General features: G+C 40.7%; 3 protein-coding genes across 8 annotated transcripts; all 3 read left to right on the top strand.

Moving 5' to 3' along the window:
* The first annotated feature begins 28,156 nt into the window (after positions 1-28,156).
* tncb (tenascin Cb) lies at positions 28,157-98,377 on the top strand. Of its 3 annotated transcripts, XM_032578195.1 has the most exons (23): positions 28,157-28,467; positions 50,795-51,345; positions 53,846-55,438; positions 58,610-58,873; positions 58,957-59,072; positions 59,552-59,705; positions 63,098-63,367; positions 64,578-64,763; positions 66,632-66,721; positions 68,075-68,338; positions 76,774-77,049; positions 82,133-82,405; positions 84,567-84,689; positions 85,800-85,943; positions 86,192-86,311; positions 86,954-87,097; positions 88,171-88,301; positions 88,402-88,534; positions 88,881-89,032; positions 90,037-90,133; positions 92,204-92,365; positions 95,777-95,940; positions 96,985-98,377. In XM_032578195.1, exons 2-23 carry the CDS (start codon positions 50,868-50,870, stop codon positions 97,093-97,095), a joined length of 5,445 nt encoding a protein of 1,814 aa, XP_032434086.1. In that variant the 5' UTR covers positions 28,157-28,467; positions 50,795-50,867; the 3' UTR covers positions 97,096-98,377. The 3 variants fall into 3 exon arrangements, with proteins under 3 accessions (XP_032434086.1, XP_032434087.1, XP_032434088.1); XM_032578196.1 differs by lacking the exon at positions 82,133-82,405 and having other exon boundaries at positions 28,158-28,467; XM_032578197.1 differs by lacking the exons at positions 76,774-77,049; positions 82,133-82,405 and having other exon boundaries at positions 28,159-28,467.
* Positions 98,378-104,091: 5,714 nt separating this feature from the next.
* Positions 104,092-107,681, top strand: LOC116730182 (beta-1,3-galactosyltransferase 2-like). Its single transcript, XM_032579202.1, has one exon. It carries the CDS (start codon positions 104,416-104,418, stop codon positions 105,355-105,357), a length of 942 nt encoding a protein of 313 aa, XP_032435093.1. The 5' UTR covers positions 104,092-104,415; the 3' UTR covers positions 105,358-107,681.
* Positions 107,682-111,519: 3,838 nt separating this feature from the next.
* On the top strand, positions 111,520-132,695 carry LOC116730065 (dual specificity testis-specific protein kinase 1). 4 transcript variants are annotated; one of them, XM_032579039.1, is made up of 10 exons: positions 111,520-111,746; positions 113,165-113,234; positions 122,633-122,826; positions 123,458-123,579; positions 124,044-124,092; positions 124,763-124,912; positions 127,540-127,713; positions 129,386-129,469; positions 129,593-129,679; positions 130,832-132,695. In XM_032579039.1, exons 2-10 carry the CDS (start codon positions 113,204-113,206, stop codon positions 130,934-130,936), a joined length of 996 nt encoding a protein of 331 aa, XP_032434930.1. In that variant the 5' UTR covers positions 111,520-111,746; positions 113,165-113,203; the 3' UTR covers positions 130,937-132,695. The 4 variants fall into 4 exon arrangements, with proteins under 4 accessions (XP_032434930.1, XP_032434931.1, XP_032434933.1 ...); XM_032579040.1 differs by having other exon boundaries at positions 111,521-111,746; positions 122,636-122,826; XM_032579042.1 differs by lacking the exon at positions 113,165-113,234 and having other exon boundaries at positions 111,522-111,746.
* Positions 132,696-144,179: the final 11,484 nt, after the last annotated feature.

The raw sequence follows: 144,179 nt of genomic DNA, 5'->3' as shown, positions 1-144,179 counted from the left end.
GTGGTTCTCATTTTGTCCTTCCTTGTAAGACACATGGATTAAGATGTCAACTAATGTCCCTATGAACCCCTTCAGGACTTACAACGGCTCGGCTGCAGTCCACATTCATTACTAAAATGTTCTTTTTCTGTTTGATTTGTTTTTTTTTTCTGCCTTGATCAATTCTTAGAATGGCTCCAGTTGATCCATGTGAGCACGAGCTGTATGCTGAAGAGCCATGCTTCCTCTGGTGCTCTTTGTGGCAATTACCCAGCAGGCACCAGCTCTCACACTGAAGCTGTCTGTGTAATTACTGCCTGCTGGCACTGAAGGTCTCAGCAGACCTGCCTAGTGTAAGTAACGTATGGATGTCATAAGTGTGAACACACGCACACACAACTTCATATTTTTTATCCATATTAGGACTTTTTATTGATTTTGATTCATTTTAGGAACTGCATGTATGCCTAACCCAGACATTTTCCATTATCCTAACTGCTAGAATAATTAGTGTTAAAGAAGCATTCGAGGCAGAATCAAGCCAGAAATGTTTGATAGTTAGGTGTCTGATGACTTACACTTTAACTCATAGTACTTCTCCTTGATCAGGTAAAGTTCTTGAAACAATAGAAATGATCTTGCTTCTATATAACTGTCTATGCCCTTTGCACAGATATAAAGTGGATGTTCTGCAGCATATAGAAACATATAGAAACACTGGCTCCAGACCTCAACTCATAAACAGGAAATCAACTTATGAACTCAGTTTTCCTAAATACTATAGATGCTGCAATGTGTAAGTTTCACTTCAATCATCAATGTATCATGTTGTTCTGAAACCGGACTATGTCTGCAAGTATAAGGTCAAAGAAGCATAATGCAATGAACACCATGAATATAATGATAAACCAAAAAGAATGTAAAGTGATTCTTAATATAATGAATAAAATGAGTAAATGAATGTATGAGTAGATATGTATAAAAGTTGAATATAAGAAAAGGTAATAATCCAATGAGTTAATATGTGATACAATGACGATAACTAACATTTCTCCAACACTAACCATTACTAGTCCTAGCCCTAACTGTTAAACACAACCTAATTCATACCTTACCTCTAAAACTAACCCAAACCTAAATAATGGGGTCCTCTGTATTCTGACTGGTCTAAGGTCCACTGGTCTTAAGAAGGTCAGTAAATATGCCAGAAATGGTTCTTGGAAGAATAGTTAAACAAGTACACCCCCCACCCCCCCCCACACACACAACCCCCCACACACACACCCACACACCCTCACACGGCTGAGGTATCTGTAGAACCACAGACAAACATGCACAAAACCCATAAAGCTGCAAAATTCTAAATATAAAAAGTCAAACAAAGCGAAAGCTGATAGTGTTCAGACAGCAGCTGGAGAACAGCTATTACACATGTTAAACATGCACATGGAAACCATTATGTTTCCCTTCTCATGTTCTAAAGAGAACAGCTCAGCAGCGTGTACACAACGGGTAGCAGTGAAACCTTGGGCTTACTCCGTGTTCCTGGCAGACTGCGTCCATGTTGCTTCAGGCTGATGTGCTGCTGGCATACAGATGTGCAGTAAACGATGCAGGTCAGGGAAGGGTGAGCAGTAAGAGGAAGACGACGACTTTACACAGAATGGATTCAAGAGAGCAAACAAAAGAGCCAGACAGTACCAGGTACAATAAATTTCGAAATGAAGGGAAACTAAAATGTATTTGGATTATTTTTTCTGTCCTACGCACTAATAAAGTATGAGACTGATACAGCGTGGATAAAACTGTACTCTCTAACTGCTTCTATTTGGATTCTTCAGCTGAAAGTATATTGACTACAACAGCTGATGTATCGGTATTGCTCAATTGCTTGTTAATACAAACTGTGAATCAATTTCAATCGGCAAATCAGCGCAAATGGGAATATAGATGCACTAACTGAAATGACATCTGAGGATCAGAATAGCCTTAAGTGATTTGAACGCTGAATGGTTGCCGGAGCAGATGGGTTTGTCTGAGTATGTCAGAAACTGCTGATATGGTTGGATCTTCACACACAGACAATGATTCAAAAGAGAAACAAGTATCCAGAGAGAGGCGGCTCTGCTGATGAAAATGCCTTGTTCATGTTGGAGGTTAGAGAAAGAGCAGACTGGTTTAGGCAACAGCAGCTTGAACCAAGGTTTGCAGAATGCCATCAATGAACACACATATCAAAACTCGGAGCAGATGGGCTGCAGCAGCATGGAATCACACCAGTGGTCACTAATGTCAGCTGACAACAGGAAACCCAAGCTGCAATGCACAAAGGCTCAACAATACTGGACAATGAGATTGGAAAAACACTGCCTGGTATGACGAGTCTCGATTCCAGCTGCAAAATTCAGATGGTAGTCAGAATAAAAACGAGCATGTCTCCACGCCGTCTCGCATCAGTCAATGGTTCAGGCTGTTGCTGCTGGTATGAAGGAGACAATAGCTGCGCTTCCACTGACCGTAAAATGAAAATAAATTTGCTTAATGGAAACATGGCGATTTCGAAACAACTGAGTGTATTTCATAAAACTGCAATGGAAACAATTTTTTTGCATCACACGAGTCATGACTGGCAGAAAAAACGAAGGCGGCAACAGGAAGTGAGGATGAAGGAGCAGCATGATTTTTAATGACTTACTGCATGAACAAACTTATCTGTGTGTGATTTTAATTGTGTTTCATATTTAATGGCAACACTGCAATTGTAAAATTAGATTTCTTCAGCATTAGGAAACACAACTAGGTTCTTGGCGAACTTTGGGCCCTCAGCATTGTTTAAACACCTCAGCTTCCTGTGCAGTCGCTCACCATGTCTTCCCCTGATTAACACTCTCTCTCCTGGTTCTGATGGCTGCTTCCAGCAGTGTAGTGCACAATGTTGCCATGTCCAATTTAGTTCGTGCTTCTTGGACATGAGGAGGACTCTATAGTACCCTTCCATAGTCACCATACCAAAAAGAATGTGCAACTGAGTAGATTCTCTTAAAAATGTACAAAAAGTGCACATGTCATCGTGAGCTCATAGGTTTTTGCTTTCTGCAGAGATAAAAACACTCTTTCCTCTGGAACCAGTGTGTTCTTGCTCTTTCTTCCATCTCTTCTTTTTGCCCATGTGGACTATTGAGGTTAACTTTGACTTTGGCCTCACTTGGATTGCTTTTGAAAAAAAATGTGTTTCCCAAAAATAAATTAAACGGCAGCACTGCGACATTTTCCCTTTATCTCCCTAACATTTTCAGCTTGACCTTTCGGAGTATTTTTGTCCACATATACGCTATTATCCCATTTCTGCTTTGTTTTAAATACACGAGACCTGACTTTGACATTATCGTGGATAAATCCATTAATAGTCAGGTGGCTCCTACACATGCCTATAGAGGTACCCTATATGAAGCAATGAAACTATGACTTGGTGGACTGCACTGACATAAAGTTCATGTTTTTTGTAGCTGTTTTTTCATACCCTGTGTGGATTATTAAGGTGCTTCAAGTCGATGGCTCTACACATTTTATTCAATGTGTAGAATAAATGTTGTTGAATTTTATTCAACTTGACGAGCTGAGTTACTCTAGCTGTAACTGGTACTGCTTTCATGACAAGATGTGTAATAGTCTTAAAGCTCAAGGCAGAACTCCAAACTTTACATGTGAAGATATGCATGAATATTATGTATTTCTGCACTTTCTCAAAGTGGTGCACTTCAGTAGAACATCTTCCTCATCCCATCTTGCTCGCTTGGCTCGTAGTTTCACCCAGAGGACAAGACTCATCACTCTGCATTGCAGGGAAATCGTGTTTTGATGCATTATCTAATTGCATATTCTGTTTTTAGCGAGGGAAGATGTTTTGCTACTGTTAACCACTCGGTTTTCTGTGTGTAAACCTTATCAAGAGGCACTGAGAGTTCAAGGAAGCAACTACAGAATCTAAAGTTACTTTAAAAACTCAATGGTTGGGATCGGAAGAGTGTTGAAAGGATATCAGGATCATGAGTCAAACAGCTGCCTTAGGAAACAAACAGCCTGAATCGCGTCATGTCTCTAAAGGAATCTCTCTTCTTGAGAACGCATGAACATGTTGACAAGACCAAATCCTCAGCTGAACGTGTCTAATAAGATATGAAGAGCCAGAAGTGCAAATCATTTGTTTCTAGCTTTTAGACATCCAGAAGGTTTCTGTGTCTACTTGAATGTGTATGACTGTCATAAGTTCCACAGTTGTGAGCTGTTTGTTTGTTTTGTGTTTGTCTGAATGAAGAACAGCTATTTATAACACAATGTAGAACAAACAGGAAACACACAAATATTTTGTAGAAAAATGTCTTAGAACTTTTCTTTTTCTGTCAGCTCTCACTGGAAATATTTTACAAAAACTCCTCAGATCCAGGACTCAAGGGCCAGGATGACATCTAACGTCCTGCAACGTTTAGATGTCGAACACGTTGAACCAAATAACTGAATCATCTTCCCAGTGCAATTATGTTCTCTAGAGTTCTGCTAATGGTCTCATTATGTGACTCGGGGGTTTTGAAGCAGAAATGCATCTCAAAAAACCCCTGAAGCCTAGATTTGAAGACCCCTGGTCTAAATGTCTTAAACAGAGTCAGGACTTCAACATTTCCATTAATTAGTTAAAGAAAAATTAACACAATTTGTTTTCTTTTCTTTTTTTAAAATACAAAACCTCAAAACTGGAACCATTGTATTTGCTTGTTTCTGGTACACCCATAAATCTGATGCAAAAAAGACATAATAATGATGTGCAAAAAAAGATGCTTATCTTTGTCCCCTGGCAGTTCATTTCTGCTTCTAAACTGATCTAACTGGTAAAGACTGTTATTGTATTCGTGTTGTGCTAAAGAAAGTTAAGCTATCAGCTAAGATATTCAAGCCTGAAGTAGAATCTCAATGCTAAACGTGTTCCGGAGCTGAGCGTCCAACTCTAATGTCAGTGTTTACAGTCCACATTTCTAAAGGATTTCCATGGCTAGAATAAAACTTTGCACCAATTTGATGGTTGAGTAGATTAAAAACAACAAATATCTTAAATTGTAATAACTCATATGTCTATTTATTCAATAATTTAGCAGCAAAAGGTTTTTTTATATCAATATATAGATTTCAAATCAAATGAGATTAATTGTGATTAATTAAATTGTCAATTAAGTTGACAATGGTCTTTTTTTTTTTTTTTTCAAATCAAATCCCACCTCCAGTTTTAAATCCTAAAAACCTGAAATTTTAGTTGGAGGTTTCACTTTTGAGATATCAAGCTGGGTCTACAAGCTTGATCTCTCTGTTGGCGCTGTCTATATGTTCAAACATAAAATGAATAAACAGATTAATCATAGTGGAACAACATATAGCTTGGTACTTAAGACAAAGAATCTGAGCTGAACACTCCAGCTTCTCTATTAAAAATATTATATATCTACATATTTTCTTTTGGTAGACCAAATTACAGATGCATATGATTTTGAACCATATCCATCTGTCTTGTTCCATCAATATTTCACATTCACTTAAAGTCACATAAACATATAATCTTTAATACACATTTGCAACGCTCCTTGAGTGAGCACAGCAAGGCTCCAGATAGATTCTCTCTGTGTTTGAAACGGCTGGCAGGTTGTGAGAATAAATAGAGCAGGCTCTACATCTCATGAGATGCCGTGAGCCCCGCCGAGTCTCTGAAGCTAGTTTATCATTAATAAACACTTAGCACTTCCCCATTTCCCCTCCATACCTAAAGCTCTGCTTCTGTTCATCATCGATGAATCATTAACTGCAATTCCTTTCTTGGCAAGCATGAAGAAGAAAAGACAATACGTGGTTACAGGGTCTTGCAGTTTTAAATGCACTGCAGTCAGTGAAGGGTTCATTTGTTATCTTTAAATGGAACTCAGAAATTATTTACATTCTGCGTTAGAAACCAAACTAACAGGGAACTGTGCATGAGCCTGCATCCACGCCGACACAACCTGGAACAAAGATCAGGTTTTTGTAAGACAATGTGGGGAAACGTCAACGTGTACGCTGCTGAAACGCAAAACAGCAGGAGCTTTAGACTGAACTTGTTGATGTCAGCAGGAAGCATTTTCAGCTGAACTATAAATCAGATTTGATCTTTGTGCGATCTCATCTGATTGGCTGAGTGCCTGCTTTGCTGCACTCAGACTGGTTGTGAAGACATCATCCTGTCTACAGTCTCACGTAGTAAATTGATTAAATCAACAACCACATGTCATTCTGAAATGTCCTCACAACACGTGGCACAGTTGTGGCTGTAGTGTAGAGATGTGAAGTTGTCTTAACTGGGTTTCTTGTTTTAATAAAAGTAGCATTCACTGTCAACTCACTAAATGGCCCTCGTAAGTAATTGTTATTAGGCTACCTGATGAAGGAACAACATTTTATAAATAAGGCAGCACCCTCACCTCCCTCCCTCTCTATGCATGCCTCATGAACATTGTGCTGTGGTGGCACAGGGGTTAAGGCATCGAGGACGTGGCCGTTGCAGGTTCGAATCCCGGCCTGGTGACCTTTGCCATGTCTTCCCTCTCATTACCTACTTTCCTGTCTAAGCTCTTTCAAATAAAGGCCCCTAGTGCCAAACAAACATCCATAAGAAACTCTGGGTCCATGTGTCCATTCAGGACCGATTTAAAGACCAGATTTGATGCATTCAGAGCAGGACACTTGAAATCTGATCACTCAATGCGGATGTTAATCTGAACAGGACCTGAGTAACAGGTGTTTTATAACACAACAGCTTTACAACTGGTTATGAAGCTGACGCTGAAGCTTTAGTAAAAATATCTGCTGAAATAGAATTTTGATGAATGACTCAAGATTATTAAAAGTATTATATAAAACTGACTTTCTTGAGCTTTAAATCATGTTGTTATTTTCTGATCAAAAACATACATGGAGTGTTGCTTTGATTTGATTCTTTCACAAAAAATGAGAAATCATCTACTGAGTTTATCATATGAGAAACTTCTCAGTACAATGCTGGTAAAAATATACATTTTTTAAATTGCTTAACATTTTCCTTAAGTCATATATATATATATATATATATACATATATATATATATATATATATATATAAACAACTGAAGGGAACAGTTACTTGGTTTTGCAATAAAATGATTCTATGTGGCTAGAAAACACATAATACTTCCCCTTTAAAATTACACTTCAGATTGCTGCACAGCTGCAGAAACATTTTCAAAACAGAAAAAAAACCAAATGAGCCCATGAGTAAGACGTAACGTTTTGCCTCTGGGGTGACTGTGGCTCAGTGGGCAGAGTGGACCCTCCCTGCCTCACGCCCATGTCTCTGTAGTCAAAGCCAGCATAAAGACAGTTGTTCATTTCTGTTTCAGGAATAAATAAAAAAAAACCATGCAGGATACAGAAAAAGACCTGTCACAGTTGTCCTCTGTCATTTGCTTAAAGTTGCCACTTCATGCAGTTCATTGTCCAGCTGACCTCCTGCTCAGTGTTGACCTGCAGGCCTTCACCTCCCACCTCTCCCCGTCACAGCTGCTGTGCTGCTGCACAGCCGTGATGGACGGCTGCGTCCTCCTTAGATACAGGCCTGCTTCTTGCTCTGCAGGTTTTCCTCTAGGCAGTGCTGCCTGATGGCTTTCACACAAGTTCTATAAATGCTGGAGCAGATTAACTTTCTTCTCACTAGCCGTGTTTCATTACAAATGTGTTCAAAACTTTGTAAATAAGGTTAGAAAAGAACACAATTTCCAAAATCCAGTGTTTTCATTCAATAAAAAAAAACCAAACAATTAAAATTGCATGTGAGCAAGTTTGTTCATGAGACAAGGCATTAAAAAAAATTCTGCGCCATCATTCTCCACCTGCTTCCTGTCATCTTCTTCTTTTTTTCCGCCAGTGGTAACATCCAGTTGGCGATCATGTGACTTCTAGCGCCAAAGCTTTTTGTCAAAAAACAAGAGTTTTTTTTGAAAACTGGTATGTTTCCATTGTGGAATGTTGTGTAATTAGAGAATGGAAACAGAGCTACTATTTGACAAAAACCTTGAGTGGAACTGTATTGTTGTGAAATGGAGGCACCAGGAACAAAAGCAAAGTAAAAGATGGAGGTTGAGTATTAAAGTAGAAGCCTTCCTCCAGCTCTGCTGGTGTGTAACAGCAGTGCATGTATGCTGTATACTTAACATTCCAGCTCCTCAGTTCCCATTAGGAAAGCACTTTAACATGTTTCTAGGAGCACAGGCCACATTAAAATGCATTGCCTGCTGTTTCTGTCAAAGATATCCTTGTGGAGCTTAAATGCATTTGCAAAACCCAACATTTTAATACCTTCACTGCCACAGCAGATGAAGATTTCGTTGATGGCAGTGAAATTGTGACATGACTGAAACAAGAGCCACGTTTCATTCTTATTCAGGGACCACCAGCAGCCTATCAGAGATCACACCCGAGGCGGGCATCAATCATGGGGAGCCCGGGCTGCTTTTTCTTCTGTTCAAGCACTGCTACAGCAAAGAAGAAAAGCTTTGACAAGGATCCATTATTCAGCAGCTCATCTCCTGTCAATTCGCACGTCACCTGTCAGCTCTTCAGGAGGCTATCTACCCAAAGGTCACAGTTGGTCATCAGTCACATCGCTGACATTAGAAATCAATTGGCTCTGGGCTCTGTCTTCATGTTTTACACCGTGCTATTAGATGGTGATTATGTGATAATGAGAATTGGTGCATTCATGTTATCTTAGAATATTTCAGCATTTATGTCAAATGTCTTTATAATGAAAAAAAAACAGGAGACAGAGGTATGCAGCTGATTGCAACTTCACTTCTTTCACATTGTTTTACTAGATGACTGAAAGTCGTGTTATGGTAAATGAAGCTAATCATTTAGAGCAGTGTTACTCAGACCGTGGTCCCCAGACTGTTGGTTGTCTGCAGGCGCCAATATAAACAACAAATAAATGGCTATTTGCTGTGATGTGAGCTCAACGTGTGACACATACAAGTAGCTTAACAAAAGGATTGTTTTTGATAATAATAATTGATAAGTAGGTTAAGAAAAGCTGAAGATGAAAACAATGACAGGATTACTTCAATGATTAAAGCAGTCCATGTCTGCAGGAATATTTTCCACTTTCTCAGGGTGAGTTGCAGAACTTTTGTTTTTACTTTACATGGCATGACACCGGCACATAGATGGAGGTCTGCCCGGCGTTTCGCTGAACTGCTGCAGCTGTGCTGAATTCTATAAGACACTGACGGGGAGGTGACCACTGCTGCGCCCCATGCTGACTAACTGCATATGTACAGCCCATAATAAAATAATTACTTACATCAGGCTAAAAGAAAACAAAGATTAGAATCCACATTTTTAGAATATCTAAACAACTCAAATAGCCCCCAAAAACATTTGTTCATGGGATTGTCTGGGTCAGTCATACACAAACATCAGAAGACGACAATAAGTGTGCTAAGAGACTAATATTTTCATTTCATATTGCATATTAAGTATATTAAGGTAGTTTCGTTGCAGAAGAATTTCAAGTAAAAAAAAAAAAACAGCAATAAGTGCGCAACGAAACTAATATTTTCATTTCAGGTTATATATTACGATGTGGTTATATTGCAGAAGCAATTTCAAGTTAGGTGTTCATGAGTGTTAAATGGCTTAAGTGGTTCTCCACCTGAAAAACTTAGAGAACCACTGATTCAGAGCAGCCTGAACATATGAAAACTTTACACCTCTCGGTAGAAATGGAAAGTTTTTGTGCGTATGATGAATTATATGAACTTTTTCTTTATGCTGCTCTTACGCTTCACCTGTTAATCATGTCTCATTCAACCCACCTGTGTCCTGCCTACTTAACTCCCTGCCTTCAGCTGCTCTCTCTATCACTGAAGGACCCCTAGGTCTCTTCTCCCCAGTCATTAGAAGTCTTTGTGTGAGCAGCATTCCAGCATTCCTTCTATGCCCTCCTTGCCTGCCAGTGCCTGATCTTGTTTCTGGACTACTCAGTACACCTGAGTATAAGCTGCGCCCACTAACTTTCAAAAAGAAAAAAAAAAAAATTACATTTAGACCACACTTATCTGTAAGCCGCAGGTGTCCATGTTTTGTGGTACCTTGAGGGTTTTCTTTGAGTGTTTTAAAAACAATGTTTTATAAATATTGGACTCATTCCTTCCTTTATTGCTCAAAATTATAGATTTTTTTTCTCTCCATAAATGATATGTGACACTGCGGTGAAGCTGTCTCACAAACACGCTGTTAAACAGTCGAATCTCATTGAAACATTTGTCAACAAGAGCAGAATGGAAGCAAATGTCACTTCACCTTCTCCTCCTCTGGAAGTCACGAGCTGCGTTTCCTTTTATTTGAAAATAAATTTGCTCAATGAAAATGGCAATTTTAAAAAAACAAACTAACTCATATTTTTGATTAAAAAATGTTGTGCTAGGATCAGGTGGGGTTTTTTGGCCATATTGAAATTGGTGCATTTCACAAAACTGCAATGGAAACACCTTTGTTTTGTATCACGAGTCACATAATCAACAACTGGACTTTACTACTGGTGGAAAAGACAAAGAAGAAGACTGGAAGTGGTTGGAGGATGATGGCGACTCATGAAAAAACATATTCACGTGTGATTTTTAATTTTGTTTCTTCACTAACAGGAACACGCAAAAATGTGTTTGTTTTTTTTTTCATCATTAGTGATATATCGACAGAATTTTGCACACACTTGTAATGGAAACAGAGCTACAGACACAGGACCTGAGCCTGGTCTCCAGCAGGAGGAGAGTTCACTTCGGTGTAATTTGCCACCAACAGGATATGCAGGCGTGTCTGTATGTGTGTGACTGTGTCTTATTGTGAGCATTGGGCCATGTGTGGGTCAGATGCGCTGTTTTTCTTCGCCATCACTTTCAGCCTATTTGTGTGGTCATTGACTGACCGTCAGATGTGTTGTCTGATGTTGCTGTTTGCCACATGCATCGCACACATGTGGCCCATATTTGTGTGGATCAGGTGCATAGTGCTTATCAATTAAACATCCAGACCCGAGGGGGAAAGAAGTCAATTTAGAAGACTGGCTGATGTCTTGAGATGATGTATTAATATTTGTAGATCATTTCTAGATATGAACTATGCGATGCTGTGAGAGTTTTGGTGCAGCCAGCTGCACATTGTCCAAAATGAAACCAAACTGCAAACCAGAAAGAAGATAACTTCCTGTCACCCGTCTGTTGATCATGTGACTCGTGTGATGCGCAAACGTGTTTCCACTGCAGTTTTGAAAAAATACATTCATTCTGATGTATCAACCTAGTTCAAAATCTTTTTATTGAAAAAGAGAGTTTTATTCAAAATTGGAGTTTCCATTTACCTTTTCTTTTTTCTTTTCACAATTCCAATTTGTTTTATGGCTAACTGAAATGCAGCTGCTGATGGCAGGATGTTCTCAGGCTTGCACCTCCTCCCTTTTTCCTCCGAATGTAATGATGGTCATAATGACTCTGCACGTCACATTTAGTTCCATCAGACCTCAGAATGTGTCTCTAAAAATCAAAGCTTGTGTCTTTTTATTACATTTGCAAAATAAAGTCTGGCTTTTTATGTACCTCTTCCTCTCTGAGTGACCTTTCAGCCCAGTTTGATACAAAACGTGTTCCATTATTGACTGTGACACTCTTATCAGCTATAGCTAGTATCTTCACAGTATTTTTATTATAAAATCTTTACTGGAAATTACACTACAAACATTGAAATCTGTCTTAGCAGACAGATTTATGCACCTTTACTCGTGTTGGCTGTGTCTGCAGACAGACTGCGTTTAAAGGCATTGGTCTCAGCAAAGCGAGCTGTTTGTGTCTGCAGGATTGAGAACGCTCAGAAAGGCCATAGAGACACGGAGCAGCAGACAAGGAAAATCACAAGGGAGTTAAAGGAAATGACATGGGGAGGGTTCTGAGTGTGCCTGCACAGGGGAAGCAAGGTGCAGACAAAGAAATATACTTTTACCAAAAAAAAAAAAGAAAAGTGCAGCAGCACAAAAGGTGAGCAGAAGGTTGGTATTCGAATGGCTTTTGTGATAAGTTGACATTTAGAAAAATCTCTACTCCATCATTTTTTTTAAAGGAAAAGGTCTTATCTGGATCCTGAGGAGGCAAAGAGGTATTGTTGCAGCTTAAGATTTGAAATTGTGAGATAAAATGGAGTGATATGTAAATTTGATCATTTCTAATGTCTAAAAAGAAAATGCAGCCTCTCAGAGAACAAGCTTATTGATTGAATGAACTATGGAATGTTATTTCTTTGAATAGGTCATAAATGTACGTAGATTATCATGATGATCAGTTGCAAGAGAACGTTGTGAGGCCAACTTTAACGAGACACTTCTCTGATCTGGGCTAAACGTTGATGCGGAGAAACACAAAATAGATTGTTACTTTTTTTTCTACAACCACCCCCGCCCCCCCAAACTCCCCTCAGCTTGTGGACAGTATGAGTCCTCTTGTAGTCATGTAGTGACGAAGCATGTGCAGTGTGAGAAGTAGGCTCTCAGCTGTTCATCCTGTGGTAGGCATCTCTCCTCCCATTCCGGTCTTAGGTGAACCTCAATACTTCCCCAGACCTCCCTTCCCTTTTGGCTGCCATTACCCAAACTAAGCTCATTTGTCCCCCCCAATAGACCCATGATCTGCCCTTTGTTCAGGGCCCAACCTCCCATTCACTTCCCCCCAGGAGAGCAGACAAAGGCAGAAAAGACACAGGCCTGAACCCTTTTGCCCAGACAGTCTTTGGTAAAGCGACCATAAAGAGATGCGGGACCTGAATGGATGGATAGGGAGCTTTCTTGCTTTGACTACAGCCTCTGTCTGTGAAGATGTCCGTCCCCGTCTACACCAGCACTGGAGGAAGCGGAGTACATGTGGAAGCACTTAAATAAAGACAACACGGTGAAAACAACATCATGTAAAATGGACAGTCCATGGTGAAAACAATCCCCTGGCCCTTTGTCAGTTCTATGCTTTAGAAACTGTGACGCAACTTGTTAATTAGGGTTTTTGTAATAAGTTAAAGGGGCAGTATTGTGTAAAATTGACATTGCTGAACTTTACATCTTAAAACTTTATCAAAACTGTACCTGGTGTGTTGCCCTGATTCTTTCATGCAAGGTCGAGGTATTCAGACGTTAGAGAGATCGGGAGGTTCTAGGTCTTCTGGAATGGTCTAGGAGGAATGGCAGACTGCAAACATACAGAGACAGTGAGTGGACCAGGATCCAACATGAGAATTGGACCAATCAGGTGGAAGCTAAAAAGAATACCACTAAAGGACACAACAAACCACCCTCCTAATATTAATAAATTAATAGAAAAAGGTGCTTATTAGGAGATTTTTTTATTACTATTTTTACAGAATTTGATGAAATTCTGTAAATTCAGATGAAGCTAAAACTATGGGACCTCAGGAGTTCTGGAAAGAACATATTTACAGACAAAGGTGTTTGTATCTTACATGCGAAAGGTATAGTTAACTTGTACAATTTGAATTACTGCTCTGTAAATGTGTTGTTCTTGCAATAAACTGCATTTTGTGAGTTTGTATATCCCAGTTAACGATTAATTGATTACAAACACGTTTGTGACAACTATTTCAATAATTGATTCATCGTGATTAATCCAATTAATCGTTTCAGTCATACACTGAAATTTGCACATCCCTAATTGATCTGCCATCCTTTCTTACTTCAAAATTTTGCGCTGTGAAATAATAAATGGTGCTATGAATGTGCAGATATGTTTATATTGCAAGATTGATTTTTAGTAATAACATTAATAATAATAACATGGCAGGCCAAATGTCAACTTTAAGCAGTCTCTTTTTTTCATTGCAAGATTTGCCAAAAAGAATTATAGCATCCATGAGTGATTTTTGGTAGAATGCTGCAGCTTCAACACTCTGTAATGTTTTGGAATCTGAATCCAATCATGTTTCAACCATAATCCATATTACCACAGCTCAGACTTTAAAGGCTTGCAGAAAACTAGTCTGAACTCCTCAACATGTTAATCTACAAAGCAACACAGTCTGACATATACAGTAGCTGTGTATCTGACTCCACCTGTGTGATGTCGAATATGAAATGGGGGGGTTCAGCTAAAAGGCAACGGGTGGGAGCTGCCATACTGTGCTATAGGGACTCTGCTGCAGGGCTTAAATTAGACGAGATTTGAAGCAAGTCTTCAGAGATGCGAGCTTTGAGAAGTATAAAAATATCATTGGGATAGGCAGATGCTGTCCCTGAGTAGAACGTGAAGTGTGAAAGATTATGAAAGGTTTCAAATCAGTGAAATCCACTGCATTAAGCAGAACCAGAACCTTTCATAACAGTGGGGAGCTGATACCATCCTGCTCACTGTGGGAGACCTGAAAACGGGCTTTTTTCATTTTGACTGCAATTTTCTTTTCATACCCAGGCAGAAATTTACATAATAATGACTTAATCAAACAAGACAAGGAGGAGTGAATGTTGCAAATCAATGACTTGATGCAATCTGCTGGGTTTTCTTAGATAAAAACTTTTAAAACTACTTTGAATAACTGAGATTACTGTAATGTTTGATAACTCTGGTCATTCAGAATGTACGTATGATTGGACTGTAGGAATTCTTTGTAAAGAGCCTTGAGACCACACTTGTTGTGAATTGATGCTATAGAAATAAACTGAATTGAAATAGATAATCTGGGAAAAGAGCGAATTCCTCCCAGTGCTCCCATTACCATCTACAGAAATGCACCACAATCAGTCTGAAACAACAAACCAGAGCCAGGAGGCGAGGCTTCGTGCTGTCAATCAAGCTCTAGTACGCATTGCTTAATGTGCTAATGGTGCTAATGCGGAGAAACAACTTACTGTTTATCCACCATCATCAGTGGTCATGCTGACCAGCTTTAGGATTCATGGCAAAATCCGCTGGGATGAACCAGCTGTAGTGTAGCAAAGAGAAAAGGGGAGGGAGGGAGCAGGGTGTACACAAGGATGATTGACAGTGCTAAGACTTGCCCTGCTGGCTCTGATTGGTTGTTTCTGACCGAGCTGTGTATTTCTGCAGTTCGATATTTTTTCACAAATTTTTTCACAAATTGTCTGTCTCATGTCACGACTTAGTGACAGATTCAACAAACATGTAATAAACCTATTTTTCTGATAAGTTACATACTGCAGCCTTCACAATACTGATAAAATATTATCCTAAGGACACGTAAAAGTCTTTCCTACTCTTAGTCTGCTCAGGAATTAGGAGAAACTACACAGAAGGGGATCATTCTAAGACAGTAGGCTTTTTAATCCATAAATGTCTGCAAACATTTTGTCGTAACCAAGACATCAGCAGTGTAACAAGAACTGTTTTCTCCCAGAAGCTTTATGCTTAAAACCAAAACATGCTGTCCTTCGAAGCCAAGGTTCTGATCGTTTTACAGACCTGCTTCTGGAGGGTGAAGAGCAATTTAACAGAGGAGCCATGTTGTGATGACTTCCTGAAGGCAGAGTGTCAGCAAGAGCAGGAGCTTTAAAAGAGACAGACGCCCCATTTCTAGACTTTAATCAGGAAGTAAAAGATTTTTTAGGTCATATTTGATCTATGCAGCAGTTTTATAACAACTGAAGGTAACAGCTGTTAGAGGTTGACAGTGCTGAAAAATGGCACAATGTGCTTAGAAAACACATAATACTACAGTTTAAGAGAAATAGTCTTTCCATATGACTTGTCTAAATGACATGCTATGATGTTTATTTAGGTGATATATCTCTCCTTTAAAATCCTAATGCTGACAGAGAAGTAGCTGCAGTAGACCACACACAGGCACAGCCACTCAGCCTAACTGAACAAATGGGTAGTAAATGTTGCAAACATTGTGTCAGGGGTCTGTATCTGTGCTGTGGTCCATGACCTCTGACCCGATACCTACTCTTCACCTTCCATTGTACAGCTACAGTTGGCGTTGTGTTTCCTCTGCACATGACAGCTGCTTCACTTCAAGCTAGCGCTGCACATTCAGCACATTTACAAGAATGTGTCTGCTCCAAGATGACAGAGTGTAACAGACCTTTATCAAATGCAGACTGTCTTATGGCCCACATGTTACGTGACACGCGCTCCTCGATTATTTATTTTTTATGCAATTATTTATATTTTGCCTGTTCTTGTACTAAATGATCCATTTCAACCCGCTGAGCTGACATCCTTCTATAAGCAAACGGAGGTCTCACAGAACACTGAGCCATTTCCTCCTGACTTCCTGAGAATTTAATAAAGAGGGATCAAATGGAAGAAAGCGATGTTAAACAGTGTATCAGCTCCAAGCGACTTCTGGTCACCACGAGAGACGATTTGAGCTAGCAGCAGCAGAGTTTGGAAAGTGGAACTGGCAGCTTGGCTGTTCCTGTCCAGTTTCACACAGTGTGGAGGTGAAAGACCCTCCACTGTGAAGTGACCCCTGACCTTACCTACGGCTGACATGAGGAGATATTAACGACACATAAACCTGCCGGGACACCCAACTGAGCCCGGGTTGCTGGACTCGTCTTTCATTTCCTCTGCCCCCTAATCCCACTGCATCCCACTAACCAAATGTTCTGATCCAAATCCTGCAGTTTTCAGAGTAAACCAATACTTTTTTGTTCTTTCAAGGTGATCAAAAAAAGATAATGACTATTTCATATTTGAAGGCAATTGAAAAAAAAATATCTCCATTTTGCTCCACTTTGATTCTTCTTCGGTAAAACAAAACCCAATCCATTCTCATCATCATGTTGTCAACACAGCAGCTCTGCAGACGCTCTGCTTCTCTCACAGCAGCTCATCTGAAAAATGATGGCTGACAGTCAGAACAGTGAGCTGCTACACAAAGCTAAAACAGCCACAGCATAACTAGTACATGGAGAAGAGCAATTAGTGTCCCTCTTTATTTATTTAAAAGAAACTGTGTTATTTGGAGCAATTTATCCTATGAGGCAGACACAGGAAAACACTAAGGTTGATGATAAACTGATGGAAGTCAAACCAGAGTGGTGCCTGCAGAGCTGCTGAGCTCTATAACAGCACCTGCGTAATGCAGGCCAACTCTCTGATGCTTGAGATGGATTTTAGGTAACACTTTATTTGACAGGGTGACAAATAAAGTGACTGATACTTTATTTGTCATGTCAAGACTGACATGACACTGTCATTAACATCAACATAACACCTGTCATGAACATGAAGGAGTCTTTATGAATGTCTATGACTGTTGTCATGAAGTGTCATTCTGTAAATAATGACTCTTTAAACGTTGCATTAACATTCCATTAAAATTCCATTGAAAGTGCCAACTTTGTGTTATTTTGTAAATAATGACAATTTAATGCAAAGTTCACACTTTTAATGGACTTTCAATGCAACTCTTGGAGAAACTTTGCATTAAAAGTGTCATTATTTACCGAATGACACTTCATGACAACAGTCATACCCATTCATAAAGGCTCCATGTTCATAACAGGAGTCATGTTGTGTTTATGACAGTATCATGTCAGTCTTATGCACACCCTGTCAAATAAAGTTACCGGATTTTAAAAGTCAGTAGAGTTCCCATGTCGGTGCAGCAAAGTATTGAACATACTGTTTAAGCTCTTGTTACGTGATTAGCTATTAGCATCTTACCAACAGAATAAACAATATAAATGAACTAGATAACTTCAAAAAATATAAGAATGGTATTAAATATTAATTGTCTTTTAGTATTGATTTTGAATTAGAAATGTTGGCATTGTGATGACACAATTTTAAAAAAAATTATTTTACACATATACGTACATATGCAATGTCTCAGCAATCCATTAATTCATTGAGTGTTGTTCTGCTTATGCACAGATTATTACATATAAATACTCTAAATGGATGAATAATTTCATCCATATATATTATCCAGATATTGGCATTAACAACATATTTTGACTTGTTGGTTTCGGTTGGATTAACTGGGAAAGTGGAAACAGTGACAGGACAGTTTCATCCGGGAACAAACTCCTGCTCCCATCGGTAATAATTATGGTAGGAAGGAATCCTGAAGGGATTCTGCATGTCTGCTGGCCTGCTGTAGACACATGGAGTGAAAGAAAAGTGAATTAAAATGAGGCAGTTTTGGTGCAGAATAATCATTTTCTTTACCTTCTAATTAGAGAGCTTATTAATTCAGTCAAGAGTTTGTTATTTCCTCTGTGCCGGTTTTCAGCCACTCATCAAGCCAGATTACACCCGGGACTTCACTCCAAACACTGCTAATTGCTGAATTTCCCTCTGAATTAATGTAACATAAATTATAGACATACACATTAAAATGGCCACACTGGGTTCAATATATATATATATATATATATATATATATATATATATATATATATATATATATATATTTATTTATTTATTTATTTTTTTTTTATATAAAAAAATTTTTTTTAATATTTTTTTTATATATAAAATATATACATATATATACATTTTTAAAAAAATAAAATATGGTATTTTATCCAGACTGCTGCAGGAGAGAGCAGTTTTAATCTGGTCTAGGGTCAATTTATGAAGGTAAAGGCTTTTATACCCATTTAATATTTTCACATTTTGTCTCATTACTGCATTGGGATTGTATGTGATATACTAACAGAGTACCGCATACCTGCAATCTGGAATAAAATAGGACCCATGGTTCTTTTTTTTTTTTTTTTTTACAAATAAAAATCTTAAAAGTTCAACATGTAGTTTTACTCAGTTTCCTATGCTCTGACACCCCCAACCAAATTCCAGTTCAGCCTTCAGACATGACCGAATGAGCATTATTCTGAGAATCAGATAAGAGGTTCATGGTCACTCAGGAGAAGCTGCAGAGATCTACAGCTCAGGTGGAACAATCTGTTGAGAGGACAGCTGGAGGTTTGCTCTGAGTTGATGGGAAGATGAATGGATCTAAATAAATGACTGAGGTAAACAGGTATGCGACTCTTATGTGAATGGATCAGAAGGATAGCACATAAACAAATCAGTTTCTAAATAAGGTCATTTAATAACACGCTTTTCTGTCACATCTCTGTAAAATAGAAACTCACTTCCACTTATAGAGGATGTACTGTAGGTCTGCTGTCTGAAAGCTCTGTGCATGACTGCCAACTGGACACAGAAATTAGTCATTTTCCTAGTTTTTCTTTCCTCTTTTTTTTGTTTTACATTAAAAGACCTTGTTAATGAATGAGTAATTTTTCTTTCTAAAAATAAAGAAGAAGAGGATGAAAGGGTTTACCCTTTCACACCAGCGTTGCTCTGAGAAGTACCTCCTACAACGAGCTGAGCAGATGTGTGGTTCCACCAAGTGTCTTGATGGTTCTAGGTGAAGCCCCAAAAAACCTACTTTCACATTCTGTCGTATGTTAGTGCAAAATTATTAGTTATAGTGGAATATTAAAGTCACGTTGCTCAAAAAAACTTCCGCAACCGTAAAGCCGGACACCTGAGGTGTGCAGGAATCGAAGGAGTGGAACAGACTTAACAAAATGTTGCAGTATTCCATTAGTTTCTGCTGGAGATGTTTGTCCTGCTGGGTTTTTAGATTTGACGGATCTCTGGCTTGTTTTTTTTTCCATGAACCTTTTTGATATGATGCCTCGCAGTGAAGGCAATTTATTTCACAAACATAAGGCAGATAGCGCTACAAACAGCTAGAGAAAAGCAATACTCAAACACTCTGTTTCATGACAGCTATAGTAGGCCCGTCTATTCTCTGGGTTATGAATTATGGATCACTGTTAATAGCCTTTTTCTCCCTTGTTTAACCTTTTGTGGCTGCTGCTTCTTGGGCTCCCTTACTCTCTTCCTATCACCAACATCACACTCCTGATCACATTTTTACTGTCTCGTTATTAAATTACATGATGCAGAGGCTTCGGTGGCTCAGGGAGAAGAAGGCAGGTTAAGTCTCTGGCCGAGTGACCCTCTCTGAGGACTAAACCCACCGTCCCACCTCGCTGCTGCATAATGGATGAAGGACAGGCATTGGTAGGGAGGAGTGGAAGCAGGCCCTTATTACCTTGTGATTCATTTTTAATGAGGTAAACAGGTCTTTCCAGGTCACCTGAACACTCAGAAACACACACCCATGGCGGATGGTGTGTCTTCCCCGTCGCCTACCTCAGTGCTGCCCATTTTGACATCCACCATGGCTGCAGGGCCTGCATAGCATAATTAGGCCTCACTGTCATTGACAGAACTTGTCTCACTTCCCACTGAGTCCTCTTCTGTTCTTCAAGTCAGATGGCACCAATTATACAGTGGAAAGAAGACCTTATTAGAAGTGCTCCAGGCAGCCTTTGCCTTACTTTTCCTTTTAGGTTGAACTTCCCAGAGGTGAGGTGCACACCACAACTACCAGAGCTACAAATACATCACTAGATATTTTCATATAGTTGATCTTATTGCACTTTGCAGCTCACATATTGAATTGTAAATGTTTTATAGAGCTACTATTTAAAGGGGCAGTATTATGTGGTTCCCAGGTACATAGTGCTATTTTATAGCACAATTAAGTAACAATGTTACCTTCAGTTGTTATAAAAATGCTGCATGTATCAAATATGATTTAAAGGAAACTTCACTTTGAAATTGCGTCTCTGTCTCTTTAAGAAACTCCTGCTCTTTCTGAAACTCAACCTTCAGAAAGTCATCACAACATGGCTCCTCTTTTTTTTTTTACCCTTTAGCAATGTTTGTAGTATCTCCTACAATGAGTTTAGCAGATGTGCAGTTCAACAAGATGTTTGCTAATTGCAGCTGTCTAGTCTGAAGGAGCTGAGTGAGCATAAAACATCATTTAGCAAACAGAAATGAGCGAAGTTTTTATCCTGCTGAGCCTTTGACCTGCCTGCTGTGGAACATGTTGGATCTAGAAATGTTTGTAACCTTTTGGAAATCTCAGGATTAATATCAGCATCTACAACATCTTCTGCAGGGAATACATGCAGAAACTGCTGCCCACAGATTGTAAAGCTAACCATGCTAGTTGTTGATAGGCAGTTTGAAACATTAACTTCAGATGACTTTGTTATAAAATAGTAAAACCATGTTTATTAGAGTTTGATCACACATGACGTGCTGTTCATTCTATGCTTGAAAGGAATAGTTTTGAATATTTGAAGTTATTCTATATTTTGCTATTATCATTAACGGTTCCTGTAATAGAGAGATCTCACAGCTCATCCCTGGTCCCTGGTGCAATCCTAACCATTTCAGATAAATCATTTTAGCTGATTTTTGCTAATTAAAACAACTCAAACAGAAATCTCTAGACTTGTGGTGTAAAATGCAATATTAGCAGGTTTTAAACATCTACAGTTTCACAACAGATTGCTGTACCCTCAGAATAAATTCTGTTACAAATTCTGCTGAAATGATAGTGGTAGAGAGTAAAAGAATCAGTCCCCCTGATAATATTGAAATCGTGAAAAAGCTCAGTAATATGATGCTGGTGCAGAACCGAAACCCTGTCGTAAAATCCCAGTTTAGTTAACTTGGCAGACGTGGAGAGAGAGACTGTCAGTCAGTCAAGTTTATTTGCACATTTCAGTACAAACATTTCATTTTGTATAGTGGGAGTGGTTTCAGCTGAGAGGGCGTAATCAGGAATGACTGCATTAAAGAAGGAGGAAGACTCATGAGTCATGTTGCCTTCAGGAACTAAGGGACTGCGAGAAGTGTGGCTAGAAAACTGAAAAACAGATGGTTGTGCTTTTTAAGTTTTAGACAGTTTTCAATTTCAAGTTTTAGTTTTTTGAGTACAATGTATTGTTATTGTAATTTAGTTCCTTATGAAACTAGCTAACCAGCTAGCTGCGTGACTAACTGTTCTCAGGATTTATTTCCTTTTCCACAAACTTACTGTGACTTTAGATAAATGAACTATTACTGACAATACCTTCACCTAAACTTATTTTTAAAAATTCAAACCGTTCCTTTGAAGAGAAATTTGACTCAGCTAAAACTGACATTATTGGGTCAAAACTGTACAGAAGCCAGAGATCAGAATTCGGCGGGAAATCTCAGATGGGTGAATCTCAGGTATTCAGTTATGCTTCACCTAGTTTGTAACACACACACGCACATATATGGAGTTGCTATCTTTTTTAGTTTTGCTTTTTGTTCTGTTTGCCATGTTATTGCAGCATTCGTTTTTTCCCCCCCATATGCCAAATGACAGCTGATAAAACTGAACATTGTTGTGCTCTAATGGAAAGAAAATGGGCTCCCTCAAGCAGGCGCCTCGTACCGGAGTGGCAGAAATTGGATGACAGGCGAGAATGCATGTATGAGGTGTCATCTGGGAAATCAAACCTGCTCAGCTCACTTGCTCTGAAAGTCGGCGTACAGGTACACCTTCGCAAACAGGGAGGTGGAGAACTCCCACAGCAATTCTCCGTGAAGCCTGCCGGGGCTGTGAAGAAGAGGAGAGAAGAAAAAAAGAGAGAGAGAGAGTGAGAGAGCGACAGGAAGGTGAGAACAGGAACAGATGGAGAGACGTGGAGATTCTACATTTCCAGTCATTTAAAACAGGTGCTATACATAGCCAAGCTTCCAGCCCATCATTTCATCTAAATGATATCATTACAGCTGAGAGTCATTAAAAAAAGATCCTTTTTCTCCAGACTATATAGATTTCCACAATCTCCCCAGGGAGCGAGGATAAAAATGAATTTAAGGCCCCCAAAGACACAGAATTTGCTTTTTTATCACCACATATCCTGGATGCACATGTGCCGCTGGGCTGCATACAGGATTAGTTTGGATCTTTTATTTTTCTGCCTGACTGGCTACCGGCTCTCTCACTGCGCCGCCGACGACCGTTTCCCCCGCTGAGAAAAGCTCTGCGTTCAGCCGGGGAAAAAAACAAACTCTTGAGCACACGCTCCCCCTGCTGATGTTCAGTATGGATCTTCAGTCATATCCCTCCACTCTTCATCAACATGTGGAGCATTTGATATTGGAACAGCAGATTTCCCTAAAGGCTGCCTTACATCAGTTAGAAAGAGATATATTTATTAGCTTCAAAAGAACGTCTTCCTCTGAATCTACATGAAGAATTTTACTGAGCAGATGCTGAATGATACATCAAGCAGAAAAGAAAAAAAACAAAAAACCCTTACCTTCAACTTATCGCCACCAGCGAGAGCTTGCACGGCGAGGTTGGGGTCAAACTCAGACTTAATGAGAGCCACCCTACGCACTGGAAGGAGCTTTGAAGTGGCAGCTTCTACCCATCTCACAGAACAGAGGAGTGACGGATCAGATCCGCCTGACACCGACTCCTCCTGAGTTCTTTGTTCCTGTGTTTATTTCTGGTGGTTCTGCCCGGTTACACCGGATTCCGCCGCGCAGAATGCCCGGTAATTGCAGCCAGCACATGTTTGGTACCCCAAGCAAGGTCTAATCAAGAGGGGGTGGCGGACAGGACTGTTTGATCCAGGCTGTCGGCTTTCCACGGTGGTCGGTGCCTGAGCAGTGAAACAGATGAGTCACTTAAATCAAACTTTGCTTTTTTGTCTAAATAACCATTACAGTCATCTATAAGTTTTGATGGACTCTTAACAGATGGCTCAGGGCAATAAATGCTGGTGAATGGAATGGAAGGAGGCAGTAGCTGTGTTTCCACTAAAAATGTGGGCAAATCTTGGTCTGTGGTCTGCTCATGTCCAAAAACACACAATTACGCAATTGCGGCGTTTCCATGAAATAATTAAATAACATTAAAATCACATGTGAATAAGCTTGTTGATGTGATTAGTCATTAAAAATATTTCAGTCATGGCGCTAGCGCTCATCATCTGTCATTCATCAGAGGAGACGTCGGCGTTGGAGCAACAAGCACCGCCTACTTGTCTACTTATGCGCCGTTTTTTTTGGAAATTGAAGTGTGTGATTTTACAGTAGAGTTATGGATTCAACATGTTGGAATAACACACAAGTTTTTATAAACTGTGTGGTTCTGTGAGAGCTCTGGTGGAGCCAGCTGCTGAAAAACAAACAAAAATAAACCATCATCCTCCTGCTACTTCCTGTCGTGTTCTTTGTCGTTTCCGCCAGTAGTAATATCCGGCTGTTGATCACCTGACTCGTGATGGAAAAAAATGTTGCCATTAGAGTTTTGAGAAATATATCTATTTCAAAATGGCTGAAAACCACCTCATAAGTTCTTTTCAAAATAATGTGAGTTTTTTTTCTAAATTGACATGTTTCCTTTAAGCAAATGTATTATCATAATTTCAATTTCATGCTTAGTGTAAACGAATGAATTAGCATCAGGGTTTCTGCTTTCTGCTACACTAAAGCTCCTCCCCCACAGTGAAACCTGCTGTGAATGTTAATGCTAGTTAGTACAGCCACTGATTATGGTGGATAAACAGTTTTCCTGTAACATCAGGTAACATCTCTGTCATTACCACAGCTGCAACAAACTGTCAGTTTTGAGCTTGAACACGCTGAAGAGGGGAGCATGTGAGCAGCGTGTACGCAAGCATGTTTGACAGCAGCAACACCTTACTCTTGGCTCTTATTTGTTGTTTCCAAAACAGTGGTGTATTTCTGCAGATGTCAGTAGGACCACCGGAAGAGAAGAGCTTGATTTTTTGCACAGAAAATCTGACTCATGTTGTCGGGACATAGAATTAGTTTAACAAATAAGTAAAAAATGTTGCTAAAGTTATGTACTGCAGCTCTTAACACCCTCTGGTGCGTGATCCTGGACAGACTCATAACCGTTGCTGACTATTTAACCTGAAAGGGTTATGCATACAGTGTTTGTGTCAGGGTTTGTTTTCCATATTGTCTTTTGTTTTGAAAAAATATTTTAAGTTGTTTTGCATCTTAGTTAGTGTCAACTCCTGGCTTTACCTTCCAGTCACGTTCACTTTAAGTTTTACAGGTGTTGCTCTGACTACCAAACACTTTTCACCCACCAAGTTCATCTCAAACATTCAGGCTCATGGGTTCTTATTTTAAGAGTTTATTTTAAGGGTTTTTGTTTTAATCTACTTTTACAAATGTCCCTTTAACTATACATTTATGTGTCTCTTATATCTATGGTAGCTATGGATGTCAGATTTTTTTTCACTTTTGTCCTTTTCAAGTACCTTCCAGAACTATTCATACCGGTCAGTTCATCTCTGTGTGATTTCCAGCTGTTCTGGTTCTGCTCTCAGTTGTTTGTCAGAGAACATGCAGCACCATAAACACCCAGAAACACACTACTGTAGAAAGCTCAGGGAGGATGCTTAGGTTGTAAAATGATGGCTTTGAACATTTCACTGAGAAACTGTCTGCTTTCAACGCAGTGTTATACTGACAAGCTCTGCAAAGAAAGCATCATTCAAGGAAGCAGCCCAGAGTCCAATGTTAGCTCTAGGATGAACCCTTAGCTAAGGTGAGATATTCTGTAGACTGTAGAACAGCTGGTGGCCTTTAGTATTCCTCACTTTGTGCCATTACCCCTGATTCATAGCGGAAGCCAGTTTTTTTTTTTTTACTTCCACTAGTGCTTTTTTTTACTTCCACTAGTGCTGTTGTTTACGGTTGCTAGGTTACACATTTGCTGTTGATTAAAGCTTTTCCCACTGCAGTTTCTTTTACCTGTAATAAACGACAACACACCAGAGGTGACACTGTAAGGGTGTTTTAAAAAGTGATGAGGACAACTCACGGGCAGTGTGTCACCCGTCACTTCTGATGGACGCCCAGTCCATGAGATGACATGAAACTGTGGCCGGACGTTAGCCACAACAGCATTATTAATGACCTCATGTTTTCCAAAGTCGTTCGTGGCGAGGACCTGCGTGATTACAAGAGCACCGAGGCGTAAAATGAACTGAACAGCAACAAAATTGATGAAGTAATGCTCAACAAACAAGGCAACTTTATTTTTCTTAAAGCAGCCACAGACCAAGCCAAAGCATATCACCCAAGCTAAACAGTTAGCATGGCTCATGCTAAGGGAGAAAGGGGTGAAGGAGATAATCAGTGTTCTATCTTTTTAAGGTGTCTACTTGAATTTAGGATATTTGGAGATATGCAATTTATAGAATTATTTTTCAAATGCCTAACATGCATAACAAATCACATTGTCTAGTGGTTGAAGTTTTTAAACTAGAGCAGCTTAAAAAAGCTCAAAGCAGTAAAACGTTAGACAGACTCGCCAACTTCAGCTTCGTCACTTCAGTGAAACGCTCTTAAAGAACGTTTTCCGCTGATTATGGTTAACAATAACACTAACTGCCATGGTTTTTGGCATGTAAATATAACAGTAGCAGCTTTCTAAAGGTTGTATGGACAAATGGACATTTGACGCTTTTTAGATGTTTTACTGTACAAAAATCAAACTAGTCAGAGCACATTGTCAGAACACTGGTCATAGTCCAGATAGAGCTCTGGGTCAGGGTGTGGCTATGTGGGCTTTCATCAGTAAATGAAAGGAGCAAACCTAAACTCTCTTCGTCGAGTATTTTGAGTTAAAGCTGCCAGCAATGTACGTTTTTGAAAAATCTTCCAGCTCAGTCTGGGTTTTCTCCCCTTCACTTGGATTCCACTGATAAGATTTTCTACGGGGCCAACAGCAAACAGAAGAAGTTGCGAACAATGACGTCGATTTTCTGCGATGTTTTAGATTTGTAGTCTGCTTGTAGTTTTAGCAACAGCAGCAGAGGAAGTGAATGAGGTTGTTCAGTCGGCTGGCCACGCTTCCAAATATGCAATTAATATCAACATTTGCCTCGTTCGGATTGCCTCTTCACTCTTCACAGTGGAGAATGGTTACTTACAGTGCAGTGCGTTGCTTCTTAGCACCAAACTGGTCACGTTAGCAAACAGGTAAAATTTTTAACTTTAACAGGATTCACGAATCAAGGAAGCAATCGTTTGTCAACAGCTGAGACCCTCTGGATGAAGCAAAGCATAGAATAAGGCGGGTTTTTATGTTTCTCTGCTGAGCACATTGTCAATGGAAATAATTTACCTTGTTCTAACATACATGAACGTGACCTACAGTAAGTATTAGTCTTATAAGTTTTATGTTGAAAATTGAATTAGAAAAGTATTTATCCTGCCTAATATCTGTTATTTTGTCATTATGTTGTGTTTTCTCATTTTAATCTTCATATTACTAGGATTTGCACAAACGGTTATATTTTCGTTTGATAACATAAATGTAAAGTATTAAATGCGATGGTATGATCAATTGCTCAGTACTTGAATAATCCTTTTTCAGAAATACTTTCACGGTCACTTGCATTATTTCATGGATGGATACTTTTTTACTTTTATCTGAGGAAAAATACATCAAAGTGACGCTACGCTCACTAGGATTAATCCAGAGGCCAACCCTGAGAGAAAACCTGCAGTTCCCTCTTCCATCAGGGCCGCAACATTATTTTCTCCAACTTTGTTGTGAATGCAACAGCAAACATTGCCCGACATTCGCTCACTGCCTCAGTGGAAAGTTTTTGCTCTGTCTGTTTTGTGAAGATGCTTGACTCTAGCGCCGTGCTCTGGTGCAGACAAGGTTTCTAAAACAAAACAAAACAAAAAAAAACTGTAGCACCATTCCTTCCAGGTTGTTATGTTTAAATCTTGTACATCTTTTCAGTGTTTGGGGGAATTGTTTGCTGGTGATCTGCCTCCTCATCAGTCTAACAAATGGAGGCCTTGTTCACTCCCTGCTTTCAAGTTCTTAAATGCTATGTTAATGTGGAGCCTGCATTCACTTATATCTTGCTTTCCATTGGCTTGCTCTCCGCAATTTGCTGCTAATGGTCCAACCACCACTGCACCCCCACCCACCCTCCACCCCACTCCCTCTGTCATCCACTTCCCCATCCCCTTCCCCCCATTTTCCTCTCCTACTTTCTCTCTCTCTCTCTTTGCTTCTCTCTTTCCAGCCTTGAGGCGTCCCGTTTCAACTCCTTCGCTTTCAGTCACAATGCTGTGGAGAGGTCTGAATGGGTGGGGTGGGGGTGGCAGAGGGGGTATTTAAGAGAGCAGTAGGTGGGAGTGGAGTCTGACTGCAGAGGGTCTTCTGTTTCAGAGAAAAGGGAGTTCTCTCATTCACTCTCTCTCTCTCTCCCTCTCTGTCTGTCTGTCTCTCTCTCCTCACTGGCTGCAGCACATCAGCCGGCTCTCTAGGTAGACGAGAGTAAACACTCATAGAGAACAGAGAAAAGATGACAGAGCTGTCAGCGCTCTGAGAGCCACGGAGCGGTGGGAACATTTTCTCTTGACTGGCTGAGGAGGCTTTCTGCTTCCATTTTCCCCCGTCAGCTGAGAGGCTGTGAGCGTTTTCTGCGAGGTAAGTCACCTTCTCTACCTGCATGGAGCTGCTGGGAGCGAACGGGCTGATGGGCTCACCTCACTGACACAGACCGCTCACACTTTTTAAAAGCTCACAACTTTCACCACTTTTGTTTTTCTTGATTGTTTTAATCAGTCAATATGAATGCCTTCCATTGGAGAGATGCGACTATGTTAAAACATGTGACAGGTGTTATAAGGAATGACTTATTTTAACAGTTTTACCGCTGAGGTATTCAAATATGTCAAACAGGAAAGTTGTAATATCTGAGTATTAAAAATAGGCCATAAGTTTAGATGTTTGCTTGACTAAGCTCTCTGATTTCTGTTTTTTCCCCCATAACATTTCTATCGTTTAAACATTTCTGAACACATTTCTCACACATCCAGATAACGATGTATGTGATGTTGGCTGTAGGGAAATAGTTTGGTCCTTGTATTAATGAGCCAGGACTTCAGACTCCCTTAATTACACTCTTTACTGCACTCACCTGGGAGTCATTTATTCCCTGTAGGAGAAAGTGTTTGCTCCTTTTTGCTTTAGAAAACAAGTTGAGGAGAAGTTTATTTTTCTTCTTATTATTATTATTATTTTATTTGTTTCACCAGGTAAAACCTCATCGAGATCCAAATCTCATTTGCAACACAGGGCAGAAAATCCGCAACACAAAGCAACCTGGTTACACAAAAGTAAAACAAATTAAACCAAAGTGCTCAAAATAATTTCAATGAAATAAGATCTGACATCTTGAGTTCAGACTGGAGCTGATTCTATGCAGCAGAAGCTGTAACACAAACTTGAACGCTTGCCACTGTTTTCCTGCTTGAACACGTGAAAGCAGCAAAAGAAAAATGTTGCCCGAGTGTCTTGGGACCCGGCGGGCAGACCGTGACGTTCTGCTGGTTTACTCTGCCTGCGTTAAGGCTGATGCTGGGTCGAGGTTCTGCCGGTGCTGCAGAGCAGAGACGGGCTACAGTCTGAACATGTGCACTTAGCAGCTCAAACATGAGTGCAGCTCGCCGCTGACTACAGGTCCAGCTGTAGAATTTACGGTAGCCGGCAGATGCCTGGGCTGGTGTAACCCGGGAGACAGAGACAGACAGCTGATCCGCATTAGGAGCTGCCGGTTTGGGTCCTCTCCCAGATCTCCATGCCTCGCACGCTGCCGGCTGCAAAGTTGCAGCCTCTCTAACACACACACAGTCGGCGGCTCTCCCTGATCCCCAGGTTGGTGTCATGGTGGTCCCAGGAGGAAAGAGGAGCCGAGGCTGTGTGACAGATTAGGAAATAAAACTGGCATTCACTGATGGGGGTGTTGGTGGCAGATATGCCGTTTCTGGAGTCCTGCCAGTCGGGGTGTTTCTTCTCAGAACAAAAAGACGGTGGTCTGTGGACACAACTGTCACTGACATGAGAACAGCATGAGAATGGTAAGCAACAAAACAAAGAAAGACCTGACAAGTCTGCCACCAGACACCGCAGTCCAACTGAGGATGTATATTTTTTTGATAGTGTGACATCTTCAGCTGATCCATTTCTGTTTCTACAGCCCACTTGTCCAAAACACACCAACAAAATAGTGCCTTGTATTTCCCTCAGATCTCATAATGACTTCCTTCAAAACTTAACCATGCAAGTCAGAAAACCAGAAAAAATTCACCAGTTGGGAGCCCAGACAGCAGAGTACAGCCAGGACATTGACAATGACTTTCTTCTGCAGTTTTGTTCATGTGAGACAGTTCCCGACTGCAGCCGTAACGGTGTTTCAAACACACCCCAGCCACGCTGCATTCAGAAATCAGGTCATTAGAGCAAACTCCACATTTCCATCTCAGGATACCCAGCAGACACATTGCTGTTGAACAGATGGAGAAAAGATGAGGTGGGCTGAAAAATGGGAGATCTTTGATGGGCTTATATCAACTTATTTGAAGTTTACGCCATGTTATGACGTTACTCCCTCATCAGAAACATACCTGTAGTGTTGCCTTGATTCTTTCATAAATTTCTGATCAATCCTTTAATCTCCATGGCAACAATTCAGCTGTGCAAAATGCCTGGGTGGATGTAGCTCCGCCTTTGAGACGCAGCTCGTCGTCAGAGCTGCAGTTCCAACACGTAACACAGCCGCTTCAAAAGCCCTTCAGGAAAGATGTCTAAATGTGGTTTTAAGGTGACTGGCAGTGGTTAAATTGACCAGCACTTTCAACATCTTTGTTGAGATAAACTTTGTGCACCAACTATTAAAAAAAGCAAAATGAAATGACCCTATCTTGTTCCTTCACATATTTGTGCTGTCAATGTTCATCTAAAATGATTGTGCTTTGGATTTATTTCACATGAAACTATAAAGATTTTTTGCATAGATACTTTATTCAGATCAGCTCACATGCATGGCTGTTGTGTTGGTGCTGAACATTGGTGTAGTCTGTGGCTGAAGGAGAGAGAGGAAGACCATCAGGATCCCAGGGCAGCTCTTGTTAGACGGTGCCTGAAAGTGACTTGCAGATGAACCAACCTTTGTGTGGTTTAATTGTCTTTCTTGATTCCTTAATCAAGAAAGACATCCAAAATGTCTCCAAGAAGACTTTGATGTTGGAAAACCAATTTTGATTGTCACAAACATTTCAAACATGGTCTGAGGACCTCCATCTGAGAGGATTGCACATAGTCCCATGGTACATCAGCTCATGCATCACACATTAATGTTTCATGTTGGGTCGACTATGCATATAAGCAGCCTCTGACAGTCACACTTGGTATAGCGATGAGTGGGAAAAGCAGCCTTTGTTTGGACAGCTGTCAGCTCCCAGAGCTTGATGCCCTACAAAGCTCTCAGAGAGGGCGACTATCTCTGACCCCACTTAGCTCCTTCACTGGTGATCCAGAGCGTACTATAATCATGGGTATTCATGATGACCCATGTCGGCCAGGACTCGGAAGAAGGTTTTGTCTGGACTAAGTCAACGTCATCTTTAATTCAACCTTTGTTTGCTGCCTCGTCTCCTGCTTTCTCATGTCATCTTGTTTTTCTCCTTTGATTTGTTCGATTAATGTCATTACTGGCTTTTCTGTGTAAAAACTTAAGTCATCGTAAATGTAAGATAAGGGTAGTTCTTGAACTATTTTAACATGCATTGTTTTTGACCATCTGTGGTCCAAAAGCTTTTTCAGAGGAGGGGATTGATTGTGACTTACGACCAGCACCGAGGTTGAAGATGTGCTCTAAAAGCTTTTGTTTCAAAAATGCCCTGAACAGGGCTGGGTTATGGATTTGACCCAGAATCCACAGATGTAGGTTTTCAACCCAAAAATCAAGACGGCCAAATAATCTGACATTAATGTTTTTGGAAAGCTGGGTCACCAAGACTGAGCCATTCTTAAAGCATGAATGTTAAAAACTGTGCCACCATGCATCCTGGAATTCTTCAGCTATGAAAGTAAAAACAACAACCTCATAATATCTACCAGCAGTTTCCTAAAAACTGAATTTAAAAATAAAAAGGATTGACATAAACATTCCCTGTCTAACTGATAGGATACTGTCAGGACTGCTGGATAAAAAAAAACATTCAACATAATTGTATGACGTATTCTCAAAAGGGAAATTGATTATTTGTTTCTTTAAGATGATATTCACCATAATTTCAGTTTAATTTCACTAAAACATCAGTCAGATTTGGAGTTCCAACAAATATTTCTCATGTTTGGAAATTAAACAGTCGTGTGGGACATTTTTCTGTGTCCCATTGAGGACCAATTAAGTTTGTCATCAGTCCATCTCAAAGGAATCCAAAGTTCTTGCCCTTCCAGATGGTTTCCTGATGCTCCTCCAATTGTAATGTGCAACGCCAAAGCCGGGGGTTCCGGGACGCCTTTGTTTTGCCTTGGTCACCATAGGAGCGAGCCAACTGATGAGCACGTGGTAGATTCTTTACTCGTCTACTCTACACCTCCAGCAATGACTTCCCACATAGGAAAGTGTGAGCCATAATCTTCTTGGACAAGATCGGAACCCTTTGAGAGGGGTAGACTATTTAAATAGAGTAAAATGATAGAGAAATAAAAGGAAAAACCCGGGGAAGCCGGTGGAGAGTCGACCTCAGAGACCGGGGTCATTAGGCTCATACAAGTGTATGAATGGAAGGCACTCGCAATTTGGACACGCAACACGCTTCAGGCTTTCAGACATACAAGGACAAACAGATGTCCGGGTATCACAGCCAACATGCTTCTATTTGTAGCACAGAGAAGAAGGGAGAAAAACTCATTTCCATCCTGTTTAAAAGGAAGTAACCAATAAACATCCAGCATTGGGCTAAAGGAGGCAGACAGTGAAAGCTCTCCTTCATTTTTACTGAACGTCTACACTTACCCTTCCAGATCCTTCCCCTGCCCTTCTCCAATGTTTGAGCTGCAGCTCAAGCAAATGAAATATGTCACAGTTTCTCTAATTTATTTTATGATGCCTTGGGCCCTCCAGAAAGTTTCACATGAAGCAGTTTTCCCTTATGAATCAGTGGAGTATGTTCTACTCTTTCTTTTGTCCTGCCAGATAAGGGGCCAGTTATCACCAACCAAAAACATTGGCAGCCTTTTAAGTGTTTCATTAGGTATGTTGCTATGGCGAGACTTTAGAGTTCAAAATAAAACATTGTTTGCTCTTATTTAACTTGTTAAGCTACTTAAACATGTTTTTCCCCCCTGCTAACTTGTTTTGTAGCATAAATGGGCTGACCTGATATGTTGGCATTTTCTATTTTCACTTTCATTAAACGTAATATCTATGACTTTGAAACACCGTCTCTCTCTGAATTTGACGTGGATATGTAATCCTTGCCACATATGAAAGTTTAACTAAAACTGAACTGAATGTTAAACAGTGTGTTTCAGAAAGTATGAGCTATCTTTACGTTTGCAGAAGTACATCTTTGAGGTCAGACTCTGATGTTGGGCAAAAAGGCCTCTTTTGCAGTCTTTTCTCTACTTCCTCTCGAATGTGTTCTACCAGGTTGAGGTCAGTTCTCTGCATGTTTCTTCACACCAATCTTTGTGTGCTGGTGCTCAATCGTGAACAGGAAGTGGCCGTCGCTAAACTTTTCCCACAAAGTTCTCCACTATTTATTTTAACTTCCAGATTACCAAGGACATCTATCTGTTGTGTCTTGCAATGAAGTCACATAATTTATCTATAGCAATTTTTTTAACTTCCTGTTGGAAATTGTAGTGTTGCAGTATTTGCTCCACTATGCTACATTTGTAGTGGGGGACTTTTTTGTTGATGGAAGGTGGGATTGGAGCTCTTTGGAGGGTTGGGACATTTTGTAGACATGGTTCCTGGTTCTGGCTGTGCCTGGCCTGGACTGATGTGCTGCTCCGTCATGCTGGAGGTTTGACCCATCTAGAGACAATGGAATGGATGGGAACATCTCCTGATGTGAACCCGAGGTTCACATTGATCATGGTAGAACTCCCTCCAGTCTGCTGCTCCCTCAGAGTGGAATCAGCATCAAGTTGAATAAGTTGGTCTCTTTTAATGAATTTACAGACATTCTTGGGGGGTAAAAATGTGTTAGTAAATGTTTGGTGAACATCAAATTGTACCTTTATGGGTTTGTTTGTTCATTGCTATTTTACCTGCTTTATTTACCATACTGCATTTCCGATTGATTTTGGCGTCTGTGGTTTTATGAATGATGGGTGATTGTCTGTGTTGCTGCTGCCATTCTTGGCCAGATTCTTCTTAAAAAAGACATTTTTCATCTCAGTGACAGCTGTTTGTTATTGTAATGTGGACATTACAATTCGTAAGGTCCACAAATTGACCCTGAAAGCTCAAAGAAAGTAATCGCCGTGGAAACAAAGGCACACCAGTGCTGCAAGGTGAGAGCATTGGTGAGCATGCTCTCACCTTGCAGCGGATTACCTGAGACACAAGGTGTTAGTTTCATGGTGGGTTTAGATTAGCTGCTTAAAGTTACATGAATCCCACTGTGTAGCGTTACAAAGCAGCTGCCAGGCAAGCACCATTTTTACAGTAATTGCAGTGCAGCGTGAAAACCGAGGAGGACGACAGTTGAACTTCCAACTATTACATGTCTGGAGAAAGCAGTTGGTGTGCAGGTGGGTCATCGGCGCACAACATGCTGAACAGACAGCGAGCATCCAGCATCTCCACCTGGAGCCGGTGAAAACGGCAGAGGGAGCCGTAAAACACACTGATAGGTCTCACTGCCAGCCAGCCGTCTTGTAACAACTGGACTAAGATTTGATTTCCAGCTCTCCAGTCGGGCCCAATGAACATCAACATTTATTTTCTTCATATCTTTGTGTCAAAATTGGAAATTGTTTCTGGTTGAAGAAATTGTTTCTTCTTTTTTATTTTTGGACTGCTATCAATCGTACGTGTCCGCTCTGGCTCCATATCAACACAGGGTTATTATTATGATTTTTTTATTTCTATTAACAGCATCAGCCTCTGAGTGTTGGCAGGAAGCTCTCTCCATGCTTCCAGATAATGTGAGATGTGAGATGCTGGCATCTCACATCCAGCCTCCCTATCCACCTTATCAGCCAGGAACACACAGCCCCCCTCCCCCCCTCCCCACGTCTGTCTGTGTCATCACAGCCAACGGGGTCACAGTTAAGAGCCGATGAGCACAGCCTCACTTTGATGATACCAGCCTGTTTTTTTTCCCATCCATCATAGCAACGTATTCCTGATTTCACTCCATATGAGAAAGATAAATCCTGATTTATTCGTGTCACACCAGAGCCAGCAGCATTCCAGTGCTCCTTCTCGACCCCCTCTAGTGGCTCAAGGAGGGTACTGGAGGCATCACAGCAGCCTCATCAACGTCAAACATGGCATTTAAATACCTGCATGTAGTGTCTCTGGAATACTTTAATTCACCACATGTATGAGTAGACTGGACATGTGGGAACAGTTTATTTTACAAAAACACATTCCATGCTCAGGCTTAAGTTGCATGTGTTCACACTGCCAACACTTGGCACTCTGAGCCCAGGGATTTCATCTTGAATCCCTGGGTTTCGAAACTTTTGAATTTATGTATTTTTTCCATATTTTTCATGTTACAGCATCTGAAAAATTCAATCTAAGCGATTGAATCAAGCCAGAAATATGTTATTCTGTTCCAACCATTTATCACTTAGTAAAGAAGTCTGCAAAGATTTCTTACGTCCACTTTCTGAAGTTTTTTAACCTGGTTGCCATAGCAATGAAGACAGTATAACGCAACAGTTGATTGTTTTACACTGATTCATAGAATGAAAATCATGTCTTTGTCACATGATTTGAGGTTCAAATATCTCCTGTGTTTCAGTTTCACAATTTCAAGGTGGTAAATATTGAAATCACATTTCTTGTAAGTCATATTTTTATAACAACCAAACAAAGTTGTTCTATAAGATGACACTGTGTGCTTGGATCGTTCTGTTCATGAGACTGTCATGGGAAAACAACGCGTCTTAAGTCAGAGGCTTCTTCAAATTTGCTGTAATACAGACTGCTATAGGGGGTCTTCCCTACCAACAGCCATTACTATCCACAATAACTCTTTGAAGAAATTGAATTAATATGAGTTATAACAAAATTTAATTTTCCTTTGGAATCAATAAAATAGTTTTAAATTTGAATTTGAGTTGAAAACACATAATGCTGCCCATTAAAGAGAAAACACTTCCCCATCTAGTGCCATCAAAGTGGCAGTAAAAACTTATTTACAAAAGTTCTGTTAAAGAATCGCTAAAACAGAGGAACATCTATGAGGATGAGTTAGCATTTCTCATCCTAGCTGTGGGTCTGTGAAGCATGGTGTGACCTGCTGAGGAAAAAACTAAGACCCTGACAAGACAGATCGAGGAAAAGCTCCAACAGGAGCGCACAGCGAGGATGCCTGTCTGTAGCCAGTTAGCTGCGTCCTGAGGTCATGACCACATCAGTGTCACATTAAAACCCAACCCTGCTCTACCCCTGCACGACTGAAACTGTCTGCTCGTTGGGTTAGCTCTTTGATTCACGATTGTTCTGTCACGATGATTCTAGAGCTCAGCACGACGGAGAATTACTCACAGCAGAAACAAACAAAAAACCCAGCACCGGTCTGCCAGAGTGTGAGGTGATAAAAAAATTGAGCTTTTCTCAGATGCAGTAACAACAGTCTCATCGATCTTAAACCGGACCACCGACTCAGGCTGAGCGCCTTCCTGTTCTTCGTGATTGTAACTCGGAGCTGCAGTGCTGTCCTCAGCAACTTTTTCTCTCCTCAGACAGTGGAGATACAGATCAATATTCGCCTGCAATGCTCCAGGACGCCTGTGTGTGCGTAGACTGTGAGTTTATCAGCACATTCTACTGCATTCGCTTGAGATATGAAAGAAGTTGTTATTAAAGAAGCAAGTATTTTCTGATTCTGCACCGAGCTTTGGGTGCTTCTGATTTGTAATGCTGTGGAAGACAATTGGTCTCCTTAGAGATCTCTGCTGGGTTGGTATGTTTTATCACATTTAAATGTTTCATATCAAATATGTTTTGTAATTAGACATAGATAAATAGAGAATGTCGTTTCTTATGGTGATAGCCTTTATTATGGGAAAAAACGGTGAATAAGCTGAGTAATTAAGCTGCTTTTGGCGGAAACATCAGCCACCAAGGTAGGATGGAGTCCAGACTTTGATGAGGTCACTCCAAAACCTTTCCTTCTTCTTTTTTGTAGCTTTTTTAGAGCTTTGGACCATTGTCCTGCTGCAAAATTTAAGTTTGAGTGCTAGATTTCTTCTTCAGAATTTTCTTTACATAATTGGACCATTTTGTCCAGATCTTAAAGCAGCAGGAAGGAGCCCCAGACTATCACAGTGCCACCACCACGTTTGTCTGTGGGTAAAATGATATTTTTCTGAAATGTCATGTTATTTGTTTTGCCAGATGTAGCAGGCGCACACCTTCCAAAGCGCAGCATTTTTTGTCTCATGGAATATTTTCCCAGAACATCCACATGTTTTTTAGGGGAAAGTGTGAAATGTTGGGTTTTTTTTGGCTTTGAACGACCAGTACTGGTTCATTAGTAAATGGTAAATGGTTCTAACTCTGGTTTCCTGGAGACCCAAAGCCTCAGATATGGCTTTAAAACATTTTCCAGACTCATAGATGTCAACGACTTTGGTTCTCATCAGTTCTTGAATTTCGTTAGAATTTCTTTTGGATTATAAAAAAAAAATTATAAAGTTTTGCCTTTACTGATCATTTGGTTTCTGTCAGACCCGTTTTTAAATGATTTCCTAATTCCAGAGTTCTGGTGGGAAGGAGGCCTGGTGGTCTAAATGGTTTTTAGTGAACCATACAGATAAATTTTTTCCTCAGTAAAAACTACGTAGAAATAGAATAGAAATATAAGGTATTGTTCCACAGTGGAGAAGTTCAGGTGTCAGACTAGCACATTAAGGTAAGTGGTATTAAAAAATGAGGATCATTAAATGCTAGCTTTGGACAAAACCTTTGGATCCTTCCTCTTTTCCTTTTGCCCGGGATCGAGCGGCGTTCTCCATGAGCGACCCGCAACCGCGTGCTGTTAAAACGAAACAACAACAAAACGTGTTGACGTCACAGATCACGGAGTTTAATCTCATACAAAGCAATCGACAACAAAGCTGCAGAGGTACAGAGATATACATTTTATACAGACAAGAGACAGACAACACGAAACACAAAAGACAGACAAAGGCGCCCAAAATGTGGAGGAAAAGATGGAAAAAACCTCTCTCTTTTTCTTAACACGGAATCTTAAAGTAAAAAGGTGTTTCCCTATTTAATATATGCAGGCAAGGCGTTCCGTTCTTTGACCAATCAGAAACTCCCTCAACACCCAGAGATCCTGGGACTCCCCCTATCTCAGCTCCGATGTCTGGCTTTTATCTAAGTCAAAGGGCGGACGACTTCGTCCTGGGCCGCGCCAGGTACGGGGAGAGGCGCCAAAGAGTCTGTAACTCCTATCAGAGTGTAAATTTTATAGCTTTGTGTCTGTCAGCGGGGGAGGAAAAAAGGCCCTGCTTTGGCCTGCTTCTTCAGCTGAATTCCCAAATGTTCAACAGAAAACTATTCCAAATTAAAGTGTTGGCTATACCTTTACACATGTCGTGGATTAGCTATATTAAGCACCAAACAATAATTATTTTCTTTACAGTGGAAACATGGATCTTAACACAAAGGTAAAAAAAAAAATCACCAGACAGTTTCTGAAGATGAGAGCATGGAAATCATGATTGGTTTCTCGTAAGGCCTACTTGGTTTGGATAGTTATTTTATCACTCAAATATGAAATCAAAACATTTGTTTAGGTTCTCTCTGTCTGATCTGAAACTAGTAAATGTAACAAAAAGCAAAAACAGGTGAAATCTGTTAGGAAGCGAAGGCTTCACTTTAGATCCGGTTCTTGTTCATTTCTCGTTGCGCCATCACCCCATCTCAAGGTAACAGTGGAGTCAGCCACTCACCCCCTCCTTCAGTCCCTGTACTGGCGACCCAGATTTGGATTCTGTACCAAGAAGACAAGCTGAGTTTTTGTCATGGCTGACCTATAAAACTAGGGAAGCCTGATAAATTCTTCACAAATAGGAAGAAAGCAGGAGCCTCCTATCAGTCCCGTTTAACATGCAGTCCTGGGACTTGAATTGTGCTTGTAGTCATTGAATATTTAGAGCTTTAACACACCAAGTGGGGCATGTTGCCTTATTATTCAGTTTACTTGTTGTCGAGTTAAAATGTGGATTTGTTTACACTGCTGCTAATATACTCTGACAGCTGCTGAGCTGTTTTTTATTTTTATTTTTTTACCCCTACAATAGAAACAACTACAGTGGCGGTTCAGCTCCACTGCAGAAGACCTGCCTACACAACGCAGAATGATAATATTATCCTTCTCAGAATTTTCTCCACAAATTATTAGCATTTTCTCCTCTAAAGGACAGCTGAGATCGCTTCTGCTGAATGCTTGCCGAGGGATATTTTTTGTTCTGATTTATCTTAGAGCCGCCATATGGTGGAGGTCTCAGCAAAGGTGCACTATGGTGATGATTAAGTTAGTCAGCAGGGGGTCCTGGCTGAGACAGAAAGTTCGAACTGCTGCGTAGCTCTTCGGGAGGAACACGGAACGTCTGCTCATCAGACCAACCGAAAGCAAACTGATATTTTTTCTTCCCAAAAAGATGAGTAGGAGGGAAGGATACCGCTGCTAATGTCATCATCATTCCAGACGTCATTTTCCGTTGCAGAAAACTCGTCCAAATGGAAACCAGATCAACCTCTACTTTCCTGCCTGAAGTGGGAGATTTGCATTCACTACACTTTGTAGTAGATCATATTTGTTGGGTCTGACTCTTGTGTAAATACATATTTGTATGTGACCTGTGGATCACATATGATAGCCAACATCGAAATGAACTGGAAAATACATTGTTTGTCACATTAACAAAATGACAAAATCCCAATCTGATAACTGAGTAAATCATGGTCTGCATACTCTGTACAAGAATATCACACATCATGGCTTGCATTAATTTTCTGATTGCATAAAATCTAACATTTTGAAAAGTGATATTCCTAACACTACAGTCCCTCCTTTGCTGTTTTTCCTCTAAGCAACAGATATTTTTCCCTGAGGGATTTTTACAGGTCAGTCACAATCTGCTGCTCCAACTCAGAGTTAAGATGCAGAGATTAATCATTTATTTCTACAGACATAGCTGAACTGAAGTATCCAAAGACCATCTTCAATCTTTTATCTGAAGCAGTTTTGCTGCTCGGCTCGGCTAGGCTACGTTTGTCTCTGTTTTGATATGACTTGTTGCTAATTCATCCCACACATTAATTTACTTTTAATTAATGATGTGCAAAATTTTTTTACAGAAACATATTTCCTCCTGCTTCATAAGCTTGGCATTTTGTTTGGAATGAAAAGAAAGTATTTCCAGTGCAATTTTGTGAAATACATATACTGAGATATGGCTGAAAAACCTCCACGTCCACTTTTTTTAATCAAAATTATTATTATTTTGTTTGTTTTTCAAAATTGGCTTGTTTCTCACGTTCTCACTAAAACCAGGAAGATAGAGCACATAACACCAGTTTTAAAGTCCCTCCACTGGCTCCCTGTAGCTCAAAGAATAGACTTTAAAATACTGTTGTTAGTTTATAAATCACTGAACGGCTTAGCACCACAATACATTAAAGATCTGCTGCTGTTATATCCTGAGACCCCTCAGGTTCTGATTCTCGGATGCAGAGCAGAACCAAACGAGGAGAAGCAGCATTCAGCTTCTATGCACCACAAATCTGGAACAAACTTCCAGAAAACTGTAAAACAACTGAAACACTGACTTCCTTTAAATCTCAACTGAAAACCAATCTGTTTAGAGTTTTATTTGAAACGTAATCAATTACAAATTTAATGACGGCACTTGACTTAATGTAACGTTTTGATTGTTGATTCTATGTTGCATGACTTTGTGTTTGTTATGATGTAAAGCACTTTGAAATGCCTTGCTGCTGAAATGTGTTTTACAAATAAAATTTGATTGATTGATTGATTCCATTAAGCAAATTTACTTTTGTAATTTCATTTTGTTCTATTTCATGGTGAATGGAAACAACAAGCGGGTCAGGGGTGTTTTTTTTTTCACTCTGACACTAATCACTTAAAAATCGGACTTGAACCTTGACCTGATACCTGGGACTGAATCAGAACCTCTTTACTTTACAGACATAGATTTCCACAAATACAAAGACAGGCTCTTTTGAGTTATGAGAAGACAGTAAATGTTGCATTACTGTTTAAAATATTTGCTTTCTAAAAATGGAGGTCTAATATTTACATTTAAAAATGTAAATATTTACATAACTAGATGGACAGCTGTCAGCTCTCCATAAACAAACTGTCTCAAAAATATATTTCCTGTATCTCCTGCTAGAATTCCCCTCGCTGCAGCTCATTGTTCTAAGTGTGTAACATTAGCTCCTCAAATTTCTCCTTAGTGAAGAAGCTGTGGGTGCTTATTTATTTTATTCAACTTTTTAACCAGTAGATAGGACTCTTGAGTCCTAAAATCTCTTTTATATGAGCGTTCCCAGGCCAAAACAGCAGGCAGTCTAAACAGCAAGAGCTGCAACATGCATATAAACAAGTCAATATTTTTATACATCGCAGGAGACCAACAATAAAAGCTTTAAAACTATAACCAATGCAATGCTATTATAAAGTCATAGCAACAGGCATCAGCAGCAGAAATACAGCAGATTTTTTATTGCGATATGTTTGTGATGTGTTTATTTGAGATTTAAATTCCTGAAGTTTACAGGAAAAAAAACCAGACTAGATGCAAAGGTCTTGTAAAGCTTTGGAATGCCGATGGTGATTTCAGATGATTATTTTTCCAAGATGGTAGAAGAATAGTCAAAGAATTTTCTGCCATGACTGCTACTATTTTAAAGTAGAAAGTGTTTATAGAGCTGCCAATTTAATATACGTTTGTTCTCCAGATTAGAAAAACTTCCTTTCCATTAAATGGTCAGTATTATGTAAAATCAACTTTTTCGAGCTATGCATTGTGTTATAATGTTAGACCCTCATTAAAAACATACCTGGACTGTTGCTTTGGTTCTTCCTTGCATGTTTGAGAAATCCTTAAATCGCTATGGCAACCATTCAGCTGTGTAAAACCCCTGGTTGGCTCTAACTCCGCCTTCCAAACGTAGCTGCTCCTCTGAGCTGCAGTTCCCAAGCTTCCACCTCACAGAGCAACAACCCATACCGCAACTCCTTCACTCAGCTCCTTCAGACTAGCTAGCAGCATTTAGCAAACACCTGGTGGAACTGTGCATCAGCTGAGCTCATTATAAGAGCTACTTCTCAGTGGAGTACTAATAAGAAAACATTGCTAAATGGTTCAAAGAGGAGCCAATGTTAACATTGTTAACATTGTTAACAATGTTAACCATCCAGAATCTCAGGAGGGGGAAGCAGTACAGCACCAACACTGTTTATAGTGGGGATGGTGTGCTGCTGACCTCTACTCAGGACGCTGTGGGCCGGTGGGCAGAATACTTGGAAGACCTCCTCAATCTCACCAACATGCCTTCCATTGAGGAAGCTTAGCCTGGGGACTCTGGGTTGGGCTCTCCAATCTCTGGGGACGAGGTTGCTGAGGTGGTTAAAAAGCTCCTCAGTGGCAGGGCCCCAGGGGTGGATGAGATTCGGCCGGAGTTCCTTAAAACTCTCGATGTTGTAGGGTTGTGTTGGCTGAAGCGACTCTGCAATATCGCATGGACATCGGGGGCAGTTCCCCTGGATTGGCAGACTGGGGTGGTGTAATACTGACCCCTGTTCAAAAAGGGGGACCGGAGGGTGTGCTCCAGTTATAGAGGGGTCACACTCTTAAGCCTCCCTGGCAAGGTCTATTCAGGGGTCCTGGAGAGGAGGGTCCATCGGATAGTCGAACCTCGGCTTCAGGAAGAGCAGTGTGGTTTTCGTCCTGGTCGTGGAACACTGGACCAGCTCTACACCCTCAGCAGGGTCCGGGAGGGTGCATGGGAGTTCGCCCAACCAGTCTACATGTGTTTTGTGGACTTGGAGAAGGCGTTCGACCGTGTCCCTTGGGGAGCCCTGTGGGGGGTTCTCTGGGAGTATGGGGTACCAGGCCCTTTGATAAGGGCTGCCAGGTCCCTGTATGACTGGTGTCAGAGTCTGGTCCACATTGCCGGCAGTAAGTCGGGCTCGTTTCCGGTTTAGAGTTGGACTCCACCAGGGCTGCCCTTTGTCACCGATTCTATTCATCACTTTCATGGACAGAATTTCTAGGTGCAGCCAAGGCGTTGAGGGAATTCGTTTTGGTGGCCTTAGGATCGAATCTCTGCTTTTTGCGGATGATGTGGTCCTATTGGCTTCAACAGGTTGTGATCTGCAGCTCTCGCTGGAGCGGTTCGCAGCCGAGTGTGAAGCGGCCGGGATGGGGATCAGTGCCTCCAAATCCGAGGCCATGGTCTTGAGCCGGAAAAGGGTAGAGTGCCTTCTCCGGGTCAGGGGGGCTGTCCTGCCCCAAGTGGAGGAGTTCAAGTATCTCAGGATCTTGTTCATGAATGAGGCAAGAAGGGAGCGGGAGATCGACAGGCGGATTGGCGCAGCGTCTGCCGTCAAGCGGACGCTGTACCGGTCTGTCGGGGTGAAGAGAGAGCTGAGCCAAAAAGCGAAGCTCTCGATTTACCGGTCGATCTACGTTCCCACCCTCATCTATGGTCATGAGCTTTGGGTCATGACCGAAAGAACGAGATCGCAGATACAAGCGGCCGAAATGGGTTTTCTCCATAGGGTGTCTGGGCTCTCCCTTAGAGATAGGGTGAGAAGCTCAGTCATCCGGGAGGGACTCAGAGTAGAGCCGCTGCTCCTTCACATCGAGAGGAGTCAGTTGAGGTGGCTCGGGCATCTGGTCAGGATGCCTCCTGGACGCCTCCCTGGTGAGGTGTTCCGGGCACGTCCCACCGGGAGGAGGCCCCGGGGAAGACCCAGGACACGCTAGAGGGACTATGTTTCTCAGCTGGCCTGGGAATGCCTTGGGATTCTCTCGGAAGAGCTGGAAGAAGTGGCCGGGGAGAGGGAAGTCTGGGCCTCCCTTCTGATGTTGCTACCCCCGTGACCCAACCCCGGATAAAGCCGAAGAAAATGGATGGATGGATGGATAGATGGATATTTCTTTTTAATCATATTTGATCTGTAGCTCTTTCTTTAAATTTAAGTTAACATAGTTACTTTACTGTGCTATAAGATGGCACTATATGCCTGGAAAACACTTAATACTTCCCCTTTAATTATACCATCTACTATAATTCATTTCTGATTGTTTTATACCCTAGATGCATTGTGTGTTAGGAAAGTTGTTAAGGTTTGGATGGAAAACACAGACGTGTCTGATCGCTGCACCTATTTGCTTTAATCCACTTTAAAACCATAAAATCCATTTACTTTCCTGACAGACCCAATTCCTTTGGAAACGGAGCCTAGCTGAAGCCTTCCCAGCCCTCCTCTGTGTGGGGTATGAAACTGTAAGTGTTTGCCCAGAATTCAATCACAACAGGGTTGTTTAGATCAGTGGCAGCAGCTTCATGCGTGCCAGCAGGTTTTCCCCCCGCTAAAATTCTCTTCAAATCCAACTGTGAGGTGCACTACAGGCGCTGCGGCTGTTTACTAAGCTAACTATGAAACACAACCAAGTGAGGGAGCAACAAAGCAGTAGTCAGACTGCATCAAGTCCGTGTCTCCGGTGCCAGCAACCAGCTGCATTAGCATACTGCCAGGGCCACGGGGCGCCTATGAAGGAAGTCCAAGCAGAGGGATCAGCTCAGTGTTTCTCAGGGTCACACTCACATTCTCACAATCATATTGTTCTTCCTCACATTATGGAGCTGCTGATGGCAGACAGGAGAGAGAGAAAAAAAGATCTAATCAAAATATCCTCTTGGATTGGACGTTTCTTCTCTTTATTTATTTCTGGGCGATGCAGAGTTTTACCGGAGACAGAGACTCTTAGTGCATATAGCATGCCTCGTTCTCCCTGGGCTGGTTTAGCACTGCAGTCCATGTGGAGAGCAGCCAGCCTTGAAGAAGTGGAGAAGCCAACTGTCCTCCCAGAGCTAAAACCTGAGCAGCCACTCAAAGCAATTTTCTGGTTGTTTAATCCTTCGTTTGTGTCGCCTGGGCTCTGACTGCTTTTGTTCTTGTGTGTGTAGCTCAGTCTAGGATAGAAAAGGTGCTGATGGACCCCAAAGGTCCATATTGTAAGGACTTGCTGCATCAGTTTACGTTGCCTAAGTATTTCTACCTTATACGTCTTTGGATATTCTGACATTACGACAACAAACGTTATATATTTAATTGAGATTTTTATACAACAGACCAGCAAGAAACAATTCATGACTATGACTTACAGAATGATGTTTTGTCTTCTAAAATACGTGGTTTATATGTGCATTCAAGCCCTTTACTAGGTTACCTCCAATTAAAGGATCATTTTGAAGCCACCTAACTTGTAAATAGAGTTAATTTGTGTGTAGTTTGGTTTCTGTTTTACCATGGTCATTTCACTCCTGGCCTATTGCGCTTGATTCAAATTTGACTTTACAGACAGTCTGGGTTTTCTCCCATTGACTTGGATTTTCTCTGGTAGAATTTCTACTGGGCCAATCAGCAAACAGAAAGAGAAGTCATAAATGATTACGTTGATTTTCTGAGCTGTTTTCCATTGTAGCCTCTCTGTAGCTTAAGCATTGTCAGCGTGTTCACCACGTTTTGAAACATTGAATTAGCATTAATAGCTGCTTCGTTCAGATCAGCACTTCTTGTTTCCCAGTGGAGGATGGTTGTTTACAGGGCAGGCAATTTCCATTAAGCATCAAAGTATCAAAATGGCACATTACATACAGCACAGCCAAACGTTAGTGATAGAGTAAAATTTAAAACCTCACCAGACTCCATGACTCCAGGAAGCAATCGTTTCTCAATAACAGAGAGCCCAGACCGTCTGGATGAAGCAAATGTAGAACAGGGCTACTATATTCAACCTCTGTATTAATCCATCTGTTCTCTTTGGAGAACATTAGAGAACAAGCAGCATCATGACGCAGCAGTTAGAAAGTTTAGAGTTGGGTAAGTTTGTTTATTTTTAACCCTATTTGCCATTCCCGTAGCAATGGCTACACTTCCTGGAGTCCACAATATTGCTAAATTTGGACAACCCTGGAAGAGGCTCACCTTTACACCATAAAGGTGATTCGCTAAGATCACTTTTTATGTGAGCCTTTTGCAGTATTAAAATTACAGGGCTGGTCTGGGTCTTTTCAGTGACTAACCCAAAACTAGATAGTCTGATCTAAATAGTCTAGGTTAGCTAGTCCAGTCTATCTTCCTATGATATACTGGACTGTCTATGACTGAAATGTGGTGTGAAAACAGGAAAATCTGTGTGAAGAAAACAAAGCAACATTCTGTAGTGCTCCACCTTTAACTGATGGAATTGAGATTGCAGAATCAAAGGAAAGTGTCCCTGCAGAGGATTTCCATTAGGACACGTGTGTCAAATTCCAGTCCTCAAGGTTCAGTGCAACTTCTAGATGTCTCTTTTACAACACATCTGAGTCATATCTGGACTTTGTAGAATTCCAGCTATGAGGAGGTTAATTCAATCTTTTGATTCAGGTGTGGGGACGTTGAAAGGTCGCAGGACACCGGTCCTCAAGGACTGGAGATTGACACCCTGCCCGGGGTTTTCTTAGGGCTGAGCTCGAGTTCCTAATTTAAGCTTTTGAAACACATTCAGTGCTTCAAACACAAACATAGTTGTTGTGTGCTGTCCTCTGTGTGGTATTTTGTTCATCAAACTCATCTGATCAACGTATTTCTCAGACTAGATGAACTCAGGAGGACTAAAAACAAAGGCCTGAGACACTTTTCAGATTTTTCTTTTTTTTTTTTAAAGTTTTGAAACCATGTTTACCATGACAATTATTCACTATCATGTGTTTTTCTGTCACATTAATTACCCGGTATAACATATTGCAGTTTGTGAATCTAACGTGTCAAAATGTGAAGACACTGCCCACTTCTTCTTGCCTGCATATTCATGGAGCGGGGGAAGATGGAGGGACAAGGGGGTTGGGTAGAGAGGAGGCTGAAGCTGTGAGGTCCTTCAAGCTGCATTAATCACATGTGAGACCAGGATGAAGTGGTGGTGGTATATATATATATATATATATATATATATATATATATATATATATATATATATATATATATATATATATATATATATATATATTAAGCAAATCTGACAGCATGGTGTCATGAGATGCTGAGTAGAAAATCAAATCCGATCTCCCATTCTCCACCTCAGGCTTAGAATGAACAATGCCCAGTATACACAGCCCACCTCCTGTCTGCTTAGGAGGACATTTTTAAGCTGACTGCTGGCAGCAGCTGTTAACCTTTAGAGCTGCCAAGGCACACAGCAGTTTTATTGGAGGAAGAAAACGATCAGAGTCAGCGTCTCTGCAAGGTGGCTAAAGAGCGCAATTATGGAAACCAGGCTTTCTCCAGAAAAAAATGAGGAGGAAACGGGTCTGCATGCTCAGTTCCTCTCCACGCTTTGGTCGCACTTCTGACAAACCATTGGTTACGTCGATGTCCAACTTTTCAATTATGAATCACACTATAGAGACAAGCATCCCCCTAGCTGCTTTAGGTGGTAAGCTCTTTGCAAAGCTGAATTTGACATTTCTGAAAAAGAACAAGCAGATTGAAAAAACACAATATAGCATATCACCTGCTTAAACGGGCAGTATTATGTAAATGTTTTTTAAATGTACATTATGTTATAATGTTATTCTCTCACCTGGAGTGTTGCTTTTATTCTTTCACGCATGTTTGAGAAATCTTTTAGTCTCCCATGGCAACCATTCAGCTGTGTAAAGCACCCGGGTGGACTTACAGCTCTCCCTTCAAGGACACAGCTCCTCCTCAGAGCTGCAGGTTCCAAGCTTCAGAGCTGCGGCTCCCCCAATCAGCTCCTTCAGACTAGCCAGCAGCAATTAGCAAACACCTGGTGGAACTGTTTGTCTTCTGAGCTCATTATATGAGCTACTTCTCAGTGCAATGCTGGTACAAATGTTGTCAAAGGGTTGAAAGAGTAGCCATGTTGTGACGACTTCCTGAAGGCGGAGTTTCAGAAAGAGCAGGAGTTTTTAAAGAGACAAAGACCCAATTTCAAAGCTTTAAATTGCAAGGTCAAATTTCTTTTGTCATATTCGGTCTATAGAGCATTTTTATAACAACAGAAGTTAACATAGTTACTTCATTGTGCTAAACAAAATGGCACTATGTGGCTGGAAAACACATAATACTGCCCCTTTAAGCCTCATCCCATCCATGCATGAAATACAGTAAAGATGTCGATGTCTCCTATAAAGCTATAATGACCATCATATTTGGCTCACAGGCTAATAGAGGAACCCAGAAGCCTTGTGAAACGGTCCAGGAATGCTCAGCAGCCGGTATGTGGCATTAACAAGCGCTTGTTGCCTTTACAGGAAGCCCACAGATGGTTTAACCACACACCGACATTAATCTGCCAGTTTGGGCTGTGGTTTGGACCTGGGAGAGCAGAAGAGGCTTGTTGCCTTGCAGGTGTTGCCGCAGCTATTTCTGTCACAGCAACCATTCTGGACCTAGTCAGAAAAAAAAGCTTTGCATAGAGCCTCCAGGTAACATGCCACAACTGAAGTAATTGCTGCTCTCGGTCCTTGAAGGAATTGATAAGAGAAAATCAGACTTTATCCACTAAATGTGTGTCTTCTGCACTGGGAGCAGGGAGGTCTCATGGGTCGGAGGCAGGAATGGGATCAGAGGTGTCCCTTTGTCAGGGGGGACAGGTGGAGGTTAATTGTTTTTAGTGGAATATGCCTCACTCCAGCTGTTCTCCCTGCTGAGGAATGTACATTTGTGATTGAGGTCAGTGTTGCAAAAATGAATGATAAAAACAAGCTAGAAAAGAAAACATGTAACATAGTTTGTGTAAAATGTGTTTCACCATGCAGGGTGTCTACTTAAAGAACAAGTTTAAGTTACTTATCAGACACAAAGGTTCAGAGTGTTACATACATAACTATATGAATCCATAATGATATTTGGGATTAACGTCCCTAGGTAATTTGGACAAATTGATTTACTAAATATATAAAAATAAGAAAATAAATCTTACATGTTTTCTTTACTTGTGGGAAGCAGTAGATTTAATGAAATTACTTGATTTTCTTCTATGGACCTTGGCTCCAAGCATAATTCAAAAAGTTTCAATATGATTAAGTTTGGGAAACTCCAGAGGCTTCAAACTATTCTGATTTATCTCCTCCTAAAGGAGTTTTTTTATTCTAATTTCTTGTTATGTAAAAACAACAAGAATAAAATGTTTAATCTCTTCACAAAGAGCGATATAATCTTTACAGTCCTCTTTTCAGTTTGTTATACTAATTCTGACAACATACCCCTTCATGTGATTATCCAATATCCAGTTTCTTGTACTTTTCTTTTTTAGAAAAAACAACTAAAAACATATTCTCTTAAAGCAGTTTTGACGTGTTGGGGTCATTGTCCCGTTGGATGATGCTTGACAGTCGTTTCATCTTTATTTCCTCTCGCAGTCGACACCTTCTCAGTTCATGTTGATGCCAAACTGCAGTGTGGATAGGACCACTGGAGTTACAACATCATCCTGTTAATGACAGGCTGGAGTTTTTATGGTTCCATCTAGCCCCTGGTCCACCATGTGGTCCATCGTGTTTAATGACAATAACGTTTTGGGTAGAACTTTGACACAGTTTGGACTACCAGCCAGATGATGTTCCCGAACACTTCAGAAGTGGTTTGGGGATATGAGAAGAGGCTAAAAGTCTACCTGAGGAATGTTTTAAATTTGGGGGTCAAGAAAATCACCAACCAATTAAACATGTGCTGGTGAGTTAGTCTTAAAACTCATTGAAGTTGTATGTGTAAAGGGACATTTTTGAGCTTTGCATTATAATGTTATTCCCTCATATATAAAAAAAACATACCTGGAGTGATGTTTTGATTCTTTGAGATTTTTTTAAATCTCCATGGCAACCATTCAGCTGTGCAAAACACCTAGGTGGACCTAGCTCTGCCTTCAAAGCACAGCTCCTCCTTTGAACTGCAGCTTTCCAGCTTCCACCTCACAGACCAGCTCCCCCATTCAGCTCCATCAGACTAGCCAGCAACAATTAGCAAACACCTGGTGGAACTGCTACTATCAGTAGCACATTGGTAAAAATATTGTTAAAGGGTTAATAGAGGAGCCATGTTGTGATGATGTCCTGCTACAAGTTTCAGAAAGAGAAGGAGCTTTTTACAGAGACAGGGGCCCAATTTTAAGGCATTAAATTACAAATTCAAATTTCTTTTAAGATATACAGTATTTGATATGTACTGTATATAGTATTTTTTATAACAACTGAAGGTAAAATATTTACTTCGTTGTGCTATATAATGGTGTTATATGCCAGGAAAAAACATAATGCTGCCCCTTGAATGGTCATTCTACCATAAAATTGAATGGTTCAAATACATCGTTAAAACCAAAAATTAAAGGTAATCATTGCCATGAGTGCAAAGAAAAGTTTGACAAGTGTTGCTGCTGCAATGTTATCTGCTTGATAAAAGTAACGTCTCCATGTGTTTGTACTGTTTTTCTACAGATCTAAAAGCAGAGCACAACCCTTTTACACTCAGTTGCTACCTTCTCTGAGGCTGCAGTCTACAGGTGTCACCATGGGAACGAATGGTTTCCTCTTGAGCTGGCTCACCACAGCCGTACTAATCCAACTCTCCACCGCCGGCCTGGTCATCCGCCACCGGAGGGAGACCCTGATGCCCAAGAAAACCCAAGAGAACCTGACTCTCCCCCATCCCGACCAGCCTGTGGTGTTCAACCACGTCTACAACATCAACGTCCCCTCCACCTCCCTCTGCACGGTGGACCTCGACTCGTCTGGAGGGGGCGGTGTCAAGCACAAGAGCGCCTCGATGGACATGCAGAGCACCGAACACATGGAGCACACGGTCGATGGCGACAACCAGATTGTTTTCACTCACCGTATCAACATCCCCAAACAAGCCTGTGGCTGTGACAACCAGCTGCCGGACATCAAAGACATCCTGAACAGACTGGAGATGTTGGAGTCTGAGCTGTCTAGTCTGAGGGAGCAGTGCACCAGTGGAGCCGGCTGTTGTGGAGCTCAGGCTACAGGTACGTCTGCAGCTTTCTACAATAATACACAAACCAAGATCAAAGATTGCCATTAAGATTTTAAGTGATAGAGCAACAACGCCACCCACTCCACCCGACTGCCCGCGAACATGATCCCTGCCTATCCATCGCCACTGTCCATTACTTATGATGAAACCCCTATAACTGAAGAAATAACAGGACAATAAAGCATCAACAATCAGAATAATCTAAAGAAAAGAATCTGCCAAATATTTCTGCGCCGCTGGCTCTGAATGAAATACTTGTGAGCTTCAGTTCAGTCTGGACCAACAAATGGTTGAGCTTATTAGATAATCTGTGAATAAGGGAACATTCCGCTGATACTTTCTGACAGCTCAGGTACGTTTGTGTCTCAGTCTTTGCTTTGTGTTGACAAGGCAAGTTTCTCTCTGTAGCGCATGTCAGCGACAAAACAATTCAAGGTTCTTCACAAGATGAAAACATAAAACAACAAACAAGCAAGAAACATTACATCATCCAACAATGTTCCACTTTTCCATAACAGTATACAACACAACTCAGTAGCTTCACTAGTGGGTTGTGCAGGTGACACGTGATTTATTGTATTTATTGTAGGTGGGCTGTGTATACTGTATTTTGTACATTGCAAAAAATGCTTTGCATGCTGGAGCTGTCTGATCAGCTTTTATGGATCCCACCACTTTGTGTTGGTATCATTGCAGAGTATGGAGATTGCTTCAAACATGTTGCCTTACAGTCATATCACAGAGTTCAATCTCTGTCTAATCAGACCAGAGAATGTTCCTGTTGGTCTGAGATCGTTCTGGTGCCGTTGGTAAACTCCAGACTCACTGCCATGAGCCTTTTAGTAAGGAGTGGCCTTCATCTGGTCGCCCTACAATCCAGGCTGATTGGTGGATTGCTGCAGAGATGGTTTTCCTTCTGGAAGGTTCTCCTCTCTCCACAGTCAGAGAGAGGAATCCTGTTAGAGCTGCAGAGGAACCCTGCAGCTCTAACAGAGTGACCATCAGGTTCTTAGTCTCTTCTCCCCCGATTGCTCAGTTCTGACGGCCGGTCAGCTCCAGAAAGAGTCCTGCTGGTTCCAAAATTTTTTCCATTGACCAATGATGGAGGCCGTAGTGTTTGCATTGTAATGTTTCTGGATCCTTCATTAGATTTATGCCTCAAGACTGTCCTGTCTCTGAGGTCTAGAGACAGTTTCTCTGATTTAGTGCTTGGTGTTTGACCTCTGACTTTACATGGACAGGTGTATGCCATTCCAAATCAAGTTCAATCAACTGAATTTACCACAGACGGACTCCAGTTGAGCTGTCGAAACATCTGAAGGTTGATTAGTGATGACACCTCAATGTTGAGTTTTGTCATCAAACACTGTGAATACTAATGAAAATGTAATTGTTTTTATTTTTAATAAATTTTCTAAGCAATTTCATATTTTCATGAAGCGGTATTTGTGTGTAGATTTTTGAGGAAAGTGATTAATTTAATAAAATTTTGTATAAGACTGCTACATAACATGTGGAAAATGTGAAGTGTTGTGATACTTTGATAGTACTGGTGCACTGTAGTATGCACTACTTTTTGTTGGTCACATAATAAAAATGTATGCATGTCTTTGTGAGGCACTGTAGGTGGACAGCAATAAAATGTATTTTATGCCCTAAAATGCTTCCCTAACCTAACCAATGAGGGTCCAGTAGGAAAGAAAATGACGTAAAAGGAAGGGATACAAAAACAGCAGCTGTAAGTCCAAACTAGAGTCCAATTTTTACAGGTGATGTATCTTCTCCTAAGGGAGTCATCTGAATTTGTATCCTGACGTTAATGTGGATATCTGTAGAATTTGCTGTTGGCTTTATATAGGTGCAGCCAACAGTTAGCAGAGAAGGGCAGCTGGCAGGAAGCATCTGTAGAGGACAGATTGCATTAAAATTGATGGGAAATGTCAGCATGAGACAAAATGGAAATTACAATGTTTTCTAAGTTTGTAGTTTGTATTCTTTGTTTGTGCATAATCAAATATTGATTTTTAGTAAGTATGCAAAAAGCAATTTAAAAAAACTAGGAAACGTAAATTAATTTGTGTTTGTGATTATGCATTTCTAGTTGCTAAGCTATGCACCACTGGTTAATGTTTTTTGGAAAATTACCTACTGCCAACAAATCAACCAGCAATATTGCAAATATTATATTGATCATCGATGTAAAGTATTTGGTCCGTTCCTGTCAGTAAAAAAGAACAAATCATCCATGATATTTACAGCCAGTGTGTGTAACTTGGGAAAACAGAAGGTTTTTCATTTAAGCAAGAATTCAGCAGATTTGAATCGGGCCTTTGTTTCAAGACTCTTGTTCCTTGGCCGGTTCTTTGATTATAGTCTTCCCAGGGCAGGTTTCAGCAAAGGCTACTGGCAAACTCACCACAGCAGGCTGTCATGTTTGGGCAACTGACGTACTTGAAATAAACTTCCTTTTTACTCGTCTTGTTTTCCATTAGGAGAGGTGTCCACAAAGCCATTCTGTAACGGACGTGGAAACTGGAGCACGGAGACCTGCAGCTGCTCCTGCGAACCAGGATGGAAGGGCCCCAACTGCACGGAGCCAGAGTGCCCCAATGACTGCCAGGACCAGGGTCGCTGTGTGGATGGGAGATGTGAATGCTTTGAGGGTTTCGGCGGGGATGACTGTGGTGTTGAGCTCTGCCTGCTGGACTGTGGCGACTACGGCCACTGTGTTGAAGGGTCCTGTCTTTGTGAAGAAGGCTTCATTGGCGAAGACTGTTCTCAGACGAACTGCCTTAACAACTGCCTGGGTCGTGGTCGCTGTGTCGACGACGAATGCGTTTGTGATGAGCCATGGACGGGCTTTGACTGCTCTGAGCTCATCTGTCCTAACGACTGCTTCGACCGAGGACGCTGCATCAACGGAACCTGCGAATGTGAAGAGGGGTTCACTGGAGATGACTGTGGAGAGCTCAGCTGTCGTGAAAACTGCAGCAAACATGGCGTGTGTGTGAACGGCCAATGTAAGTGTCAGATAAACTACGGTGGAGAGGACTGCTCAAAGCTTCTCTGTCCCCAAAACTGCAATGAGAGAGGCCATTGCTTTAAGGGGAAGTGCATATGTGATCCTGGCTTTGAAGGTGACGATTGCTCAGTTCTCTCATGCCTTGACAACTGTAGCAACAGGGGTCAGTGCATTAACGGAGAATGCGTTTGCGACATAGGATACGAAGGGGAAGACTGCAGTGAGCTCTCCTGCCCCAACAACTGCCAAGAACAGGGCCGCTGTGTCGATGGGCAGTGCATATGTAAGAAAGGCTTTGCAGGTGAAGACTGCAGTATCAAGACATGTCCCAAAGAATGCCATGGAAGAGGGGATTGCGTAGACGGAAAGTGTGTGTGTTTTGTGGGTTTTACGGGAAAAGACTGCAGCGAACTGACCTGCCCGAATGACTGCTTGGACCGCGGTCATTGTGTGGACGGCCAGTGTGTTTGCCACCAGGGTTTCACTGGTGAGGACTGCAGTGAGAAGACATGCCCCAAGAACTGCCACAACAGAGGCCGCTGTGTAGACGGTCAGTGTGTTTGCCACCAGGGTTTCACAGGCGAAGACTGCCATGAAAAGACATGCCCTGAGAACTGCCACGACAGGGGGCGCTGTGTGGACGGCCAGTGCGTTTGTCAGGAAGGGTTCACAGGCGAAGACTGCAGTGAGAAGACGTGCCCGAAGAACTGTCATGACAGAGGCCGCTGTGTAGATGGCCAGTGTGTTTGTCAGGAAGGTTTCACAGGCGAAGACTGCAGTGAGAAGACGTGCCCGAAGAACTGTCATGACAGAGGCCGCTGTGTAGACGGCCAGTGTGTTTGTCACCAGGGTTTTGTTGGCGAAGACTGCAGTGAGAAGACGTGCCCTAAGAACTGCCTAGAGAGAGGTCACTGCAGAGACGGTGTCTGTGTATGTTATGAAGGTTTCACAGGGCTGGACTGCTCTGCGCTGAGCTGTCCAGAAGACTGCCACCACCAGGGGCGCTGTGAAAATGGAGTATGCATCTGTGACGAAGGCTTCATGGGAGAGGACTGCTCTGAAGGTAAGCTAGACCATGGATGTGTAGCTTTCCAAAATATTTGCATTTTTGTAACTCTTACAATCAGTTCTCAAACATGGAGTTCTTAAAAGCTCTTAAAGTAACAGTATCATTATTTTTTCAGTAACAGGAAAAGACTATGGCAGAAGGATAGAAAAGAGTTTTTTGCACTTTACATATACGTAGCTAACACATATAAAAATGTGAAATTTTTACTTGTATTTTGTTGTAGGTTAGTAATCCTCATCCTTAAAATCAGATCACTAGAGTAGAAATTTAGCATTGAAAATTTTCCTGGGAGAAAACTAGAACTAATTTTGTGAAACAAGAGTAGCAAAAATGTTGACATTGTTTTGTGGGTAGAACATGAGAACCATGTGCAGTGGCTAGTCCTCGACACAGGACCATGTCCTCCACACAGGACCATGTCCTCCACACAGGACCATGTCCTCGACACAGGTATCTTGGGTTTGATTCCTGGTCTATGGTCTTCCCCCCACTCTCTGCATCCTGTTTCCTGTCAGTTTGCCACTCATACCAAAAAACCTTTCATAAAATGTAACAGTGGAGTCATATGAATTTAAAATAGTCTACAGTTTGTATTTTCTACCTTTAACTGAAATAGATTTTAACAATGACATCTGTTTATAACCATTTGTGGCAAAAAAGGGAAAAATTATTTGAGTCAAAATAATATATTATGGAATTTTGTTGTTTTGTTGTAAGTTTTTGTATCTCTAGTGGCCTTTATTTATTCATAGCTAGACCCAAAGAAGAAGACAGAGAGCAGGGGAAGAACTGCACTAAATATTGAATTGAACCCTGTTTAACAACTAACCCCGAATAAAAGCTAAAGCCCACTGGAAAATTTTGAAAAATGACAGCAAATGTGACATTTTAGTAATGTGACAAAATATAGCTGTGATTCACAAAGAACTGTGTTTGTAGAAAAAAACAAGTTCTAGAAGGAAAAACGTTACTTTGTTTATAGAAACATACCAAACTGCAAATCAACTGGATATTTTTTGTGCATTTGCTGTTTGATCTGTCTGTCAAATGAAACCACTAACTGGTCTATGTGGTTTCTAGCAGAGTGCACACAGTTTTCTTTTGTTTTGTGCAGTGCCATTTTACAACCACTGTCATCTCAGTCCACTCCACACTGTTTGGATTAAATCCAATTTAATATAGTCGCTTGACTTACATTGACAAATCAGAGCAGAAACGTTTTCATTCGACTGCACAAGTTAATCTGTCCAGGATCCAACATAAAGCATTCAGGTAAAATCTTTCTCAGTAATGAAGCTGTCAGTTCAGGACTTCGGAGTTGATTTCCTCATATGACCAGCTATGCAGTAAATGTATGATTTGGTTTACATTGGCTTTGATTGACCAGTAATGACTTTGCAGGATCATGTGGTGGAATGATAAAATGTGGTTCTGGAAAACAGCTTGGGATGAGGGATCCGGAATGAGGGCGGAGGGAACAGTCTGCAGGTTTTTACCAGTCAACAGAGTGTCCACAATTCAGATACAGTTATAAAAGCTTGAAATGTTCAGAATCCTCCACAATTATTGGCACCCCTGGTAAAGACATGTAAAAAGCCTTAAAATAGAACAAGATCATGAACTGACATTGAGAATGAAATGAATAAACCATTTATTTCTAGTCTTTCTGCTTTCCTGGGTTAAAAATGTGACCCAGATATTCATTTCTCTCGTTACTCTTCAAAATAGGAAGGACAGCAGAGGTCATTCAGAAAAGAGGGATGTGTTTTCTGAATAACCCCCCCCCCCCCCCCCCCCCCCCCACACACACACACACACACTCTTCATCACTGATCTTCTCAGGAAGATCAGTGATGAAGAGAAAGTACCCTGCTTAAATTCTAGAGACTTACACGTTTTGGGTAGATCACTGTTTAGTGTTGAAGCACATGATGGAATGTGTTTGTTTGCCTACATGATTTATTCATGAGCAGCTGAGTACTGAAAGAGGATGTTCTGTCTTTTTACCATAACTGTAGCACAAATGTGAGCTGGGTTGTTGGCTGTTGTGGTTCTGAGTTCATTTCATTTCATTATTTCTGTTTGCTCTCCAGATTTGCTTTGACTTCCTCTAACATCTTTCACAAAAATCTGCCTTGCTTTAGGTTGGTGTTTGTGGTAGACTTATGTAGATTGACTGCGTCTCCTTCAGGCTAGATCCAGGATTTTGAACAATTCTGTGAACACTAATAGTCACTAAACGGTTTTATGTTCCTCTCTGACCTTTCACCTCTGAGGCCTTTGCAGAGCTGAGAGAAGCTGCTGATCACTGTTGGACAAAGTACTCAACTCATACCAGTAAAAGTGTTACTACTCATAGTTCAATGTTACTCAACTACTAGTAAAAGTTGCTTGGTCAAAACTTTACTCAAATTAAAGTACTGAAGTACTTGCTTTGAAAATACTTAGATATTCAGGAGTACAAGCATTTAAAATTACTCAAGTAGCCAAAAGGACAAATCAAACTTTTGAATATCAGCATGTTGCTGTGTGTCTGAGTGTTTTCACAGAACCATGTAACTTGCTGAAACCACCTGATGATGTATTGGCATGTAGAACCACTCTGCTTCACAACGTCTACTCCGCCTGTAAAAACTTCACCATGAAAATGCAATAAAAAAAATTATAGCTATTGTCATAATTTTTTTTCTTAATTTAAAATGTTCTCTTCCCCCCAAAAAGGAAAAGAAAACAGACCATTTTTTCCCCCCACAAACAGCAGCAATGTTAACTATAAGTAATGATGTTCTAAAAATAGAAGTTGACAAACATCAAACATAAAGCTCTAACCGTCTCCGTTACTGACTTCTGTTTGAATGATAGCGGGAGGATGATGTAATTCAAACAGACCTGTGACTGTGATTGGTTCCCCTTCTTGCGAGGAGCATAGTGTGTGGCCAATTGCATTTCAGTAAATAAAAACAGCAACAGCAAACTGCAAAACTATGCAAAAGGAAGGAGTAAGAGCAAGCTTTCTTCAAACATAGTGACAACGAAAGTCATAAGTTCCGCTCAAAAAAATAAATACGCAAGTAAAGATACTCAAAAAATGTACTTTAGTACAGAGCTTCCGTAAGTCTACTCCCTTACTGTCCGCCAATGCTGATTCTCCATGTTTCTCCACAGTCTCGCCACCCAAGGACCTCACTGTTGTGGAGGTGACTCCTGAGACAGTGGATCTATCCTGGGAGAATGAGATGCGAGTGACAGAGTACCTGATCACCTACGTGCCCACGGCCCCTGGCGGTCTGGAGCTCGACATGCGGGTGCCTGGGGACCAGAAGGAGGCCACCATTCAGGAGCTTGAGCCTGGTGTGGAGTACCTGATCAGCGTCTTTGCTGTACTCAGCAACAAGAAGAGCGTTCCTGTCAGCGCTCGCGTGGCAACACGTAAGTGAAAGCTCTACCTGGCGGCTCCCAAAATGCACCTCAGAAGATATTATAGATGCGTTAAGAGTTTTTGTCATGTTCAGATCTCCCTGAGCCCGAGGGTCTTAAGTTTAAGTCAGTTCGAGAGACGTCAGTGGAAGTGCAGTGGGACCCCCTGGATATCCCATTTGATGGATGGAACCTCATCTTCAGAAACACAGTGAGTTTTCTAAGTTCCCAATGAAAGGAACCTGCTGCGGTTTTGGTAATTACACACATTCTCTTCCAGCTGAAACCCGATATGGCCTTACCTGCTGTAAAGCCCCGACTTTAACCCACACCTCCCATTAGAGCATGCTGCATACATTATGTTGAGAACCCGGTGGAAAATGACCTGGTGAAACCAGAGGGTGAAACACAGCAGTTAAAGTTATTAGCAAGGCCTGACAGATCCAATCATTGTACAAGCGTTGGAGGCTGAGGACTTTCTGAGTGAAACTGTTCCAAAGGGAGCTACTGGGATCTGCACAAAGCCACATTCAATTAGAGAAACTCCCTGCCTCCTTTCCAGTCCAAACACCACTAAGAACGTCTTTATGTCTGCTTTTATACCCGACTCTGCACACTTTATGCCAGAACTACTCTTTGAGGACTAATTTTTTTTTTCTTTTTTTTTTTCCCCTTTTTTGCTGTTGGCAGAAAGAGGAGGATGGTGAGATTCTCAACTCCCTCGGCCGGCCGGAGACCACCTTCGAGCAGTCGGGTCTGGGTCCAGGCCAGGAGTACGAGGTCAAACTGGAGGTGGTGAAGAACAAAAAGCGTGGGCCGCCTGCTTCGAAGAGCATCGTCACAAGTGAGTTCACGCAGCCTTGCTGCACACCGATGCTGACTGGACATGATGCAGTGGTCAACACGTACTACGGTCTTCAAAAGCCTTCCACTTGAATGTATATTTTTTATTGATTTGTTCTGCATAAGAACCAGTGTTAAGGAATGAAATATCTTTATTAAACAGAAAATCTCCACCAAGATGTTCAGTGGTCATTCTGTACACTGCAAAACCACAAAATCTTGCCAAATATTTTTGGTTTAGTTTCTTCTGCAAATATCTTAGTAGAGTAGAAGAAATTAAATTAATAATTACTTAATATTGGTGAAAAAGTACTAGTTCTGTTGGCTGAATATTTCACTTATAACAAGACATTTTTCCCTAGTTAAATGTTAATTTATCTGCCAATGGAACTAGTACTTTTCCATCAATATTAAGAAATTATGTACTTAAAACAAACCCCTATATCTTGCTAAAAGGTTGTTTTTACGTTATTTTGTCTTATTTCAAGTGCGCTAAGATATTTGCACTAGAGGCTAGGGCAAAATAACTTGGTAAGATTTTCTGTTTTTGCAGTGGAATGGTCCAGTCTAAGCTGGACCATTACCGATTTCCATCTATAAAAGTGTTAAAAAATAGTTTTTATCCTATCATAAGTTCAAGGAATTTGAACTCTCTTGCAAGGCACAGTATCTCTTATCGAATCATATCCCGAACTATTCATTGCAACAATGAACCTACTTCTGTTGCTTAGCGATCACGACTTTTTCGTCAGTCGTCTCGATAGAAAATGTGCGTTCTGGTTACCACTTCTCTCCTTGGTGTTTTGTTTTTCCATCAGAGCTGTGCTGAGGCAGCTCCTTGTTGTTTCCCTCTGAGAGCGGGTCTGATAAAATATAAAACAGGAATCAGATATCCTCCCTGTTGTTTGTGAGTAATGTGTTTACCTTCAGGTAAGCCGGAACACAAAGAAAATATGAGATGAGATAAAGGTGACCGACCTGAGAAATTGTGTGTTTCTGACCACCCTTCTGTTGAGCCTAATCACTTTTGATTCATGTCCACAATCAAGTGTGTTTTTGCTCCCATCACCCATATAGATGCAGGTCATAAAAACAAACTGATGGATTCTGGGTGACAAAACTATTTCTCTGCAGAAATTGAAAGATTGATATCAAATAATTGTAAATTCAAGCCCTCACCGTGTATTCTACCAACCTGATATGAGGTCTAGAATTATTCTTTGCTTCACTTTCAACATTTGAACCCAGTGCTGCAAACACAAGGAGAAGGGCTTTTTTGTTTTTTTTCTTCACACAGAGAGGTTTTATAAAATAGAACATTTATTTAAGTTCAAACGTAATGGTCAAACCAAGCTTTCACCTTTAGATATAGGCTCATTAGTTTCTTTACCTGGCTCATCCATCTTGCAGTCAGTGAAAGCAGAGAAGTGGCATGTCAGGCCTGACTGATTGGCTCATTAGAGATTTCTGCAAAGCTATGATTTATCAGAGGCGAAAAGGCTGATATGGATTTCCAGTCCTTGTTGACAAGTAATGACATACTCTCTCCACTTGTTTACTTTATAAATCTTTAAACTTTAGGAAACTCAGAGCTAGAGATCAATACCATGACCTCTCTGTAAGAGAGCAAGAAAAAGACCTCAACCTGAATATATTTATTTTTACTGATGAATAACGGTCAGCTTGCAACACGTTTATTATTCCTTCCCTTGTTCTTGTCGTACACAAGCGTACCCACAGAAAAATCTATGCAGATGCGGCATATTCCACAACATGGGATTAAATGAAAGCAGACTGGACTCTTTGAGGAAGCGAAAGTCCCTCCAGTTTTTGCAGCATCAGAACCGGGGACCTAAAAAGGCTCAACCACCTGAAAATGAAGTTGTGGTTCTGGTGAGGGGACGACGTTGGAACCTCTGGAGTTGATGGTGCAAAGAAGGATTCTTTAGAACATCAGGAAAATGATCAATCGATCAAGTCAATCAAGTTCATTTGTAAAACACATTTCAGCAATGAGGCAGTTCAAAGTGCTTTACGTCACAAAAACAAACAATAAAAAGCACAATAAACAATTGAGAAAACTAATAAACATTAAATTACGTACAAAAGATCATGATCATGGAGAGAAGGGTGGAGTTTAGGATGTTTGCTTTGTTGGCCTCATGGTCTCACATATGCTTTGCTTATACGTGATGTAGTCATGTCAGTGTGTCAGGCCAGAATATCCATTGGCAGCAAAAACTGTTCCAGCTGTTTCAGTGTCAGCTCTGTCTCATTAAGGTGGGTAGAGAGGAATCTAAGATCTTTTATCATTCGAAGGCATTGGTGGCATGTTCAAGATTTCATCAACAGTGGTGAAGGTGCTGCTAAAACCAGTAATGGTCCAATAAGAACTGAGCTAAAAAGCAAATCTCTGAATTTCCTGACCTTCATTCCAACAGTCATCTGGTCAAATGAGCAAGAGTTCAGAAACAAGCTGCTGAACTGAGCTGTTTCCATAGAGTGAGTTTAGGACAGTCATCAACATTAGGTATCTCTTAGGAGGAACACAACTTTTCTCCTTCTAGAGGAGGTAGACCAGCTGATTTGCACATCTGATTTTGGACCTGTTGAACTCCTTCCTTTTTTATGTGAATCCCCCTGGAAAAAGGGCAAACCCAGAACTCAGTTTAGGGATTTTATATTTCCTAGAATGTTGTCACGGTGCCCTGCATTTACTTCCACATATTTGTCATCTATACCTGGCTGATGATGCTCCGAGTCACTCTGGGACACTCAGGGTCTATTAAAGGCTCCTGTTTCTCTAGCTTGGGGGGCGGGGAGGGGTTCATGGTTTAAACAATGTCAATTCTCTGCTCTCCCCTCACCATGTGTGGGAGGCACCATTCATTCATGCAGCCACACTCAGAGGGACACCACCATTCCAGGACAACACAACCCTGACACCCCAATGACATCCTGCAGCCATGTTTTTAGCCAACTCTGTGCTAAGCTCACATGAAGACCACATTTTATCAACCTTTTACAGAGAGTTTACATGTTTGTGTGTGACAAATCAATTCAAGCAGCAGTGAAAAGTCAACCTTCATGGAGCTGGGACTTGATATGTAAATTATATTCGTACTCTCAGAAAATTCAAGCAGTCTGCCTCATTGAGAGCATCTATGTTGCTGCACTGACTCTACTTCAAGGCGTTAATTTACAAAGCAAAATGTTCTTTATGTTATGGTTGATATACACAACTTTTTTTTTTTTACCAAGTAAAGCTAACATACTTACTTGACTGTGCTGTACAATCTCACTATGTGCCTGGAAAACACATAATTCTGCCCCTTCTTTTTTTTTTTTGCCTGATTGGTTTAACAATGACTCCTCCTCCACCTGTCCTTCCAGTGATCGACGCCCCCGGCCAGGTGGATGTGCGAGACGTGACGGACACCACGGCACTGGTCACCTGGTTCCATCCTGTGGCCCACGTGGACGGGGTCAGCGTCTCATTCGGGCCCAGCCTGAACCCAGCGGATCGCAACATGGTGGAGCTGTCATCTGCTGACACCCAGTACCACCTGGCTGGCCTCAGCCCTGATACGCAGTACGAGGTGTCTCTGACGGCAAAGAGAGGGGAGCAGAGCAGCATACCTGTGTATGACTCCTTCCTCACAGGTAAGACTCCTGGAACCTTCTTCCTGCGCAGCTTTCACAGCTTTCATTAGACGCCCAGGGACTTGGGGACCACACAAGATGTTGCTGTTGCTGTATTTATGAGAATGGAGGCATGTAATCTTTAAACTTTGACACAGTTTCCCCTGCTGGTTCAGGATAAAATCCCCCACTGAACCTGTCTCCCGTTGACTTCCTGGTGGCTGCAGCAGAATAGGATTAGATGAACTAGTTCTATAGATTTTATAAAGGCATTGTTAGGTAGTTATGATTTTTTTATTATGTTTCCTTCAGTGGTTGATTCCAACCGTGGGAATCAACCAACGTCTTCTTACCCAGTTTAAGAATCAGTTTGTCCATATTAAGCTCAGAGCTTCACTCTAGTACTAGATCTTGTTTATCTACAGTTACTTCCAAACTCAGACCTCAGGCCTCATCTCGTCTCTCATAGAGACTCATAGAGACGAGATGAGGCACGTCCGCAAAGGTATGTTTCCGTCCAGGCAGTGTGTTCACACGGATCTGGTGTTTTGGGAGGCCAGAACTGATCGTCTTTGATCAGTTCTGGCCTCCCAAATTCAGGCCGACAAATGACCAAAATGCAGATTTAATGTTTCAGTGAGCACATGCTCCATCAGTGGAACTGACATTCCCCTCTCTCTCACAAATCAACATCGTGCTATTAGTGTTGCGTTTATGCTAAGAGCAATAATTCTGTTGCTTTGCTTCACACGACTTCTTCATGTATGAACAGTGTTTTTGTGTCAGTCTGTGGCAGTGCTGCAGCGCCACCAATTGGCCCAGCATTCATCCTGTCAAATGGAGGCACGTTTCTGTCTTAATTGTTTATCATAATGTGTTGTGTTCATATCAAGGTGCACAACAATTTATTAGACGTTTTAATTTTGTCTTTGTCACAGCAAGACTAAGTCAACGTTGCTGCCACATTTACATTTTTTACATTGAAGGCAAAGTGATGTTTTCTGAAACAAAATTGTTTACAGTGCGATATAAGAGACTAAATTCTTTGTGCAGAGGTCAGGCATTTGTCATGTATGGCGGTTTTTCACCTATGTATCCAACTCCTACATTTGGGAAGTTGTCTAGATTTTTCTTCCTGATTCTTTGATCATCTGGAGCAGAAGGTTAAATCTCATTCAAACAAACAGTTTAAATAACATTTATTTGCCTTTCGTCTGTTTCTGTGCCGTAGACCTGGATGCTCCCAGAGACCTTCAGACGGTGGAAATAACAGATGAGAGCATCACTCTGGAGTGGAGGAACAGTAAGGCTCAGGTGGACCAGTACCGCATCAAGTACGGCCCGCTGTCTGGAGGCGACCATGGAGAACTGCTCTTCCCGCCCGGAGCCAGGGACTCCACCCAGGCCAAAATCGCCGGTACGACAGACTACACACACCAACACACATGTCCAAGCTACCGTCAGCAGGCAGATGTGGAATGTAAAAAGCATGGTGGTGAATTAATGCAGCGTCTGGTTTGACAGAGTAGAATTGGAGCAGTTCTGATCCTTACCTTCTGCCATGCAAAATATGAGAACCAGCATTTAACAGAATTATTTCTGTTAAATAAATAATAGAGATTATTTATTTAACAAATAATTTACCTTTTACACACCTTTCACTGGCACGGGAAAGGTAAAGTATGAGTAAAAAATTTCAACCTTTCAGCAACTGGTATGATCCCTTTTTTGTAAAAACTTTTGAATATTTGATCCTAATTTGTGGAAAATTATGGAGCTGATACATGTCATTACTAAATGTGTGAATGTAATGTGTGCATTAAATTCACACATTTCATTGTGTTGCATTACAACCACCAAGCTCAATACCATCAGGTCTGGTTTAATGGAACCAGATCTGATGGGCCAACACAAAGTACAGCATAACTGTAACAACAGAGATCAATGATCCAAAATATTTCAACTGTTTCATGAATAGAAATCATTTTGTCTTCTTTACTCTGATACTCTGAGTCCTTCCTTCCTTCCTTCCTTCCTTCCTTCCTTCCTTCCTTCCTTCCTTCCTTCCTTCCTTCCTTCCTTCCTTCCTTCCTTCCTTCCTTCCTTCCTTCCTTCCTTCCTTCCTTCCTTCCTTCCATCCATCCATCCATCCATCCATCCATCCATCCATCCATCCATCCATCCATCCATCCATAGAATAAATTCATTTTAGTATTTTCTCTTGTAAATGACGGAGAATTGAACAACATGTAGTTTGCCGTTATGGCAGAAACTAAAGGGCTTAATTTGAAAATGAAGGAGTTTTGGGGGCTTTTTTTTCCAAATGGTCAGCTGGATTTTCACCCAGGTCATTTCCCAAAACTCCATTTCCTTTATTTTGTCTTGTTAAATGTTTGTTTGGACACAGTAACACTTTGTTTTGTGTAAAAAACAAATAAACAAAAAAAAACATTGGCGGTGGGAGTCTTGCTTTCTTTCAGTCCTGAATGAGGAAGCGGGCTGTGAGAGAGCTCTTGTTGAAGGGAGGGATTGGTTTTCCTCCTGCTGCAGCGGTGACCACGTCCAGCCATGCATTGATGCTTTTCTGTGGCTGGTTGTTTTCTTCTGCAGTTCTCCAGTACAGCACGGCTACATAACACTAGAAGACATTTTTTTTAAAAAAAGCTTCTAAAATAAACCAGTTGAGTCTTTGTTTGAACCACTTCTTTGTCCTTGGACGGTCCGTCCAATGAAAATACAGCACTGTGTCCATTCAGCTGACACCCACCCCCAACCCCCTTGCGTCCACACACACCTCAGCACTCCTTTCACACACTTATTATCTGTAATTGCCTTCACGCTCGTGATTTTATTGATAATGAGCTTCCTGGGCTTTAGGTGTAATTTCATGCAGGAAAGCCCTGAGCGCCGTGACCTCTGTGGGAGTTAATAAAGGAATTAGAAGCGATCAGTGTGAGAGAGGAGCTGATTGTAAAGACCAAACAGCCCCCAGAGCCCGCTGCATCACTGCAGCAAGTGTTCCTGCTCTGCAACAAGGGCTCTATAGATCCATCAATGCAAATACAACACCGATGTTCCACAGTGAACACAAGCATACCATGAAATGCAATTAGGCGCCAATCTATTGTGCAATCAAGCCACAAGAGAGCGTTTTTGTGGCCCCACAGCCATTAGCTGCAACAGCTGGCCACTTGACTATAGACACTCCCTCAGTTCATTTGTTGACACCTCAACAAAACAGGAGAGGGGCTTTTTCACAGTTTGCATGTTCCTGGTGTTCTGCAGGCCTGAGACCGGGGACAGAGTACGGGATGGGAGTAACCGCGGTGACAGATGAGCGGGAAAGTCTGCCCACCACCACCAACGCAGTCACAGGTCAGATGTTTCCACCGACACCTTCAATAATCACCTCTCACTCCCATGTTTCAGCTGCAGCCAACATTGTCTGCCTGCTTTTTATGAGGAAATATGAACTTTCTCCCATTAGTACGTCTATAAAAGCATATTTAACAGCCCTACCCCGACCCAACGTCTGCTTAATAAAATGAAGCAACAGAAAGGTTCATGTTACAAATAGTAAATGAAAAACAGAATCATAGTGAAAGTCAACTAAACTGATGAACACAACAGATCTACAATGTTCAATTTAATGTTAGTGAGGAACTTTAAAACTGACTGAACTTGTTCCGAGCTACACATGTGCATGACCTTTAAAAGAAAAATATATTATTTAAATATATTATTTAAAAGAAAATTATATATTATATTTTTTTACAAATATCAAAATCGTCATTGTTAAAGGACCACATTTTATATCTCTTTTTAGGTTCTAAAATAAAGTGAAACATTTTGCTTTTTCAGAAACGAGGATGGAAAAGTTTCTTTATGTGGTATGTTGAAATTTATGGAAAATGAAAAGGAAAAAAACAACATGGTTTTCAGCTAAATGACAAAAAAACTGATCTAAAGCATTATTACTAGTATTTTAGTGTAATTCATAATCAGTTTATCCCATGAAAACTACTAAAACTACCATTGTATAAATGCATAAACAGTTGATTCTTTATGATTTGAAGCCAGAATTATTAAGAGACATTGTGGAAGGTCTGAAGAGCTGCAGGCTGCAGACCTCTGGTCTCTCATGTAGCCAGTTTTAGTCTAAAGATGTCATTTAGTAGCAGAGCCACAGTCGCCTCTGATCACTGAGTTCTGTTTGGAGAACATCTAAAACATCCTGGTGGTGATAGAACTCCAGGTGATGAATTTTGCTCCATTTACAAAGACAAAAACTTCACAACTTTAATTGGATAATGGAAGGATTTACATGTTAATCCAAAACAGTTCATATTAACATGTGTAATCTTGGAATCCGCCGGATGGCTTTGCATCTGGATTTATCACCATAGGTTGATAAAATCACAGACCCAAGACAACAGATCGGCACAGACTTTGTAACTAGATTTCAAACTGGTGCAACATCTGGATAAATCCATTGCAACTGTGAGCAGTTCTGGAAACCAGATGAAGTCCTTACGGTCAGAATATCTTTGAAGTTCTGGGTTTTTTATGTCTGTATGCCTGAAATGCTGGAAGGACTTTCCTGTAGGTTCATCTGAAGAGTTTAGGGAGTTAGCAAAAAATATTTCTGATAGATTTATGTGTCAGAGAACAAATCTGTTAGCTTTATTTGTATTAGTTTTCCAAGCTGATCTTCTTTTCTTCATTCAGCCCTGGACGCCCCCAGAGACCTGACTGTAGCAGAGGTGACAGAGACCACCATGATGCTGGAGTGGAAGCGGCCACTGGCCAAGCTAGACTCCTACCGGCTGGTCTACGTGTCGGCTGACGGTCAGAGGGCTGAAGACTCGGTCCCCGGCGGCTCAGAGTCTCACACCCTGCGGGGCCTGAACCCCGGCATGATGTACACCGTCAGCGTCACCGCCGAGAGGGGCCGCAGGAGCAGCGCGCCCGCCTCTGTCTCAGCTGCCACAGGTCAGCATGTCCGACAACTTTCTCCCAAATAAGTTGCTGCACCTGGTTGGAAAACAACAGAGCACAGTTGTTAGACTGTTGGCGTTTATTACTGAATTACTTGATGTTTGAGACGTAGAGCCTTCCTTAAGACTCCGGATGTTGTGGTGTTGTGTTGGCAGTATTGCTGTGACATGAGGGGAAGTTCCCCTGGACTGGCAGACTGGGATGGTGGTCCCCAGATTCCCCTGTAGCTGGAACACATCTACAGGGAAATCACACTCCTATGGCTCCCTGGTAAGGTCTGTTCAGGGGTTCTAGAGAGGAGGGTCAGTAGGAAAGTCGAACCTCAGATTCAGGGAGAGCAGTGTGGTTCTGGTTCTGATCCTGGAGTACAGTCTGGACCAGCTGTACACACTCAGTAGAGTGCTGGAAGGTGTGTGGGAGTCCTCCCAACCGGTCTACATGCTTTGTGGATTTGGAGAAGGTGTTGGACCAAGTCCCTCAGGGAACCCTGTGGGGGTATTCTGTGAGTATGGCGTACCAGGCCCTTTAGTACGAGCTATTGGGTCCCCGTATGAGAGTCTGCTCTGCAATGCCAGCAGTAAGCCTGGCTTGTTTCCAAGTTGGACTTTGCCAATGTTGCCCTTTGTCATCGATTCTGTTCATAATATTCATTCTAGGTGCTGAGTTGATCTGTATTGGTGGCCTTGGGATCTCGCCTCTGCTTTTTGCAGATGATGTGGTCCTACTGGTTTCATCAGGTCATGATCTGCAGCTTTGAACCAGCTTTGAAAAAGCACCAGGCTGATTTTTTTCCTTCTTAAATGGTTCAGAAAGACCAAGGACGCATTCCGTTTTTCCCCTTCAGCCTCCATGTGATGACAGACAGACAGACAAACAGTTTGTTAGCTTGTAGTTAGCAGATATCTGCACTGTTTCAGTTTTTTTTTTTGCTTAAAGGTCCAGAATTAAAAAGCAGATTGTGCAACTCTGTAGTTTAAGAAGTCTGATTTGTAGCTGATGTTTCTGAATCCATGATGTGCCAAATCCAGCTGGATGTCGGAATCTCCCATCTAAATCCCAGAGAGCCGGTGCCGGGGGATCAAGAGGAGACAAAACACAAAACAGACTAATCTTTCTTCAACATTTCAGGGAACATCAGAAAGAATGGAGAGGTTTGTTTTGCTAAAACATGCAACAGTGTAATTGTAGCTCACTGTTTCCAGGAGGGTTTTAGCTGATGGTGCAGAGTTGAAGGGGGTCTTCTCATAATCCCCCGCACCCCATGCTCCAACCCCCCTTTTTCATAGCTGTGGCCAAACCAAGGCAATGAATTGCATTCATTGTTATTTCTCAATGTAACTGTGTCTCCTTCTCCTACGGCTCATTTATAGCATATGGAAATATTTCTTTCTTTTTTCCCCATTTTTGTTTCTACTTAAAACAAGAAAAACTAAATGAAGTGATTGTATATTTTGTGCTGCAGTAAGGGTGCCGCCAAGACAAACATCCCACAGGTAGATCCTGGTGCTCGGTTAAGCTGGTGGCTGTAGGCAGAAATCGTTGAATGGAACCGGCTCTGTTTGTTTCCTTCTTCGGGATCAGAAGCTGCATGCCTGCTGCAGTTGGTAAAAGCGAGCCAATGGATTTATGTGAGCATTTCAGTAATGCACTATAATCACAAGCCTTGCATCTGCCTTTAAGCTGCAGATATTTCCCCCATGCTTCAAAGATGGAGTCTCAGAGGAACCTTAGAGCGGACTGGTAATGTGTGTGCTGGTGGGAAACGGCCCGGCCATGTGTGCAGCCCTGCGCGTTTCTCATTCATGTGTTAATTGGCGACCTGAGCCCCACTCCCCTCTGGGTTTTGTGCGATTTGACCACGATGAACCGTGGGTCCGTCTGATAAAGGGACACATGCTGGGAGTCCTGCTAAATCGCTGTTTTCACAATCAGCAGCCACCTAATCCACAGCCGGGAGGTTTATATCATCTCCACCAACACGGATCATGCTGGTTCTGCAGGAGGGGACGGGCGGACAGAAGACGGGTGGGGGGTGGGGTTTATAGTAGTACCTGAACAATCACAGACAAGAATTAAGACTGGAAATTTGATAGACTCGATAACGACTGTCTCTGAGGTGACCTGCCTATGGAATGCGCTTCATGACTGAAAGATGCTATTCAGAGAGTCCCCCCTCTCTCCACTCCCGCCCCCCCAAAAACAAACAAATTCCAATTATATGGTTGGGTATGTTAAAAATCAGAAGTTTACTTACAGAATGATTACTGTCTCTTTAACCCTCCCGCGGTCTTAACGCAACACTCAGGAGGAGCGTGGAAAAGTCAGGGTCAGACAGCAGGGAGGAGTAGGGGGCGCTGTCCTGTCAGATCGTTCATTTCCAAAACCAGACACAAAAAAGAACGTAAAAGCGCACATGGGGTCAGAGCAACACCGCCAGACCGCGCACAGTGTCCAACTGTTTATTATTGTTACGGCTGCACAGCATGTTGTGTTATCATCAATACCGGTCACTTAAGTAAATCTGAGTCAATATTAACAAGCATTGTTTATTTCCATCCTGTTGGCGTTTGTGTTTCAGGATGGGAGGGGCTTGGCCATGAGGTATTGGTTTGGTCATGTGACTGCAGGTCTGTGAGCTGTTTAATCGAAGCAAAGAAGCAATGACAGGATTATTTTCCCATAGTGATGAAAGTGTAGAGAAGTAATATCAATAAATATAACTTACCTGCCATTACAGCATAATATCTCATATTGTGTATTCAAGAATCTACAAGAACACAAAGCTAAAAAATAGGAAAGAATTGGTTTAATAACCCCTAATATAACTGCAATGGTAAGATCATACAGTAAGTTTATATAAATGTGCCATTGTATTGTATTTTTACCAAATTTAACGAAAAAAGCCTCATCATAATGTGCCAACTTTTTAAAACGCAGTTTTTTTTCTGTATATTACATAAGGGATGGACTCAAGCTAATATGATATTTGTTTCGATTTATGAAACTGTTAAAGGACACGTTGAAGCATTTTGAAAATTATCTTTCAATGATGCTCAAGTGTGCAGCTCATGGTATTTATATTCATTGTCATTTTCAAAATCAATAAACATGTAACATCAAAACAAAAAAAGCATTAAATAGAGAAAGTGGGCACAAATGAGCTGGATGTGACAGAATCAGTCATAGGTTGAAGAAGAGTGATACATATGGAAGATATGAATTAATAAACACACACACATATGCCCGCACACCCCCACACACACAATGGTCACTCAAAAGCAAAAATACTACAAAAAAATGTGAATTGAAAAGCTAAAAGTTAATTTGATGAGTTATCCAGATGAGGAAGTGAGAAGAAATATCCAGAAGGTCTAAAGGGCCGGCAGCCAGCCCAGAGTTCTTTGTTGCGAGTCCATAATTTATCACAGTCATGAAACACCACTTACAAGCTACTACAAATTATAATTTTAAAATAATTCCAAAACTACAACTTAGATGCTGTAAGGTCTGCTTCATTTCAGGCCAGCATTACCACTGATAAGAACAACCTATATTGTGCAGTTAGCCTCATTAAATGAAAGCATCTGAAGAGGTCGGCTTTCCACAGAGTTCAGGTTTTACACATGAGGTTTTAACTTCACTTAGCTGTAAAAACATTATTTCTGTGCAAAACCATCCGTCACGGCCCTTACACCACACAGATCTGCCCGCAGGTAGATTTCACAACAAGATGATGTATGGCAATAAAAAAGCTAATGCTGCACATCTGACGGCTGAAAAGGAAGTCAAAATAATAATAAAAAAATCTGTAGTTCATTAAAAATGAGTCGCAGCTGCAGCTACTTACTGTGGGAAACATGGAGGGAGAACATATGGAGAGAATAGTTCATCTAACCGGGTAATGGCTGTGGACAGATGAAAAGTAAAATCCACAGATCAACAATGCATTTCATCTCCTGAGAAATTTATGCTTACAAACAACACGTGGTTGCTTTGATGGTCTGGCTGCTGACTCCAACAGAATTGTCCTGGTCCCTCAGCTTTGACTTGCTCCTTCATGTGAACACGAGTCTCTAACGGTTTCATAATCCTGGGCCCAAAAGTGTTTCCACTGAGTTGGCAGGGAAGAAATCTGCCAAGGACTTTTAAGGAGGTCAGACATTTTTCCTGTGATGTTGATGATCCTAAGGAAAAGTAGGAGTGTTCACTCAGTGATTTCTAGTGAAGCAAAAATTTACTCAAGGTATCTGTTCATATATAATCCTGGATTTGTGAACTTTGTAAGAGAGCTTATGTGCAGCTTTGGGTATTTCTAAGTGTATTTGTATTATTTGTAAACCACAAAAAACTTTTTGAGCGTTACTTTGGTAACTTTCAAATGTGTTTTAAAATTCAAACACCAATTTCACTTCCTTTTGCGACTGAAGGAGGGTTTTTGGGACTCATGTCAAATGCCCCATAGGTTAAGTGAGTAAATGGTACGTTTCATTGCTGGGTGATGTGATCAAAATGATCGTTTTGTCTCTGAGTATTGTATGACTTGCGCACGAGTTTAACTTTTTGTATGCGTAGAAACGTTTTAGAATTTATGTATAATTAGCAAATTGTTGATTTCGTCTTTGTGATTTGTAATTGTGGTATATTGACAATTTCTCAATATTGGGTGCGTGCATTTGAAAAACACATTTGAAAGTCACCGAGGTCACGCACAAAAGGTTTTTTTCTGCTATTTACAAATCATACTTTACACACACCAATTCTCACCCATACATACAAACAGGCATACAGACTTTACAAATCTATACGCACAGATATTATGAGTCTATTTTCTCTCCAAATATTTTTTTGGTTCAGCAACAGGCATTTATGATCTGCGGTTTGAGACATCAGTTCAATTGTACCTGCTTTGAAAAAGCAGCGAAAGGCAGATTGAGGTTAAGTTGTGTTTTTCGTAAATGCTGCTGATGTTTGTCCGCCCAACATTCACAAGCCGTTTTGTCAGACGGAACAGCAAACCCTGCAGCATTTCAGTTTATTTTGTGGGATTCTTCCTGTAAATCTGTCTTCAGTTAGTCAGCAGCATGGGGCCCGTTTTTGGATTCTTCACACAATCTCTACTGAGCGCCGCATCTGAAACCATGGCACTGTCCTTACATGAACCCTCTTCTTCCTCAGTCATGGCTTCATTATGAGTACACAGGGCGGCTTTCCATTGTCTTGTTGAAGCAGCACACAGCTTTGTTCATTCTATGTATGACAATATTCATATTTGTCTTTTTGTGAATTATTATTGTGGTCATGTTGAAAAGGACCAACAGCAGTCAGCAAAGACTTCCTCTACGTCTCTCTGGAGCCATTTTGTTTCTCCTACCAGCGGTTTCAATCTCCACAAATCAACACGAGGTTTGATCATATCCTGGTCAGCCATTTGGCTGCAAATCAAAGTCAACAAGTTTGTGTGAGCTTGAAGAAGTATTACAGCAGTGATCTAAACATCCCCTGAAGCAAAAAAAGTATATAGAGAGAAACCGGGTAACTGAGCAGATTTTACATCAGTTTACATCAGCCTCAGAGATAAGTCATTTTCATGATTTGCTTCATTCCAATACAGCCTTTTCTTTTTGTAATATACATCTGAAACTAACAGGAATAATATATTTTTTTCTGTTTTGAAATGTCAGTTTACACTTAATCTGTAGCCTCAATGTATGTCATAACACTCCGCATGCCTTCAAATCAGAACCAAAACTCAGTACAGAAAGAAATTACTGTTGATAGCTCATCCTGAATATCCAGAGCAATCTTTCATTGGGTTTTTCTTACTTTTGGTTTTCATTTTAAATAATACCAATACAAAAACAAATGACAGATGACATGACAGATTGAAGACATGCATGTATGACCCTAGATTGTACATGCAAAACCTTCAAAGTGCACCGCCTTGACAAAGGCTAAACCCACTGAGTTTTTTTTCCCTCTATCTCTGAAGTTTTGACCACAAACTTCAACGGATTTTATTAGGATTTTGTATGATGTCAGTTTAGTCTGTCCACCCAAACTGACAGAATGAATCAGAGGAGCAGTCGAGGTAGCCATGGTAACTGTGGAAGAGCTGCAGGAAGGAGGTCAGAGTTGATGAGAGGATGGATACTGTTAACGTGTAATGAACCCCTCTGTGGAAGAATAACCACTAACAAATGTAGAAACATTTCCTGATGTGGGCGGAGCCAGAAGTCACAGAGGGGCGGGGCCAAGTGTAGAGATTAGCGGAGTGAGAAGGTAGGGCTGTGGTCAGAACAAAGCACTGTTCTCAACTTATCCACTTCTACTTTTGCCATATTTAGCAACTTCAGACCATTCTATTGATGTTTTATCTAAAACAAAAAAACAACTAGAGACTTTCCTGTATCTGCATCTGTAGATTTTCATGGTGACGTCACATGAGATGGTTTTATAACCAAACCAGTACTGACGTAAAGAAATGTATTTAATTTTATACAATTAATCAAATCAAGTTTATCATTGAGTTATGATGTTAAACGTGCATACATAAGCTAAGTTTGACAAATGTAACAAACAAAACTACGTTTTTTTTAAGTTGGAGCTCCATTCTCTTTTTTTTAGTGTCGGAAAATTCTGCTGCTTAGGCAACATTTGACTTAAAGAAATGGTTTTAGGAAAAATATTGCACAACTAAGCAAATTTACACAAGGATGTCAAAATTTGCACACAAACATACAGTAGATAGAAACCCAAATAACCTATTGAGATAGTGTATCATCAAAAAGAAAAAGAAAAAAAGAGAGTTGATTAGAGTGGACAGAGAAATGAATGTTCACAGATACACTGTCCAAACTGAGTTTGAGCAAAGAATGTCAAAAGAAAGCTGTCAGAGATGAACCCCCAAAACACCTGGAGCGCTGACTGAGAAAAGGCTTCCAGAAGGTGTTGGAACAGGGAGTGAAAACAGAAGCACGCCATTTTAGATTTTTGTAATCAATATGTTATTTTCCCTCAACTTGACAATGTTTTACATTGTGTTGTTTTCTCACCTAAAATGCCAAAAAACATATGTTGAAGTTTGTAGCTGTGAGGTGATAAGATATAGAAAAGCTATATAAATCCTTAAAGCAGGCGGTGTGTGAGTGGTGGAAGGGTCAGGGTGTGTGTCTCTCTGTGCGCCGCAGCCTGCAGCAGACAAGCCTGTGTGTGAAATGGAAGATATCAGCTATAGAGGAGATATCTGAGGGGACCGTTTCATACGTCAGGACAAATTGTTAACCGCATGAGCTTGTTGAGACAACCCTAACCTATTGTGTGCAATATTCTAACATGAATATTACACACTTACTGAAAGGGCAGTTTTATGTGTTTTCCAGCCACAGTGCCATTTTAGAGCACAATAAAATAATGTTGACTTCAGTTGCTAAATGAAGGACTGAAGGATTTCTCAAACATGCATGAAAGTGTCAAAGCAACATTTTAGGTATGTTTTTGATGAGAGAATAAAAATCTAACATTATGAAGCTGAAAAAAGTAGATTTTACATGATACTGCCCCTTTAGGAAGATGGAGGAAAGGTTTAATTGGGCTTTATTTAGAGAAATTTTCACCAAAACGTCTCCATCATCACTGTCTCTCATAACATCCAATCACATACCCTTTGTCCTCCACTCCATCTCCTCTCCAGCATGCTGCGGCGATCAGCCCGTAATGGCTGCCGTAATGTTTACCTGTGCCGTCGATTTAGTTCTCTTTCTGGACCGCTCTCTGAACGCTCACCTTGCACATAGAACAGGCTTCAATCGCAGGCTGCATGGCTCTGTGTTTGGCTCTGTGCTTGGCTCTATGCTTGGCCTCCCCACAGGTTTGAAGTGGACAGCGTACTTCAGCCTCACCAGGCGGGCTACGCTGCACCTTCAGATGTTAATGGCTCATTCACAGCCATTAATGGGCACAAGCTGCATCAGCATGTCTGCACGCTGCCTTTTATCATTATGTCTTCCCACTTATATGATAATATAGAGGAGACGGCTAAAGGCAGCTGCTGAAAATGAGGCTGTTTGGTCCCTTTGGCCTTTGTAGTGGAAATCCAGGAATACTTTGACTGCAGACAAAGTAAAGGCTTTCCTTTATTATCCTGAGAGCAAAATAAAATGATAGAAATCCAAATGAGATGCCATCGTTGTTGACCTCTCTGTAACGTTTGGCAAAGGTTCTGCTTTGTTTGTTTCGTGTATTTCACATGTGCGCCGATGTGTATGATTTCCCTGTTTTAGTCACATTTTGTAAACAATTTATTTTCAGTTGAATGTTTTTTATCTGTAGTCCAGTTCTGTCGCGACGCAATCTCATCACCTCAGCATTGAAACTCCAGCTAACATTTTGTGTTTGTGTCGTATGATGTTGATGTGTTTGTCGTCGGCCAGCGGAGGAGAAGCCGGCGGTGACCAACGTCACCGTCAGCGACGTGTCGTGGGAGAGCTTCCTCCTGTCCTGGTCTGCTGACGACGGGGCGCACGACGCCTTTCTGATCGAGGTTACCGACGCGGAGACGGGAGCCGAGTGGCAGAACCACACGGCGCCCGCAGACGCTCGCAGCCTCGTCGTCTCGGGCCTCTCCCCCGGCACCTGGTACAAGGCCGCCCTGTACGGGGTTCACACCGGGGTGCGCTTAGAGCCTGTGTTTGCAGACACCATCACAGGTACAGATGCAGTCAGCTCTGGGGCCTCACTCTGTCCTCTGCTTCATTCACTTCCTGCTGCACTCAGAAAACGTACTGCCACTTTTCCCTGCTGTCTTTCAAAATGACACTGCAAAAACACAAAGTCTTACTATGTGTTTTCTTTTTGTTTTGTGTCAAGTGTGCTAAGATATTTGCAATTTGAACTACAATTTGTGCAAAAAAAGGAAAAGAATAGCTTCTTGAGCTATTTATATAGCTAAAAATTTATATAGCTATACAAATAAAACTTCTTTGTCACTATAAAACTACAGCAAAAATATTTGGTCAGATTTTGTGTTTTTGGAGTGTAGAAGTTCTCTTATACAGTGGGACATAATACAAGAAATCAAATAGAATGCTTTGGGGAAATTGTAGTTGGTGAATTTTACAGAAGAGCTGTGGATTCAACATGGAAGCACAATTTCAGCATAAACATTTTTCAGCTGGAGTATTGAGTGTTCTTTTCACTAGTGTTATGAAATTATGTTGACATTCTTTTTCTGCTAATATCTAATTGTAGAATTAAGGGATTATTTAGATTTTTTTTAATGAGTCACAGTATACAGTATTTTCATTAAGAAATACCCCCAAAAATTATATTAATTTTCAAGTCTGTGTGAGTTTTAAAACATTTTTTTTTTTCATAAAATATGGTATAATCTCATCTTAACAAAATTTTCAGTTTCTTTACATTTTATATATTTTTTGATGATGCATCATCTTCCAGTGTGTATTACACGTTGGGTAATACATGCAGATTACTTGAAAGAAAGATGCAGGTTCTTTCAAGACTCCAAAATATTTTCCATTAACAAACATGTAAAAAAAAAAGTTCTATAGAATGATGTAAAACTACCCAACAGTTTCAGTGATTCTTTCTCCAGGCTTTCAGAGAGCATGAAGGGTCCAAATCCCTCCACAGACATCGATCACACACATTCCCCTTCCTTTCATGCAGGGGGGATCGTGAAACGGGCTAATGTTCTGCAGCAGCTCCCTCACAAAACCCCTTTCAGTCTACATGAGACCAGCCTTGGATCCATGTTTTCTCCACCTTTAAGCCGCCTGTCTGCCTGCTGGTACGAGTCCAGCCTGAAACAGCATATAGTCTGTTGTGTGAATGGCCCAGAAACACATCAGATCAGTGTTCCTGTTTGCCCAGCACAACAGGTGCTCCGGCCTCCCCTCCTACAACACTAATCATAGTCATTTTTAGCTTTGAACATGCTGTTGTTCACAAGACGTGCTTAATGAAAGGACTGTGAGCTGCAACATCAACTTCTGCCAGTCATGCCGGGCAGCCCAGTTTTCTGCTCTGTATATTGTTTCCATGAAGCCATTTGAACCCTAAAAGGTCCAAAAAAACCTGATCTGAAGCCTTTGACACCTTTTTTTTTATGTCAACATTAATTGCAGCATTATCAGTGAGCATGTTACAGATGAAGAGCAGTCAACAGGAAGAAAGATGGGGGTACTGACGGAGGAAAGAAAACCCAGTGGCTCTTTTGTCACTTTGTGTGAGGCCTCTCTTCTGTATGCATCCCCACTTCCCTCCAGCCTGGACCGCTCCTCATTCTCATGCTGCTATTGCCCCTGGGCTCTTGTGCTGCGGTGCCAGGGGCTTCTGGGGCAATGCGGAATATGGCATGTGCTCAACATGGCCCATTGTCTGCATGCTAATGGCAATGGGGTGAAGCCATCGTACCATTTTTCATTAGCATCACTTAATCCATAAAACATTCCAAGTTGTGAATGCGACCTCGGACTAATTTGATCACATTATGCGCGGCGATTTGTCGTCAGTCTGCAGGAGGAAGACACCAAAGGCAAACGAACCTAATCGGCCCTGGAGGGACTGTGGGGGGAAACTTTGAGTAAAATAGAGGGAGTTATGTGTAATTGACTGACTGGTTGAACTACAAAGAACTGCGGTTTGTTCAGAGCTCCACTCACTTGTGATTCATACCACCACTAGCTGCTGTTCTGAAGTTATCAGGCGAGACTGGGACAGAGGTGAGGTTCTGCTCGCAGACCCCCTTTTCAGAAGGTTAGCCGGCTTTGGCGCATACCTCCTCCATTAACAGGCTTCTTTTTGTGAGCAGGGATTGTGTTCCCTCAGGTCCTGAGAGGCGGGTTGGGGGTGTGGGGGGTGTTGTAGAGGAGGGTGAAACCAGCAGCAAGCTAGCACATGTTAGCTGATGGATTCCCTCCCTCTCTTCCACTGACCAGTTAAAGCCGCTCGGCGGCTAATGAAGAGTGACAGCTCCCTGGGATTTGTCGGCTATGCTTCTCATTTCCACCACTTCTTCTCACAAGCAGTGCCTCACGCATTTCCCCCCTCACAATGAAAAAAGGGGGTTTCAGGCTAGTTCAAGGACCCCTGAGACCCTCGCATTTGGAGCAGTGTTTTAATGAGCGGTGGCGCTGGGCTTTATTGAGCCTTTCCTGAGCTCACCGATATCTGCTTTTACCCAGACTGCTTTTAGAGCTCTGTCCAGTCTGTGTATGCATCTTGCTGCTGTCGGAAGTTTCTTTGGCTAATTAAGGTGAGGCAGACTCATCCTCTGAAAAAGTAACTTTCTCTTCCGACAGATACAGACTTCTGCTGTCCTGTTGTTACTGCCATGGTTGTTTTCAAAACTAATGGCTCATCCACCAGTCTGTAGAGAGGCAGTGTTATGGAAAATCTGCTTTTTTGAGCTTTACGTAATGTTGTGATGTTATTCGCCTATTAAAAGCATACCTAAAGTGTTGCTTTGATACTTTTGTACATGTTTGAGAAATCCTTTAATCTCCCATGGCAACCACTCAGCTGTGCAAAACGAATGGGTGGACCTAGATCTGCCTTCAAAGACGCCGCTCCTCGTCAGAGCTGCAGTATCCACAGTTCTGAACTTCCGCCTCACAGAGCAGCCCACCCTCTGACTTCCCCAACTTAGTTCCTTAAGACTAGCCAACAGCAGTTAGCAAACACCTGGTGGAATTGCATACCTGCTGAGCTCATTATATGAGCTGATTCTCAGTGACAGAAGCCCAATTTCAAGGCGTGAAAGGCATGCGTGACTAGTTGAACATATTAACCTAAATATGTTGTAATTTTTCTATTAACTTAAAAGTTGCTGTTTGTTGTATGTAAAAATTCTAATACTTAAAACATATAATATCTGTCATTATATCTTTCACCCATAGTCGTCGTCGTTTTTTGTTTTTTTGATGACATGGTTAGATCGGTTCTGTACTGGAATCTACAAAGTAAACACAGGAGGACTAACATTACCTGAGTTGTTTTTTGTCATATTGCATTTGACTGGTATAAATTTAGACAATGCCACAATGCGCCGCTGTTGGCTGTAATTTCAAAAAAGAAAATAAATAATGAAGTGAGTCTTCATCGCTTCCCACATGAAAAAAAAGAAGAGCGCAACTTCTGAAGAAATTATGTTTGTGCTCTCAACATTTCTCTCCAGAAGTCATTTGGACAAGCAAGATTGATGAAGGAGCAAATAGATTACCTTCGCAAGCTAAAACCAAATACAGTGCCAACAATTTTTATCCACAAGCGATTATAACCCAGGCGCTGCCTAGTGAGTGAACGATGCTGGAAGAAACATCAGACAGGCGACGCTGGAAGCTCTTTTAAATTATAACAAAGCTATTGCCCAACCCAACACCCAACTGAAGACTGGACCCTAAACAGCTGTTACCACAGATGGGATGGGGCACAGAACACGACAACTACTTACCGGATCACCCAGTCCGACCAGAGCTACGTGTCATTCATGGTTTCATTTATGAAGTCGAAGGCAGCAGCAGCACAAACACCAGCTTCTGGTGAGCAGAAGAATAATCTGTTTGCCCTCCAGCTCTGGAGACATGAGTGAAATTTAAGCATATACTAATGTAAATCCTCCAGTTAAGTAATATCTTTAGATTTTAAAATGTTTAATTAGAATGTGTAATAGTATTTATGTCCATTATGATTCATAAAAAGTCCTACAGTCCCCAGCAGTGGGGGTCCTTAGCAGATTTGAAGTGTTAAAGAAACAAGGCAGCTGTAGCATTAATGCTGTTAAGAGTCTCCACAGCAAAACCCTGGCAGCATGACAACAAACCACCAAAACGTCTAGAAATGTTTGATCTTATATATACATATAAAAAACCATCTCTGACTTGTCATACATTCTATTGTAATGGATGGTCCACAGCTTTTTGAAGACTTCCAATGTTTTTGGCTGTTTGTCCAGGCTGAAGGGGTTGTAGACTTGAACACTCATCTCATTCAGACTGTTCTTTTTCCCCAGCTATGCTTCTAGATGAACTACGTCCTTGTTAGGTGTTTTAAGTAGATACCTGACATGTTGTTGCTCCACAAACAACATCATGTGCTCTAAACTTCCTTCTTCCATTTACATCTAAAACTTTTCTCCTTTCCCTGCGAGCACCCAGGCTAATGCACTTTCTTTCTTCAAAGCTGCAATATGTAACTTTTATAAAAAATATGTTTACATACTTGTTAAAACTATCACCATCTCATGACAGTATATGACAGAAAATCCATGAAAAGGTCAATCTCCTCCACCTCCTCTGTAAGCCACTATTGACGTCTGAAGAAATGCTCAACTCCCAACCAAAAACATCCAATCAGAGCCAGGAGGAGGGGCTTATCGCTGTCAATCATCCACATGTACTTGCTGCTAAATGTGCTAATGGAGGAGAAACAACTTGCCGTTACAGGGAAGTGTTATTGGTGGCCGTGCTAACTATCTTTAGCATTCACGACAGGCTCATATCAAGAAAAAGCTTTATCATAGCAGAGAGGACAAAAAGAAAAAGGGGTTAAATGGGCATGATTGACATCACTAAGACTCCTAACTCTGATTGGTTGTTTCTAGTTAGCACTAGGAGAAGGCATCTGTCACAACGGTGACAGTTTCAACAAATATGTAAAAAAAAAAAGCTTGTATAAAAGTCACATACTGCAGTTTTAAAGGGTACTTATGTGTCCAACTACACTTTTTAGTAAACACAACTGGAAAACTGACTCTTTCTAAATGTCACATAGAGACTGAACCGGAGGTGCAGGCTCTACAAGTCTCCAGCATCACTCCAGAGAGTTTTGTGCTGGCCTGGACGGCCGAGGAGGATGCCTTTGACACGTTTGTCCTGATGCTCAGCGAGGCAGAAGACCCAGGCCAACCAAGAGAGGTGGTGCTGGGCGGCGAGGAGAGAAATGTCACTATGAGCGATCTCACAGAGGACACAGAGTACACCGTTGAGATCTTTGGGCTCATTTTGGGAAGACGCTCCAAGTCTGTAAGAGAGGGGGTGAGAACAGGTACATGGTAACCGGGTGGAAGCAAGAAGCTCTGCTGACATACTGGAGCTCTGGAAGTCTCTCGTCAACATGTTTTTGATATGGAATGGTGTCTTGTCCTCCTTGCTTTGTCTATGATAGCATGAAATGTGTACTAATAACTGAGCGTAATACCAAGTGTTGTCTGTTTGTATACTAACCTAGTACTGAGATGTTAAAGTTTCCGACTGGGGTTCTTTAGTTTGATTCAGACATTTCGCCTGGCAGTCTTAAGATAATTTGCTGGAGCACAATAGTCCTGGCCAGTTGGATAAATCAGCACTGACAATGTCATTATGGTCAGAAAGCTGTTTTGGTCTTTACTTATATTTCTGAACAGAAGCTTACACTTAGAACATTAAATTAGTTTAAGGATTTTAAAGAAGCATTTAAACAAGTTTTTACTTTTCAACATTACTGACACAAACAGCTACTTCAGTTTTTACCTTTTATGGACAGTCAGTAACGTTCTGGCATAATTCAAACTGAACACTTGAGCAGTCTTATTATCAGAAATAGTGGCGCTCAATTACACTTGTTGGTTGCTAAGTACTAGCTTACCTTTTAAGCATGGCTCATAAGTTTGAGGGTTTTGATTGAAGGCAACTGGACACCTTGTGTTCAAGATAGCCAGAGATGTTGCCAGTTCTCTTCAATTAAATCTTTCAGGACTATCATGTCCTGGATGACTAAGAATCTACAACAGTACATACTCCATATATTATAAGGTGTCTTTGTATAAAATTCAAAACAAGTTTCGAACAGTTTTTGATACCATTGCCATGTTGGAACCCCTAAAGGTGTCAAACATCAGTATCGCTGCCCATAGTGTTTAGCTCAACGACTGGTGACTAAGAAATAAGTCCTGACTCTAAGTGGAGGATCAAGGAGGACAAAAAAGTTCATCTTCCTGAATATATTCACTAGGAAAACTTTATTTCCAGAAAAGATAAGGATTAACCCATGTTTGAAGGAGTCAATGTGAAGTTTTTATACTTGAGAGGTTTGAAATAACTATAATTCATGGTGTTGGTGTTACTGAAGAACTACCTTAAAATTCCTCAACTTCACCTTGTATCAGCAGCTAGGTGCTGATACCTGAACTCTGATATTCCGACAGAATAATGATCCTTAGCACACGGGTCTGTACCAGGAAACCAACGACTAACATTTCTCTCTAACATTTCTCAGAAGAGCCTTGGTCAGATATCCAAACAGAATCACGCAGGACTTTGTTGATCATTATAAAACTGCTTCTCTGCAACTTAAAGAAAATTCATGCAAATATTAGTGGAAACCTATGAATTTTGACCTCTGTGTATTGTGGAAAAATCCATATTAATTTCAAACTTATGCACCCAATTGTTTGAAAAGTTCACTTGTGTTTTGCTGTGTAACAAACATTCTGAGAAAGATTAAATCCTTAAAGAGCCCAAAACGAAAGGGACGTTCATGCTGATTTGGAAAGTTCTGACCAAGTCTGTATACTTAAGACCTGTTGTCAATCTGGATTATTACTACACCAGCTCTAACTAGTTGTGTAAAGGAACACTTAGTTGCTCCTCCCATTGTGTGTTCTGTGTCCTCATCTTCCCAAATGTCATCTTTATCTACCTGGCCCCTGTGTTGTTGCCTGCTTTTCTAAAGGAGCCAATGGTGGTGACGGTTGTTGGGGGGTGATTGGTTGTCCGTGTCACATAAAAGGCTCTTGTGTCCCCTGTCCTCCCTGAGGGCAAGGCTTTACTCTTGGGTTTGCGTGGTGCATGTTTCACTTTTTGTGTGTTCCATGAAATGAGGCCAAGTTAATCTCTTCAGGTCTGTCACGCGAGATGCTGCGGCTCGCCGCTAACTGCGAGGGTCTCTCTCTGTGAGTCGAGACATCCTCAGGTCCCCTTTGTCTGTCTGTTCTACTCTCTCTTGCTCCATTTGTGTAAAATGACTTGCCTTCCTTTGGAGGATCTGCACAGGCTACAATCACTGAATTTGTGTGTTGTCTCCTTTCCGTTGCTTCAGTTTGTTGCAAATGTGTCGATATTAACACCTCAAACATTACATTCCTCAGTCTTCAGAGTACATGTTGACTAAATCTTCTGTTTTTCTTGTCATTGCTCCCATTTGTGCGTTTCTGTCCCGTCTTTGCCAGACCTGGGCTCACCAAAGGGCATCCGCTTCTCCGGAGTGACCGACACGTCGGCCACCGTTCACTGGCTGACTCCAAGAGCTCGGGTGGACAACTACCAGGTCACCTACATGCCTGCCCATGGAGGTTAGTACCGCTGCTACATTACCCATAGCTTCACACTTAATTGTTATTGACAAATAGCAGGTATTTAAAGAGGTATTGAGGTCTTAAAAATAAATTTTAAAAAGAACATTGTTACAGTTTGTTAACAGCTTAGTTGGTTTTCTAAATCATCAATGACATTTTTGCCAGAGTTGAACCCACACATACACTAACATCATTGCCTCAGAAAGTGGCTTGATGCTGCCCCCTGCTGACCACTTGATATAAAAAGTCGACATTAAATAAATTATATATATATGTACTGTATATATATATATATATATATATATATATATATATATACAGTATATATATATATATAGTATGGGAAGCCTTTTGTAGTTGGAGTCATAAAGGAAAAATGTGTCTGTTCATTTTTTCAAAGTCATAATTTCAGCATGTTATTCATACATTTATAAATGTCAGAGTTCCAAACTAATTATTTAATTCACCAACTTTGATTTGCAAACTAAATATTTAACTTTCAAATTAAGTATTAAGTTTTCAAACTAAATATTAAGTTCACAAATAAATATTTAATTTGTAGCTGAATATTGAGTTTGTAACTTAAAACATTTACTGGGAACTAAATTCCTAAGTAAATATTAATGAAATATTTAGTTTGGAACTCATTTAGAAATGTAGGAATAACAAGGCAAAAATATGCCTTCGAAAAATGAACACCCACATTTTTTTCTTTGAATGTCTAAATAAACCAAACCATTGCTGTTAATTTTATACTGTGGAACTTTACAAATGGCAACCCATAATATTCATCATAAAAAACAATGTAGACACAACATCTGCTTCAGTTTAGTAGGGCAGGAAATAATAATTCAGATATTACAATTTCAAATGTGGGACTCAGATGATGGACTTGATATTCTGCATGAAGTGGAAGTGAAATATAAACATGTAAAAATAAAACACAAATTTAAACAAGATTTTCTTTTAAAAACAACAAACCATAAATCTACATCCATGTTAGTTTGTTGATCACTTTAAGAGAGAAATCCATCTTTTTCTGCATGACTTTAATATATAAAATGCATTAGTAAGTAAAGACTTCTTTTAAATGACTTGAACTCCCAGGTGTTGCGAAGACGCTGACGGTGGACGGCTCGCAGTCGCTCACCCTGCTGCCCAACCTGACGCCTGGGGTCACCTATGAGGTCACCATCGTTGCCGTGAAGGAACAGAGGGAGAGTGAGCCTGGCTCTGACAGCGTCACCACAGGTTAGCGACATGGAGCTTCACATCAGATTCAGTGATAACACAGAACTTCACTGTGTTTCATTAGACTGTAATGAAACAAAGTAATTGCTCAAGTTCTTGCCAGTCTAAAGGGTCAGAATGAAACACTTTACAGCTCGTATTTGTGACAGTGTGGATAAAAACCTCCTGGGTTTTAGTTGGATCAGCCTCAGTGTTATTTTATGCTTACAGAGTGCGTGTGTGTGCGCGCGGGGGTGTGTGTGTTACAGCTCTGGATAAGCCCCGTGGACTGACTGCAGTCAACATCACAGACACTGAGGCCCTGCTGCTGTGGCAACCCGCCATCGCAACTGTAGACGGTTATGTCATCACATACAGCGCAGATTCTGGTACGTACACATTCAAAACCTAACCTCTAATCCTGACTGATGGTGATCCATTCTGTCGTATTAGTGTGCCTCACTAATGATTTAGTGAGGGTGATTTATCCACCCACGTTTTGAGAAATGACACAGTTTTGTCAGTGGGGTTCAGATCCAGGCCTGCATCCTAATCTCTGATCAGTTTCGCCTGTGAAACAGTTCTCCACCATGGTGGAAAATCCAAGTTTGTTAAAGTTATCATGTCGTGAAAGTTTACTATAAGACTGATAATCTGTGAAAAGACCGATCGCCTCTACTTCTTCTCCGAGTTACTAATGCCATGCTTACCAAAAACAACCAATCAGAGATAGGAGGGGCTTAGTGCTGTCAATCATCCTCAAGAACCCACTGCTAAAAATGCAAATGGTAGAGAAACAGTTTACCGTTAAAAGGAAAACTGATTGTCCACCATCATGTGATATGCTGCTACCTGTAGCCCTACCCTTCCTGCAGCATATCACATGATGCTTGACGTATTTTCACTGATTGTCTGTGTCATAGCGCACTATCACAATGTAGTGACAGATTCAACACATATGTAGAAAAAATTCACCTACATCCGTGTCCTTGTGCTTGGTGAAAGCCTGTATCTCTCTGTGTGTCTCTCAGTGACTCCAGTGATGGAGCGTGTGTCTGGAAACGTGGTGGAGTTTGAGATGAGCTCGCTGAAGCCAGCTACGTTCTACACTGTGAAGGTCTACGCCGTGAGGGACTTGGCCAAGAGTGCAGCCACCACAACAGAGTTCACCACAGGTCAGTGAGACGTTCAGCCTCATATGAAGAGAAAGACAGTCTGCTTCCTGTTGACCTCGGTTCATTCATAAAATTCATTTTCTAGTGTCTTGCCAAAGTATTCACACCCCTTGAACTTGTCTGATATCCTCATGTTCCTAAAATAGTGGTCTAAGTCATTTAAGCCACTATTTTAGGAAGGTGACAATATATTTTGTGATTTCATAACCATAAACTTTAAAATGTTTGGTTAGTATTTGATATGATTTACCAACACAAAGTGAAACTGATGCATGACTTTCAAATCCAGTCCAGCCAGTTACTTTTAGAAGTCTTCTGACTAGTAAGACATTTCCATGTGCTGGATTTAATCAGAAAATAAGTCTTTAATTTTTTTTTATTTATTTATTTCTCTATATATACATCTACAGACCAAAAGTTTGGACACACTTTCTCATTGAATTCAATGAGAAAGTGTGTCCAAACTTTTGGTCTGTACTGTATATATATAAGCTACTGTTGCTGTCTGAAGAAATGTAATGCTCCTGACCAAAAACTACCAATCAGAGCTAGGAGGAGGGGCTTAGTGCTGTCAATCAAACTCATGTACTCGCTTCGCTGTTCAATGTCAAAATGGTAGGGAAACAAGTTAGAGTTACTGTTTATCCACTGTCATCGGTGGCCATGCTAACTAGCCTTAGCATTCACAACAGTCTCTGATAGCGGCAGCTTTTCAGCTAGCTACTTGGTATGGAGGGAAGGGATAGCAACGCCACACAGAGGGTGATTGACAGCACTAATTTCCACCTCCTGGCTCTGATTGGTTGGTCTATTTCTGCAGAAGGTTGTAGGTCCACTGAGAGGAGGCAGATAAACTTGATTTTTCCCAGATTATCTCATCATATTCTGTTAAAAAATAGTGACAGTTTGAACAAATATGTAAAAACATTTTTTGCATAGGAGTCACACACTGAAACTCCATTTGTAACATCTATAAATAACATGTAGCTGTAACATAATGACACTGATCTGACGGTAGAGTCTGCAGCATTCTATCACCAACAGGCCGGTCTCGCTTCCTGCTTTGTCTCCAGATGTAGACGCTCCTCAGGACCTGGCAGCCACCAACATCCAGACGGAGAGCGCCATGCTCTCCTGGAAGCCTCCCCGGGCCGACATCAGCGGCTACCTCCTCCACTTCGAGTCTGCTGTCGGGACCATCCACGTGAGTTCACAGCAGAACCCCACACAAGTTGGCATGTTCAGGTGATGTACGGGGATCTGTGAGGGGAGTCGAGTGTAAGAGCGTGTCTCTCTTCCCTCAGGAGGTGGTCCTGAGCCCCACTGCTGTGTCGTACAACATGGCCGACCTCAGCGCATCGACAGAATATTCAGTGAAACTGGAAGCTCTCGCTGGTCCCAAGAGGAGCCAAGTCATCTCTACCGTCTTCACCACTAGTGAGTACCTCCCTCTGTGTGTTGAAGCAACTACACACATATGTACGTATAAAACTGAGAAACAAAATTTAAAAAGTAAGAAACAGTATAGTGTGCTAACACAACATCAATTATAAGTCTGTACATGCCTCTTTAGCTTGTTAAGTAATGCAAATTATTGCTGTTAATTATTCACTGTGTAACTTTATAAGTGACTCTCCACATATAAGGAATGAATTTGTCGTGTGTTGTCGTGAAGCCGTCTTTCTGTGAACGGAGGTTTTTGTTACTAGACGACCTGCCTGATGTAGACTGAAACACAAAGACCTTAATGGCCACAGCATTAATGTGATGTGTGTGTATGTAGCCGGCGTGCTGTACAGACACCCCAGAGACTGCTCACAGGCCCTGCTGAACGGCGACGCCTCATCAGGCATGCACACTATCTACCTGGGTGGAGACGAGAACCAACCGCTGCAGGTCTACTGCGACATGAGCACCGACGGCGGCGGATGGATCGTAAGTTTATCATTATTCTGGACGTATAATGTTCTCCAATAAAATAGTAATGTTTAAAAGTCTTGAGTCATCTATATCACAACAAGTTTCTCTAATAACATAAAGTAGTCTCGGGATATTTTTCTCCTGGGTTCTGAAACACCTTTCAATGTTTTTAGTTGCATCTTTGTTCAGGTTTTGTGCTTGAACAGTTGCTGAGAATATTTAGGAATATTTACATCTCTTATATGAAATTAAAATTGGCGTATCTAAAAATGCGAGAGAAAAAAATGGAAGAACTAAAACATGAACAAATTGAGTCCTGTCTTATCTATGGAGTTCAGACACTGCTTAGAGTACCTCCATATGAAATCAAATATTCACTGAATGAATCAAAAGAAGTTCATTTGAGTGTTCATATGTGCAGACGGAGCATCTGCATAATGTAGCATAGGATTAAATGACCTAATTATTGGGTCACTTCTGTTTTATTTGAGTAGCACTTGTGTAGATTGTGCAGCAGTGGCATAAACATGTACAAAATATGGAATCTCTATGTTCCAATGCTCATACCAGGATTTTCTTTGACATGCAGCCCAACACCCCAAATTAATTTTAAGAAGTGGATTCTGCAGTCAAAGGAGACGTTTTTTTTATAACTTTATTTTTGTTGATATTTGTCAGACATTATGTCGCTGTGATGCATGGTGGTGGCAGGGTCATGTTGTGTGGGTGTTTTCTAGTAGAATAGACAGAATGAAAGCTGCAATTACAAAACAGAGAGCATCATTAGCAAAGAACATTATGAGGAAATATTGAAGGGCCAAAATAGTCACATAGTGAAAGAAAACAAGGAAATACGAATCTGTTGGATCGATTGTCACACATCCCTGATCGCGCAGAAAAAATGATCAAAATACCAACATCTTAGAGAGTTATGCTTGTCTCTGCTGTTGCTTAGAAACCACAGATATTAGAACAAGTATGTCTGAAAGGTTGCTCAACCTTTATGGTTTGTTCTGCAGGTTTTCCTGCGACGTCAGAGTGGCAGACTGGAGTTCTTCCGCAACTGGAAGAATTACACGGCTGGTTTTGGTGACATGAGCGATGAGTTCTGGCTTGGTAAGTTCTTGCAAATCAATAGTAAATTAATCACATTTCCTAGAGATGTGGGCTGAATCATGTAATTATCTCTGTTCAAGAAGACTGATGTCAATTAAAATAGAGTTCTTTACTGCTGATGTGTTGTCATGGCATAATAATAAAGTGTGTGTTTTACAGTCATATAATTACAATAATTTTTAGCTGTAGTGTAAAACAATGTATTTTACTAGTGACTGTGGACTTTCATTGTTAAGACGAAAGGTGATGATAAATAAGCAGAATTATGGTTTTATGTCCCATAAACAGGCGTCACAGATCCCAAAGATACATCTGAGGTTTTTTAGAATGTTGATGGAGAAGCAACATTCTAAAGTTGCACTGTGTCTTCATGGATCTAGAAAAAAGCAGACGACTGGATATCAAGAAAGGGATAATGTTTCTGAATGTTGATGTCAGGAGTGACAGAGTGGTAAGACTGGTGGAGGACAAAAGAACAGTGAGGCTGAGGAGAGGTGTGTGCTAGGAAACACATGGGTTGATTCTAAGAGGCAGGTTTACCTCAGGGCTCAGCTCAGACCCTACTCTACCTGTTGGCTGTGGTGATAGCCACGTTCGCTGATGATGCTGTGATGTGTGATGAGAGGCGATACATTGCTGAAGAGAGCCTCTGGAGAGGAGATAAAATGAAAATCCATCCATCGATCCATTTTCTAACACCCTTGTCCCTGGTGGGGTCAGGAGGTGTTGGTGTCTATCTCCAGCTAACGTTCCGGGCGAGAGGCGGGTTCACCCTGGACAGGTCGGCAGTCTGTTGCAGGGCAACACAGAGACAGACAGGACAAACAACCATGCACACACACACTCACACCTAGAGAGAATTTAGAGAGACCAATTTACCTAACAGTCATGTTTTTGGAAGCCGGAGTACCTGGAGAGAACCCACCATGCACAGGCAGAACATGCAAACTCCATGCAGAAAGACCCCGGGCTGGTAATTGAACCCAGGACCTTCTTGCTGCAAGGCACAAAATGAAAATAAAAAGTAAAATCAAGAAACTGTTCATAGGTTAGAGTAAGAGAGAGCGGTGGAACAGTAGCAGCATTTCTATTATAGATGTGTGCAAGTCTTTGTCGATATTCTACTGATGTTGAAAAACACAATTTTGCAGTTTTCATTTAATGTTTTCATTAAATAAGAAATGAAATTAAGATCATATCATGTCATATAATCATAAATCAGTCATGCTCTATCAGCCAATCAGGCCAGACGTTGGAGCAAACCCCTTACACTTGGGAGCGGCTACATATGCTGCATTTTGGGGAAATCGTAGTCAGGGATTCGACATGTTGGAATGGCGCACAACTTTTTATGAACTGTGTGATGCTGTTAGAGCTCTGGTGGAGCCAGCTGCACATTGTCTGAAAAGACAACAAAAACAAACCATCATCGTCCAACTACTTCCTGTTCCTTCCTTCGTCTTTTCCACCAGCAGTAACATCCGTCTTTTCATAATGTGACTCATGTGAACCGCAATTATATGGTTAATGGAAACGCAGCTGGTGAGGCCATAAGAAGCTGAGGTACTACAGGTGGATGAGTTTAAGTACCTGGGTCACCCAATTAAAGCGACATGCCGATTATAAGATGGCAGGATGGAGGCAGGACAAGTAATCAGTGGCGAAGGGTAAGATGTGAGGGAGAATGATGTCAGTAGAAGCTGTTCTGATGTAAGGTTTGGAGAAGAACACATTAACACCAAGACTGGAGGTGATGCTCAAGATGAGAGTCACTGAAATGAGGACATGAGAAATGACAGCTGAGCAATTTGGAGACAGAGTTAGTGATTTTCAGACCGAGTCCGTTTGGGGAGACGGGATGTTGGTTGTGGTAAACATCTTGGACAAAGATGCTGAATGTGGTGCAGCAGCAGACCAGGAAGATGACAGAGGAGGATTGTGGTTGCAGGAACAGATGATGCTGAAGGTAGAGTGAGCTTAAAGGGAGGAGCTTAAAGAAAAAGGGACCCAGCATCATCAGTCTGGTTCCCATGGTGACTGACTCTGGTAAGATGCTCTTCCCTCCCTCAGGTCTGTCCAACCTGCATAAGATCACATCTGGAGGCCAGTACGAGCTGCGGGTCGACCTGAGAGACAAGGGAGAGATGGCCTTCGCTCAGTACGACAAGTTCTCCGTCTCAGAACCTCGGACCCGCTACAAAGTCCATGTGGGAGGATACAGTGGCAATGCAGGTACGGCTCCTGGCTTTCAACTGCACTTTCCATTTATTCTGATGCCTCTACATCACTTATGAAGTCCAGGTAGTCTCCTTGAAAACAGACATGATTTTTTGGGCCAACCACCATCTAGTCCCATTTATGAGTAATTTTTTGACAACTGTACACTGAAGCATTTTTAATAGCAAGTTAATCCACATTTGATGCTCCAGTTAACAGACTTATTTATGGCAGCAGGATTTAGCACTGTTATTATGACATGGCAGGTACACAGCTCCACCCCGCCACTTATCAGCAGGTCCTGCTGCAGATCCTTTTCAGTTCATATTCTGCCACCAGGTGGCGCAGTCGCTGTTCCGTTTATCTACAGACTGTGCTTCCTGCTGTATTCATAGGAACACTGGGCTTTTTGAACAAGTCTTTCAGCTTAGCCAAATTGTCAGTCTGCATTTAAGCGTTACTGTGAACAGCTGAGGTCATTCTGGTGTATCTGGTTGTAGTTGATTAAAAATTGGGTTTTTGCCAGTCAGTCTAGTTTGTAGTGAGGGATCAATAACAATGCTCTGGGCTACTCGTTAGAGAGGGCTTATAGGGCCCAGGCTCTAGCCACGGGGCCCACTCCTGTTTTATTGGGGCCTGCCATGCAAAGCAATGGCAGGAACCTATTACTATTCTCCCAATTCTTTATTTTTCTTCCGTAACCGTTAATGCGGCTCATACTGCTGCGTGCACACCTACAAATGAGGTATCAAAACGTGCAGAAAATTCACGCCATTGGAGCTATTACTTTTGGTGGGATTCGAGGTTAACATGGCGACATAATTCGCAAAAAACTACGAAAAAAACCCCATTATAAGTCAATGGGAAAAATCCTACAAATACCCTATTTTTGAGGATTTTCTGTGTCGTCACGAATTCACGTAGAAATGCCATTCAAATTTCATTTTGTAGATACGTCCGTGATCTCTTCGAAAGTGAAGACGGCTCGTCGATACCAATTACGGTTTGTCCACAATTTGTCTCTAAGCGACCCAAAGTTTCTCATTTTTCCTAAAATTAGAGTGCGTCTCTTCCTGAGTGCCCCTCTGCTAGAGTGAGAAATGAAGACAATTTTTCACCCCAAAATAATTTTGAAATCGCCATCACGCCTACAAATATCGCACGATTGGTATCAAAATCGGTCCTGACATTGATACGCATGTCTGCTCCGGTAAAATGTTTTCGAAATTTATCTAGACCGTACGGTTTTCTGTCACGGTGCTTCAGAGCAAAGTCATGCGACAGGATTTTCTGAGGCTGTCTCAGGCTCTCTCCCATGTATTTGACTACAATTTCAGATGTGGGCAAACCATTTCTTTCTCTCATCGCTGTTATTGCTGTGAGGGAGGTAGAGATATGAATCTCGGGACTATCGCAGAAGACACATAGACCTCTCATACGCTTCAAACGGTTTTCGAATATGTATTACGGTTCCCGAACGGAAAGGATTTGTTCCCAATGCTTTTTTTCAGTTAAACTGGCTGGCTGAAACAGAGTATTCTCTGCCCCAGCCTCTCTCACTAACAGTTCACACTTTGGTGAGAAAATTATTTACCATAGCAACGGAACTCAAGAGGCTATTGGCTGGTGGTTAGGACTACAAATACGCATCACTGTAGTTCTATCTATAGTGGAACACTCAGTTGAAACAGAGGAGGACTGAACTGGCCTTTAGAACTACTTTCTGCTATGGGCTGTATATAACTGATTTAACTCAGTAACTGTTACACATGGGATTAGTTTGGAACTTTAAAATTAAGCATACTGAAAATTTCAAAATAAAAGCCTTGAATATTTTTACATGATGTAATTGCTCTTTTTGGCTTTATATGACTTTTTCATCCAAAGCACTGTTACACATGGTATTAGTTTGGCCCTTTGAAATGAAACATACTGAAAATTTCAAAATAAAAGCCTTGAGAATTTTTACATCAGGTAATTGCTCTGTTGAGCACTATATAACTGATTTAACCCAATGACTGTTATACATGGGATTAGTTTGGACCTTTGAAATGAAGCTTAACTAAAAATTTCAAAATAAAAGCCTTGAATATTTTTACATCATGTAATTGCTCTTTTTGGCTTTATATGACTTTTTCATCCAAAGCACTGTTACACATGGTATTAGTTTGGCCCTTTGAAATGAAGCATACTGAAAATTTCAAAATAAAAGCCTTGAATATTTTTACATCATGTAATTGCTCTTTTTGGCTTTATTTGACTTTTTCAGCCAAAGCAATGTTACACATGGATTTAGTTTGGCACTTTGAAATGAAGTTTTACAAAAATTTCAAAATAAAAGCCTTGACAAAAATTTTAAATCATACTGAATGGTGCACGTCCACCTTACTTAAAGTTCTTGTGATTCTCCACATGCTATTGATTACATTGCAGCGTTCTTTAGCATTGATGCTCATTTCTAGCATGACAACGCCGGGCCCAAACCGACGGGCACGGTTTGGCAGGCCCCGGTTAAATTTCTTCAGAAATTTTCTAGTATCAGTTAATTATTTATTTTCTTATATTTACTCATAAAAGTTCCAGGTCATGAGAGCCCAAACTTTGGTTAGGACGTAACAGTCAGAAAAGTCTCAAAGTCTGAGCAGGAATCCAGGCAGCAAAACCCTGTGTTGGGGGTCACAGGTCAAAGACAAATCGTTGGAATGAGTCAACAAACAGCAGAGTGGTTGTGAATGAGAGGTTGCCTACTGAATCAGAGACAAACTCAGGCTACAAAGGAATGCAGTCTGACGGGTTAAACAAAGCAGCAGCTTTCTACGAAAGATTAAAGACACCGCCATCAATTGAGGCATCAGCAGTCTGCTTTTTATGTTCTCTGAGATGCTTCTAAAAACTCCTGAGGTCCACTCACTTTGTTTGATTTGTTGTTTTAAACTTTATCACCACTTTTTAACCACATCTCCGTCACAGACATGCTGTGTCCTGTCCCCACTGTCTGCTCACCAGGCTTCAGTTGCCTTATGTCGTATCTTTTTGCCACTGATTAAATTGAAATTATGTTTTGTAAAGTGCCTCAAGAGCACATTTGCTGTGAAATGGTGCAATAGATTTAAACTATATGATTGGAAGTGTGTGATTTAATGGAATTAAATCATTTCTCCTAAAACATCATTCTGTTAACATTATACTGACAATAGTAAAGTGCTTACTGACACACACAGTACGCACTTAACAGATAAGATTACTGATCAACAAAGTGGACACCTTTGTCTCTTGTTATTTTGGCTTCAATACTTAAGGAACAATGGTTAAGCCCTCTGAACAGCTGATGAGACGTCAAGTTAACATGTCATCTATTACTGGAGCGGCTCAGATACTTTCATGTTCTTGTATGTGTTCCTTATAAAAACTGCGTATATTTCCTAGGTGACTCTATGACCTACCACCACGGCCGTCCGTTCTCCACCTACGACCACGACAACGACATTGCCGTGACCAACTGTGCTCTGTCCTATAAGGGGGCCTTTTGGTACAAAAACTGTCACCGGGTCAACCTGATGGGTCGCTACGGAGACAACAGCCACAGCAAGGTACAGCAGGGTTCAGTCCAACACAGACAGATTGAGTTAGTTTTTTTTTTTTCAATTTAACTCGTATAAAGGATGGTCAAAGTCAAAAATCAAATGAAATCTGTGTAGCGACGATGTGCCCAATCCATAAGGACAGATCTATTCAGACTAACTCTATGCTTTGTATTCTGATAGATGCCATGCTAATTTTACACTATATTTCGAATTCTTAATTCCAAAAACCTTCTTTCAAATGGTTCAGAAAGTGCAGTTAATTTTATACACGTTTGAATAACAGCCTATTGTTTTTGTCAATTTTAATTCCTTTATTATTTATTTTACATCGGCTCTTCTACTCCTGATTGCACTGATAGAACAGATTAAAGTTGTCTTGTTTTCACATGTCTGACCAAGCTTGTGAAGCTATTGGTTTGTTTTCAGTGTGCTGTCCTGGTGCAGCATTCTCAGAATAAATTTGTAATTCAGTACATTTATGTCTGTGTTTAAAACAAGAAACGTTTTAAGTAAGGTCAGATGTTTTTTCTGTATCAGCTCAGTATTATAAGCGAACGGTTCATCCTTAGTCCTGACCTCAAACAGATTTAATAAATCTGACCCAACATCCATGTCTGACCTCACAAATGTTTTTCTGAAAGAATTGTCAAAAATGATCATAAAGCCACTCCTAAGCCTCATGGGAAGTAATTCCAGAGGAGCCACAGGGTGGCCTGGTAGTATGGTAGACCCACTGGTTTAAGAACAGGATGTTACTCAGTTTTGTGTGAGTGTGTGGGCAGTCTAGCAAAGTTTTTTTGATATTCAGGAGGCTTAGTGTCTTCAAGAAACTCTTCCTGACTTCTATTTAAGGTCACCTCCTCTCTAAAAACCTTACATGTCAGTGTGCATGTATTGCAGTTCCTAACTGATAGCGGAGGCTGCCAAAGCACTAAAAGTTGTCCTTGCAATTTGTCTCCTACTGCTCTAAACATGTATCTGCAAAAGAAACTAAACTATTTTCCTCTCTGACTTCCTGCTCGTCCCTCTACCCTACCCTTCCTTCCTCAGGGCGTAAACTGGTTCCACTGGAAAGGCCACGAACACTCCATCGAGTTCGCCGAGATGAAGATCCGTCCGTCCAACTTCAGAAATCTGGAGGGAAGGAGGAAACGGTCTTAAATGACCCGGAGAACACCGCCTCCACCACCACAACCATCATCATCAACAACAAAACACTACTACATCTGTGTGTGCCCCTCCACCTGTCCAACACGTTCTCCACACGCAACAATCCTGCAGCAACCAAAGCCTTCAACAAGACCCCTCCAAACACAGCATACCTCCCCACCCCATTACCCACCCCACACAGGTCTGCCCGTTAAAGATGGTTGTTAATGCAAAAAAAAATGCATTTTAATTTCCTTCCACATAGCGTCTACTCCCACACCAAAGACAGTAACTCCACCTCAGCAGTTTCTAACCCACTCAGTCATCCTGCTGCGTTAGCGGGGAGGTGCACCAACAACTCGGGCATTACGATGTGCAGAGTCATCGACAACCGGCTCTCATCACGCTCACGCATCTGGAGTCTTACGCAACAGAACTGTATGTTTACATCACAGTTTGGGTGATTCATTCTGCTGCTTGTGTAAAACTGTTCACGTCTGATTCACACATCTGAAAACAGATATTTGTCGGACCACACAGAGCTTCACCTGACTCGACATCTGTTTGTCTTCATGTGACGTTAACTAAATCAGTTTCATTTCATTCCTCCCAGAGAACCTGCTACCCCTCCCTGCCCCCAGCAGCCAAAAAATAAAAAATGAAAAATGAAAACAAAAAAAACAATCATGAAAAAGGTCTCCTCCCATTTCCTCAAGAAAGGCAACAACGGTTCTGCTCCTGACCTGGCCCCCTGCAGGCGGCACGCTGCAACTACAGTATTCTGCTTGAAACTAGCTGAAGAACAGAGGAAGAAGTAGTTTTTTTTTCTATCATGAATCTGAGGCAGGACCTATCACTCAGTATATAATGGCAAGCGGTGATTACATTTTTTTTTTGTTGTATCTTTTTTGAAAAATGTGAATATAGTACTTATATGTGGATCAAGAGAATGTTTTTGTGATGCTTGAAACGTAAACATTTTAAAAAGGCCAATTTTAATTAAATTTCAGTGTTCATAGTAAAGTCTCCATGATTCTTTTGGATATTAAAAAAAAAAAAAAAAAAGATTAGTGTTTGGACCGGCCAAAACTAGTAAACTAGTTAATCTTTGTACCCTTCCAGCGCCCCAAACCCCTCCTGCTTTTGCAGGATACTAAACCACTGACCTTCTAAAGAATGCCTGTGTAAATTAAGTTTGTTTTGATTGTTTCGTCTGTTTAGAACCGGGTGAACTACAGGTGTGTCTCTGTAAACTGTTAAAGAATAAAACCGTCTGGTTGAAAGACAAATTTGATTTTTGATTCAAGTTCTGCTTTTATTTTTTTCTGCAATTTTACCCACACATCACAATCCCTCCCACAAATACAGCTTACTACATTTGTAGGAACGAGTTGATTAACTGACAGCACAGGTAACTTGATCATTTTTACTACTAAAATCAAGCAAAGCCACAAAATGGCATAAAATATGAGAAATAACCTTCACAAAACTAACTGGCCAAAATAATTTTAGATTCTATTTACGGTAATCTATTATTAAATAGATGAGTCATCAAGACATAGAAACAATTTGAAAAATAATCTTAATTTAATTAAGAATTATCTATCATTCACAGATTTTTCTCTTAAGGTTCCCTTAAAAATGACATATCATTTTTAAGAGATGGAGCGGTATCATATCCTGAGCTTCTACCTTTAAAAACGTTCCACTAAGATCTGATATTTACTAGATGGCAAAATATCTTAAAATTAATCTTGTGTGTAAAACATGATATTCCGTACTGTATTATTAGCTAAAAAACTAAGATAAAGCTAAATGGAAAAGGAATACATGCACTTTATAATTCTTGTATAGCTTGTTGTATAATTCTTGTATAGCTTGTAGAAGCCTTTTTATTTCTGTCAAGAACATCTAAAGTAATCAGATCTATGTTGTGATGGTTCTGATTATTAAGGGTTTTACACATGAAAAGGAGCATTTCTATCTTTCTATCTTGACCAGTATCATGTACTGGTCTGTGTTTTAGAGCAGCAAAGTGCTCAAATGTCCAGGATTTATTTAGTAAAAAATGTTCACACTTTTTGAGTATCAATTATTAACGGGGGTGGAACTTAGAATCACAAGACTAAAATATTACCTTTAAAATATTATATAAACCAGAAGTCTGGTGCTGGTTTGTAGAGCCATAACATTAGATTTAATTAATAGGAAGTGAACGTCAGATGCAGGTTTCCAGAGAGTCACATGCATTAATTTAGAATGTGCTTTCTGATGAGGCTTATTTGTCAGATTCAAAGTGTCTTTTAAAATAACCCACATTTATGTATTATTTATGTATTATTTCTTTTTTGATCTAATCTTATTTAAATGTTGTTTTCACCAACTGTTAGCAAAAAACCCTAATAATCAACTGGAGTAAAGACAACTCCAGTCTCTATAGGTAACTTATTTAATGTGCTTCATTTAGTGATAAGGTTCCTGACAAAAAAATGAGATTCCAGTGTTACTCTTGAAACAAAGAAACGAAGAAAGAAAAAATCCATCCATCCATTCAATTTCTTCCCCTTATCCGGGGTCGGGTCACGGGGAGGGAGGCCCAGAAAGAAAATAAAGAAAGAGAAATCAGGGTATTTTATGACACAACATATCTTGACTTCATGTGGGTATTACTCGTTTTAGTGTTACTTTTCTGATATTTTCTTCCACATTTATTTCTAAATAAATAAATAACATTTATTTATTTAGAAATAAATAAATGTTATTTTTTAGAGGTGTGCACATCATATCTCTCATATTGTTTTACTCTTTTTTTTTTCTGAACGCATAATTTTCTCCATTCATTTATACTAAATGAGTGCTTTTCGAAAAGCAGTGCAGAACAAGGGCGTGAATCCCATCCCATTATTGGGGGGGAGGGGAGGGGAGGGGGGGGGCATAAACAGAGAAATTTCTTAAGACCAATTTTGGGAGAGTCGGCAAAGTTACAGTGAAACGTAACATAAAATGTGGTTTAAAAGTTTTTAAACCACATTCAAGCTGCAGTATCAAAAATGACTAGTAATGCACATCAAACATGTGTTTTTCTGGGTAAGCAAACTACTGAGAAATAAAACTAAAATTCAAATGTTACTTCTATAGGAGTTTTGTTCAGTCTCACTGATCTAATCTCTGCTACACCTTTACAAAAATGTAAGGTCCTACCTAGATAAAAAAAAAAAAAGGTTTTAATGAGTAAAAAAAAATTATAAAATTCCTCATAAACATTGATTTATTGAAATGGCTCCCAATACAAGTTATGGGCTGTTTAAATTATAACTTGTTAAGTTGCTTTATTTTTAAGCCCTTTTTAGTTTTGCCATGTGCTGGGTGACGGAGAACCAACAGGTAGATAGAAATGAATATCTGAGGAATATAATAATATAACCAGGGTTTATATAAAAAAATATTTAGATTTTATTTTGTGGTTTTAAAGGTTCTACATTGATGACAGTGAGAAATAAAGGCATACGTTTTTGTAAATTTCTATCTGTTCTCTGCTCCCACACACTGAGCTGGGTCCACTTGCTCAGCCCCTCCCGTTTCAAACTCTTCTAATTAAAAGTTAAAGAGCTAAATATGAATGAGATGTTTGCTACGTTTGACAAAAAAAGCTTAAAGTATGAAAGTAGTGTAGCAGTTTTGCTAATGAGCTTATCATGATTCAGTCAAAGTAAGAAAATAACGAACTGCAGTCTGATCTTTATTGTTAATGTGTTTCTTCTTATTGAGCAGTGAAAGTAAATAAAACGTGTTACATGCTTGTAACTTTAAGTATTTACTTAGTGGAGGGTTTTAGGAGCTACCTGTTAGCTGTGCTGCTAACAGGTAGCTCTTCATTTCAGCAGCTCTAACAGAACTTTGCAAGTACACCGAGAAGGACCTCGCTGCAGCAAACAGAAAGGGGCGGGGACGGACCTTTCCGTCAGTCCCATACCTTATTTGGAAATGGGACTATTGCATTCCGGAAATGAAGGGGGCGCTATTTTCATAATCACTAGTATAAATACCTTAAGACGCGGAGTTAAGAGGAACAGAAGAAGAACGAAAGAAGTTTGAGAGGTTCTTCCATTGATGTTCGACACACGATCAACAATGCAAAACTCACAAAGTCAACAAAAGGTATTTTTACCTTCTTAAATTTTTTCACATAGTAAATCAATACGCTTTTCTAGATTAGGTTGAAAATATAATTAAGAGCAAGTGAAATTCGTAATTCATACAGGGGAAGGCTAATTTTAGCATGTAGCATAGCTAATTATTATCCCGCAGGGCACCATTAGATAAAAATAGAAAAGTAGATAACATGTATAATTGAGAAATGTATTTTATGCTCAAACTGTTTTTTATTTTCATTATACAGATCCACGTATCTATTTGCAACATGAACATAAATACTGCTGTTCCCGTTGCTCATACAAGCTACAGAACCATTTAGCACAAACTGCTAAGGTTCAACATAACGGTATGTATAACTACACTTGAAAAATATAAAATATGTTTTACATACTTACCAGTTTTCTAGTGTTTCTCTTTTATTTTTAAAGGTTGATCTTTTTTAAATATGTTTTGTACACCAATGTTAAATTTCTGGAAAGTCTAATATATTTTATAAACTAACAGCAGCCATTATAGTTGGGTGTAGTACCCAGATGTGATACTCTAATGACGAGTAGCACAACTTCAATATAGTTTTAGTAAGTAACTGCAATAAACTACACTAGTAAGAGTAACAAAGTATTTGGTGAAATGGCTATTATTAACTACTGTTTTACTGATCATAATGTGCAATGTGATTTTTTATTTTGTTTGTTTTTTTGTTTTTTTCAGATGCCTCTGAATGTTCTTGAAGCTGTTCTCCAGGAGGTGGCGCTAGCACAGGGAGACTCAGCTTACCTCACCTTGGCATTGACCTGCAAGTGCTTTGAAGCCGTTGTGTCTGAGCCAGTTTTCAGGAAGAAGACTCACTTTGCTTGGCTGGATGGTAAGGACCTTTGACTTTTTTCATCTGAAACATGTGAAATTAGATTTCAACTACATGAAATCGATTTTTCATTAACAGGTGAGATCAACTGGGGCAAATTTTCAAAAAACATTCACGGCAGAAAACCGGATTCCTTTTGCGGTTGTAACGTGTTTTTCCTGCCACCGGTGATATAAAGACTGTGGGCTTCACCGGCAATGGAAGACGAGGAGAGTACCCTGGTTACTACTGTGATGGCTGACCTGGACACTGCACTGACTGTCAATACTGAATGCAAGGAGAATATTAGTTGCTTTCCTCAGTCTTTCACACATTTCAGTTGTCACACATTGTTCGTTTTTTTTGTGACATGCCATTTTAAATCATTTCTGCTAAATAATATTTGCCTTTTGACTTGTGCAGTCATCCTTTTTAATAATGTGTTCTTTCAATATTATTTACATTTTTGAATGTTCCTTTTGTTGTAGCTCAGTTGATTTACATTATTTAGTTTTCATAGAAATGGTGCCGTTTCCACACAAAGTTACATTGTGGCTGTAATTTGTTGGAGAGAGTAGAACCAATAAAGTAGTTGTAAATATATTGTAACAGCGTTATTTAACAATAGGATAACCTTGTTTTAAAAATTTTAAATGCAAGCAAAGCTAATAACTTGCAATATTTTATATGTGTAAATACAATGTTTCCTATACATTTTGAACAATGACTGGAATCAATACAAATTTTTTTACAAACCTGACATACAGCCAAGTTGTTTATGTTTTAACAGTCAGAATCAACTTGGGGTTTTTTTGTAATAAAGCAAGCACATACAGAAACATATTGTTCAGTTACAAACAAGATTAAACGAGCAGAGTGAAGGTGTAGTCGGGGTGGAGGTGATGATAGCTCAGATGAGGAGCAGTTGCACACATCAAGCCGGACTTTATGAAGGGTGGAGGAGATGAGCCCGGCGCCGTTAGGCTGGGATGGAGACACATGATCAGGTGATTGGCTGAGCAGCTGAGATGAAGACAGTTATAGTTAGAATTTACACACTGGTTTAATTTATGTAACCAGTGACTTTATTCAAAAAGGTTTTCATATAGAAAAAAGATCATTCTCTCTGGCAGTTACCAGCGCAGCGTCTACTGCCGGGGTCCGAGGGCCAAAGATTATTTCTTGTCAAATAAACTTTCTAAAACCTACTTTCTCTCTGTGTGAGTCTTTCCAGATTGAAGCTACATTTAAAGTTTTAATTAATCTCTTTGGGTTTTGCAACAATTGGATATTTAAGGGCTTTATTTTATGAATCGATTGCAATTGATAGAATTGATATGGAATTTATAAATGGAATAGTGGGACACCAATCAGTTTATTGGTTGAGCTGGAGTCCTTATAGCAAAAGTTTCCAATGAGACATTATGGTAAACAATGATAATAGCTGAGCCAGGTCACCTGCTACCAAAAATATTCTAGTTTTCTGAACTTCACTTGTTAGAAGTTCAAAAGTCCTTTGGTTTGTTTGTAAATTATATTCACAATGTGAATAATAAGAAAAATATTTGGCAAATAAACAACAAAAGTGCACTGTGAATGGACGTACTAAGTTGGCCAAAATTGTTGACTAAATGTTTTACCGACCAAACCTCTTTTCCATCTAGTTCTTATTTAATAAGCCAGAGGCTATTATATTTTAGATTTTAACTTATTTATTTTAAGAGTATGGGGCCCCATTCTGTTTGCTGCAGCGAGGTGTACTTCTCGAACTTTGTGCTGTTGCGCTTCCTACACTTTGGACTGAACCATTGTTCTAATAATGGTAGGGGGACCTAAAAATTATTATTTTTTTCTGAGATAAATGGCAGATTTATTTCGTTCTTTTTGGCTTTTCATATTGTTATTATTTAAATGCAAATGTCTCTTCAATTATTTTTTTTTTGGGGGGGGGGACACAATTCTAAACTTTTCCGAGATTGGGGGGGTCCGGGTCTCCCCCGACCCCCGGGATTTACGCCTATGGTGCAGTACTCTACTGGCTATGATTTTATCTGAAATAAAAGTGACTGCCTGTGTTTCTAGAGTTTTAAGAACAGCTTGTGGGCATGACTTCCCCCAGCAGCAGCAGCTGGAACTGTTTCCTGAGCTCAAAGGTCCTCCCTCTGCTTCAGTCGGATATTGCGTCGCCTGCGGAGGCTTTCCTGCTTCTCCGTGTCGGACCGGACCGGACCTGACAGGACCGCGAGAAAAAGTTCGTGGGCGTGTCCGGTCTCGCGGCAGTTTTCTGGGAACCATGAAAGCCTCGCGCCCGGAGGGTTGAGGAGCTCGTGGCGATGCGGATGTTGGCGAAGTTCCTCTGTGCCTCAGTTCTCCTGCTCCTCTCCGCTCTCTACCTCCTCGGTTCAGTCAGACCCACCGCCAAGACGAACCCCCTTCCTGGGAAGAAGTACCGCCTCATCTCCCCGCCTACCTACCGCTACCTCCTGAACCAGCCGCAGGTGTGCCTGGGCAGAAGTCCCTTTCTGGTCTTCCTGGTTCCGGTCGCGCCTCAAGAGGCAGAAGCCAGGCAGGCCGTGAGGAGGACATGGGGGGCTCCAGGTAGGGACACTCTCACCCTTTTCTTCTCGGGGCTGTCAAAGGGGGCGCTGCTGTCACCCCTTCAGGGAGTCCTGGAGAAAGAAAGTCAGCAGCATGGAGACATCATCCAGATGGACTTCTTGGATAGTTACCAGAACCTGACGATAAAGACGGTGATGATGATGAAGTGGCTGGCGGACCACTGCCCCAACGCCTCCTACGCCATGAAGGTGGACTCTGACATCTTTGTCAATGTGTTTTACCTCATCCAACGCCTCAGGAGCTCCCCCAGGGTGGGCTTCATCACCGGGTCAGTGATCCGGGATGGCATCCCCAGGAGGGACCCCAGCAGCAAGTGGTATCTCTCTAAGGAGCTGTACCTCGAAGACAGCTTCCCGCCTTACGTGTCTGGAGCTGGCTATGTGTTTTCCACAGACCTGGCTGCCAGGATCTCCTGGGCCTCCAGGTTTGTGCGGGTGATTCCTCTGGAGGACGTCTACGTGGGCTTGTGTCTGCGTGTGCTGGGGGTCCGGCCGGTGTACGCCTACAGTCTGCCACGCTTCAGGAATCTTTTTGAGGTGCGAAAGCTGGAGTATGACAGGTGCATCTTTGCCGGACTCATCATTGTGAACAGGTTTAAGCCGTCAGAGCTGCTGCAAATGTGGCAGGACTTTTCTGAAGGCCAGGCCGACTGCTGACCGCCTGCTGACAGCCTGCAGTGTTCGCTTCCCTGTGAAACCAACTAATAGCTGGCTGGAAAGGATAAAAGCCATAAAAAATTACGATAATCATTGAAATGTGTTGACAGCAGTTATTGAATGTCTCAAAATAGATTAATGAATGATGAGGCGAACAAAAGCCATTTTAAATGAATCCACTCCCAAGTTCCAGGAATTGAATTGCATTTACTAACTTTTCACAGTGTGACTCATTGTGAGACTGGTAAGTCAGCGTGCCTTCCTCCTGTTGCAGGTGTGTTTATTTTACACCAAGCACTGGAACAAGGGTTCCTTTTAGAGATGACCTACGACCTGTTGGATATCCTCCTAATGAGGCGTGTGCCTTTTGTTTGGGTGTGAACCTGTGTTTAAGTGCCTGATTGATGGATTACAGTCGAGTTCTGGGCCTCATGGAAGAATGTGTTCAGATAGTTTCCTTTATCATCCGTTCTTCTCTGAATTTATTTGTCTTTGATGTTTTTATTCTCTAGTCGTGTGTTTGGATTCTGAATCCTTTCAGTGACTGTAACAAAATAGACAGTCACTGAAAGAAAAAAATATACATGAAAGGCTTATTTGGAATAATAATGATGTGAAATTCAACCTCAAATACATTCAACTGGAACATCACCGAATTAGTGAAATACCCCTTTGGTTAAAGGTTAAATGAGTCACATTTCCTTACAGCTGACTGTGAGGAAAGCTTAGGAAAATGACTTCATTACAGTGAAGCGTCCTCTTGGTGGGTAGAAATAGACACATAGTTGCCAAACAAACCAAAAGTGGAGAGGATTAAAAAATGGCAGCTGGCGTGAAAAGACCAACACTCGCTCCATTTGATACAGAGCTGAACAATATATAGAAACGCAGTTATCATCGCAGTATCCGTGTGTACAGTACTGCAAAAAAAAAAGACTGCTCTGATGCAATATTTAGGAGAAGTGTGATGTGTTCTGTCTTTTAATGCACACACCACATCAGGCTCAAGGGGAAATGTTCAAGACATTGTGTGTGTGATGGTGAAGAAACACACACAATGTGTGTGAAGAAAGAAAAGTGACCTGCACATGAGAGCTAAGACCAGGCTTAGACTTGCTGCTGGTGTAAAGTACAGCTGCTCAGCTTATAAACTTGCAGTCACTATCTCAGCTGATTTATGTGTTTGCTGCTTGGATGCAATATATGATAACATATTATAGTTTAGGTGGAATTAAACTCTCCTCTTCAGTAATATATTAGGTCAGTTGGATGGTCTTTCATTGTGTTTCATTAACACACGTGAAATATGTCTTAGTAAGCAGGATGCTAAAGCACAAGGAGAACAATAAGGAGTTTGCGATGATGCAAAAGTAAGAAATGAGTGAGGAAAATATAGCTTAATCACAGTCATTATGATTATGGCAACAGGAATATCTCTGCTTCCTGCTTTTTTTTCATATCGTGCAGCGTCGAGGTTTACAAAAGTTTTTAAAATCTCCGATTTCAAGGCTGCTCACATTTTCCGTACCTGTGGTTTGAATCCTTTAGGAGCATAAAGTGATGTAGCGCTGCCCCTCCCCAACCAGTTGCTGTCCACTGCTAGTAAGCAGTAAAAGATGTTTTTTTGTTTATTTTAAACAACAAAAAACAAATGTGACTGTCTGGAAATATTAAAACAATTTGATATTAGATATAAATGTTAAACATTTATATTTCAATGCAGACAGTTGGAGTCCCCATATATTTAGTCTTTCTTGAAGCAGAGCTGATTGATAAACATTGTTATTCTTGCATGAGGCCCAGCATATTAAAACAATCTGAGAAATTCTATCTGTCAGAATAGTAATATCAGGTTTGGTGCCTACATTTGCATTTACTGAATATTCAGATGCTGTACTCACTGAGGTTTATAAAAATAACCAGCAGGTGGCGGTGTAATCCAAATGATAAAATGGAGATTGCTGATTCATATAATTTGTTGGCCTGCAAGGAAGTTATGCCTTTTGATAGTTTAATGAGAAGAAACAAAAATATGTTATTGTGTGTGTGTGTGTGCTGTAAACCAAACTGCTTCATGACTTTATACCTCAGTGTTTTCATCATATCACATTCAGCTTCTTGGTGAAGGAACATCATCATCTGTGATTGGCTGCTGCTCTGCTCTGACCAGGAGGTCTGCTGATAAATGCTGTTTCCTAACTCACCAAATAAATGCCTCAGGAACATTTTGAAACCAGTTTTCTTCTACAAGTTTCCGCCTTGGCAAAGTAAAGTTGTGTCTGGTTGATAAAGATAAGTGTAAATAAATGGAACTGTGCATAAGTCTCAGTCTTGGTTTTTATTAGCTTGCTTCAATGTCACACGTTCCTAGGAGTCGTCTACAGTGCACTTGGAGATGATCTTGAAAAATTCATTCATTCATTTTATAAAATACAACTCTCTACAATCTCATTCAGTGCTTCAATTTGATAGTTATAGAAACAAGAAGGTACACCTGCAGCCTGAGGTACAGGGTTAATTTCCACAAATAACAGTAGAAAACTTCTGGAAGAGTTGAGTGTTTACCATCCTCACTTCTAACACTCCAATGGAAAACACCTGTAACCATCAATCACTGCCACAGATTCTTAACTGGAACTTTTACTCGACCATTCAGACATATACTCTTGTCTAAAATATTTAATTATAGTTCTGTATGACTCCCTCTAGTGTCAATATCCAGCTGAAAGGTGTAATAAGACCTGTTAGAATGAAATGTGTTCTGTAAAGAGCAAGATGTCAAAGTGATTTGAATTTCTCCTGCTCTGGTAGAAATGACAACTCAGAACACGCAAAGCTATTTTTTTTTCTCATGTGTTTTCAATGACCCTCTGACAGGACTGCAATGTTCGATTTTCACCACATGAGGGCACTTCAGTACAATATTTTGAAACAAACCACGTTTCATTTCTCTTGTTTGATTTTTTTATACAAGTTTGCATGTTGGGCATTGGTAGCAGATTTCAAAACATCTTATTTCTAAATATCATGATAACAAAGTTACAAAGTTGTTCGTCCAACTCGGTCCCATCAGTTATCAGTTCCATAATGAGCTAAAGGTAAATGATAGCTGGAGTCGTTCCAAATGTGATTCAGTGAATGTGAAGATTTTCTGTGAAATCTCTTCTCCAGTAACTCTTACAGCTTTTATTGACAGGCTTTATATACCACAGGGGAAGCATTCTAATTGTAGTATTTATTATTGTTGATACCACATTGATTTACAGAAGAAGGAAAGGCATGGTGAAAACATCAGTTAGTATTTATTGTAAATGTACCCAAAGGAAGTGACATAGTTTCATATCTGGCCATCTATATGCTCACATAAAACCTGGTCTAAAAAAAAAAAAACAGCTACTTGTTCCAAGAATACCCCTTGCTTCGTCCAGAGGATCTGGACCCTCTCCTATCGAGAAACAATTGCTTGCTATTGAAGTTTGAAACAACTGGATCTGATTTTACCCAATCGGTAACGTTTGGCCATGGTGTATGTTATGCACTTCCTCAATGAAGCTTACCAGAAACTGTTGTAAACAACCCTGACGGGAGTTGGGTCATGACAGCTCTGCCAGCAATAAAATGTCTTAAACATTCCTCTTGCTCCGACTGTAACTGCTCAATATGTGGTCAACACAGAAATTCAACCGCAGAAATCAAACTCGATGGAAAAATTGCAAGGGAAGCCAATAGCCAGGCTAACTCATACGCTGACATGGGTAGATGATACTTCCTGTCTCCTACAGAAAGCTTCTTGTGGGTTTATGTGGTTGAGTTGGAGAATAATTAGTGCAGTTACCTGGAAACATCCTGGAATTGTGTTGGCCATAGGATGTAAGTGGTGCACTTTCTTTATCCTCTGACTGTTTTTACAGAAATGTCCTGTTCCATGTTAAAACATTAGCAATAAAAATGGAGATGTGGAGAAAGGGAAAAGGTAAACAGCTTTAAAAGCTGCTGCTGATGATTACAGCGACGTAACCGGTGAGTGGGCTCAGAAACAAACGCCTCGGGACTCATTATTCACCACAGTGACTGAGTGTTGGCAAACATGAACCTCAGCAGACCTCTAACATGCCAGGCAGCTCTGAATCCACTTGACTGCAGGAGACAGGTACCTGCTCTGGAAATGTCCTTCCTCCTCAAAGTTATTGTTGCTTGGTTCAGAAGAATGCAGTATGTTTAAATATGATCCCTGCAAGTCATTAGCCTAATTTATCCATATTTTGTATTCATTACTGTCCACAGTGTCTGTTTGCGTGGTGTTTTTGTGCCCTCTGCTAGACTGTAATCATTTCCCTCGCCGACTGAGTGGGAGATTAACTCTAACGCTCCCGTCTCTTATATCCTGATCAACACAAACAGCTGCCACTGCTTTCTGCTTCTTGTGATTAATATATTCTGATCTAGACATGGAACTCACCTGTAGCCTAGACGCTGATCTCAGTAAACATCTCAGGAGATTACTCAGTTCCCATGGTGCTTTGGGAAAAGATGAGAATATGGGTTGAACATGGGTTGATGAGTAGAGGTGGGCGGATCAATCCAAAATATTGATCTGACCAGATCAATATGATGCATCAAAATGATGCAAGGATGGTAAGATCAATACTTTAGTTTCAGATTCCATCTTAATATGGAATTTATTTTATTTAGTGTCTAAACTGTAACTCAAGAGAGATTTTGTTTATTTGCTCTCAAATTAAATTTTTTTGCACAGTGTAGTTGGGAAACAATTTGCACACAAATCATGTCGCTGTGTTAGTAGAGTATCTTGTAGAGAGCTACAAACTTTGTCCAAGTTCTGAGCAAGGTTTGAACAAAAAATAAATCAAGGGAAAAAACAAAAGGTCAGAAGTTTGATGATATATCAAATTTAAGTCAAAAGTATTGGTATCAGCGACACAATCCCTGTATTTACGTGGTATCGAATCAATACCAAAGCAATATCACACACCTGTATTGCAGAGGTCATTAACTTTGTACAGTGGATATCTATACACCTCCAAACTCCATGTGGCCTTTAGGTGAGCTCAAGAAAAGTGAATAAAAATGATCCTTTTTGATAAAGATTCCAGATACAATGGCTTATTTTATCCTGCGTTCACTGCTATGCTGCCACCAGGCTGTTGGAGGACCATAATGACTTTTAACTTTAATTTGATTCAATTTAATCATGTTGCACAAATTGACAACATGCCATCTCAAGGTACTTTACAAAAAGTCAATTCAATCCATTACACTTCAATTCCAATTGATTCTAATCAAGTATAATTTTGTATTTTAATTAATTAATTAAAAAAAAAATTTTTATATATATATATATATATATATATATATATATATATATATATATATATATATATATATATATATATATATATATATACACACATTCTTTCTCTAACTGTGGCTTTTAAACAAACAAAAATAATTTTGGCAATTATAATAATTTATTTTATTTATAATGCCCTTCATATCAAATTGAAATCTCAAAGGGCTCATTCACTCGCTGTTGATTGCAACAGTTGGGTCAAGTCTGATACGCGAGGCTTTCTGACCAACACCAGCAGGCAAGGTAGGTGAAGTGTCTTGCTTAGGGTCAAAAACGACGAGGGAACCAAACCGGCAACCGCAACCCACCAATTACAGGGCGGACAGCCGCAGCTTCGACTCATCCAGCTTTCTCACTGAGCTAAAGCAAGGTAATCTAGGTCAGATTGACTGAGTACATTATGTGTGTTTTAGACGGTGTGTGTAAACTTATGGTTTTGACTTCATCAAAAAGTCTAATTTTGCATGACTTATTTTTTTTCTTTTCTTTCTTTTTCTTTTTTCTCTCTTTTTTAAATTTTTTTTTACATCATTACCATTTAATACTCCTGTTACAGATTTGCTGACCTTACAGCACACGAAACATTTCTTTCTGCATAGACTTTTTTTTCTTTAAACTTTTTTTCATTATTACATTATTATTCAAATCTTCTAACCTGGAACTGAACATGATCGACCTCGAAGGAATTCCCATGAGCTCAGACCCGCTGATCGCGCTTGTCCGAGCTGCCCGCCCCCAGGCGCCGGCGTCCTGTTCTCCGTGTGGGCGGAGTTCCATCCCCCGACCTTCTCGAGAAGCCGCTGCCTAGGCAACCGCAGAGGCATGCATTCGCAGGAAGGAGGGCCCGTCAGCCGCACAGACCGCTCCGGAGTCAGCAGCGGGGACCTGAGCGCCGTCCTGCTCGCTGCTGGGGGGAAACACGGACCGGGCTGCCGCGGATAGAGGAGACGCTCCCATCGGCACGTTAAAGCCGAGCTCATCTTCCTGAAGCTGCACTCGGAGCAGAGACCGATTCTAGGTGAGTCTGCTCTGCCGCGGAGGTGCAACTTTTGATTCTGGGCTTTTATTTCCAACAAGAACGATCAGCCTTAAAAAGGAAGAAAAGTGGAGTGAGTTGACAAGATGCAGAGGAGAACAGACCAGTTAACACGCTGCTCAACAATGGCTCCCATGGACCATCTGAATGAGCTCAACCATAGGGGAAAGAGAAAAGAGAATTCCCAGATTGTGCCTCCGGACACTGACCTTATTGAATAACATTTATTAGACTTTTATATTTGTGCATGACTCTGAAACTTTTAAATGTCTGCAAACTGCTCCTGTGTGTCTTTGCCACAGCTTCCTCTAAGCAAGGCAACATCCTTCCTTCTTTACAAGTTCGGTCTCAAGTGCAGATCTTCTTCTTCGAAACTAGATCAACATTTTTTTTGTAGCATTGAATATGTAAAAGGGATCATAGCAAAGTTTAACCAGACTAATATTCCAAATCTTTCATCTTACTAACTGACTGTTCTGTTCCTCTTCTCTCTTGCTCTTTAGATTTGTAGTTTTATTTAAGCAGTCTAAAGGGGCAGTGTTATGTGTTAGTGCCATTTTATAGCACAATCAAGTAACTATTACCTCCAGTTGTCATAAAAATGCTGCATATATCAATTATGACCTGAAAGAAATTTGACTTTTACATTTAATGCCTTGCAATTGGGCCTCTGTCTCTTTAAAAACTCCTGCTCTTTCTGAAACTTCACCTTCAGGAAGTGATCACAATACTCCCTTAAACAATGTTTTTTTTGTTGTTGTTTTTTTTTTTACCAACGTTGCACTGAGTAGTAGCCTGTATGATATGCAGTTTCATCAAGTGTTTGCTAATTCCTTCTGACTAGTCTGAAGGATCTGAGTGGTTGAGGGCTGCTATGTGAGGGAGAGGCTCTGAGGAGGAGCTACGTTTCAAAGGCGGGGCTAGGTCCACCCGGGCGTTTTGCGCAGTTGAGTGGTCGCCATGGAGATTAAAGGAGTTCTCAAACATGCACGAAAGTAACAAGGATAGGAAACAGTTAATTTTGTCATGGAAGTCAAATATTTGCCTTATTCTCTGTGAAAGCTGGATTTTTTCTTGTTAGTTTGGTAGTCGGGTAGATGAAGCAGCGTGATGAAAGCGCTTCCTGTCACCGAGCCGTGGCTGTGAGGGTGTGATGAAGCCGGACTGGGAACCACTGCTGCAGGACTCAAACTGAATTGTAACAGAAGCTTTGCAGACATCGCCCTTGTCTCTTTCATGTATTAACACATTTCATCTCCGTTGTGACGGTGCAGACGTGCCTGTCAGCCTCCCTGCTCCCTCGCTGTCACTGGTCTGCCTGCCAGCTGTGTGTTAGGTAGCTTCGTGGTCGTGTGTCTGTGCTCATTTGTTGATGCATGTACTATGTGGTTCCTCCTCAGCTTCTGCAGAGACCTGTGGTTTCCCCCACCACCTACAGGATGCACATGAATAATATGTTAAATCAGTGGAGTAAGTACTTAAGTATTCACACGCTCTCCAGCCTTTCCTTAAACTACAGTGGTTTATAAAACTGTTCCTGCATCTCAGACCTTTAAATATTTTGTCACTTTTTCTCCGATTTTGTGTACCAGGCCAAACAAAGAGAAGCATAAATGTGACGGAGAAGGAAATGATGATGATTTGCAATTTTTTTACTGATAAAATCTAAAAAGTGTGGTGTGCACTTCACTTGTATTCAGCCACAATTATTCTGATACTCAGGGTCTCCCTCAGAAAACCTGCTAAGCCCAGTGATAGGGTCACCTACAGGCTCACCACGTTTTTGAGTTAACAAATGTTTAACTTTGACAGGAAATCTGAAAATATGGCTAGATTAAAATGCTACAATTCAAATAAATATAAATGTTTTGCACTTCAGTTGTTTCATCCAAATTAAAGGGTCCAAAAATGTGTAATCCATGACTTCTCACTTCATTCAGTGAAGTTATGAGCGTGTAGATCAGGGTTACTAAATACAAATCTTAAAGGTCCACAAAGACACTTTTAAAATAGTCAAAGGTTCGGGTGCTGTGGTGGTGAAGGGGCAAAGCACAACCCACGTATAGAGGCCAACTCCTCCATGCATACGTCACAGGTTCGAGTCCCGGCCTGGTGACCTTTGCCACATGTCTTCCCCCTTCTCTCATTATCCACTTTCCTGCCTAACCACTCTCAAATAAAGGCCACTAGAGCCAATAAATCTCGAAATAAAATAGTCTAAGGTCCATTTATTGGCCATGGACTATTGACCTGTACAGGGTGACCCCACCTCTCGCTTGCTGACCGCGAGAGATAGGCACCAGCACCCCTGGCAACCCCACTAGGGATGAGGGTGTATGATAATTGATGGATGTCCATTTATTACATTTATCAAGCCAGAAACTCTTGTAATCAAAAGTTTATTTCCACAAAAAAACAACAAACATAAGGAAATAAAATGTCATTTAAAATTATATATAAATTAAAAATTTTTGCTGGAGTTTCTTAAAAAATAAACTCCAGCATTTCCAGGGTGATTCTAGGAACTCAGGAATTTAAAAATGAAGGTTTCTTGTGCTTATCCAAGACCCGCGCTACTCTGAGTGAGCACTCCAATGCTTTTAGTTGTTGAAGAATGGCTTCTCCAAAATACCACAGGAAAATGAAGATTTCTTAAATCTGCATGAAAGAATCAAGGCAACACACCAGCGTTGCCGTTACAGCTAACTGTTAGAAGAACGTCAGATGAGACCAAACTTAAATCAAATACATTTTTGGCCCATATGCTAAATACTGTTTGTAGTGAGAATCTAAAACTTGTGCACATTAGTCTGTTGACATACAAAAGACCCCAAAGTACCTGCAAGGGTAACTTCTCTGAAAGCTGGTTTCAGCTTTCATCCTCCTCAGTGGGAGGATTACAATTGGACATCACACTTTTTCACTTTTTCATGTTTGAAAACCCTTAGTTTTCTGTCAAAGTTTGCATATTTACTTTGTGTTGGTCCTTACCACAAAATTACTGTGAAACGCTTTAAGGTTTATGGTTCTACTGCAGCCAAAGGTGAGTTTTTCATGCTCAGCTCCTCTCAACTCTCTGACCCGGAACCAAGGCCTAGTTAAAGGACAGGGCCTGATGTTTCTGCATCACAGCCGTCTCACCACCTGCTCTGAGTGTTTAATCAGGATAAAATGCTGCTTTAAGCAGATGAACGCACTGTACTGCAAATATGTTTAGCTCTGCATTGTCCTGAAATAGGATGTATTTTCCTCAGCATCCAGTATGTCTGAACGTGTCCAAAGACTGTGTGTCAGAGTAGTGTCCTGTTACCTGCCGTCCGCTCAGACCCCGAGTTCCTTTTTCATAACTATGTGGCCTTTTTATGTAGGAAATCATGGTTTTCAGTAATCATCTTTCATCATCTCCCCATTAATTCCCATTAATGATGCTTAGAACCACCAGCAGCCTCTTTGGTTTCACGACACTTTGAATATTCCTGCTGATGTTTCCAATTTTATTCTGCCTAGGGCCAGATAAATATTAATGTAAACATAAAGTTGCGTTCTGTGTTCCAGTTAGCTTCCCTGTTGTCTTCTGACTCTCCATTCTAATCCTGTGTTGAGTTCTGGACTTTTCTCCTCAGTTACTAGAACTGTAATCCCTCTAAACAAAGATCATAAATGTTTCTCCTTCTCAACTGATTTCTCGGCTTCTTAGACAGGGTCCACCAGTAATATGCTAATACTAAGGTATTTTATTTGTATTGCTGTATTTGAAACAATTGTCTATGCACAATTAATGATGTCACTGGTTGCACATAACCATGCTGTGTGCATAGAGGCCTCAGCCTGAAATCGTATCCAGTAATAGTTATTGGGTCCAATACCAAGTGAACTAGCCCTCACTATGAAAAATGATTTTTCCTACATGGCATGAACTTCACAAACTTTGCAGCTTGGCTTGAGTTCTGGGTTGTCGTAGTGGTGAGAAGCTGTTGACAGGAATAGCGATACATTGTGTGGTCTCTGCAATTTTCCTGACCTCTGACGTCCTTTCTATCCCACTCAACCATTTTGTACAAGTGACGTATTGTTTATCAGAGAGAAATGATCTTTTCTGGAAAAAAAACCCCCAAACACTCTGTCTGCTGGCATTCTCAAAGCGGTCAGGGTGTCACTCTGTTGTGTAATATAATCTGCCTGTTTTTTTAGACCGCTGCCTTACCACAGAGATAGAAGCTGCCAGGGGTGGACAGTCTCAGATTCCCTAAAGGCCTGAACGCATTTGGAAAAACACTGTGGTTTATGATGTTTACAGCCACCAACAGAACAACAGGAGTTTCTAGTATAGATGGTGTGTTTTATCTCTGTGATTCAGTTTAGTTTATTGAGTTTATGCATTGGTATTTTTGTCAAAATGCAACTTCCCTTTGAGATCAATTGAACTGAGCTGAACTGAATTCAATTCGGAAACATCCAAAAAGTTGCAGGACATTGTTCCTAAATGCAGGACTTGAGTCTTAAAATCTGAATATGCAACGTTCAGAAAAAAGTACTGAAATCTCAAAAGCATCATTAAAGTCCACCTTTATCTCCCTATTTCTTAATTCTTAAGGTTCTGATTGGCTTGAAAACTGATTTAAGGGGTGTGGTAGCTAGCATAATCTCCTCAAAATTAAATTGCTCAAACATTCCCACAATGTATCCCTGCTGCGTTCCCTTCCCATAGCTTCTACTGTTGTATCTCCCATGGAGCTTGGGTTGCAACACCAACCACTTATTAGTTGGTGTACCACAGAGCAGGACATTTTACAGCCATAATAGAGTTGTGTCTAAATGCTTCCATCCTCATTAGGGTTTTGGAATCTCTGACTGGGAATTATTTCATGTCTAACTCTCCAAACATGAAAACATTGAAGGGAAATTACAAAATGGTGTAGCCTAAGAGACCTAATCTAAACCTAACCTAAACTGGATGTACAAGGTAACAAGTAAACATTAACACGAATAAGAATAATTCATTTTATTAATAATGCCCTTTAAATCTAGTTGAGATCACTGTCCTGAGTGTTGACAAATTGTAACACATCTCCAGAACCTCGGTTCTCATGAGGTTTTCCGGTCTGCAACTGGTGACTGATGCACATGGAGAGTATACATTGATTCATGTAGTTTGATCCAACAGGTAAACCACTGTAGTTCAAATTACTGAGTACATAGTGCATCAATCACCAGCACCAGTGTCAGTGCAGGTCATAATGTTATGCCTGACTGGTCCGTTCACTTTTTCCTGTACATAACTTGTGTTACTGAGGAGTCAGTTCTCATGGAGGTCCACAAATAACCATTTTGTAATTGTGGGAAGTGACAGGCACAGGCCTCTTGACCTTGCCTGCCATCCGGTTCATGTTGCAGCTGACCTCAACATTTCTGTTTGCGAGGGGTGGGCCCATGAGGAGGTGGCTTACAGTGACTGTTTTATGGGCCAGCCAGTTCCCAGGAGCTAAGAACTGAACCATCATGAAGTTACTAGGAAGCTCACAACCCCAGGCCTGGTTCAAGAAACGTCCTCTGTTCCTGGGTGAGGTACCCTGTTTCTCATGGAACTTGTTGTTTGGTCTACAGAGTTCGCTGTGTTTTCAGGACAGTGCTCTGGTTCACCTTGGTGGAGAAGGAGCTGAGCTGAAAAGTCCAACACTCACATATTGTTCTGGGTTGGGAGTCATGACCACTAAAGTGCTTTGAATCACTCTGTATGCTAGCTATGCTAGCGTACACTGAATGAATGTTGCTCTACAACAAAATGAACCAGTGGTTTGGAACTCTAACTAGGGTGCCTCACTTTTGCAGGTACCCTAAGAGGACAACCATAGACCTTGAAGATGCAGTATTATTCTAGCTACATAGTCTTCATTTTCTAGCACAATCAGGTGACTATATTACCTTCAGTTGTTATAACAATGCTCGATATAACAAACATGTATTAGTAAGTACTGAGTTCTGGTATTAATATCTCGGTGTTCATCTGGACAACAGACGGGCCTGAAGACACAAAAGTACAGCCGTCTACAAGAACGGACAGAGCAAAGTTCACTTATTGATGAAGTTTAGATCCTAGAGAATTTACAGCAAGATGCTAACTCTCCAAAAGGCCTCCGACGTCTGTGGAGAGTGCACTGTCTTCTGTCGTCATCTGTTGGGGTAGCAGCAACAGAACTTTAAAAGGCTTAACAATCTGATGAAGAAAGCTGGTTCTGTTCTGGGGAAGACTGTAAAACCTCTGGAGATGATGATGCAAAGAATAAGTATTCATAAAGTCAAAAAAATCAAGGACAACCCTGACCATCCTCTTCATGAGACTGCGTTACAACAACAAAGTGTCTTTAGTCATAGGCTTCTTTGGTTACACTGTATTACAGACTGCTACAGGAGCTCCTTCCTGCCCACAGACATCAGCATCTCTAACGACTCCTTAAAAAAAAGTGGGATATGAGTTAAAACGTTCAATTTCCCTCCGGGATTAATACATTTTTTGTTTTGAATTTGAGGCTGCATGGCTGTAGATGAATCAAGGTTATACTGCTAGGCCTGCTGGGTGTTTTCAGTCTGCAGTGTCTTAACTAAGAAAAGGTGGTGAAGTATGTACCTGAGAGTCCACATTTTCTGTTTTGTGCTTCTTGCCTGAGGACAGTCAGGCAGTGCTACGTGTGTCACTGGTATTATTTACACCTTCTAGGTGGAACGAGACACAGGTTAGTTTTTTTTTTTTTCCACACACGTGACCTGTATCACGATCACTTTCAGTGAGAATTTTAGATTCAACCACCCTGACATCATCTAATGACGCGATGTCCCCTGACCACTTCAAACAGGACACACACTTTAAAGTAAAATGCATGAGGACTCTGCATAGTCCTCATGTATGGATATTTACGTAGCTCCAGGGAAAATAGTCTCGCTTTGGTGTTTGGCAGTGGAACTTTAATGGGTGCTGTAGTAGCCTTTCCAGGAAGTCACCATCTGGTCTCTGAAGGCCTTGGTATTGCTTGTTTGCCCTGACAGGTCAAGCTCACTGCTCTCTGCTTGTCTAACCTTCCCACTCAGTCTGTAAAGAAAAGAAAAACAGAAAGCTCAAGCTGTTGCCAGGCCGTCCAATGCCTCAAAGCATTAATGTATTCTGTTGGGATTTTAAACTGTGAAGTGGAGCAAAAATGAATTTAAAGTAATGTATAACCATACCTCTTTGCTTTGACAACCTTAAATAACATTTGGCCCAAACTATTGCCCTCAGAAGTCACCATGTAACCAATTAGAGTCCACTAGGCGGCAATTTAACCTGAGTATGAAGTGAACCAGATTTTCAAAAAGAGAAAATTTTCTGACACAGAGATGGTGTTAGAGATCCATGTTTGGATGGAGAGAAGAAGTGGAGAAAACATGTAGAAATACTGTTCTGTCAGTTTGGAAATTAATCTGTTATTTTCTTTTTAGAAGGTTCATTCATTTGAATTTAACTAGCCGCCCAAACAGAAAACAGTAGGTTCCGTTGTTCACACTAGAGGAATGCAATGCTAAATATTTGGTGTCAGTAAAAATAGCACCAGTATTACTGATACCTATATAATTCAAGTTTGACGCCTTTAAATTCTGACCTCTTGGTGTTTTTAGGGGATTCCATTAAAAAAAATTGTTAATGCATAGTACTGAATTTGGAAAAAGTTACTGGTGTCTGAAAAATTAATAACATATTTAGGGGTAACTTCAGGATTCGAAGAGAGGGTAGGTACAAAACTATCAATGCACCTACAAGAGCACAATGTAACTCCCCTGCAGTTTTAGCGCGATACTCAGGAAGAGTGCAGCAGATGTCACGGTTGGCCAACTGAGTGACCCATCAGCTCTTCAGTTCGCAAAACGCCCCACAGAAAAAAAGCTGTTAAACTGGCAACCTGCCATAACCACACAAGTGTAAACAGTTCATTCAACCCGTCTTAGGACTGCGGGAGGGTTGACAAACTGGTTATTCATTTTTAGCTAGATTCATTGCATATTCACGTTTAGCTTACAGAAGGACCACCAAGCCACCTAATAAACAAAAGTAAACTGACCAATGGGACTTAGGTTTAGGACGGCCATGTGCCCACCCACGCAAACTCACACAGATGTGGGTTGTGTACAAGATGTTTTGACACAAAATAGCTTTTTTCTTAACAGTTTTGTTAATAGTAAAGAGGGTTAAAAAATCCAATAACTATAATTCCTCCGATTTTTTTTTACTTGGAGGAAAATCTCAAGATATGCACAGTGCGTACAGCCGTACAGCTGCAGGCGCTACTTAGCATATTAACATGACAAACAGAAACAACAGAAAAATGAAACATTTGTGTGCATCTTGTCCTTCATAAACAAAAGTGCAAAAAGTTATCACTTGAGAAGAAATCAAAGCAAAACCAAAAGTGGAGACCAAAACAGCCAGGACAGAAAAACAGGCAAAATGATGAAACAAAGGAGAGAAGAGAGGCACAGAATGGCAGATTCAATGGCTGCACTGTAAGCATTTCTCTCTGACAGCATTTCAGCTATAATTGTTTAGTCTGAAGCCAAATGAACAAAAGCGGCATGAATAGCTGGGGTTGAGTCCCCCGACTTGATTGTTAAAAGCTTGTTGATTGTGTTAGCGTGTCAGCGTGCGCTTTCCACCACCGTCATTGTGACTATAGCGTGAACAGAGTCTGACCTTCTCTGCTGTCACGCCAGCTCACTGTGGCCGAGCGAAGGTCAGGATGAAGGCAGGTCAGGACTCACCTGAGTGGAGAACAATTATTAGTAAAGTTTCAGCTACAACTAATGATTCAGCACAGTCATAAAGAAAATTACAGTAGCATGGAAAAAAATCTGAAAAATGATGGTTTATTGAGAATAATCAAAGAAATATAGTGTTGTGAAAAAAATCTTTTAGGTACTCCAACTCATTTTAATCAGACAAAAGATAACCTGAGTGTTTTCCAGGCACATATTTCTCTGTTATCTTTGAAAGTACAGTCACTGTTGACTCACTTAGCAAAACAGATACTATTTCAAAACGTTCTTTTTCCGACAATACAGCAGAAACTTTTAATCAAATCTTCTCTTCCTCCTCACCTTTATGCTGTAACCATAGATGTGTTGGTAGGTGACATCCATTCTAAAGTTTCAGCTATCATTGATTCCACTGAGTTGAAGATAGTGTCTGGTAGAAACAAATCTCTATGGAGACATGCGCAAACTGTCCTGGGCCGAACGTAAATGGTGTAAAACTCAACTTCACGTTTATTATAAAATCTACAAAGAAAGAGAGCAAAGCTATCACTCAACACTAAAACATGCAGGCGAAACGTTCTTTGGGGAATTCATAAAAAAAAACCATTAACAATACTCGAGATTTATTTGCAACAGTTGACAGGCTCACATACCCTCCTGTGACCGAACCACCAAACATGACTGCAATGAATTTGCCAACGTTTTTCCACAGAAAATAAAAAAAATAAGTAGCTTAATCTGCACATCCACACTAAATCAATACTATGCTGTGACATAATAAATGCAGAAAAAATGTATTCAATTTCAACTACTTAAATATAAAAACTATTAATTAAGCTCCTCTTTCTGCAGTCTTGATGTCATGCCGACAACTTTCCTTAACTTTCCTACTGCAGAATTACAGGCCGATCTCCAACCTTCCATTCATCAGCAAAATGATTGGAAAAGCTGTTTAAACAGTTAGATAGCTTTCAAACTATAACTAACTGCTTTGATGTCTTTCAGTCTGGTTTCTGTACTCACCACCATCCTGAGAATGGCCTAGTCAAAGTGCTCAATGACATCCATATGAATACAGACTGTGGAAGATCAATAGTGCTGGTTCTGTTGGACCTCAGTGCAGCATTTGACATCTTATTGAAACGACTGGAGAGTTGGGCTGGACTCTGGTCCAGTACTAAAGAATACATAATACATAAGGAACAGAGATTTCTTTGTTTCAATATGTAGCTTCTCATCGAAGTCACATGTGGAGAATGTGGACCCCTGTGATTCAATATCTATATGCTTATAAAAGGAAATAAGATTAGCTGCCATAACTATGCAGATGATACACAGCTCTACATTACGATGTCACCAGGTGACTTAGAACCATCCAAGCACCAAACACATAAATTTCACAAAACATCTACGCTCATGTACATGTATTAGTGGAAAGACATGCTGAAGTTTAGATTGAAACCTTTTGAATAAAACTTAATATTTTATAATATTATCCAGATTATCCAGAGACGTAGTGTTTCCCCTCATCATTAAGGCGCTACCATAAAAAACCACAGCTACAAGTCTCTGCCTGAGGTGAATGATCACCTCAGCCTTTTTTTTTTAAACCTCACATGATGCAGCGTCTTTGTTTCTGTCTGTAGAGTGGAAGCACTTTGCCTCATCTATGCAGTTAATAAGTGGATTGTGAGGCCGGGCCTTTCATGAGCTTCTCTTTCATCCAGGGTCGCTTTCATGCTGATAAATGCATAAATTGCCCTTTTGGATGTCTTCTTTTGTGACGCCTCAATCGGTTCTGCTTCAACATGCAAGACATTGAATCAAGTAAAACGCTAATAAAACTAAATTACATTCATTTTTCACATGTCCAGGGCCCCAGTAACTTTGCCGACATGCTTGTAAATCCTCAGTTTTTCAAATTGTCACAAAACTAATAATTAAACTAAGTTTTTTTAAACATGTTGTTCTTTTATAATTTTCTTCTTTGCTTGCTGTACTTAGCATCCTGTTTGTAATTTTGCGTGCTGTGCGGCAGAGGTTTTGTACGCGCATGACGACCCACATCTGCGTGTTTCTCTTTTTCCCAGCAGACGTCTCCAGGATGTGCGATGTGGACTCGTCCTCGGAGCCCAGCAGCCCCACCCTGTACGGCGAGTCGTCAGACAGGTACTACCATGTGGACCGCTGGCAGAAGCTCCGCACGGCCGTACGCAAGCTGGAGTTCTGGGAAAACTTCCGAGCTGAACTCATCGGGAGCGGATTCTTCTCCAGAGTCTACAAGGTATTCCGTCTCGCCGTCCTCCCCCCTGATTTACACGTTGCTGCTCTACATCTGAGCTGCCATCAAAGCTGGCTTTGTTTGAGCCTCTTAATAAGGACATTCTTGCCATTCTGTGATTGGCCCACCAGCTTTAGAAACTGTGTGGGCACAAAATTCTCCCACCTTACATAATTCTCATTTTAAAGCTCATTTTGCTGCGCAGCAACAGGGAGAGCAAGCTGTCAGAAATGTTGCTGATGAAATGAGCTGGAATTAGTTTGAGGAGTTCGTTTGGAATAATTAGAGGTTGAATTTGTCCAGGCAGAACTTGGCTGAGAAGCAGCCTTTGTTCTCTGTCTTGACTGGTTTTTCTCACCTTCGTTTTAAAGCCTCTTCTTTTCATCCTCATCATTCTTCCTCACAGTTAACTTTATTTTTTTCCCCTGCTTCAGTTATTTGGAAATGTAACTACAACTTAGTGAAGTGCGTCATTCTCACTCAGTCGTATTCCACGTTTTAACCAATCCTTCTTGTTCTTACTTTTGTTTTTCATTTTTCTTGAGGTGCATCAATAGTTATTGTTTACTGAGATGGCTTTCAGAAAGCAAACAATAAGGGTTTCCTCTGTCTAACTCTTGCCGCTGCTTCTCAGGTGATTCACAGCACTACGCGGAAGGTGATGGTAGTGAAGATCTACAAAAATGATGTGGACCAAGACAGCATCGTGCGAGAGATCAGCCTGCTGCAGAAGCTCTCTCACCCCAACGTTGTCAGGTAAAAGCACCGGCCCTTCCCAGTCTCTGCTCAGCCACAACAAGCAGGGCTCAGTCTGAAGCTGCCATCTAAAACCTCCTTAGTCTACTGAGAGCAACGTAGTTTGAGGCAGTCTCTCCACATGTGGCCTTTTCCTTTCCTTTTCCATCTCTACAGTGATGACAAACACGAAAACGTAACTTTTAGACAACATACATACATATTTTCTTTAAAAAAATACAAGCCAGTGTATTTATAAAATTGTCACCTGTCTAAAATAATGTTTTTCCTAGGTGACCTTTTTGCCTAAAGATGATTTATGAAAAAATTTTTTATTTTTGGCAAAAAATGACGTGGGCCATTATTTTAGGAAAGTGACAATATGATATGTTAATAGTTACTAGATAGACAACAGTCAGCACTTCCAAATCTGAGTTAACAGGCTCAGGAATAAAGGCACAAATTTAATGTCTCCTTTGTTTCAGGTATCTGGGTATCTGTGTGAAAGAAGACAAACTGTACCCCATCTTAGAGGTCAGTTCTGCTTTCTACTTCTCTTGTTTGCCGTAAATAAAGTTCTGTTATTAGCTTTGTCTATTATGAGGACAAGAAACAAGAACTGTTGATCTGATATGCTAAGATCACTATGGAACTGTTTGCTGTGAGGCTTGTCGTCCAACCAATGCGTTCTAGTTTCTTACTTTTAATGTGAATTCCTCGTTATCATTTTTTTAAAGAAAGTTTTTACGAAAATCGGCTTGCAGATAAATTGGTGCATCCTTACTTGCCAGACAGCGGATAATCGTCTCTCACCTGTTGATGAAGGTTTGAGAGTTATGGGGGGCTCTGTCTGGACAAAAGCTCACATGTTTGACTCCATTGTCCAAAGTGACAAATCCTCTTGATTTTCTTAGGTTTTTTAGAGTGGTGTGCTTGTGATCCAGAAGTGAGCTGCACAGTCCTGTTAGTGAAAACATCCACATCATCAAGCTCTACCTGTGCAGTGGGTTAGGTCACTTGGTCCAATGAACCTTGTGTTTGTTCCCTCTGGACTCCTAAGAGGGACCCAGAGGGTCAGACATGATAGGGCTTGTTAGATAGAAAGCGTGAGTGCTCATTATGGCAGCATGTCCATCACCCATTAGGTGTAAACTTCTGTTTGTTTGACGCAGCCCTTAACCTGAACACTGGCTGCTTGTTTCAGTACGTAAACGGCGGCTGCCTGGAGGAGCTTCTGGCCAGGAAAGATGTTCCCCTGTGCTGGAGAGAGAAGGTGGACCTGGCCTGTGACATCAGCAGAGGAATGATCTACCTGCACTACAAGAACATTTACCACAGAGATCTGAACTCAAAGGTGAGACCACCAGACCTCCAACCAGAACTCAGGCAGTTCTGTTGTCAAAACTGGAGACCATGTCCAGCAATCTGGGTTTTGGAGATATTCTTTACACCTGAAAAAGTCCTGAAGTAATGACTGGTGGTGTGTCATCACATCAGACAGGACAAGAACTGATTGGTTACTTACCAGGTATTAAAAATCATAAATTTCACTTTCAGTTTACTTAGAATAAAATGTATCACAAATAACAAACAATTAAAAACAATCTGCATTCATCTTAACATTATTGGGGACTCAAACTAACAAACTGTCAGATTTTTAGGCGTAACAGAAACACAATACAAAGGTTCCAGTTCAGGGCTTTTGTGAACCAGAACTAGTGGAACATTACACACTAGTAATGAAAGTGTTCCTGGAACGAGTGAAGTGTGAAATGATTAACAGGCTTAAATGTTTTTTGTTGTGTTGACCCTTCGCTGTACATCGAAGGAAGTCTCCGTTTGCGTGTTTATTCTCAGTGACAGTATGAGGCATTGAAGAGCCTCCGTAAATTGCTGCGTGGGTGAGCTTGCGTGTAGGTGCCGTCTCTCCTCCGGTTGCCAGGCTTTCCAGAAGAAGCCACCAGAAATGCAAAGCAACATCATGACAGCCTCTGTTGTTATGTTAATAGCTTGTTGCTAACTGCAGACTGTTGGCTGTCACCCAGTGGCTCCTCACTTGGCTCCAGTCTAATTCTCCAAGAGAGTTGCTGGTTTGCGTCAAACCTCTACAAGACAAAACCTGCTGATCCAGACAGGATAGAAAGTTTGGATTTCTGTAGACAAAGTGAAAATGGTCTAAACCATTGTGTTCAAAGTGGGGCCCCAGGGCCATTTGTGGCCCCTGGACTGATTTTATGACCACAAAGTAGGACTAAATGTAATACATTTTGACAAAAGTTTGACTTTTCAGTTAAAATGTACTTACAAATATATTAGATGCAACATAAAGTGATCATCTTTTCCAAGATTTCCGAGATTCCTTCTGTTGTCATAGTAACTAGGGCCACATTTACTCATTGACTTTTACTCTTTTGGGCCCACAAGTACTTTTGAGCTGATCTCAGCTCCTGCGGCAAAAGCAGTATTTTACCAGATACAATAATATGTCATATTGTATTATTGTACAATAATAATACAATATTTTACCACATTTTCTTTCCTGAGTATTATTTCAGTCTCTTGTGTTCACCTCTGTTACCTCAATGATTTTGAAAATGGTTGCCTCAGAATCTTTTTTTAGTAATAGCATCCACACTGAAGAGTGATGTAAGACCTGATAATGTTTAGTTATGGTGCATTTTTTACAAAACGAAACATTAACCAGATCTATGAGGCTAATCAGGCTAGAAAATCAGCCACTTCTGATCATCATCTGGTAAATATATAAAGTTTCAGACTACATGGTTTCAAAACTCCTAAGTGTCAATAGTTGTGTTTCCATAGACTGTAATTTAAAATTTCAAAAATAAATTTGCTTTATGAAACCATGACAATTTTGGAATCTTGTTTTTCAATAAAAAGCTTTGGGATCAGGTTGTTGTTTGGCTGTGTGGAAACCAGTTTATTTTGCAAAACTGCAATGGAAACACGTTTTTGCATCACACAAGTCACATGATCAACAATTGGATGTTGCCACTGGCGCAAACCATGAAGGAGACGACAACAGGAAGTAGTTGTCAGTTATTCCCATGTGATTTTAATTGCGTTTCTTATTTAATGGAAACCCTGCAGTTGTGTAAATGTGTTTTTTCCGACATTGGCAGAATGTTGACAAAGTTTTGCACACGTTTGTAAATGAAATGCAGCTCGTGACGTTGAAATGACTCCTGACCTGATGCAGACTCTGTGACGGTGTGAGAAGTCGCCATCCTCTTTGGAGCTTTCGGGTTTCCTCCTTTTGTCTGCTGCTCTTTCCATTTCTGTCTCCAAAGCTGTTGATTCTCCTGCCAAAGAAGTGACTAAGCGAATCTGCTAAATTTAGAGCTCAGGTCTGGAAGTGAAGTTTTTCCCTCCGTAAGGCCTCGTAATGAAAGGTTAGCAGAGGGAAGAGGTTTCTCGTATCTGAGCCAGACTCCAACCACATCATGTGTACGCACACAGAGCGCTCCACGCGAACCATGCTTTCACCCATCAATCCACATAAAAAGCTCCAATTAGACATCACACACGTATCTGGGACCACTTAATGTTATGCAATCATATCTCCCACTTCCTGCACCTCTCTGTCATCACACCTCCTGCTTGCAGACTGTAACCAGCCCAGGTTCTGTCTCCATTAAAAGCTATTGCTTTTTATTAAAGAGCAAAATGCATGATGAAGAGTTGATCAGTGAATTGGAGGCTTCCGTGCTCCATAGCGGCCCACTGAGTCTGGCCTCTGCATGTGGTCCGGTTGAATTATTTTGTGAGGTTGAAAGGTTCTGACAGTCAGAACCGGTCAGATCTTGATGACAGATAAATGTGAAGCTCCATGAAAACGTCTGTCTCTAACGATGACATAATGAATCCATCAAGCTTTTATTTTTTTTAAAGTTGTACATATACGCTGCCCTCTGCTGTCAGATTCTCACGTTGCGGTTCTCTTCTCATCGGTCCCTCCAGAACTGTCTGGTCCGAGTGACTCCTCGGGGCTGGGAGGCCTTGGTGACAGATTTTGGGCTGGCGAGGGAAGTGGTGGAGCTGCCTGTGAAGGATCCCGGCAGGAAGTTGTCATTGGTGGGCTCGGCCTTCTGGATGGCCCCCGAGATGCTCCGAGGAGAGCCCTACGACCGCAAAGTGAGTGCTCAGTCATTTCCCAGGAAGGAGTTTTAGTTCTATGTGCAGGAAGTTAAAGCATTCCTCATGTGAGCTACTATTCCCCTACAAAACTGGACTTCTTTTAAACTTTTCTACATTATAAATGTTTTCTTTCTAGAAGCTCTACATCCCTGCTCTTTGGGAATCTCACAGGGCCGCGTGCTGGGCCCAATGCGATTTCTGTTATACTTTAATGACCTTCCCAAAAATATTTAAGCACTCCAATATTTTAAAGCTGAAGTATGTAGCTTTTCTAATTTATTTTTTTTTTACATATTTGTTGAAACTGTCACCATGTTGTTGCAGTGTGCTGTGAGACAGATCATCTGTAAAAGCTCAAATTCCTCCACTTCCTCCTTGAGCTACTATTGTCTTCTGAAGCAAAGCACTGCTCCCGACCAAAAACAACCAATCAGAGCCAGGAGGGTCTTAACGCTGTCAATCAATCTCATGTACTCCCTGCTAAATGTGCTAATGGTAGAGAAACAACGTACTGTTACAGAAAAACCGTTTATCCAACACATTAGTGGCTATGCTAACTAGCCTGAGCATTCACCACCGGCTCTGCTAGCTGCAGTGTAGCAGAGAGCATAGGGGGAGTAAAAAGGAGGAATAGCAGAGTCACACTTAGGGTGATTGACATCTCTAAGACCCGCCTCTGGGCTCTGATTGGTTGTTTCTAGTTATCACAGGGAGAAGGTGCAGAAGCTCAACTGTTTCACAGATTATGTGTCTCATACCAAACCGTCATAACATGGTGACAGTTTCAACAAAATATGTAAAAATATATTTTCTGTCTAAAAGTTATGTACTGCATGAGGAAGCTGCTTTTTTTGTCTGGCTCAAATATTCAGATTCCGATATTCAAATCGTCAGTTACTTGGAGATCTTTAGCAACTTCAGCGCTAGTTACAAGATAATTATTTTTTGACTATTAATATAAGAAAAAAAACTGTGTGTATGTATTTTTTTTCTCACGTAAAAAAAAAGGCGTTTCATTACCAGACCTCCTTCTGCTGTCACGACTTATAAATACCTAGGAATTATTTTGGATTCTCATTTGACTTATCACAACCTGTGCCAGCCGCAAGCTGAAGCAAAAATAATTTATGTTTACTACAAAATTAGGTCAAATTTGCCGTCTTCTGTTTGGAATCTTCATGCCATGATATGTACAGCCATGTCGTACTGCCTGTCTGATCTCTTACTAATGAAGTTTCGGAACCCACAGCCTCTACGATAGGGCCTACAAAATTCATAATAAACTTCCTGTCTGGACTCTTTCTACTTTAAATGCTTTCATGTTTCAAATTTAAGTTGTATTTTTAGATTTTCCGAGGTGATAGATATGTAGCTCTTTCTGCTCTGATGCCTACACAATGTGTTGGAAATGATCGCTCGACTCGCTCTGTTAGAAGTGGACACTTGCCATTCGCAGCCTTTAAAAACTGGTAATGCCAGAGATACATTTTCTACGTTTCTAATATTCCACAACATATGAAGTCCATGTCAACACTGGCACTGTGAAAGAAGACTCATCCTGGTCATCTGTTGAACACCTCCTCGATCTCCACTAGGTGTTTTGTGTCCTAACTGACAGATGGAAATGTGGAGCTTTTTGTTGTAGACATTAGTCTGCTGCTTGTTTCAGGTGGATGTTTTCTCCTTCGGCATCGTTCTGTGTGAAATCTTGGCCAGGATCCCGGCCGACCCAGAGATCCTCCCCAGAACCCAGGTAGAAACCAGAACCAGAACCACCAGCTGTAGGGATTATCCAGCGGTGCACAGACATGAATGTTTCACTGTAACAACTGGACTTTAGCGCGGCCATAGTGATGATAGCGTTGGTGTGTTTCAGGACTATGGGCTGGATGTGAAGGCGTTCGGTGAGCTGGTTCCTGACTGCCCACAGCGCCTCCTGGAGTTAGCAGCCAGCTGCTGCATGGTATGTAGATGGAAGAAACTCTCCATACGGAACAGAGAGAAAGAAAAGAGTCAGATGATCATTTGTCTGCTCCGGGTCGGAACTTAAATTAAAATGGGACACCATGGACAGGTCTGCACTCCACTACTGGACAACACAGAGACACACACCACAAAACACCCATGCACACACTCATTCCTACAAACAAGCTTTTACAGTGGAACATGAAACCCTTCAATAAAATTCTCTGTGTTTTCTACATCCTTTTATAAGGATTTAATTAGGCCAAATTTGAACAAAAAATATAAACATTTTGCATTTAAGATAAGGAAAAACTTTTGCTTGTAAATATGTTCTACCCAAAGAACATTTGCATCTCTTTCTTTACTTCTGATGATGTATAAAAAGGCTTAATGGTTAAATGAAATGTCTGCAGAATGTGCCAACTTTTTAAACTTGATTATTCAATTAATCGTCAGAATAATCAATTACTTGAATGCGAAGTTTGAATCTAACAGTCCAATCGAAGAAATTGAGTATTTTTTCTGACAAGGCTTGTTTGTCAGATGAAAATTACCTTTTGGAATAACGTTTTAAATGACCTTTAAAACCACATTTCTGTAATAAACAATGTTTATTTTATTGGTCTGACATAATATTCTAGTTTTAATTGTCGTGTTTTCGTCAAGCCGAAAATCATTGCGATTATTAACAGAAATGTAAGCTGGAAAACACCAGTCTGCTGAATTCATTAATTCAATAATTCATTGAATTCAAAAAATTAAAAGACATAAAAAAGGGAACTAAAACAGCAGCTGAGAGTCAACTTAACTGCACACTAAGTAAAATGTATTGTGGTACCTAACAGATCAAACTAGGTCATTTTATCTTACTTTACATTTATTATATTGAATATTCAGTAATAGTTCCTTAAATAAATGGACATTTCAGTAATACTCGGATTTAATGAATGGTGCTACGGTATCTGTGTGAAATGATACATTATGTATTTTTATGGGCTAATTATGAGGTAAATAAAATGGAGAATGTGTTGTAGAATCATTTGAACAGATCATGAATTTGATGAATGATCTGGGTTCATACTGGCGCAGTGACAGATTAGATCTGACCAGACTGTGGCCTCATGCAGCTTCCTGTCTCTGCTGCTCCCAGGTGGAGTCGTTCCGGCGCCCGGCCTTCACAGAGCTGCTAGATGAGCTGAGCGAAGCTGCGGAGGGCCTGGAGCCGCCACCGAAGCCCGACCTGACGGCCAGCTGAGCAGGGGGTGTCCGGCAGCAGGGATTATTGATCACAGTGGAGACAGGAAGCCGAAGTGAAGGGGAGTTTAAAGAAGGCGGACCTGATTGTTGATGCTTCCTGCTTTCTCACTCGGCACCAGAGGCTCAACTTGTCTATTCTGAGAGCGGTTAGCCAAACCACGGCTTCCCTGAACGCTTTGCTAACGTGGCTTCCGGGTGATCAGTGTTACTCTTCGAGGTAGATCCAGTTTCATTTCCTGACTCAGAGGTTTCCTCCTCTTCCTCCTCCTCATACGCGCCTCGTCCTGCTTGTTGCCGCCACTCACTTGGAATCAACGACACAGATCATCCGATCTGCAGATTGGTTTTGGTCTTTGTGTCTGCTTTAGTTGTTCTGTTTTCCGTACTTCGTTCAGCAACGGACTCCAAATGGCTGCAGACAGCTGAGGGCCCTCAGACTGACCGTCGTGTTCAAGGCTTTTGAGAGCTTGTCTCAGTTTTACAGAAAATATCCTTTCTACATTTGCACAGAAAAAAACAACAGACCACAAAGTGTGCAGACCCTTTTAGAGTGAAAAGAAAAAGTGAGACCAACAAATCATTCCAAAACCTTTCCAGCCTTTGATGTGACAGTTCTAAATTATAATTTAACTGAATAAACACGTCAATAAATCTATTTACTTGTTATTGATGCAAAACAAAGTAAATCCACGTCCCACATCAATAGTATTGATATTGATATCGATATGGATACTTTTTATTATGTAGGTTTGATATTTCATCAAACTTTTGACCTTAAGTTGTTTTTATGTTTCTTTTGAACTATTTTGTAAAAACCTTGGACAGAATTTTCCGCCCACCTCTAGTGTTCACAATATTAAAATAATAATTTGCTTTCATTTCAGCATTTATCCTTCTTTGGTAGAAGCTTGCAGGGATTTTACACATGACTTTTCAACAAAGTTTCTACATTTCTCGGCAAAACAAGCTGGAGAGGAAATCAGTTTTCAGACTGAGGATCTGATCCACAGCCATCTTCAGGTGACCCAACAAGTTTTCTGTCAGAATTAGTTCTGCTCTCTGATGCCAGATATTAAGTTTTTCTCTTATGAAGCAATTTTTTACGTTTATTTGAACATCTGCTTGAACCCTGTGTGATGCTGAAAAAGTAAAATCAGTTTTCATCTCCAGCTTCATGGTAAGCGCCTGGAGGGGTTGCATGAAAACTGAATGATATTTAAAACTGTTCATGAATTCCTCCACATTCACAAAAATATGAACTCCAGGGCATGATGCTGCCGCCACCAAGCTTCACTGGTGTTCCTCTGGAGATGTGAAATGCACCAGATTTGTTGGTTTACAGGAAGTACTGGAAATTATATTAAAGACATAAAAGGTTTTTTGTCTAATTTTGAATCCTCTAACAGGGGTGTGTAAACATTTTACGGCTTGATTGGAGAAAACTGTCAAAGTGAGGCATAAATAGATTTTAAATCACATTCTTGCTTTGACTCCAGCATACCCAGACTGTCTGTAACCTGTTGCTTTTATATATTTCTTTGATATTTTTAAACATGCTTGGATCTGAACATGTGTTTGAAAAAACCTGAGCTTTCTGTATGCTTTCTGTTCCTCTGGTACTGTAAGGGTCCAGTTCGGTTTTCCATGCTATCAGAATTTCAAGGCAGCTAAAATGCAACGGACAGATAGTTTCATTATTCCTGACATCAGCCAGACTTTTGTGATGGAACAAATAAAGTGATATTCTTTGTCTATCATTTCTTTTTGTGAGATGCTTTAAGTTTAAGTTCAGAGTTGATAAAACATGACATTGAGCCTGTTGAGCTGGCTCCATCCATCCATCAATAGGATGGATGGAAGAGTTCCCAGCCAAATGGAACATAGATGTCAGGTACATCTGCTAAATCTATTTGAGCACCAAAATATGTAAGGAATATGTAAAGTACCACAGTTTTAATTTTTGATTTTTTTGTTTTTTGTTTTTTCCCCCCCACAAAATCCCTTCTGCTGTTATACCACTACATGCCACTGGATGGCAGTCTTTTCATTACTGATACGAATCCTGCCTGGATTACTATGAAGGACCAACTGCTGTAAAAATAAGAAACTGTCCGATGAATAGAATCCAGAAATAAAACTACATCTGACTTCCTGTGCATAATGTTTGACATGATCAGTGAGAATGAAATGATGGACAGGTTATGGAACATATGAGACCAGAATATGAAAAAGGACAAAATTAAAAAACAGACTAGTTCTGTTAAAGATGCTAAAGACGTGTGTTGTGACATAGGCTTGGTTTGGCTATGAGAAAACTATAAATGCAAAGGCAATGATTAACAAAATTACATATATGAGATCATACATACATGAATGTATGTATGTATGTATGTATGTATGTATGTATGTATGTATGTATGTATGTATGTATGTATGTATGTATGTATGTATGTATGTATGTATGTATGTATGTATGTATGTATGTATATATATATATATATATATAAATAATATGTACTGTATGTATGTATAAACAGCATTTATCTGAGAAGTAGCTCATATAATAAGCCCAGCAGATGTGTTTGCTATTTGCTGCTGGCTAGTCTGAAGGAGCCGAGTCGGGGAGTTTCGGGGAATTGCTGCTCTGTGAGGCCGAAACTCTGACGCCTGGAATCAGCAGCTCTGAGGAGGAGCTTCATCCTCTAATGCGGTGCTAGGTCCCACCAGGTATTTTGCACAGCTGAATGGTTGCCATGGAGATTAAATGATTTCTCAAACATCCATGAAACAACCAAGACAACACTCATTTCCAGGTATGTAGTTGAGGAGGGAATAACATTACAACATGATGCAAAGCTCAAAAACATATTTACACCATACTGCACCTTTAACTTCTCTGATTTCTGGTCATTTCTTCACCAGACTGAAGCAGACGACTTGCTGGAAGGATGTGACAGAACATGTTCTATGATCTAAGAAGCGTGGCTGCTTTCATGTTGGGTTACTGGAGCTCTTAACACTTGTGTTAAGAGCATTGTAGAGCCAGACTTCATTATTTTTCTTTGAAGCATGACTTGTCTGCATAATCAGCATGAAAACATAATGCAAATGTTTTCAATTATGAAACAGAACAAAGAGCCTCTTCTGAATCTATATAAAATCACCCGGTTGACAAATCTAGTCTAGCAACAGGAGTCGGCTCCTAGTGCTCAGCCGTTACAGAGAGAGCATTAAATATTTAGATGCTGTTTCAGGCCATGACAACACTCTGCACCTCCCACCTCTCCCTGCAACATCAGAGTCTAAAGAGTGAGATTGATGAGGATGGATGATCTAAACACTGATCTGTGTGTCTGAGTGTGTCCTCTGATTTACACAGCGATGACTATGATCACAAAGGACAGGGAGGAGCAGCGGTTGCATTTCAATAAAAGCTCAGGTTGATCTTTCACAAGTTAATAATACTGACTCATGATCAACAGTTAATCAACCAGTTCAAAAATAAATACAGAACTGTAATACTCACAATGTGCAGGGAAGAAGAGGATTAACAGAAACATGTTGAGCTTCTCTTTTCCTTCTTTAAGATGTTACTATTACCATTACTAGCAGTAATATTATTGTTATTATAGTTTTTTATTTGATTTTTTTGCTAAATAACTGAGATGATTTATTACATGATATATACGTATTGCCAAAAACTTGGCACTAGTTGCTAGTTGTTATTTACAACTGTTGTTATTATTATTATTATTATTATTATTATTATTATTATTATTATTATTATTATTATTCAGTAAATGTGCTTGTCCTGTTATGAAAGTCAATTTGTTGTGGTTTTGTTTTTATGTAATATGTATTAATTGGTTCTTTAGGACAGAAATTGAACATTGAAATGAATACCATATTTAGATATTTCTGAAAATTACTGAGAACCCATACATGCACAGGGAGAACATGCAAACTCCATGCAGAAAGACCCCGGGCCGGGAATCGAACCCAGGACCTTCTTGCTGCAAGGCAGCAGCTCTACCAACTGCACCACAGTGCAGCCCATTAAATAAGTTTTTACTTCTTTTTGCTCCTTTTCAAACTGAAAAGCCATGGTAAGCTTATTACATTGTTGTTAGTTTTATACGCACACGTTTTCTCTTATCCTACTTTACTAGCTTTCATTGGTTAAAAAAAATCTGTTTGAAATAGATTAATAAATAAATAGGGTTTTGACTCACTGCCTGTCTATGCTAGCTGGTTGCTGTTAGCCTTTACGTCTACGAAGTTGTGATCTGGAGGATTCCTGACCGCTTCAATCATCAGTTTAGTTTCCTGTTGTGTGTGGTCGCTGGGCGTTTGAGAAGCCTGGCAGCAGTGGTCAGTTACCAGTCAGGTTTGGATGTTTGGATCCGATTGTTGGGGTCATTTGAGAATTTTGAAGGAGCTGGAATATCAAACACACACAAACAAAATCTTGTTTTTTTTAAACATGTTGTTCCATTCATACAGAGTGGGATGTGTGCTCCACTCCGTATGAATTTTACTACTTATTGGGAAGAAGGAAAATCTCCTAAATGTGTAAATAGGTTTAAAACTGAAGGCAGCTGTGAGGTTTTCTCTCCTAATGTGTCTAATCATAATGGTGTTTTATTTTAAAAGAGCACCTTTTATTACATGTCATAATGAAAGGAATCTAATGTGATGGTTGCAATAAATGATGATAGATCAACAGTTTGGACACACAAAGAAATGATTTATGTCATTTCACCTTTAAAAAGCGGAGAGCATGCTGTCCTGCTCCATGTCACTGACAGGCGTATATTTAATTGTGAGTTTGTAAGTGGAGACATATCGGACTTACCAGAATTTGGCTGCGATCACGTCTTCTAATGTATCCTGCTGCTCTCTAGAGTCTGAATGTGATTTTTTATTAGTCTTCCTGCTGCTCTGGGACATCATCAGTGCAGTAATCACTGCAAAGCAGACACAATGTCTTCCTGCTTAATGTTGTGTGTAAAACAATAACAGGAGGGGGAGATGAGACCGGGGATGAGCAGGTGCTAAACCTACTCCTCACTCAGTCTCATGGGAGAATGAACGTACCATCAGTAAAACAAGATGGATACATGCCAACGGGTTTTAGTATGACTCAGAAAGAATCTGACAAAAAGAAGTTATTCAGAATACATCAGGTTACAGGAAGGAATCTGGTTAACACAGAAAATCCACAAATGACTTTACGACGACTCATAAACGTAGCTTGGTGTACACACTGCTGGATGCTGAGCATTTGTACAGCGGAGGTTTTGACAACATCCAAATAGGGCTTTAACTAGGACGTAAATTTGGGTTTGGTAAGCCCATCCCAGTGATCTGCAGCTTCCTGTCGGATTTATTGTCTCTGCATGCAGCTGGAACCAGATGTTTACATACACTGGATGATAAACATATAACAGTTCCTCTGTCTGGCACAAAATCTAATTAAACTTTTCCTGTTTTAGGGCTTTTTTTCTATATGACTGAGGATATTTACATACATTCCTTAGTATCTGATCAATCACTCTTTAAAGCTGTGCGTCTTGGATCAGAGGTTATTCCACAAACTCAGATTTTGATGTCACAAAAAGAAGCAGTGTGTTAAAGTGTCGCCTTAAAATACACCCCAGGTCTGCCTTCAATTCACTCTGGTTTTGTTTTTTTAAACTCCTTAAACTAATAGTTATCTTAATGTATATAAACTTAAGAATTTTAAAAAGCAACAAAAAAAGTCTCTAAGACTCCATCTACAAGGCAGGAAAGGTTATTTCCAAAAGGAGTTATGAAAAACCCCGCAGTCACATGGAACTGTTTCCAGATTGTTTTTATTCACAGAAACGCAAAGAAAAACATTATTTTTGCTGCTCTAGACATGTAAAGTGGTGTTAAACAGAGAAAATGGGAACGTCCACAGGAAGGGTGAACAACAAAGCTGGATGTTTAGTAGAACTCTTTGCAACTGTGGCAGAAGTTTTTTTTTTATGTTTTACTGCAGCACCACCACTGAGATTATCCATCACTGCTGTTACGTATGACTCCTTTAGGATTATAGTTCATTTTAGAGGCTTTTTCTAGGTCCGGATGAATACACAAGAAAGTAATTTTCACTCTGGAACCTTTTTGGGGTTTTTTTAAAAGCATTTTAGTTCTTCTGAAACAGTCCTTGTGTAGACATGGCGTACAGAGAGACAGTTCCAAACTTTTCCCTTTTAGAAAAAAAAACATTCCTAGGGAACAGAGTTGAAATCCTAACTGACCTAAAGCAGGAAAAAAATGGTCTGAATTCATGTCAGATGAATTCAGAATTCAGAATTTTACTGAATTTTATATTCAGTAAAATTCTGGTTTCAGTTGGAACTCCTGCATCATTCAGTCTCCTCTGTTCCAGTTGGTGAAGTTCTAACCCATAACGTCATTTTACTGTAAATCACTCTTCTTCCGACTCAGTCACTCCAGGAGGTGGGCTTCATTGTTTTTAGCAATGATGTTAATCAGATGAAATACTTAAAAAAAAAAATCTCCGTCATAAGCTTTGCTGACACAAAGTCATGACTTTCAATTAGCCGATTGAATTAACTGATGAGATGTTTGAATGGGCAAAAAAAATGACCCACATGGATTTAATTAGGAGTTATTTAACTTTGCAACATGAGGTGACTCCATGTTTTAAGGAACGGTTGGCAGCCAGGGCTGTGGGTGAGCGTCGGTGAGCTGTCCCAATACGAGCTGCTGAAGCGTGGGTGTGTGTGTGTGTGTGGGGGTGTGTGTGTGAGGACAGAGTGGGGGTGTAAAGAGGAAGTAAGCTAGGAGGCAAATGAGAGAGAGAGGCGCTGAAGGTGACCTAATATCAGAGAGTGAAGCACAGATTTATGGTGGAGGACGGGATTTTTGGAAGGACATCCAAGTCAGACTGAAGATCAGCAGCAGCCAGTGTGTGGATGTTTAAGCAGCCTTAGATTCTCAATGGGAAACCAGTCCTCCACTGGGGCAACTCTTTGATTAACTGGGGACGGTCTGTATGGAACGTCCAAACCTTTCATGCTTTATGAACATTTCCTGCCAAAATAACACTACGGCCTTCAAACAGTATCTTTTTCTTCACCACTGTTAGGAATGATAAATCTTTGTGCATTTATTTTTTAAGGAGAAGCGAGTTAACTGGTTCCTCTTTGGACTTTTATTTTGAAGTAGCAAGGCAGGTGGTTCTTGTTCAATGAAACACTTAGCATGTATGGAAAGTCAAAAGTGACACCATTCAATATATTATAAAGACCCAAAATTGATGTTTATAAATGAGGAAACTGTAATATAACCTCTTAAACAAATCTGTCATGTTAGTTATTCTAGACTCTGGTGCAGATGACAGTTACAGACACTGTTAAGGTAAGTAAGAAGTTTTATTTGCAGCGACAGGAACCATCAGGAGAACTGATGGCAGGAGGCAAAGGCTGGTGTGAGATCGCATTGATGGAGAAGAAGATGAGGAAAGAGTAAAGGGAACCGCATGAGATCAACATGCAGGAAGGACGAGGATGACCCTGGAAGAAACGTCTTTCCACTGACCCAGAGGTCGGCTGTGAGGAGGGTGTTCACTGAACGAGGAATCTGGACGACAGCACAGGAACCAGGTTGGTAGTCTGACTGAAATTTCTTAAGAAGCAACCAGCTGCGGTCAGGTTACCACGAGATGTTGGAGAACCGTCTGGTGTCTGCCACAGGAATCCAGCTCCTATTTAAAGGCACATCCTGATAGGCTGATAGTCTGCAGCTGGAGCTACACCTGCCTTACTCACCCTGCAGGAGAAAAGGAGGACACACACACGCCGACACGCCCCTCCCTCCCCACACACACACACACTCACAGCACTCAGCTCAGTGTTTATGTCAAAATATTTTTTATTTAAATTTTACTACGATTTCCTCATGTAATTAGTGCAACCAGTGGTAAATTGAGACCTTTAAAATGTATTGAAAAAATATATATTTGTTTGATATCCTATTTTATTCAAATGATCAACTCTAACAGCAGTAATGACTAGCTTTTTACAGAAGGAATATCCTCTAGAACTGGTTCCAACAAGCGGAACAAACAGATAGAGGAGTGGAGGTGGGGGAGGAGTGAAGAAGAAGGAAGAAGAAGAGGAAAGAATGAGACAGAATATATTATAAATCATGTCTTTAAATGGTCAGTATGAATTCATTTCCCACTAGTAACAGAATACCAAGAGGCAAAGCTGTCAGCTGGCCTGGCTGCTGCCAGCATTGTTCTGTTTATGACAACATGCAGTAGTCATAACAGGCTGCTACACCTCCATGTTTTATAAAAATGTGCAAATATTAGTGTGTAGAAATATCTCTGCCCGTGTGTGCAGGTGGTCCCAGAAACGGTTTACCTCCAGCCTTCTCCTTCTGATTTTCCTCTGGGCCAAACTGACACGTTTCCTCCCAGCTGTCACTGTAATTGATCCAGTCTTGTCCTTTTCCTGCTGCTGACATCGAGATAAGCCGTGTTCACCATTGATTAAGGCTCAGCACATTGATAACCTGCAGTACCAGCAACATGAGCTGCAGCTGCTGTGTTTGAAAAGGTTGCTGAAGAAGAGCCAATGCAGTGATCTGTGGAAATGTTTAAAGTGTCACTGACACCATTAAACCACTCGCACAACTTAAACAGATGAACTCCTGTGCTTTTATTCTGAGTACACAAAAGCTTTTCTTAATAAATATTTCTCACAGAATACCATAAATGAAGTGTCGTGGTTTCCTTCTGTAATAACTGGGTCATATGCCGGCGCCATCTTGTGATGTAATCAGGGTAAGTCAAACCTTAAACAACTACCTTCAGTACACAGAAGTGGAGGAGGTTGTGAGGATTTCAGTGAAGATGTGAGCGATTTATCTGTGGTTTTGGAGGAAGAAGCTTGATGGAGTGATGATGAAGAGGGAGCTGCTTCTACTGAAAGACTGCAACCGTATTTTTCTGAGCCACATTGCTCAGGAAACATCGATGACTCCAACGTTTCTGGGGAGGAGGGGCCCGAGAGTGAGGGGCTGGAGATGGACGTCTGCTGCCTCCAAATCACTGAATGGTAATAAACAGATCTATGCAACTAAAGGCTGGCAAATCTGCATTTATAGGACTGTGAGAAATATTTATTATTAAAATCTTTTGAGTACAGAGAATGAAAGCACAGCAGTAGCTCATCTTTTCAAATAAGGTAAGTAGTTTTATCGTGTTAGTGACATGATAATGACATTTTCTTGTTGGTTTGGAGTACTCAGGAAAAACTCAAAGCACAAGGTCTAGATTATGAAGATAAAAGTGATTACATTACATTTTGAGGCTTTAAAAATTAGTATTAGTGTCAGGCATTGCACAAACCAACCAGAGAAACACTGAGAGTTTTCAAAGAGAACTCTTAACTATTTACAATAATGTCAAAAGAAACATGGGCCCCGTAGAGAGATCAAAAAATGTAAATATAGGAATGTAATCTAACAAACCCAATTATGTAAAGATGAAAATATAATGATCTGCATCCCAACATGCCCTGTTTTCCACATGGATGAAATTCAGGTGTATTTTTTTAACCTCAGTGTATGATGAACTTGCCAATGTAAAAAGTGTCCAGTATGCCCTTCTCCCCTCTCCTGCTCTACAGACAGTAATGCCAGCACTTCATCACCTTTGGCACGCATTTAATCTGCAGGCGTTGTGGCTCCTACTGGTGGTCAACGGATGACAAACGACTCAAAAAGGCTCGACAACAATCTCTTCTGCCAATCCTGATTCATCATCAACTGCTCCTTTTTGACGCACCACTAAATCCTTTGTCTGCACCTGCGCTCCAATTACAGAAAACGGCAACAATGTTCAACCCTGCTGGCACCTGCAGGAAGCAGAACAGGATGGGTGCCAGCATCCAGATGGAAGTCCTGCGCAGACCAGGCGGGTTTGGGTTCACTGAAGTCATCTGTAGTCTATACAATCTCTCTAGGTTGGTTCTCACTGGCTTTACTGTGCAGCCTACAGATATCACCTTCCTATCCATTACCTGTGTCATGTGTCAGGGTCGGGCAGCTTTGCTCTGTCTTCCAGCTCTGTCAGCACTTTGAAGGGTCAGGCAGATAAATGAGCAGATCAGGAGCTTGGTGTGCTCCTGAGACATTAATTGAATTGCTGTTTTATGAAGAGGCACCACGAATGTTGAGTTCCTGGAATTCCACTGATTCATTTTCAGCAAGTCTTTATTCATTATCGTCTTCTGTTATTTGACTGTCCATCGTGGGGTTTTCAGTCCCATAGGAGCACCAACAATTTTGTCTGTGTGTGCACATTGTGTCTCTGCAGCATATAAGAATAATAATTATTATTATCCCAACAAATGGAGGCAGCACATGAGCTGAGGCTGCAGATGACGTCCCAACACATCCACAAGGAGCGCAGCTCTGAATCACGGCTGGACTCACCGCTGGCTGTGTGTGGTACGGGGTCAAAGGTAAGGTTGGGCTGCCGGTCCACACACAACATGCCGATGCGTGTGGACGGGCAGCCCTCCAGCATGTCATGAATAATAAAAGAGAGGCAGAAGACACACACTTCTCTGTACGGCGGCTGAGGCTGAACCGTCTTCATCCACCTCAGCTTCGTGTCAGACCTTTGTTCATAGAAGATGAAGGCTACAGATTCGGCATCATGCCTTCAGTGCTCCTGTGTTGCTGTGCTGATTTTTTTTCAACTCAGCGACCTCTCCGGCACAACAGCAACATTTTTCCTCTTGACGTTTTAAAAATCTGGCTTTACACATTTCCTTCCAGCAGCCTTCACAGGCCAGTGAGGCTCATTAGATGTGATCGTATACAGGAGCCAGAGCAGACCAGCGTTAGATAGAACCGCAAACATCAACGGGGAGAAAAACCGAATCAGAAATAGAAACCAGGATCTTCTTGCTACAAGAAACAGCTTGGAAAAATTATTTATACTTGACATGCATTATATTTTGTGACATAACAATCTTCAGTGTATTTTGTCATAAAATACCAGATTAAATTCTCTTAAAATGCACGGATGACAAATAACCTGTCCATTTTTTTAACCTAAAATGTAATAAAATTCTTCTCTGATCAGTTGCACTGAGTATGCTATTTATATTCTGATAACTTCACATTATTTTTTTTGTTTATGTTCTTGTGCAGTATAATATTATTATTGTAAATCTTGCTTTTCTATATTTTTAACTCTTTCTTGATCTTTTGTATGAACTTACATATCTTGATGCTGCTGTTGCACTTACATTTTCCCAATTTGGGAAAATAAAGAATATTTCTATTCTGCTCTAATATTAACTATTTTATTTAACATTTCATACATATTGCATAAATATCTATGCAATATGTATACATATGTATACATAAAACATGGGTTTTAAATCATGTTTGATTTTAAACCCATGTTTAGATCATTTTTTTTGTAATAATTTTATTTTTAGCAAAAGAAAATTAAAAATAGAGGAGAAAAGAACAATCTTTTTTAAACAAAACAAAATTTTCACCAGTATTCTGCAGAAATGTGGAAGTGAACCACTCTTAACTTCAGTGTGTTGGAACAGGGGGAAATATAAAACATGCCAGACAGGCGATCTTTGAGGTCTGACTTTAAAAATCATCAGGTCAGTCATTCATCGTCACGGGTCATGAATGGCCTGTGACCCAACAGACACTCAAATCTCAAAAGTTGCGCTGTTTTGTAAAAAAAAAAAAAATATAAGACAGAAATGTAACTATCCAAATGTGCAAAGCTATGTGAGAAAAACCCAGAGAGGTTCTGCAGCACCAGGTTCACTTTTTGCGTTTCACCCAAACATTGGCTGGAGACAGGTAGAATCCAAATGAAGCTTAATGTTTATTAAAACGCCGGCAGAACAAAGAGCAAAACTGTGAGCATGGATGATGGATACAGCAGGAAAGCCTTTTTACGGCTACATCAGTCCTCACAAATATAGAACTTAGTGTTCTCTAAGTGAGAATAGTGTAACATGCTCTCATTGACCTCAAAGGCACAAGATGGAGCAACGCAAAACTCTAAATCCTGAATACGAATTAGAGCTGAATGTTGACCTCCTCCTTCCTGATTGGTGGAGATGACACCGTTCTGCAGATTAATGACAGGCCGGGCAGTGAAGTGGAAAACATTTTACCGCCGGTCTAACCTTCTCGACCTGTTTCTTCTTTATTGACGGCGCTGCTTCCTGGAAGGTGATCTGATGGGAAAATTCTGTGGTTTCAAGGAAAAAAAACAAAAAAACACAAAACGCTGCAAAAAACATCAAATTTTACCAAGTAATTTTGATCTCGTTTTTAGTGAAAATATCTTAGAGCACTTAAAATAAAACAAAGTAACTTAAAAGTAACTTTTCAACAAGATATGCAAGCTTGTCTTGAGCCAATCATTTCTTAATATTGATGAAAAAGTACAAGTTTCATTGGCAGATTAATTCACTTATGAGAAAAATGTTTTAAGTTAAATAATCTGCCAATGGAACTAGTACTTTTTCATCAACATTAATAAATTATAGATTTAAAACAAGCTCCAATTTCTTGCGAAAAAATTACTTGTAAGTCAGTTTTGTACTGGAAACTAGACAAAACACTTAAGACTTTGTGCTTTGCAGTGAAGGGATGTGAAAATATGGCAGGATTTAAGTTTAAGTTATGTTCTCTTACCTGCTTTCTCGAATGGAATTTAATGCAGTTTAAATAAGAGTGTTGGTGTGAGTCCTTCAAGGGACCAATACTGTTTTACTTTCACCCCTAAAGAGACATTAAATTAGAAATGTCACAAAACCCTTAAAGCATATTGCTACCTATATCTTTAAAACTATTTTAAATAGAACCTAACATCTAATGTACCAGTGTTTCTAATGAAAGAACTCTGCACACACACATATAAGATAAATCTGCACTGCGGGATGACAGAAGACCAGGATCAATACATGATTACTGGAGCTGCTGCCTGTGCCTTAGGACTTGATAAGGAACCATTCAAGTATAATTCACTCTGTTCACCAGGATCTGCTCTCCAAGCTCCGTTCTGACCGTACAATAAGAAAACAGTTGATGAAGGCTGTCAGCATGATTAACCTTTGCCTTGTTTATTTTCCCCACCCAGTCATGTCAGCCATTTATCTCTTCAACACTCACACTTCTCTCTC

Source organism: Xiphophorus hellerii, chromosome 12 (genome assembly GCF_003331165.1).
Source record: "Xiphophorus hellerii strain 12219 chromosome 12, Xiphophorus_hellerii-4.1, whole genome shotgun sequence".
Taxonomy (NCBI): domain Eukaryota; kingdom Metazoa; phylum Chordata; class Actinopteri; order Cyprinodontiformes; family Poeciliidae; genus Xiphophorus; species Xiphophorus hellerii.
The sequence above is the reverse complement of the archived record's forward strand: the minus strand, read 5'-3'. Positions and strand labels throughout refer to the sequence as shown.

What these genes read in the sequence shown, in the direction of transcription:
- tncb (XM_032578195.1), top strand. Translation starts at nt 50,868, where the DNA reads ATGGGAACGAATGGTTTCCTCTTGAGCTGGCTCACCACAGCCGTACTA. An exon ending in TTCGAAGAGCATCGTCACAA is followed by an intron (nt 59,706 to 63,097) that starts GTGAGTTCACGC and finishes CTGTCCTTCCAG; the next exon opens with TGATCGACGCCCCCGGCCAG. An exon ending in AGGATACAGTGGCAATGCAG is followed by an intron (nt 92,366 to 95,776) that starts GTACGGCTCCTG and finishes TATATTTCCTAG; the next exon opens with GTGACTCTATGACCTACCAC.
- LOC116730182 (XM_032579202.1), top strand. Translation starts at nt 104,416, where the DNA reads ATGCGGATGTTGGCGAAGTTCCTCTGTGCCTCAGTTCTCCTGCTCCTC.
- LOC116730065 (XM_032579039.1), top strand. Translation starts at nt 113,204, where the DNA reads ATGCACATGAATAATATGTTAAATCAGTGGA. An exon ending in TAATATGTTAAATCAGTGGA is followed by an intron (nt 113,235 to 122,632) that starts GTAAGTACTTAA and finishes TCTTTTTCCCAG; the next exon opens with CAGACGTCTCCAGGATGTGC. An exon ending in AGATCCTCCCCAGAACCCAG is followed by an intron (nt 129,470 to 129,592) that starts GTAGAAACCAGA and finishes GGTGTGTTTCAG; the next exon opens with GACTATGGGCTGGATGTGAA.